The sequence below is a fragment of the Jaculus jaculus genome, chromosome 20 (assembly GCF_020740685.1).
Source record: "Jaculus jaculus isolate mJacJac1 chromosome 20, mJacJac1.mat.Y.cur, whole genome shotgun sequence".
NCBI classification, from domain to species: Eukaryota; Metazoa; Chordata; class Mammalia; order Rodentia; family Dipodidae; genus Jaculus; species Jaculus jaculus.
Genome location: NC_059121.1, coordinates 15791829 through 15935534, shown reverse-complemented (window position 1 = coordinate 15935534; position 143706 = coordinate 15791829). Strand labels below are relative to the sequence as shown.

The following is a 143706-nucleotide window of genomic DNA, read 5'->3' as shown; positions in this document are numbered from 1 at the left end:
ATATAGTCTCAGGGTGGCCTTGAACTCCTGGCGATCCTCCTACCTCTGCCTCTCGAGTGTTGGGATTAAAGACATGTGCCAACACACCTGGCTCACTCTTTTATTTTGATGTCATGATCTTTCCCTCCTATTACGATGGTCTTGTATAGGTAAGTGTCAGGCACTGTGAGGTCATGGATATCCAGGCCATTTTGTGTCTGGGGGGAGCACATTGTAAGGAGTCCTACCCTTCCTTTGGCTCATACATTCTTTCTCCCACCCCTTCTACAATAGACCCTGAGGCTTGGAAGGTGTGATAGAGATATTGCAGTGCTGAGCACTCCTGTCACTTCTTTCCAGCACCATGATGCTTTCTGAGTCATCCTAAGGTCACTGCCATCTGAAAAGAGAAGATTCTCTACCCAAAGTGAGAGTAGCATGAATATAAGGGTATGAACATTAACAGAAGTGCTTACTGGGCAGTTTGATAAGCATAGTATATACATTTAGCCAGACAGCAGCAGACATTATACCCCTAGGGCTCATGACTACTCCTGTTTTAGGTTTTCAGTATCAGGGATGTATTCCCTCCCATAGAGAGGGCCTGAAGTCCAATTAGAGGACAGTTGGTTTCCACCATGACAGACATGCCACTGTTGCACCTGTTGACTCATTTGGGCTGGCTGGCAAAATTTAAGGCTTGCAGTGTCCACTCTTGAGTATTTTCACTAGTGATATCTCTCTCTCCTATTGACCTGCATGCAGAATGGCTTCTTCCAACTTTCTGTCATCTGGTATACATGGAGGAGGTTATCAGCTCAGTTCCAGCTGGATTTCTCAGTGGCCTTTCAGCCCAAGTATGTGGAGTCTTCAGCAATAGGGTCTTACCATCTATTCCTGGTGGGAAACCAAGGGCCTCAGCAATGGCTTATAATGTTTTGGGGGCATCATGGACCTCCCTGGCCAACATCTTTTGTTTATTTATTTATTTATGTGTTTGAGAGAGAGAGAGAGAGGATGCACCAGGGTCCCTAGCCACTGCAAAGAGACTCCAGACACAATATGCCACCTTGTGCATCTGGCTTACTTGGGTTCTGGGGAATTGAACCAGGGTCCTTAGGCTTCGCAAACAAGCATCTCAACTGCTAAGCCATCTCTCCAGCCCTGGAAGGTCAATTTTAATAAAGCACCTGAGTCTATGGTACCATACAGTCAAAGTACCACACAGCAGAAAAAGCCATGATGGTGTCAGGGTCCATAGCGCCAACCATCCCCAAGACTCATTTGCTTTCAGCTCTTTGTCTATCCTGGTCCACTCTCACTGATTCTCTTGGCTGCATGTCTGCTTTAGTCCCTGGGAAAAGCTCCTCTCCCCAATGCAATCAGATCTCCAGGCCTAACACAGGTCAGTGTGTGATAGACTTCCATGTGTGAGCTTGTCTAGGTGGGTCTTTCCTACAATCGACTTCATCCAGGCTTCCAGTTAGAGAAGCGGCCACAGGCAAGCTCCTTGCGGGATTGGTGGTAGCATGGCTGTCCTGGCTGTTGTGGCTGTCCTGGATGTCCTGGCTGTCCTGGCTGCTGTGGCATGCACACTGGGCTGCTGGTTTGCTGGCTTTCCCCATCAGTGAGGAGACGGTGAGCCTGCCACTACTCTGTCTTCCCCTGGATCACCCTTCTGCTCCTGCAACTCCTGTCTGGCGTATGTCTGCTTGTCTCACCACAAAGGCTGGAAGCAATAAGAATGAACATGGAAGCCGGGAATGGTGGTGCACATCTTTAATCCCAGCACTCGGGAGGCAGAGGCAGGAGGATTTCCATGAGTTCGAGGCCACCCTGAGACTCCATAGTGAATTCCAGGTCAGCCTGGGCTAAATAGAGTAAGACCCTACCTCGAAAAACAAGCAAACAAAAAAAGAATGAACATGGCTTGTTACCTGCCCTTGTCTATCTGTACGAGGCACACACAAAAAATCAGCATACACTAGAATCATACATGTATATGTATATATACATATATATGTGATTATGATTATAATTAGATTTTGAAGGATGTTTTCATTGGGTAGAAGAGAGCTGGGGGAGAAAAGTCTCCAAGTCAAAGAACCAATTCACTCAAAAACAAAGAAGAAAGACAGTTCACAAGGAAATCTGTTTTTCCTAAAACACAAAATGCACAGGTAGTGATAGGATGAAAACTTAAAGCAGTAGGGCTGGAGAGATGGCTTGGTGGTTAAGGTGTTCACCTGCAAAGCCTAAGGACCCAGGTTCAATTCCCCATGACCCACGTAAGCCTGAAGCACAAGGTGATGCTTGTGTCTGGAGTTTATTAGCAGTGCTTGGAGTCCCTGGTGTGCCCATTCTCTTTCTCTCTCTCTCCCAAATAAATAAACAATATTTTAAAAAATTAAAGTGGCAGCAGAAGCCAAGTACTGATATCCTTCCACAACAGTGCCACCAGGTGAGGAACAACTGCCCAAACATAAGAGCTTATGGAGGACACTTTGCATTCAAACAAGGCTCAGCCGTTAGAGGTGCTTGCTTGTGAAGCCTGCAGGCCCAGGGTTGAATTCCCTAGCACCTATATAAAGCCAGACCCAAAAAGTGGCACATGCACCTGGCATTTGTGTGCACCACAAGAGACACTGACGCATTCATGCACCACACACACACACAAATATTAAAAATGGGCTGGAGGGCTGGAGAGATGGCTTAGTGGTTATGTGCTTGCCTGTGAAGCCTAAGGACCCCAGTTCGAGGCTCGATTCCCCAGGACCCACGTTAGCCAGATGCACAAGGGGGCGCATGTGTCTGGAGTTTGTTTGCAGTGGCTGGAGGCCCTGGCGCGCCCATTCTCCCTCTCTCTCTATCTGCCTATTTCTCTCTCTGTCTGTCACTCTCAAATAAACAAAAAAAATTTTAATGGGCTGCTATCATGAAAAACCAAAACCACTGTGCTTGCTGTGTAAGCCTGAGGACCTGCGTTCTGATCCCTAGCACCCATGTAGAAGCCGGACATGGCAGCATGTGCCTAGAATCCTAGCACTTGGGAGGCAGAGACAGGAGGATCTCTGGAGCTTACTGGCAGCTTGTGCGACTGAGTCAGTGAGCTCTAGGTTCATTGGGCAGGTGCCTCAAGAGTGCAATGGAGGAAGAAACACGACATCAAACTCCGGCCTCCAAATGCTCATGAACACACGTCTGCCTACACACACACACACACACACACACACACACAAAGGGCTGGAGAGATGGCTTAGCAGTTAAGGTGCTTTCCTGAGTAAGATAGTTTGATTCCCCAGAGCCCACATGAGCACGATGCACATGGTGGTGCACGCGTGTGGAGTCTGTGTGCAGTGGCAGGAGGCCCCAGAATGCCCATCCTCTTCCCCTGCCCCTTCTCTCTGTCTCTTTCTCTGTCTTATCTGCTCAAATAATTAAAAGGAAAGAAAGAAAGACTTAGTTGAAACTCTACTGGTGTTGCCGTGACTGAAAGAGTTGGCCACAGCCAGGCCAAATGAGCCAACAGGTGCAATCGTGGCCCGTCTGTCATGGTGGAAACCGGCTGCCCTCTACTTGGATTAGAGGCCTGTACCATGGGGGGAAACACATCCCTGATGCTAAAAACTTAAAACAGGGGTAGTCATGAGCCCTAGGGGTGTAACATCTGCTGATGTCTGGATAAATGTATATATTATGCTTATCAAACTTCCCAGTAAGCACTTCTCTTAATATTCATACCCTTATATTAATGCTATTCTCATTTTTGGTAGAGAATCTCCTCTTTTCAGATGGCAGTGACCATGGCATGACTCAGAAGCCATCATGGTGCTGGAAAGAAGTGACAGGAGTGCTCAGCACCGCAATATCTCGATCACACCTTCCAAGGCTCAGGGTCCATTGCGGAAGAGGTGAGGGAAAGAATGTAAGAGGTGGCAGAAAGAATGTAAGAGCCAAAGGAAGGATAGGACTCCTTACACCATGCTCCCTCCAGACACAAAATGGCCTGGTTATCCATGACCTCACAGTGCCTGACACTCCCTACACAAGACCCTCATAATAGGAGGAAAAGATCATGACATCAAAATAAAAGAGAAACTGATTGAGAGGGGGAGGGAATATGACGGAGAGTGAAGTTTCAGAGGGGAAAGTGGGGGGAGGGAGAGTATTACCATGGAATATTTTTTTATAATCATGGAAGATGTTAATAAAAATTGAGAACAAAAAAGAGTTGGCCACAACGCCGGAGCCGCTTGGCACAGGAAGGCCCTGCTCGTGCAGCGTGGCTGCAGGCAGGCATGGGAGGAGGGTGGCGTCTTTAAGGCTTATGCCCCCACCCAGTTCGTTCCATCCAACCAACTGGTGAGGCGCAGATAGGCATTTCGAGCTTGAAGGTCATGTCTTTTCACACCGTTTGATGCGTCAGCAGCAGTGGAGAGCGCCCTGCCTGAGGACAAAGGAGATCATCTAGCTCAGCACCATTGAGTGTCGATACGGGGACGCAGAGAAGAGCGCAACTGAAGGGCCAGGGGGGTCAAGTGGAAAGCAGAGCCTCAGCGCTTTATAGCACATCGACGCCTCCTCACTGACCCCCGCCCACTGTGAAGCTACGCGACCACATTATTCTCCAAAGCGCACAAGCTCACCCCCTGCCCGCCTGTCGCTTCCTACCCCTCGGCTCCTGGTCTTCTTTTCCACTGACGCTTCAGGAGAACATTGGCTCTCTGTTGCTTCTGATGATGTCTGATTGCCCCAGAGCTCCAAATCCTGAATGAGCCAAGAAAATTACCATTTATTTACTCTTCTGTGCATTGAATATTCATTCTCTTCCCTCTCAAACAGGGACTGTTACAGCAGTATTGACCGCTGGCTATCCTTCAATATCCTGGTCGCAGACCTCCAAAAATAAAACCTAGAGAATCTAGCTTTGGTTTTCCCTTCTCTCCTTCCTTTCTTCCTTCCTCCCTTCCTTTTGGACTATATAGTCCAAGGCATCTTGAAACTTACAAGTCTCTTACCTCAGCCTCCCAAGTGCTGGGAAGTGTACCATTCCTTTCAGGTTACAATTTAGCTTTTTCTTTTTTTTTTTAAGATTTTTGTTCATTTTTATTTATTTGAGGGCATCAGGCAGCGAGAGAAAGGGGGGGAGAGAGAGAGAATGGGCGCGCCAGGGCCTCCAGCCACTGCAAACAAAGTCCAGACGCGTGCGCCTCCTTGTGCATCTGGCTAACGTGGGTCCTGGGGAATCGAGCCTCAAACCGAGGTCCTTAGGCTTCACAGGCAAGCGCTTAACCGCCAAGCCATCTCTCCAGCCCCAATTTAGCTTTTTCTTGAAGCCAGGTACGGCTGGCAGTAGACTGTGAGCAGAGCTCGTACCTGCCGCTTCCAGGCTGAGCCCTCTTCCTTCTTCTCCTTCTTCATTCAGCTGCTCAGGACATGGGTGCTGGAGGGAGCCGCCTTAGACCACAGGCGACTTGTCAACTGGAAGGTCATATGATTGCTACTAACATGTTTCCCCAACTTCTGTCAGTGAAAGCTGCTGGAGGAAATGTGGACATCCCATAGCAGCCTGCCCTTTGGCTGCAGAGGGCTATACCTATTTCAGGGTGCGCTGAGTCTCACGATCTATCAATGTGGGGGCACAAAGGCCTGGCCATGTGGCCTAACTCAGGTCAACTCTGAAGGGCCATTTTAGCTCCAGGCTTCCAGGGTTAGTCTCAGCAGTCAGTAAGCATGAATCATAGCTCGACTTTCCCTTTCTCTTTGTTCCTACTGTTCCAAAAGCGTCCAGATAGGTGTTTGCATGGCTACTCCTTTAGGATGCAGTATTCTGTGTCCAGATACTCAAGAGAGCTAATCTCTCACATGCCCTTCTGCTCTTTGACCTAACTGCCTTACCCAGTGAGCCTTGGTGCAGACTACACACCCTATCAACAGTCTCGACCTTCTTATTCTGGCTTTGTCTTTTCCTTTCTCTCCCATAAACCTATCATTCTCTAATACACTCCATAACATACTTATTTATCTTGTTTTTATTTTCTTTCTTTCTCCTGTGGTGTGGTGTAAGGTCCATGTGGGATATTTGCTTGGTACACTGATGCATCCCACACTCCTTCAGGAATGATTGGCATATAGCATTCACTCAGCAAGTATTTGTTGAACACATAGAGAAGTGAATAATTCTCTAAGGAAATTTTTACAGGTAGTCACTTACCAAAGCCCTTGTGGTGGTTTGATGCAGGTGTCCCCCATAAACTTAGGTGTTCTGAATGCTAGGGTCCCAGCTAATAGAGATTTGGGAACTAACCCCTCCTGGAGGCAGTGGGCTTATGGGTATTATTGCCCATTTTCCCTTGCCACTGTTTGGCACACTCTCCTGTTGCTGTTGTCTACCTAATGTTAGCCAGGAGGTGATGTCCACCCTCTGCTCATGCCATCATTTTTCCCTGCCATCATGGAGCTTCCCCTCAAGTCTGTAAGCCAAAATAAACCCTTTTTTCCCACAAGCTGCTCTTGATCAGGTGATTTCTGCCAGAAATGTGAAGCTGACTGCAACAGTGACATTGGTACTGAGGAGTGGTGTCACTAATCCTAGCTCTAATCTGACAGCAACAGTAAAGTTGGTCCAAGGAGTGGTGTCATTGCTGCTAGACACCTGACTTTGTGGCTGTGATCCTTAGAAGCTGCTTTGCAGGAGGACTATGGTTGGATTTGAAATCTTGCCCTGGGAGATGTCTCACAGAGCTGTAAGTACAGCTTGATGGACTATTCTGGTCAGAGTTGAAAGACCTGAAAGTGGTAAGAACTATGGACTATGAAGTTTGGCTTATGAGGATGAGAAAGAGCTTTTCCTGGACTGGGCTAGAAGCAGTTTGTGTGAGAAGCTTGCTCTTATGCCCGTGTCCTGAGAACTTGTGCAGGGTTGTTTTGTGTAGAAATGGACTGGTGTGAGCAGAGGTATATGGTACAGAAAAAAAAAAAAAATGAAATCTTTGGGCCAAAACTTCTGCCCATTCAGCTGCAATTGTATGGGAGATTACAGCCATCTGACCTGTATTGGGACAACAGAAAGAATGCAGTCTTTTGGAGGTGCCTGAATGCTGAAGGAGGGTCCTGTTCTTCAAAGTCTGCTTTATTCTTCCTTGGATTAACAAATTGGCACCCCACCTGGTTTTACAGAGTATGAGAAATGCAGGAAAGAGAGGGTCATTGAATTTGCAGCATGGTCTTGTGTTTTGGAAACAACCATGGGCAGTGTGAAGCAGATTTTCTGGATGCCTGCATGGAGATCCAATGGAGGCATGAAAATGGACCATGGGTTGCAGTGGAGACCCAACGGAGATGCCAGGACCACAATAAGGCTGCTAAGGAGAGCTGCTGGCCCTGGATGAAGTTTTCAGGACTGTGACTAGCCTTCCTGGAGGGGGAGAATTGGAATACCAGAGACTTGTTGCTGATTAGAATTATTGGACTTGGAGATTTGTCACTGACTAGAGTTGTTGGACTTGGAGCTACAGAGTTTGGTGTTTGCCCTGGTTGTTTTAAATCTTGTATTGGTTGAATGTTTCTTTGCTATGCCCAATGTCATCTTTTGAAGTGTGAATGTTTATTCTGTGCCATTGTGGTTTTTTGGGGGGGGGGGGGATTTTTTGGTATTATGGCTCAGTTAAAATATCTCAGAATATGGGAATGTTTGAATATCACTAAGATTGATAAAAACTATGGAGATTTTTAAAGATGGATGAATGCCTTGCATTTTATATCACATATGGTTATCAGTGTATAGGGGACAGGGGTGGAATGTGGTGGTTTGATTCAGGTGTCCCCCATAAACTTAGGTGTTCTGAATGCTAGGTTCCCAGCTGATGGAGATTTGGAGCTAACACCTCCTAAAGGCAGTGTAGTGTTGAGGGTGGGCTTATGGGTATTATAGCCTGTGGGTCCCCACCAGTGGGGTCAGGAAGTGCTGAAGGAAGGACCAGGCCTGCTGGTTCGTCCCTAGGGGTTGAGGGGATGATGAGCGTCGGATGACCCAGACCTCTCCTGGCCACCGGAGAAAAACCACACTGAATTGGGAATCTTGTTGCTGCAGGAACTTGCTTTATTGCTCTGAGCAGCTACCTATATAATGTTGGGGACAAAGGCGAGGATTCTAGGATGGGGGGAAGAGGTGAAGGCCAACAGTAGACTATAACTACTGAAATGATATTTTTTTAAAAATTTTATTAGCATCTTCCATGATTATAAAAAAAATCCCATGGTAATTCCCTTCCTTCCCCTCCCCCCACTTTCCCCTTTGACATTCCATTCTTCATCATATTACCTCCCCATCTCAATCATTGTACTTACATATATACAATACCAACCTATTAAGTACCCTCCTCCCTTCCTTTCTCTTCCCTTGATGTCTCCTTTTTAACTTACTGGCCTCTGCTACTAAGTATTGAAATGATAATTTTAAACTTCCATGTGGAGGTGGCAGGCCAGAAGCCATTAAGCGTCTTGCTGAGTCATAGCTGGCCAGAGACAGGTCGCCAAACTTCAGCTAGGCTCAGGAAGTTCCACTAGGCCTCACGCCTGGGCCTTTCAGAGCCCAACAATAGCCAGTTTCCCTTTGCCAGTGTTTGGCACACTCTCATGTTGCTGTTGTCCACCTTATGTTGGCCAGGAGGTGACGCCCACCCTCTGCTCATGCCATTATTACCCCCACCCCCCGCCATCATGGAGCTTCCCCTTGAGCTTATAAGTCAAAATAAACCCTTTTTTCCCACAAGCTGTTCTTGGTCAGGTGATTTCTGCCAGTAATGTGAACCTGGCAGCAATAGCCCTTAAGTTCAAAAAGTACTTTAAAAGAACTCAGAATCAGCAGACTTACTAAGTGTTATGCATTTTTTAAATATTTTTATTTATTTATTTGCAAGCAGAGAGAGAGAGAGAGAGAAGAGAGTGGGTGTGCCAGGGCATCCAGCCACTGCAAACAAACTCCAGATGCATGCACTACTTTGTGCATCTGGTTTTATGTGGGTACTGGGGAATTGAACTCGGGTCATTATGTTTTGCAAGCAAGCACCTTAGCCACTGAACCATCTCTTCAGCCCCAGTGTTAGAAATTTTATATTATCCAATAACAAAAATGAGTCGTGCATTTTTCTGGAATACTCTAAATCTCTCCTTTTGCAGTATACATGTACATATGCCTACATACACACCTCTTCAAGTAGTAAGATGCCTTATTTCACAGTGAGCCTGTGATTTCTGTTCTGAAGACATCCATGTCCACTGAAAGAATATTTTGTTTGTTTGTTTGTTTTGCTTTGCTTTCTCCCTCAAATTGGAAATTTAGAAAAGGCAAAGTTGCAATTCTCAAGTGTGGTGACCCAGGACAACTTGCTGGGTAACATTACAGGGCACTGGGACTTCTCACAGGAATTTGTCTGTTCTCAAGCACAATTCACTGCAACTGGTTCGTTGGGAACTTTGTTTTTGCTTCATATTACCAGCTTCTGAAAGAGGTCAGGATTTGTAAGGTTTCAGGAAGTTTCCTTTGAAGTTAGCACTCCAATAAAAACATGAACTAGATCAGCTGAACACCCATGGAGTTGGCCTTAGGATTTACTTTTATAGCTTTGAATTAATTCTCACAGGGTTTTCCTCCCCAAGGCAAGTGCTTTCACTATTGATCAGTAAAGGTTATGTGAATGTCATTATATGAATTAGGAAGTCATTCATATTATAATTGAGCATACTTCAAGCCAGTTATTTTTACTTAAAAAAAGGAAATAAAATAATTTTAACGTTTCTAAGTTAAAAAAAATCATTGAGCTGACTAAAATATTTCTCATTGTTAACTATTTATCAGTTACTAGAAAAGGATGATGGGAATACAATGTGAGTGGCATTTATTTTTTGATACTTTTTGGTTGGTTTGTGTTTTGAGACATCGTTTCACTACACAGCCCAGGCTGGCCTTCAATTCACAGGGCTCCTCCTGCCTCAACGTCCCAAGTAGTGGGATTACAAGCAAGTACCAACATGTCCAGCTTCTTTGATATGTTAACAACCTCAAGGAAAAAGGCAGAAAAATCAATCTCTGAAGTTCTTCTGCTACCCTTGAAGCAACATTCCTCTCGTCCACTTCTCCCTGGATTCATTTATGCTCAATGAAGCAAGCAGAGTTCAGAATATAATTGTGGAGCATGATACTTAAATTCCAAATGGAATTTATCTTTGGGCAACTTTTTTTTAATCCTTTCAAGATATTATTTTTCAGGCTGGAGGGATGGCTTAGCAGTTAAGGCATTTGCTTGCAAAGTCAAAGGACCCAGATTCGATTCCCCTGGACCCACATTGGACAGATGCACAAGGGGGCACATGTATCTGGAGTTTGCAGTGGCTGGAGGCCCTGGCATGCATGTCCTCTCTCTCTCCTTTTTTTTAAAGCTGGGCATAGTGGTGCACACCTTTAATCCCAGCAACTGGTTTATTTATTTATTTATTTGACAGAAAAAGAGGGAGAGAGAAAAAGAATGGGCATGCTAGGGCCTCTAGCCACTGCAAATGAACTCCAGACACTTGCACCCCTTTGTGCATCTGGCTAATGTGGGTCCTGGGGAAATCAAACCTGGGTCTTTTGACTGCAGGAAAATGCCTTAACTGCCAAGCCATCCCTCCAGCCCTCTCTCTCACTCTTAAATAAATAAATAAAATATTTTTAAAAGATATTGTTTTACAATAAATAATAAGGATTCATTAAGAGAAAAATAAAGTTCCTTCAAATGTAGTAATAAGAATTGTTTTAGAATCCTTGGTGAATAACTTTTGACCATGCGGCTTTTTCATTGGAACTTAACTGTGATCATCAAATGGGTAATCATTTCAGAGCTAACCTTACAGCTGTATTTCATTTCATTTAATTCTTCTTTGTTGTTGTTGTTTTGTTTTGTTTTTTTGAGGTAGGGTCTGGCTGACCTGAAATTCACTATGTAGCTTTAGGGTAGCCTTGAACTCATAGAGATCCTCCTACCTCTGCCTCCTGAGTGCTGGGATTAAAGGTGTGCACCACCACGCCTGGCTTGTTCGACGTTAATTCTTGTAGCTGGCTTTTCCCTCAGAGAAGCACCTCCGTCTTCTCCAAGACGATTCTCTTGCTTCTTGTTCTACTGTCTTCTGGTGTTGATACGAAATCTTTTTCACACACCTTGGCATATAATGCAGACCTTACTTATCCTTACCCTGTGCAGACTCTTTTAAGAAAAACACACAGCTCTTTGTCCTGTTTACAAAAACATTACTACTCACAAAGAGCTTCTGTGGAAGTCCTAAGACAGATTTGTGTCGCCCTATGCCTAATTTAAGACCAAGACACTCATTTCTCTAGCTGCGGAGTTTGGTGACAACTAAAGCTAACAGCTCATTTCCTCGTCAGGAGCTTTCCTCTCTAGTGACATATGCAAAACCTGGCCCATGTGCAAGAGGACAATTTATTTGTGTTTCAACTTGAAACATCTCTTTTTTGTTGTTTTTGTTTGTTTGTTTGTTTGAGGTAGGGTTCTGGTCAATGGAATATCGTAATTGATGTTACATGTCATCCACATGTAACAGAGGCTGAGGGCCCATCCATCTTGCTTCATGTAGAGTGGCTGCGTGCCTGAGTTCTGGTCAATGGAATATGATCATTGATGTAATTGCTCTTCCAGGCATTAGACGTCCTAGAGATTTTTTTTTTCTTCCTTATTTTCTTTTTCCATCTGTCAGCTCAATACAGGACCCCTGTGAAAGAGTGGATCCAAAAGCTGGAATGACCCTGAATCCCTGCATGACTGTGGAGCTAGGCCTCTCTCACATGGCCCTGCCCTCCATTGAACTGCAGTGCACTGTGACATTGAGTATGAAGCAAACATGTATTTGGTTAAGTTCCTTAATACCTCAGGAGTATTTTGTTTTTATTGTTTTATTTTATTATTATTTTTTTTTATTTTTTTGGCTTTTCGAGACAGGGTCTCACTCTGGGCCAGGCTGACCTGGAATTCACTCTGGAGTCTCAAGGGGGCCTCAAACTCATGGCGGCCCTCCTACCTCTGCCTCCCGAGTGCTGGGATTAAAGGCGTGCGCACCACACCCAGCTTCGGGAGTATTTTCTTTTACATGCATGTGTAGAACATGTGTGTCTTAGTGTGTATGTAATGTATGCGTGTGCATATGCGCACCTCCTGTGTATGCAGTTGGAGGCCACATGTCACTCATCTGTACATTTCCTTGAGACAGGCCTCTCTTCAACCCAGAATTGTCATTGCTATCTTTCACTGAGCCCCATCAATTCTGTCTGTTCCCCACCTCACCAGCCTGGTGTTACAGATGTATGTGCCCATGCCCAGCTTTTTAAATGGGTTCTTGGGAGTTGAACTTGGTAGTTTCTGGGCTCAAGAGGCCCCCATGTTTAAGTGGCAGCACCTCAGGCCGCTTAGGTAGTTCGCATTCTTACCCGCTGAGCCTGCTCCCCAGCCGGGGATGGATTTACGACAGAAGCAGATACTCCGTGACTAATAAACAAATGACTGTCAAAGTCTTAGATTTTTTTTTAGATGAGATTTCTCTCCGAGTCAGGCTTCCTCGGAAGGCTTTGAAGTGGAGATGAGCCTGTAGGAAAGAGTGGGAGGCGACACTTGGAGCCATACCTGCCGGAGAACAGGGACAGCCAGACCGCGTGGCGCTGGGACCGTGCAGCAGCAACAACCTGATGATAGCTTCAGAGCGAAGACGTTCTTTCAGGATGTCTCAAGCCGGGCGTGGTGCGCACGCCTTTAATCCCAGCACTCGGGAGGCAGAGGTAGGAGGATCGCCATGAGTTCGAGGTCACCCTGAGACTACATATTTAATTCCAGGTCAGCCTGGGCAAGAGCAAGACCCTACCTCAAAAAAAAAAAAAAATCAATAACCATAAGAACATTATCATATCTAATAAAAGTAATGGCAATTCTTGAGTATCTAATATTATGTACATAAACTTCTCAGATTATTCTTTGTGTATTCCTCTCTTTTTTACTTATTTATTTGCACACACACAACAGAGTCAGAGAGAGACAGAGAGAGAAAGAATGGGCATGCCACGGCCTCTAGCCAATGCAAATGAACTCTAGATGCATGTGCTACTTTGTGCACCTGGCTTTATGTGGGTACTGGGGAAGTGAACCCAGGTCATTAGGCTTTGCAGGTAAGTGTCTTAACTGCTGAGCATCTCTCCAGCCCAAGTCTTCCTCCCTTTTTGTTGTAGCTCCTTTAATGATTGATAGACATGTACAGCCATTCATAGTGCCAGCATTAGCCAGGCCATGATTCCATTTCCTTAAACCTCTGTGGCGTCTTAGCCTATTTGCTAGTCTAACAGAATACCTAGAATTGAGCCATTTATGAAAAATAGAGCCAGACACTGTGGTCAATACCAATAATACCAGTATTCAGGAAGCCAAAGTAGGAGGAGCACCCGGAGCTTGAGGATGGCCTGGACTCCATGGGAGCAGCCCTGACCCATAGGCACAAGCATGAAATGGCAGGTGACAGGTATGACATTTCCACTGGGCCAGCAGCAGTCGCACCCCTCCCAGTGCTGCGCTCACCATGAGGAAGAGAAGCTTCCTTTTGCAGTTGAAAGGCACCACTGGCGAGGCTCAGCGCTCGTCAAAGTACTGAGAGTAAGTAACCACAGAGTGCTCGGCACTGAACTCTCTAGCCACATCTCCCCATCCAAGACGCAGGAAGCATTGTGAAAGAAGGGCAGAAAGAATGAAGGAGGCCGAGGATGGGAAGAACTGCTTGGAACAGTGGATATGAAGCGGTCCTTGCACCCAAGACTTCACAACCACTGGGATTACCTATGCAAGACCTTCGCAGTACTGAGCCCATCAACACCCATCACGGACAAGGAAAGAGCCGGGGGAATGATACTACTTGGCGAGTAGTTCAGTGGAAGGGGGATGAGAAAGAGGGCACCAGAGACGGCAACAGGAGACTGTTAGATCAAAACACCTGATGTACATACATGAAAACTGTCCACAAAATGTCTAAAAATAATTTAAGTCTTATTTTGTACTTAAGTCAATGTGAGCTGTAAAAATTAACTTTGGGGGGCTGGAGAGATGGCATAGCTGTTAATGTGCTTGCCTGCAAAGCCTACCAACTCGTTTTCCAACCTCCAGGTACCATGTGAGCGAGATGCACAGTGATGCAAGTGAGCAACGTGGCACATGCACATGAGCGGGCCCGTGGGTCTGGAGTTCATTTGCAGTAGCTGAAGGCCCTGGCATGCTCATTCCCTCTTTCTGCCTCTTTCTCTGTCACACAAATAAACAAATATAATTTATTTTTTAAAAAATTAACTTTTAGGGCTGGAGAGATGGCTTAGAGGTTAAGTGCTTGCCTGTGAAGCCTAAGGACCCCAGCTTGAGGCTTGATTCCCGAGAACCCAAGTTAGCCACATGCACAGGGGACACACATCTGGAGTTCATTTCAGTGGCTGGAGGCCCTGGCGCGCCCATTTTCTCTCTCTCTCTCTGCCTTTCTCTCTCTCTCTCTCTGTCACTCTCAAATAAATAAATAAATAATGAACAAAAAAATTTTAACTATTTTTTTAAAAAATAACCTTTAGCTGGGCCTGGTGCCACGCCTTTAATCCCAGCACTCAGGAATGAGGTAGGAGGATCGCCTTGAGTTCAAGGCCACCTTGAGACTACATAGTTAACTCCAGGTCAGCCTGGACCTACCTCAAAAACCCAATAATAATAGTAACAATATAAATAAATAAAATTAACTTTTGGTGAGTGCCTGTGTGCAGCAGGGCAGCAAGAACAAGGACGATGAAGCGGCCCTCACGCGCCAGCCAGGGCCCAGGTGAATGCAGAGGAGCCGCGGGACGAGCGCGCGCGGCTCCCACGGCAGCGGACACCCGCGCCCCGCGATGCCCACGCGGGCGCACTGAAGATGCCCCAGAGCAGACGTCCCCAAGCTGCCCAGGGCTCGGCACTGAAGTAGACACGAGGCACACCCACCATGGCGCAGGGAATTTTGCTGAAAAGGAGGAAAAATGTAAGAGCCACAGGATGGAAAAGAAATGTCCAGGGGCATCGCCCCACCCCCTCACAATGACAGACTGCCCTCTCACATCTCATGACCACAACCCCATGGGGAATTCCGGCAATCCCACTGTGGAGGGCCCTCAGCGGAATGGGGACAGACAGGAGGGAAATGGTGCCAACACATGATGTGTCCGTACAAAGCGTCTACCCAGATGCACAAGGGGGCACACGTGGCTGGAAGTTCCTTTGCAGTGGTTGGAGGCCATGGCATGCCCATTCTCTCTCTGTGTATCTGCCTTTCTCCCTCTCAAAATAAATAAATAAAAGTTTTTGTTTTTGTTTTTGTTTTTGTTTTTCGAGGTAGGGTCTCACTCTGGCTCAGGCTGACCTGGAATTCACTATGTAGTCTCAGGGTGGCCTTGAACTCACGGCGATCCTCCTACCTCTGCCTCCCTAGTGCTGGGATTAAAGGCGCGTGCCACCACGCCCGGCATAAATAAAAGTTTTGAAAAATTAACTCTTTCTCCATTGGAGAATCTGCTTCTCTTTTTCAGATACATGCAGATCCAAAGGAGAGAACCATCCCATCATACCTCAAAAGGGCCCCAGCTGAAACTAAGAACAATGGGTGAAACAAGGGTGCTGTTCTCTTGGTGAACTGGGTACCAGCACAAGGGTGAAGGAGATTGACACAGAGAACAATCAACTCCTACCATATCAGATATCCAGAGACCCAGAGGCCCCCAACACCTCATCACTGAAGCAGACCCAAAATGAACCCAACATGGCTCAGGGAAATTTTGTGGAAGAGGGGGCGGAAAGAACGTCAGAGCCATATGTTGGGTCATGATATGCAGAGACATTTATCGTACCAATAACTGTGGGCTAACTCCACAATGCTTGACCCATATACCTCAACAAGGAGGGGTCAGGGGGAGGGGCTATTACATGGATGAGCCTAACTATAGTACCAACTTGACTGTATTCAGTGAGTACAAAACTAATTAATCAAAAAATAAATTAAAAAAAATTTAAAAAAATTAACTCTTGTTGCTGAGGAGGTAGTTTAACAGTAGAGTGCTTATGCCTTGCGTACATGAGGCCCTGGGTTTGAGCTGAGCACCACAAAAACAAATGGACAAACAAACAAAGCAAAACAGAACAGAAAGAAGGGCTGGGGAGATAGCTTAGCAGTTAAAGCACTTGCCTGTAGAGCCAAAGGACCTAGGTTCAATTCCCCAGGGCCCATATAAGCCAGATGCACAAAGTGGTGCATGAGTCTAGAGCTTATTTACAGTGGCTGGAAACCCTGTGTGTCCATTCCTTCTCTCTTCCTCCCTCTCTCTCTGCCTCTTTCAAATAAACAAAAATAAAATATTGAAGGAAAAAAAAGAAGGAAAAAAGTTCAGGCTGAGTGTAGTGGCTCACTCCTTTAATCCCAGCACTTGGGAGGCAGAGGTAGAAGGATCACCAAGAGTTCGAGGCCACCCTGAGACTACATAGTGAATTCAGGTCAGCCTAAGCTAGTAAGACATTACCTTGGAAAAAAAAAATTGAGGCAAAAAAGAACAAAGGAAATAGAGGAACTCCATGGGGGAAAAAAAAGAAAAGAAAACGAGAGAAAAACTTTTGTTAATGTAAGAATTTCTTCTGATAGATAACGTGGTTGCAAAATTTCATGTTACTATAATTGGATATTAGGAAACATAATAATTTTCTATGTAATCCAGTCATCTGATGTCTTATCATTAACATCTTTCTAAAAATTATGTTTTGACTTCCATGCTGCCTGGCTCTTGCTTTCCAAAGTACATTTGATGAAAAAATGCCCATATGGTCTACTTCCTATTTTGTGTAAAATGTATGCCCGAAAAAAATGCCAACACCTGCTTGCGAGAGTCTACACAAAGTTTCAGAGTCAGAAGGCTGCCTGCATGTTTCATGTACTCAGTCTCCATTCTGACACCTCTCATGGTTGTTAGGCCCTGCCCTTGTTCCTTATCACCCGGCTAATTCAGAGCTCAATAGCAGGCTGGAGAGACGGCTCGGCAGTCAAGGCACTTGCCTGCAAAGCCTAACGACCTAGGTTCAGTTCTCCATTATCCACTTAAAGCCAGATGCACAAAGTGGTGCACACATCTGCAGCTCATTGGCAGTGGCCAGGGGCCCTGGTGTGCTCATTTTGTCTGACTCTCTTCTATCTCTGTCTGCTTACAAATGAATAAAAATATTTTTTAAGCCGGGCATGGTGGCACACATCTTTAATCCAAGCACTCAGGAGGCAGAGGCAGGAGGATCACCATGAGTTCGAGGCCACCCTGACACTCCATAGTGAATTCCAGGTCAGCCTGAGCTAGAGCAAGACCCTACCTCAAAAATAAATAAATAAATAAATATTTAAATTTCAGTTGCTTCCTCACTGAGTTTCTCACAAGTCTCTTCTTCACTACCATCCTGATACAAAGCTCACCTCCACCTAATCTACTTGGAGAAATACTTTTCTATACTAGCATTCTCTAAATAATCTTTTCAAGTCTTCTTTAAGGACCTGCTTCATGCCAAGCACTCTGTATTTCTGACATGAGTATATAAGTCCCATTTTATAGATGAGAAAATTGAGACTCAGAAAAGTTAACGACTTGCTCAAGGACACACTCAGAAGCAGCAGCAAAACCAGTACTAGAAACTGGGTCAGTCACACTTCAAAGCCTGTGCCCTCCTCCTCACACATGTTGCTGCTCCAAGATGCCACGGCATGCTCATCCTCCAGGGACTTCTCTGCTGATGCCTCTGTTGAGGGCAGCATGTCTCCCTGGTTTCCCAGGTCTACTATCGACTATGTAATGATTTTATCAAGTACTTTCAATGTGAACATCTCCATCACACAGGTGTCTCCAATCTCCCTCCTATAAAACAAACCACTTTTACTGTCCTATGCTTTTGAGACAAAAAAGGAAAAAGAAATTTTTTTGAGGTAGGGTCTCACTCCAGCCCAGGCTGACCTGGAACTCAGTCTCAGGCTGGCCTCGAACTCTCGGTGATCTTCCTACCTCTGCCTCCTAAGTGCTGGGATTAAAGGCGTGCGCCACCATGCCTGGCTGAATTTTAATAATTTATACTACCATAAAGATCAATTAATAGAAAGTTAATTAAAGTAGCAAATACTGTGTTTGGAGTAAGCATTAGGGATAAAATTCCAGTCATGGATGTCTGGTTGCACGCATTTTTCAGTTAGAAAGGAAATGATGATTTTTACATGTTTGAAATGGGTCTTGGCCGGTATCGAAATTGCAGTATCAGGGCTGGAGAGATTGCTTAGTGGTTAGGCGCTTGCCTGTCAAGCCTAAGGACCCCTGTTCGAGGCTCGGTTCCCCAGGACCCACGTTAGCCAGATGCACAAGATGGCGCAGGCATCTGGAGTTCATTTGCAGTGGCTGGAGGCCCTGGTGCACCCATTCTCTCCCTCTCTCCCTCCCCCCCCCCCCGTCTCCCTCTCTTTCCCTCTCTGAAGAAGAAGAAGAAGAAGGAGAAGGAAAAGAAGAAGAAGAAAGAAGTAGAAAAGAAAATGGTGGTTTGGGGACTTTAGAGCAGAGGTCTGGAGAAAATCCAGAGGCAGAGTTTACATAAGCTTAAAGTCAGAACAAGCAGTATGTTAAGGCCGAGAGTGTGGTCAGAGATCGTCTCAGTCCATTTTGAGGTACTACCACCTCAGCACTGTGACTCTGGAGTCACCCTTCTAGCACATGAACCTTTGTGGCAGGGCAGGGTACAAATCATATCAAACCATAGAAAGGATATAGAAATCCATAGGAGCAACAGAACATGGACTAATACTAATGATGATGATGATATACTAGGCTTAATCCAAGTACCATGTGAAACACCGTCACAGGAAACTTTTCTTCTGGGGAAGACACAGAACACACATCTGCACCCCAGATATGGCTTAGATGACAGACCAAAGTGCGATGATACCATTACCTGTTTGGTGAACCAGTGAGCTTTAAAAATTTATTTTTATTTTTATTTATTTATTTGACAGAGAAACAGTGAGAGAGAGAGAGAAAAAAAATGGGCGCACCAGGGCCTGCAGCCACTGCAAACGAATTCCAGACACATGCGCCCTTTTGTGCATTTGGCTAACGTGGGTCCTGGGGAATTGAACCTGAGTCCTTTGGCCTTGCAGGCAAACGCCTTAATCATTAAGCCATCCCTCCAGCCAGAACCACGTTTGATGGGGTTACTTTCAGAGCAGGGTGGGAGGTTATTTACAGGAACATGGAGGCTGCATAGCATCTGTCTGATGGGGCTCCCTGCATGAAGACTTCTCCTCGAAGGCACCTCCCTCAGCTAGCAGCCAGGGTGACGCTTATGTACAGAGCGTGGAGACCCCAGAGCGGCCGCACCATCGAGAAGTCTCATCCCATCCTGGCTGAGGACGTCTCCATAGCCGCGTAGGTGGAGCTTCCTATGTCTGGATTACCCCACAGCGCTCTTCCCTCGTCCCAGGGTGAGAGCTTACTTGCAGAGCACAGAGAGCTCTGAGCAGCTTATATGGTCTTATCTATATACTGTGTCTCCCCCTGACCCAAGAGACCTTGGGTGTCACTGCTGGTACAGGGGGTGACCGTGATCCCAGGTGGAGGTCTGCTGACCCTCCCCCTGCTTGCTTTTTCAAAACATTTCATCTATTTGAAAGAGAGAGGCAGATACAGAGACAGAGAGAGAGAGAGAGAGAGAGAGAGAGAGAGAGAGAGAGAGAGGGAGAGAGAATGGGTGTGCCATGGCCTCTAGCAAATGAACTTCAGATGTGTGTGTGACCTTGTGCATGTGGGTAGTGGAGAATTGAACCTGGGTCCTTGGGCTTTGCAGGCAAGCACCTTAACCACTAAGCCTTCTCTCCTGCCCTCCCCTGCTTTTTTTTTTTTTGTTGTTGTTTTTCAAGATAGGGTCTCCTTCTGGCCAGGCTACCTTGAGACTACATAGTGAATTCCAGGTCAGCCTGGGCTAGAGGGAGACCCTACCTGAAGAAAGGAAAAAGGAAAAAGAGAAAGAGAAAAAGAAAACTAGAACTGGTGATATTCCTCAGAAGTAGAGCACTGGCCTAGCACACACAAGGCCCTGGTTCAATTGCCAGTACTGGAAAAGAAGGAGGAGGAGGAAGAGGAGGAGGGAGAGGAGGAGGAAAAGAAGAAGAAGGAAATAGAGACAGAGACAGAGAGGAAAGAAGGAAGGAAGGGAGGGAGGGAGGGAAAGAAGGAGGGAGGGAGGGAGGAAGGAAGGAAGAAGAAAAAAAGAAAGCGGGAAAGGAAGAAAGAAAGAAGAAAGAGAGAAAATCAAACTAGTAGGCTGTATTGATACACACCTTTAATCCCTATACTTGGGAGCAGAGGCAGAAGGATCATAAATTTGAGGCTAGCCTGGGCTGCATAGTATATTCCAATCTAGCATAGACTACAGAGTGAGGTCATGTCTCAAAGACAACAACAAAATAAAATAATTTCATTAAATTTAATTTTATTAAAATTGTAAATATTTATCTTTTGGCTCGAAAGTTTTGCTTCTGGGAAATTATCACAAAGCAGCATTCACAAAACTGTACAAAATATGTATATCAAACATTACCGATAAGAGCAAAGATAAAGTGGAGACGATCAAATAGCCATTGTAAACATCTGCCTGCTTATACACCCCTGTTATTCATACACAGAAAATAACAGCCACATATCAAAACAGAGATAAATCTGTGAACATCAGAATCTAAACAGGTCCAAGGCTGGAGAGATGGCTTAGCAGTTAAGGTGCTTGTCTACAAAGCTTAAGGACCCATGTTCCATTCTCCAGATCCCATGTAAGCACAATAATTAGGCAAGCGCAAGGTAGCACATGCCCATTAGGTGGTGAAAGTCTGAAGTTCAATTTTAGTGGGTGAGGTCCTGGCGTGCTATTTCTCCACACCCCCCCCCCCCCCCCCCCGTCTGTCTCCCTCTCTCTCTCAAAAAAAAAAAAAAATTCAGGTCTGGAGTGATGGCTTAGCAATTAAGGCGCTTCTTGGCAAAGCCAAAGGACCCAGGTTTGATTCCTCAAGACCCATATAAGCCAGATACACAAGGTGGTACAAGCACCTGTAGTTCATTTGCAGTGGCTGGAGGCTCTGGCATGTTCATTCTCTCTCTACCTCTTTCTTGCTCTCTCTCTAAAATAACTAAATATGTAAAACTCTTTAAAAAAGAAAATACAATTCAGCCCTTGAATGCTAGAGTTTTGGGAGGCTAATGTAGGAGGATCTCTGTGAGTTCAATGCCGGCCTGAGAATACACTGTGAATTTCAGGTCAGCCTAGACTAGAGTGTAGCCCTACCTAAAAAAAAAAAAAAGGAAGGAAGGAAGGAAGGAAGAAAGAAAAGAAAAAGCAGGGGTTGGAGAAATGGCTTAGCGGTTAAGGTGTTTGCCTTCAAAGCCGAAGGATCCGGTTCAATTCTCCAGGACCCATATAAGTCAGATGCACGACGCGCTGCACGCATCTGGAGTTCGTGTGCGTTGGCTGAGGCCCCGGCGCCCATCCTCGCGCTCCCAGCGGGGTTTCCGCATGCGCTCGTCTGCCTCCTGCGCGAGCTCGCGGTCGCTTCCCCGCCGCCCGGGACTCAGCGCGGAAGCCCTGGCCACGTAGTGGTGCCATGTTTTTGACTGCTGTTTGTTTTCCACAGGTATTTATTTAAAAAGTCTATAAATTACGCAATGTTAGGTATTTTGCTATAGCAACACAAATGGACCAAGACTGCACCCATTTGAGAATTTGGCAGGAGGGGGAAAATAAAAATTAGAATGGAACTTGAATAGGAAGAGGGAGATCAAGAGATTTATTTTCCAAGAGAAGGAAGTATATTTACGGGAGGTGGAAGAGAAACGCGATGGGGAGGAGAAGATATTGAACAGAGAGGATAAAAGTAGGGAGTGGGAGCCGGGCGTGGTGGCGCACGCCTTTAATCCCAGCACTAGGGAGGCAGAGGTAGGTAGAAGGATCGCCAAGAGTTCGAGGCCACCCTGAGACTACATAGTAAATTCCAGGTCAGCCTGAGCCAGAGTAAGACCCTACCTCGAAAAACCAAAAAAAAAAAAAAAAAAAAAAAAGTAGGGAGTGGTGGTGCATGTCTTTAATCCCAGCGCTCAGGAGGCGGAGGTAGGAGGCTCGCGGTGAGTTCGAGGCCACCCTGAGACTACAGAGTGAATTTCAGGTCAGCCTGAGCTAGAGAGACCCTACCTCGAAAAACAAAGAACAAAAAAAAAGTAGGATTTGTGTTGTTTTTATTTGTAATTTAAGGAGTAAAATATAGTGAGATTGCAATAATAAGAATTGAATCTGAGAAAACTCAATGAAAATTGGAACCGTGGATTCTCCAAAAGAGCAAAAAATAGACAATAAAAGCAAATACAGTTTCTGCCAATCCTTCCTACTTGATTTTCTTTACTTGATCCTAGGCTGCTGTCACTGTGGAGGATTATTGACATACAACAAACACAATGGATGGGTAACATCCAATTAAGCCAGGTTTGGCTTTATTTGCAAATAAATAAATAAATATTTTAAAAATAATACCTTTGTATATGGATTAAAGGGTAAGACTTCTTAATTATATAACCCTGGGGTTCAAGTTATGTGTCAGCAGTCATAATAAAGCACAGTATTTTATGGAACAATTTAAATGTAATAACTGTATAATTTGATTTCTTTGCAGTTCTTTACAGCAAGTAAATAAATAAGATGCTTTCTATCTTAGTCACATAGACATAAGAGCATGGTACATGTTAGGCCAGCTCAGAGTTCAGATAAAACTATTACTATAGAGCCGGGCGTGGTGGCGCACACCTTTAATCCTAGCACTGGGGAGGCAGAAGTACAAGGATTGCTGTGAGTTTGAGGCCACCCCGAGACCGCAGTTAATTCCAAATTAGCCTGGGTCAGAGTGAGACCCTAACTCGAAAAACCACCACCACCAACAACAAAAAAAACTATTACGACAGAAAAAATAAAAATGGAGCCCTATTGTAGTTTCTTTATTTTGCAACAGAAAGCGTGATCTGTGTTGTCACCTCCAGGATAGAAAAGCAGAATCGGGCTGGCGAGATGGCTTAGTGGGTAAGGCCATTTGACATCAAAGCCAAGGGACCCAGGTTGGATTCCCCAGTACCCACGTTAAGTCAGATGCGCAAGGTGGCACAACCTGTCTGGAGTTTGTTTGCAGTGTCTAGAGGCCCTAGCAGAACTCTTTTTCTCTTTCTCTCAAATAAATAAATAGTTAAAGAAAAAAAAGAGGATAGGTCATTGTCAACATTGTCTAATACTTATTTCTCCATAGAAATTATGCCTGTTTGGCTGGGCAGATCACTCAGTGGTTAAGGGGCCTGCCTGCAAGCTTAAGGACCAAGGTTCAAATCCTAATACCCACATAAAACCAGATGTACTAAGTGGTGCATGCATCTAGAGTTCACTTGCAGTGGCTAGAGGCCCTGGTGTGCCCATTCTGTCACTGTCTTGCTCAAGTAAATAAAATTTTTAAAAAATGAAAGAAAGAAGAAATTATGCTTTCTTTAGTATTGTTTTAAAAGGCTTTGTCCTGGGCTGGAGAGATGGCTTAGCAGTTAGGCACTTGCCTGCAAAGCCTAAGAACCCAGACTTGATTCCCCAGTGCCCATGTGAAGCCATATGCACTATTTTTTTCTTTTTTAAAATTTATTTTTATTAGTTATGGACATATTTGGTATGTAAGCAACACATGTTGGTACCAGCCTTTCCCTGCTCCCTGCCCCTTTTCTGAAGAGGCCTTCCTCATTGGGGACGCAGCTAGCCCCATGGGGATTGTGGATCATGCATTATGGGGGCGACAATCACGTATGGGGGAGAGGCAACGTCTCTGTGCAAAATGACCCAAGATTCTTCCACAAGATTCCCTGAGCCATGCTGGGTGCATTTTAAGTCTACTTCAGTGATGGGCTCTTAGAAGCCTCTGGATCCCTGCTTTGCTAGTATTAAGTGTGCTCAGTGTCTATCTCCTTCACCCTTGTGCTGATATCAGGTTCTCTGAGAAAGCAGCACTCTTGCTTATTTCCCCAATTCCTCTGTGGTTTCAGCTGGGGCTGGGATGAAGTGGGCTGGGTCATTGATCTTAGCTCCTGCTCCCATCCCACTAACTCTATGGCTTCAGCTTGTGCCCTGCTAAGTTGCAATGGGCTGATTCTCTCCTCAGGTTCTGCATCCACCTGAAAAAGAGAAGCAAATTCTCCAACAGAGAGTGAGATCAGTACAAGATACATAGATACCCATTATTATTTTGGAGATAATTAAATAGGTGCAGGCCCTCTTGTAGCCCACTATTGGTGGGTGCTTCATATGGGAGAGTGGGCTCATTTTTGGATATGGTTCCGATTTGTTTCCCACCTCCAGCTGTGGGTTCCATTCCATTGAGTGGATCCATTAGCCAAATCAAGAGCAGTTGTTAACCCACCATGGCTGTGGGCCACTATTGCACTTGTGTGAGCATCACATCAGGTTATTTGCTGCTGAGTAGCTTAGGCCATGAGTTGCTTAGACAGATGTTGGTCATTTTTCCCCAGTCACTCATGTAACACATTTTTGGCACTAGACAAGCTAACTCTCTGGGGACTGACTTTCTTCCAGATTCCAGCCAGGTTGCCCCACATTCCATCCCAACAGCATATGATGTCTTCCACAGTACGGTCTTACCTTTAACCTTTGGTTGGTCATCAAGTTCTTTGACAGAATTCTGTCTTCTTTTGGGAAACCTTGTAGGTCTTTCTGATCAACAGCTCACTGTGGATGTTACCCACATGCTGGCACTGGGAGTTATAGGTCAGTGCCAAGGGAAAAGAAGGAAGAAAAATATAGGTAATACAAAAGAGAAAGAGAGAGAGAAAAAAGAAAACAGGAGAAGATTGAGGATAGTCTTTATCAAACCCTCTCCAGGCCCCTGTGATTCAAGTATTCTCTCTAAGCACCTGATGAAGGTTCGACTTTTTAGTATGTCTTTCAGGATGTAGGACTTTATGGTTCCATTTCCATTTGGGTCCAGGTTTTTTGTTCTTCCCCACCCATCCTTACCCTCCCCTCCCACCCCACCATCCTTGTCCAGTCCTCAAGATGTTTATTAGGTATGCCAGCATATGCACAAATTTGAACATGCATTTGGAGTTTGTTTGCAGTGCTGGGGGTCCTGGTGTGCCCATTCTCTCTCCCTCACTCCCTCTCTCTCTCTCACCTTGAAAATAAATAAAATATTTAATAAAATAAAAGGCTTTGTTCTTTCGACAAGACCTTTAGGACATTCATGTGACAGAGGAAGAGCATGTTCTAACAATTTTAAAGTTGAACTAACTATGTATATTTGGTTGGAAACGCTAGGTGTGTACCTGTGCACTCACATGCACATATCCACCTAATTTTTGACTCTTAAAACTGTATTTTGAACGGGGGAGATGACTCAGCAGTTAAAGCTATTTGCTTGCGAAGCCTACTGACCAGGTTTCAATTCCCCATGGAAAGCCAGAGGCACCAAGTGGTACCTGTATATGGAGTTCATGTGCAGAGGCAAAAGGTCCTTGTGCACCCACGTTCTCTCTCGCCTCACATATAAATAAAAATAACTCTGTGCATGTTTACACATTATAGGGAGGTTAACAATGACTAGGGACAACATTTCATGGAAAAAGCATTCCTTTTATATCAAGTCCTAATGCCACAAACAAAAGTCTCAGAAATGGCACAGTAGCTGGGAAATGGAACTAGCCTAGATGTTCCTCAACTGATAAGCGGATAATGAATATATGGCACATTTATACAATAGAGTTCTACTCAGCAGTAAAGAAAAATGAAGTTCTGAAATTTGCAGGAAAATGGATGGATCTGGAAAAGATTATACTGAGTGAGGTAACCCAGGCCCAGAAAGCCAAACATCACATGTTCTCTCTCATATGTGGATCTCAGCTACAGATGACTGGATTTCTGTGTGAGTAGGTAGAAAACTCAGTATCAGAGGCCAGTAAGCTAGAAAGGAGATATAAAGGGAAGAGAAAGGAAGGGGGAGAGGTAGTTAATAGAATAGTTTTGTATATATGTAAGTAGAAGAATAGATTAATGGGGGTGAAAAGGCCCAAAGTGAAGTCAGGGGAAGAGAGATTCAGTAAAGGAAAGGTGGAGGGAGAGCTAATCAAAATTTAAGATGATATAAATAAATCATATAGAAACCTACTTTTTTGGACAATGGAACACTGAGGAGCCATAGATTGTTGCTAGAATATTTTCAGTGCCAGGTATGTGATATCTTCCAGTGAGTTGTTGGCCAGGGAGGTCCCTGATACCCCTAAGATATTATAGGCCATTGCCAAGGCCCTTGGTTTCCCACCAGGAATAGATGGTAAGACCCTATTGCTGAAGACTCCACATACTTGGGCTGCAAGGACACTGGGAAATCCTGCAGAAACTGAGCTGATAACCTCCTCCATGTAGATCAGCTGACAGAAAGCTGGAAGAAGCCATTCTGCATACCCTTCAACAGGAGAGAGAAAAATCACCAGTGAAGATACTCAACAGTGGACACTGCACATCTTAAATTTTACCAGCCAGATCAAATGAGCCAATGGGTACAGTAGTGGCATGTCTGTCATGGTGGAAACCAACTGCCCTCTAATTGCACTGAAGGCCCATTCCATGGCAGGGAATATATCCCTGATACTGGAAACTTAAAACAGGGGTATTCATGAACCCTAGGGGTGTAATGTCTGCTGCTGTCTGGCTAAATGTATATACTATACTTATCAAACTGCCCAGTAAGCACTTCTCTTAATGTTCATACCCTTATATTCATGCTACTCTCACTTTTGATAGAGAATCTTCTCTTTTCAGATGGCAGTGACCTTGGGATGACTCAGAAGGCATCAAGGCGCTGGAAAGAAGTGACAGGAGTGCTCAGTACTGCAATATCTCTATCATACCTTCCAAGGCTCAGGGTCTATTGCGGAAGAGGTGGCAGAAAGAATGTAAGAGCCAAAGGAAGGGTAGGACTCCATTCAACGTGCTCCCTCCAGACACAAGGTGGCCTGGATACCCATGAACTCACAGTGCCTGACACTACCTACACAAGACCATCATATAGGAGGTAAAGATGATGACATCAAAATAAGAGAGACTGATTGAGAGGGGGGAGGGATATAATGGAGAATGGAGTTTCAAAAGGGAAAGTGAGGGGAGGGAGGGCATTACCATGGGATATTGTTTACAATCATGGAAGTTGTTAATTTAAAAAAAAAAGGGAAAAAAGTCTCACAAATGGGAGGGAATAAGAGGATGACTAGGGCAGGAGTTACCACAACAATGCATTATATACATGCGTGAAAGCATCAAAAATGTAGTCACTGGCCTGAAGGCTTTTATATGGTGCCATAAAGTTATCAATGGCACCTGTCCACATGACCTACCTGTCTGGCTAGGAAGGAGAATCCTGCTCTACACAGTGCTTAGTCAGACCAATCAAGTGATCTCAGATGAGGCTCATTCCTGATTCCAATCATAGGTCTCTGATCTGATTTTGAGTCATAGTTGTTGGCATTCTGGGTCAGGGCAAAGAAATCTTAACTTCTACAGCAGAAACAGAACACCAATGGGGCTGGAAGGATGGCCCAGCAGTTTAGGTGCTTGTCTGCAAAGCTTAATGACCAATGACCAGGGTTCGATTCCCCAGTACCCATGGAAAGACAGATGTACAAAGTGGCACATGCATCTGGAGTTTTTTTTACAGTGGCTTGAAGCCCTGGTGTGCTCATTCACTCTGCTTGCAAGTAAATACATTTAAATCTTAAATAAAAAATTTTAAATGATAGACTGGGGCTGGAGAGATGGCTTAGCGGTTAAGGCACTTCCCTACAAATCAAAAGACCTAGATTTGATTCCCCAAGACCCATGTAACCAGGTGCACAAAGTGGCACACGCATCTGGAGTTTGTTTGCAGCCGCTGGGGACCGTGGCGCGCCCATTCTCTCTCCCCCTCCCCCCTTCCCTCCCTCTTTCTCTCTCCTCCAACCCCTCTTTCTGTGCATCTCTCAAATAAATAGATTAAAATACAAAAACAAAATTTAAAAAATGATAAGACTGCCAGGCACACCTTCAATCCTAGCACTCGGGAGGCAGAGATAGGAGGACTGCTATGAGTTTGAGGCCACCCTGAGACTACCTAGTGAATTCCAGGTCAGCATGCTAAAGTAAGAGCCTACCTTGAAAAAATAAACAAAACACAGACTGCTGCTCTCACAACTCATAACTTACAACTACATGGTGAACACCAGCAATTCCAAGGATGGTCCTCAGTGGAAAGGGGGTAGGAAGGAGGGAAATGATGGTACCAACACATGATGTGTCCATACAAAGTCTCTACGTAATGAAAAACAGTAATAATAATACTAACCAAAAGGTATAAACAGTAATAAATTATGGCCCATAAATTATGGGAAAATCCTGATGATACATCAAAGGGATGGTGAAGACATAAATGAAGCAATCATTATTTCATACTGAACTGAATAAATGTGACACATTTCAAAAGTAAAATGAAAAAAATAAAAAATTGGGCAGGAGAGATGGCTTAGCAGTGAAGCGCTTGCCTGTGAAGCCTAAGGACCCCGGTTCGAGGCTCGGTTCCCCAGGTCCCATGTTAGCCAGATGCACAAGGGGGCGCACGTGTCTGGCGTTCGTTTGCAGTGGCTGGAGGCCCTGGTGCGCCCATTCCCTCTCTGTCTGTTTCTCTCCCTCTCTTTGTCACTCTCAAATAAATAAATAAAAATGGACGAAAAAATTTAAAAAAATAAAAGAGGAAACCAAGATAGGACTGATGTGGGGCTGTCAATCTGAATGGAGATGAGGCACAAGATAAAGTGCATAGAGTGACATCTCAAGGGGGGGGGGTACCAGATGGGAGCACAACTGGATGGGAGGATTGTGCCAGCCTGCAGCAAGGTCGAAAAAAGACCCCGAAGGGAGTGGCATGAATCTGAGACAAGAACACAAGGAATGGAACCAAGACAAGTTCTGATCAAGGCTCAGGTTTATGCAGGCAGACACAAGCTTATATACAGAAGCTAGAACTCAGGTGCCTATGCCTTTTGTTAAATAATGCCTGGGGTCATCTCACCTGGGCTGCCTTCTCACCTAGGCTGTAGGATAAGGCCTTTGTGTTAAGAGATTAAAGACCACCTGTAGCTCCTGAAGTCAAAGAGCAGCTGCGGCGCCCCTGCAGCTCCCGACAGAGGATAACTGGAGGGAGGATAGAGAACTGGATGGAAGGGTAACTGAAGGTGAGGCTATCTGGAGGGGAGGGTAACTGGATGGGAGAGGGGCCTGGGGGGCAGGTCCCACGAGTGGCTAGAGGGGGTGACATCTACAGTAGAGCTTACCACAAGACACCCCTGTGGCACTCACTCTGCAAGGTCCCCAGAAACCACGTGGGCCCCCGTGCGACGCGCAAGCCCCTCCCCCGCCGCGCCCCGCCCCGGCACGCCCCACCCGAGGGCGCGCCAGCTTCCCGCGCGCCTTCCTTCCGCATGCACGGCCGCGCGCTCCAATCACAGCCCGCGACGGCGGCGCGGGGGCGGGGCCGGCTGCGCGCGCACTCCGCTCCTGCCGCGCGCTGGGCGGGGCCGGGGGCAGGAGGCGGCCGGCGGCGTGCAGTGCGCAGGCGCGCCGTGCCCCGCCTCCCCCCGGAGCCTTATCTCCGCGGCCGGCGGCGCGCGGGTCAGGCCGCTCTTCCTCCCCCTCGCCGGCGCCCGCGCCCTGCCCGCCGCCCGCGAGCCCTCGCCCAACGCCCGAGCATCCTCCTCCTCATCTTCTTCCTCCTCCTCCCTGCCGGCCCGGCGGGCGGGGTGCGGAGCCTCCGCCGGGCCTGTGCGCCGCCGCTCGTCCTCGTCCTCGTCCTCCTCCGGCGCGCCGTCACCCTGTCTCCCGGGCCGGCGCGGCCGCGGGCCACCGCTCCCCAGCCCGCCCCTCCCCGCCTTTTCCGTCCCCTCCCGGTCCCCGCCGCCGCTCCAGATGAGGTGATGATGGCAACGGCCAACTTCGGCAAGATCCAGATCGGTATCTACGTGGAGATCAAGCGCAGCGATGGTGAGCTCCAGCCCGCGGACCGCCCCCCCCCCCACCCCACCAGCCTCCATCACCATCACCACCGTCACCATGTGTCTCCTTGATTGCTCGGCGGGCCCGGGGCTTTTGTGTGTGCATGCATGTGTGCGTGTGCGTGCATGTGTGCGTGTGTGTGCATGCGTGTGTGTGTGCCTCCGAGGCCCGGCGACGCTGAAGTGGTCTCATCTCCCCCCCCCAACCACCCCTCCTGGGGGGGAGGGGACAGCGACACTCCATTCCCCTGGGGCCTTGAGCCCACCCCCACCCCCCAACCTATCCCAGCTCCCTGGGTCTCCTCTCCACCCTGCCACCCAGGCCCGGCAGATGTGCGGGAGAGGAGCCGTCCCGTTGTTTGCAAGTGCTCAGCCGCCTGTCAGGCCCTCTGGGGGCTTTGCATCATCGTCTTCCTCACCCCCCCCTCCCCACCCCAACACGCACACACCCTTTCGGCATGCTTTTTTTTTCCAGTCCCTTCGATGGGAGGAAGGATGTGTCAGACCTGGTGATGCACGGCCCTGAGCACCGGGTTGGGGGATGGTGTGGGGGGGGTGGGCATGGTGAAGAAATGATTGCGTCGGCCTGTGTCGGGTGATGGTACTGGGGAGGGATGCACAGAAGGGGTGAAAGGAGCCCACTCCGAGGCACTGATGAGAAGGGTGGGGGTGGGCAACCGGATGTTGATATTTTCCCATCCTCGGGAGAGGTAGAAAAGTGTAAGGCGAGGTGGAGATGAATGCCTAATTCATGGTGGTTTTTTGTTGTGTATGTTTTTTTTTTTTTTTAAATACCTTTGGCCTTATGAATGTTGCGGGAGTTTCCTCTTGAGAGAAATGTTTTATGTCACTAGCATGGGGTGTGGTATGAGGTACGTAAGCCTGGCTTGGAAATCGTTTCTATTGTAAAGGAAGTTGTTGCACACATGGAGCTGAGTAAAATGATGGCCTTTCATCTGAATATTGAAAGAACTAGAGATGTGCAATAGTAACATGGCCAGCACATCCACACCCTCTTGGGTTTTTTTTTAACCAAATTTGACAAGTTATCTCAAGTGACACGCGTAGATTGATGTTCATATTATCTGTGACATATTATAAGGCTCTATCTATGGCTAATGATTTTTTTTTCCTTCATTGTATCTGAGGTAACTGGTGATAACTACTGGATACAAGAAGACATTATAATAGAGCTTTAGAAGTTACCAGTAACACTAGGGAAAGAGATGTTTCCTTTACGTGGGTTGGGGTTGATTTTGTACATCACGTTACTTTCTTGAAATAGTGTTGTTAATGCCATTTTATAGGTAAATGAATTGGCTGTTCAACAAAAGTAGGGCTTACATATTATTTTAAAACCTGGGATACAGTTGTAAGTTCTTTACAATCTTATAAGCCTTCTAACTATGACTGCAGGTGCTAACTGAAATCCTGATCAAAACAAAATGGTATATGACATTCGAGGTTTCTGTTTTAACTTTTTTTTTCTGATATAACAGCTCTTATTTAAATGTATTAGACTTCAGGAACTTTGGTTCATTGATAGTTCAAGGATACAGGCTTCTGATGTTTTGTCACCCTTTATCTTCAGCGCATGCTAGGTATCCCCAAACTTAGATGAGCTTTGTGTTCTTATATAACAGTTGGAGTAACCTAAACCACATTTCAAAAGAAGATCCTTACTGTTTATAGTGGAAACGTTACATTATGTACTGTCCTGACCTATAGCTGTCCTTATGTTAGTGTCTTGGATAAGAGAAGGCAAAAGTAGTTCATCCTCCCTCCCTTCCTCCCTCCCTCGCTCCCTCCCTCCCTCCCTCTCTCTCTCTCCCCTTTTTTTGAAGAAGCAGTGTTTGGAAGACAGGGTTTCATATATCCATCCCAGGCTGGTCTGAAACTCTAGGGTGACCTTGAACTAATGATCTTGTTGCCTCCTTCCATGGGTACTGGGGATTACAAGCATGTGCCGCCATGCCTGGTTTATGTAGTACTGGGGATCAAGTAGTCCACCAACTGAGTTCCATCCCCAGACCCTTTTTTAAAAAATTATTTTATTTGAGAGAGAGAGAATGGGCACACCAGGGCCCCTAGCCACTGCAAACGAACTCCAGACTCATGTGGCACCTTGTGAATCTGGCTCATGTTAGTCCTGGGGAATTGAACCTGGGTCCTTAGGCTTCAAAGGCAAGTGCCTTAACCGCTGAGCCATCTCTCCAGCCTGTGAGTAACCTTTTTAAATGAGGAAATAATTAGCAGTGGATGGTAGTAGCTCTGGTTCTGCACACGAGCGCCTGGTGATCTTGGTTCCCAGCCCGGCTCTCATCATCGACACTCACATTTAATAAAACATCCTGTTGCAGTCTGGGTCGCATTGCTTTTAGAAATCACCCAACCAAGAGCAGCTTCTGGGAAAAAGAGATTTATTTTGGCTTACAGTCTCGAGGGGAAGCTCCATGATGGCAGGGGAAAACGATGGCATGAGCAGAGGGTGGATATCACCCCCTGGCCAACATAAGGTGGACCACAGCAACAGGAGGGTGTGCCAAACACTGGCATGGGGAAACGGGCTATAAAGCCCATAAGCCCACCCCCAACAATACACTCCCTGCAGGAGGCATTAATTCCCAAATATCCATCAGCTGGGAACCTAGCATTTAGAACACCTAAGTTTATGGGGGACACCTGAATCAAACCACCACACATCCCAAAGACAAAATGACGAACCAGATTCCTATCTTTTAAAACTCTGCAGAAATACTAATTCAGTAAGTCCTTACTGATTTATTTATTTTATTTATTTATTGAGGTGGGGTCTCACTCTGGCCCAGACTGACCTGGAATTCCCTTGGTAGTCTCAGGCTGGCCTTGAACTCATGGTGATCCTCCTACCTCCGCCTCCTGAGTGCTGGGATTAAAGATGTGTGCCACCACGCCTGGCCCCTTACTGATTATTAAAACAAGATGCTTCCTTTTCCTCCCACAGTTTTGGGTCTTGTGACATGGTAGTAAGGAACTGTACAAATGATCCCTGAAGGTAAAGTCTTGTGGTAGTAGCCACCAGGGATGTTCCGGCTTTCTACTATGGCCCTCGGCTAACTTTTCCAGGAGTGACAAGCTGGGCTCCAAGGTGGACCTGAATCACATAACAGTGAGGCGTGCACGTGGAAATATGAAACAAGGTTCCCTTAGCTTTTGAATTCCTAAGTCATTCTGTATCTCTTATGAGACAGCATATTTTCTTCAGTGTTCATATTTGGGCCTGCACCACTTAATGTTTTCAAACTGCCCAGGCGAGAGGCAGTGGAGGAATGTGACACTTTCCATACTATTTCAACCAGAGCAGGACTCAAATACTTAATGGCCTTATTTTCAAGGTAGGGTCTCACTTTGGCCCAGGCTGATCTGGAATTCACTATGTAGTTTCAGGGTGACCTGGAACTCATGGTGATCCTCCTACCTCTGCCCCCTGAGTGCTGGGATTAAAGGCATGTGCCACCACGCCCAGCTTCAAACATTATTTTAATTAACCAATCAGATGAAGTCTTAATAGGAAGTGAAGCCCTTCAACCTTTGTTCATTCTGTACTGACTCCTTCCTCCGCCGAATCCCCCCCCCCCCCACCCTTCTGACCTCTTAGTTCAGGATGGCTGCAGGAGATTGAAATAGAGTGGTCTGCTAAGGTTAGTCTGGATCTTGCCCCCCGCTTCCAGTATTTTATTGTATTTTTTATTTATTTATTTGAGAGAGGCAGAGGGAGAGAGAGAATGGGTGTGCCAGGGCTTCCAGCCACAGCAGACGAACTCCAGATGCATGTGCACCTCCTTGTGCATCTTGCTTGCCCCTCCCCACTTTAGTATTTTAAAGTTAGCAGTGGTGGGAGTTTGATTTGGGCTTTGGAGATAATTTCCAGTTAGAGAGGCATACTCTGGCATGAAATTAGAATATTTTCTGGAAATGAGTACTCATTTTTTTTTTTTACTTTTTTGTTTTTGAGGTAGGGTCTTACTCTAGCCCAAGCAAACCTGGAATTCACTCTGTAAACCCAGGCTGGCCCTGAACTCAAAACAATCCTCCTACCTCTGCATCCCAAGTGCTGGGATTAAAGGTGTGGGCCACCATGCCCAGCCATTCATATTTTCTTGCATGTGTCTTACTATTACCTGATTCTGTTCCATTTCAGGAGCACAGTGACGATAAGTTACATCTTAGAGTTGTGTAGCTAGATAACCTTTATTGGAGATTACCAGTAACACCTACATTGTAGGAACTAGGGGCAAAGATGAGAAATACTGAGGATTTGAAAACTGTAATGGGGCTGGAGAGATGGCTCAGCAGTTGTTTTAGCATATTTATTACTATGTTCATCTTTATGACATTTTATAGGCTTCTGAGGAATAGTCTCAGAATTTAAGTGGTAAAGATGAACCACAGAGCAATGTAGTTGCTTGTTAGTTATAATTATGTGACTGATGTGGATGGAAGATAGAATGGTGGCATTTGTAGATTTGTAATTTCCTTTTGAATGGTGACTAGGACAATAATGTTTCTATATTGTATTGGCATCATTAGGCATTGTTTTGTGGATGCTATAATTGGACCCTCACAAGAACCATCCTTTGAAGTAATGAACAAGTAATAGATGCATCATTTTACAGGTACAAAGTCAGAATTGGCCCATGGGCTGGAGAGATGTCTTAGCAGTTAAGGCGCTTGCCTGCGAAGCCTAAGGACCCATGTTCGACTCTCCAGGTCGTACATGCAGACAAGATGGCACGTGCATCTGATTGGTGTTCAATGCAGTGCCAATTCTCCCCCAGTCCAAAATTTTCACTAGTACCAAGTAACCTTAGAAAATAAACAATTTGTAACATAGCTTCAATTTGCCAGATTGGTGAAGTCAGATTAAATTCTAACGGTTCATCATCTCTGCAGGTCAGCGGTCAGCAGCCGCTTACTCGTTCTTCCAACAGTGGCGCCACAACTACCCAGGAATCTGCCTTTCTTGTGTGGAAAAAAACAGTGTCACCTTTTACTTTCTTTCTTTTTTTCCCAAGGTAGGGTCTCACTCTGTTTCAAGCTTACCTGGAATTCACTATGGATTCTCAGGGTGGCCTCGAACTCACAGCAATCCTCCTACCTCTGCCTTCCGAGTGCTGGAATTAAAGGTGTGCGCCATCACGCCCGGCTTTGCCTTTTTCTTTATGTCATAATTTTTTTTCTCTCCTTTTTGAGAGAGACAGAAAGAGAGTGAGTATGGGCAGGCCAGGGCCTCCAGCCACTGCAAATGAACTCAAGGTGCATGCACCTCTTTGTGCATCTGGCTTTACATGGGCACTGGGGAATCCAACATGGGCTGTCAGGCTTTCTGGTTTTGCAGGCAAGTACCTGTCTTTAACTGCTCAGCCATGTCTCCAGCCCCATAATCGTTTATAAGAAATGCTAGAGAAAAAGCATCAAAGAGCCAGCCAGTTGAGCATGTGTCTGCTTAAATAGGGAAAGGAAAATGTGCGTGGGAAATGGAGGCCTATATGGGGGCTTTAGAGCCATTCTCTCTAGCTGTGAGTACGCTTGTCATCAGTGTTACTCAGAGACCATAGTGTGCGCTCCTGGAATCTCTGCTGAGGCAGGAAGATTGCCACAGATTTAAGCCAGCCTGCGCTACATAGTGAAACCATGTCTCAAAAAAAGCAAAGCAACAAAATTACTCTAATCCTTAGCAAAGCTTAACTCTTGGATTCAGCCACCCTCTGATTTCATATCCTCACTTGTGGAACCATTTCAGATACTTGTTTGGCAGTCGGGTGCTTTTCACATGGCTGTCAGCAAGCACCTTGACAGAAACAGCTTAAAGAAGGCAGAGTTCCCTCCTCGTCATGGCGGTCGGAGCATGAAGCAGAGCTGGTCAGGTGCGGCCCAGCGAGGCCGCAGAGCATGAGTGGAGTGCGCAGCCAGCCCTCCTTTCCATCCAGCCCAGGATCCCAGAGGTTCGGACATGTGCCCACAGTTAAGGGTGGGTCCTCCCACCTCATGTAACCTAGTCAAGACACACCTGGGTGGGAGCAGTGGCTCAGTGGTTAAGTGTGCTTCCTGTATAAGCATGAGCACTTGAGGCCTGACATTGCCCAAGTTCAAATCTCTAGAACCCACATAAATAAGTAGGCATGGCCACACATGCCTGTACCCCTTGTCCCATAGAGGGGAGCAGAGTCAGAAAGTTGTCCAGGCTTGTGAAAACCAGCAAGTTCTGGAATCAGTAAGAGACTCCAGCTCAAAACAAGCACAGGTAGAAGAGCAGTGGAGGTGGACACGTGGCTGTGCTTGGCCACAGCAGATGAGGCATGGGACAACACAGGGCCACATGCACATGGTACCCATACACGTAGACACACACCACTGCATACACAGAAGTAAAACCGTCCTCACAGGTGTGTGCAGAGGTTTGCCTCTTCGATGATGCTTGGTCTTGTCAAGTTGACAGTCTATAACATTAACTTTCACAAGATCAACTTTTAGCTTAGAGAATAGACATAAGGGCTGTAGGAATGGCTTAGGGGTAAGGCGTTTGTCTGCAAAGCCCAAGGTCCCAGGTTCGATTCCCCAGGAATCGAATTAGCCAGATGCACAAGGGGCACATGTGTCTGGAGTTTCATATTAGAGACATTCAACCTGTAATCCTATTTCAAGTAAGTGCCTTTACCCGCTGCCCTACCTCCCCAGCCTTATGTGATCCTATTAATGTTACTTAGGTAAGAGTTGAGGAATGATGAAAAACTAACTGAACCTATATTTGCTCTGTAAGTGGCCAAAAAAAGTAAAAATCCGTTTCTTTGAGGGCTTTACAATTATGTCTATTCTTTGAAAGTTTCTTTTTTAAAAAAATGTTATTTATTTATTTGTTTGAGAGAGAGAGAGAAGAGACAGAGAGAGAGAATGGGCACAACAGGACCTCCAGCCACTGCAAACAAACTCCAGACGCTATGTGCCACCTTGTCCATCTGGCTTACATGGGTCCTGGGGAATCTAATCTGGTCCTTAGGCTTTGCAGGCAAGGACTTTGGCCACTAAAACATCTCACCAGTTCCAATTATGTCTATTCTTTTTTTAAACATTTATTTGTTTACTTAACACAGAAAGGGGTTGGAGGAGAAAGAGAGAGAATGGGCGCAACAGGGCCTCCAGCCACTGCAAACGAACTCCATGGCATGAGGATTGTGTCTGATAACACAATTAGATAGGGTATTCCTAGCCCATTGTTGATTGCTCCTAGGAATGTTTTGTTGCTGTCTTCCAAGAGTAAAAATAAAGGGATTATTGTATACTAAAGGTCATACTTTAACTGGGGCTATAACTCGGTGTTTGAGTGTTTGCCTAGCCTGTGCAAGCCCTATATTCAATGGAAAGGCCTTTTTCCAAATATGGCCTTGCATTGGCCTGTCTCATCTGGGGTACGGTTTCTCTCATTATCCATTACAATAAAGCTTACGGTTCAGACACGTGTTTACTAGAGTATGAGTTTATTAGAGGATGATTATTGTATGTTAAAAATAATGAGATATCATATTTCTCTTTTTTGCTCTAGATTTTCATTAAAGAAATTTATTGATAAGCCTAAATGTCAGGCATTCTGATATGTGTCAGAGATACATCAAATAAAGTTCTTAGAAATAAATGGTTGCGGCCTGGAGAGATGGCTTAGCGGTTAAGCGCTTGCCTGTGAAGCCTAAGGACCCCGGTTCAAGGCTCAATTTCCCCAGGACCCACATTAGCCAGATGCACAAGAGGGCGTGCATCTGGAGTTCGTTTGCAGTGGCTGGAGGCCCTGGCTCACCTATTCTCTATCTATCTGCTTCTTTCTCTCTCTGTCGCTCTCAAATAAATAAAATTAAAAAGAAATAAATGAAAGCCAGGTGTGGTGGTGCACGCCTTTAATCCCAGTATTCAGAAGGCAGAGGTAGGAGGATTGCTCTGAGTTCGAGGACACCCTGAGACTACATAGTGAATTCTAGGTCAGCCTAGCTAGAGTGAGACCCTACCTCGAAAAACCAAAAAAAGAAAAATGAATGATTGCTATATAATATGACTAATGCTAACAGAAAGAAGTATGCCATTCTGTGTATGTAATTACTACTTCCCTTTTTAGACTTAGGCTCCTTAGTTAAGACAAAGTTGTAGGTCTTCTAGATTAAAATACTTGTTATACATGCATGCAGTTCCTTGTCTCAGAGCTATACTTTTCTGAAAAGCCTACATTTTGTTTAGAACTTTTTTTTTTTTTTTTGACATAAGGTCACACTGTAGCCCAGGTTGACCTGGAACTCAACAGTGGTCCTTCTACCTCTGCCTCCCCAGTTCTGGGATTGAAGGTGTGTGCCACCACACCCGGCCCCAGCTTCAGAATTCCTAAAATGCAGCATTATATTAGACTTGATAGCCCCTGCCAGATGAAATTGGCATTTTTAACATCTTTGGATGTCAGAATGTGTAAAGTTCATTGGATTTTACGTTTCTGATAGACATCAGCCCCTGACAGCTGTTCTCTATGTAGAAAGCTGAGTTGTAATGCCCGTAAACAGAGGGTGAGCCACTGAGGCCTTTGTGTAATTTGGGAGTGATGTTGCTGCACAGTGTGGCTGAGGAGCTGTAGGAATCGGGGTCTGCGTTTACTCTTGCAGTCAGTCTGTGTTGCTGGGATGGGCATCCAAGCAGACAGTTTGTGGGAAGAAGGGGTTTATTTTAGCTTGCAGACCCAAGGGAAGGTTCATCAATGGCTGAAGAGAAAGAGACTTAAATTTATGTGTTACTCTTGACACCCTTTTATAAGCCAGTTGTTTGCTAAATGGTAATTATAATATTTTGTATGATTTTCATGATCATCCTCAAAAGGTATCATCCAGGCTGAAGAGATGACTTTGTGGTTAAAACACTTACCTGTGAAGCCTAAGGGCTCATGTTTCACTCCCCAGATCTCATGTAAACCAGGTGCGCAAGGTCATACATGCACACAAGGTCGTGCACGCATCTGGAGTTCAATTACAGTGGTTGGAGGTCCTGATGTGCCAAGTCTCTATCTCTGTCTCTCTTGCATTCTCTCAAAAAAAAAAAAAAAGATACCTTCCCTATTTTCCTGAAGAGGCACTTAGTCTCCCACAGAGCATACAGTGAGAGCCAGGATTGTGATCTGTCATTTGAGAAAAAAGTAGCATCTCCTCGTTAAGTGACCTATCTGGGTTTCATGGAGAGTAAAAGCATAACAGTGATGCTGATTGCCTGGGGCGGCGGGGGGGGGGGCAGTGTGAGAAGTTGTGTTCCAGGTTTATGGAACCAAATGGGGAAAGATCCTGAATGGGGATATGAGAGATGTAGCTATAAGGAAACATAGGTAACTTAGGATACCTTATTAAAGACTTGGAAGCAAAGGTGAGGTAAGGACGTTGGAACTAATCTCTAGGACACTTGAAAACTACTATAAGACTTACTCTCCTAAAAGCAATAACAGGAGTTAGCCAGAGATTAGTGGTAGATGAGAGTAGCCCTGAAAATGGGAGCTAGCTTGGGTAAGATCGCATCAGTGTAGGAGGCCGAGCAATGGTCAAGGCACAGATGAGACTCAGAATGCCTACAAGAAGAATCCATGTTATGTGGTGAACAGTCCTTTGAGTTGGAAAGGAGTAGACTTTACACTCGGAGAGTCTTGAGTAGTGTAGGTTAGAAAGTCTCTTCAATTCTGTTCAGTCAAGCTAATCCTATTCTATTCCAGGAATTCCCAAAGTTTTGGGTGTCTTAGACAAATACCTTAAGTGCACACAAGTGTCTACTGAAAATGTCCTTTCTATCCCTTAAACTCACTCAAATTTTGGGATATTAGTAGCAAAAAGCAGCCTGACTTGTTCCCCTCAGTGTTACATTGCACACAGGCTGCTTGATTGATTGATTTTGCCCTCATATGATGCAGGCCTAGTGTAGGAAGCACCAGCCACTGTGAGGTCACGAATGCCATAGCCACTCTGTTTGGAAGACAGGGTTCCAGAGCACTCCTTCCCATCCTTTGACTCTCACATTCTTGCCTCTCTCTTCCACAGTGGTCTCTAGGCTTTGGAGGTGGGATAGAGATGTTCACTTAGTGCTGAACACTCCACTGTCATTTTTCTCAGTTCTTGGGTGAGTTCTGAATCTTCCCCAGTAGTCACTGTCCAAAAGCAAGAATGCTGTTAATATATGGGCATAAACACAAACAATGAGAGGGCAATTTGGGGACATAATTCATCCATTTAGTTTAATATTTCATTTTTATTTTTATGATTTATTTGAGAGAGAAGGAGAGAGAGAGCAAATGGGCACGTCAGGGCCTCCAGCCCTTGCAAACAAACTCCAGATGCATGCGCCCCCTTGTGCATCTGGCTTATGTGGATCCTGGGGAACTAAACCTAGGTTCTTGGCTTTGCAGGCACGTACCTTAACTGTTAAGCCACCTCTTCAGCCCTTATTTAGGTATTTTTTTAAATTTATTTTATTTATTTGAGAGAAAGAAGCTAATAGAATGGGGGTGGCCTTCAGTGCTATAAACAAAGTCAGATGCATGTGTCACCTTGTGCATCTGGCTTACGTGGGTCATGGAGAATCGAACCTGGATCCTTGGGTTTCGCAGGCAAATGCCTTAACTGCTAAGCCATCTCTCCAGTCCTAATTCATCCATTTAGCCAAACAACATTAATAGATTCCCCTGTTAAAGCTTCTGACCTCCTCAGCCATAGGCTTTTGACTGTTTCTTTAGTACTAGGCATGAATTCCTTCAGGTGGGGTGGGCCTCAACTCCTGCCAGAAAGCAGTTGGTTTCCCCCATAACAGATGTGCCACCACTGCATCAGTTGGCACATTTTGCCTGGTTGGCCAGCTGCATAGCTTGCAGGGTCCACTGCTGGTTAAGACTGTTTATGACTTTCATCCCCTGCAGGCTGTGGCATTGTCCAGTACTCTGACAGCTGATCAGCAGGGAGGAGGCTTCCAGCTTAGGTTCAGCTTGTCTTCTCACAGTCCGATAGCCAAATGTGTGCTTTCTTTAGCAGTAGAGTGTTACCATGTAGTTCTGGTGGGCAACCAAGAGTGTTGGCAGTAGCCTGGCCTGTGTTGTTTTGGAGGTATCAGGGGCCTCCCTGACCAACAACTCACTGGGAGGTATCCCACCTACAAGGATAACTTTTGTTAGGAATTTCTTTTTGGTTGTTTGAGGTAGGGTCTCGCTCTAGCCCAGGTTGACGTGGAATTTACTATGCAGTCTCAGGCTGGCCTTGAACTCACAGCCACCCTCCTACCTCTGCCTACTGAGTGCTGTGATTAAAGGTGTGCACCACCATACCCGGTTACAGGATAATTTTTAAATGAGTTATGTAATATAATGAGAAGGATTCAGATAGGCTTGGTAGCCTTAGCCTGATATCTTTATTTATCTATTTATTTTATTTCATTTTTGAGGTAGGGTCTCAATCTAGCTCAGGCTGACCTGGAATTAACTATGTAGTCTCAGGGTGACCTTGAACTCACCCTACCTCTGCCTCCCAAGTGCTGGGATTAAAGGTGTGCACCACCATGCCCTTAGCCTGATATCTTTACTTTGACCCAGTGAGTTTAGACTTCAGAAGCTGTGACAGATGTTCAAGCCTTGTGTCCAGGAATATCATACCATTCTAGTTGAACAGTAGCAGATTTCTCCTGTAAAATACATACTCAGTGTATGCTTCATGTCATGAAATGTGAATTTGGGGTACAACTAGCCGTAAACTTGTGTGGGTTATTTATTTTAGTTTTGTGCTGTGTGGGATAGTATTAAGTTTATGATGTACAGTGGATCACTATAATGCGTTCAGAAAATGAGAACAAATTAGCAGTCCTAGTTGGTGAGGTAAGTGTTAGAACTTAATCACAGAGAGCAGCCCTTTGACTGCTCCAAACTAGCAAGTCCACCAAAGACCACAGTACAAGTTAGAGCATGGCTTGTTTGCCTGCAGAGTCCTACACTTTTAATTCCTTTTGGAGTTCTTTGTGTACTGTGGCTGTCCTAGGCATTGTAAGTCCAATGATTTTCCTTCCTAGAGTGGTTCGCCTTGCCCTTGGGCCTTTTTTAAAACTAATTAGGCCAGGTGGGCGTGGTGGCGCACACCTTTAATCCCAGCACTAGGGAGGCAGAGGTAGGAGGATCATGGTGAGTTCAAGGCCACCCTGATACTATATAGTGAATTCCAGGTCAGCCTTGGCTAGAGTGAGACCCTACCTTGAAAAAACAAACAAACAAACAAAACAAAACACTAGTTAGCTCATTTTAAACTAGTGACCATAAATGCCTATTCTCTTGTTACGTCAAAGGAATGGGCTGTCTCTCTGAAGGCAAACAAACACCCAGTGTAAGTGCTCTGTAGTTCTGTAATTTCTTTAAAAAAAAAAACAAAACTGTGACCTCCAGTCTCTGCCCTGGTTTATGGATCTCCTGCTCACAGAATTCTAAAAAGTTTACCTAAGAATATGTGGAATATGAAAGTGTACTTATTACACACACACACACACACACACACACACACACACACACGCGCGCGCGCTCATCCGTGATGTCAGGGAAGTATGTTAAGATTATAGCAACTTGTCCGGCGTGGTGGCGCACATCTTCAATCCAGCACTCGGAGGCAGAGGTAGGAGGAACACTGAATTGGGGCCAGCCTGAGACTCCATAGTGAATTCCACGTCAGCCTGGGCTACAGCGAGACCCGACCTCAAAAATGAAATAAAGAAATAAATAAAGATATCAGGCTAAGGCTAAAACAAAAGAAAAAAACGTCTGCTAATACAATAGATCACTACTTTGGGGGCCTATCCAGATTTAGGTGGATTAATTTAACAAATGCCTGAGGGCAAGGCAAACTGTACCTTAGGAAAGACTGTGAAAGCATTACGTGGGACTCGTGATGTGGTTTTCGGTGCCTAGCAGAGCAGTAGTACACAAAGAACAGTAAAAGGGACAAGCTCGTCTGAAGTTGTTCTGGAAACACGGCTGGGTATTTATTGTTTTCATAACCACAGCCGATACTGAGAGTTGATTGTAATGTAACACAGCCTAAGTAAGTAGCTATTTCTTCATATGCTCCTTAACTTGAAGGTTCATTAGGGCTCATGCATTGCTTTTAATCTTTATGTCCGTCCTCCTGGTTTCTGTTAAGTGCCATTATTTAACTAGAGCAAATAAGTTTTTGCCTTTTGCTTTTTTTTTCTTTCAAGGTGGGGTCCCATTCTAGCCCAGGCTGACTTGGAACTCACTCTGCAATCCACGGCCAGCCTTGAACTCACAGAAGTCCTCCTACCATGGCCTCCAGAGTTCTGGGATGAAAGGCATGTGTCACCATGCCTGGCTAGATTTTTTCCCTTACTACACTTCAGATCTTTACAGCTGCTTTGTGCTCCGTCCTCTCCTCTCCTGTAAGTGTTGGTGTGCCCACTGTCCTGGTCCTGACCCTGAAGTCCTGCCCACGCAGCTTCTCTTGTTTCCAGCAAGTTTTTCTCCAGCCTTGAGGGCGGCAGGCAGGCCGTGTTTGTACTGACCATCTGCACCCGGATGTCTCCCCCCCTCAGACTGAGAACAGCCAGCACTGACTCCACCCCTCAGTGTACTCTGTGTCTCCTCATCCTTCCGCCCCACTTGAAACATGGGCGTCTGTCTGAGGTTCCCTCAGTTTAACTGCTCGGGTACCTTTCTTCCATCTGCTATCCCTTTGGTCAGGCTAGTCATGTTTCATTTGTGTTGTAGCAACAACTTCCTCATGGGTCTCTCCACCTCGGTTAATTAGTGTTTGTCAGTAACCTCAACAGTCCGACATGCCTTTCCAGAATCATTCTTGCCACTTACTTCAGAGCACACTGTCATGCAGACGTACTGAGCTTTCTTGAAATACTGCATTTCTACTTAACTGGCTAACCACTTTCTCCATTTAAAAAAAATTTTTTTTCTTTATTTGAAAGAGAGAGAAATAGGCGAGTAGGGAGAGAGATTGGGCACGCCAGGGCCTCCAGCCATTACAAACTCCAGATGCTTGTGCCCCCTTGTGCATCTGGCTTACGTGGGTCCTGGGGAGTCGAACCTGGGTCCATTGGCTTTGTAAGCAAGCACCTTAACCAGTAAACCATTTCTCCAGCCCAAGGTTTTTATTATTATTAACAACAACACGTTTCATATGGAATCGTCATGTGTTGGCACCCTCTTTTCCCTTGTCCCTGCCCCCATTCCACTGGGGATGCTGCTCAGTGGAGTTGCAGATATTCCCCATGGAGTTGTAGTTTCTGCTATTTCTCCATGTTTTTACCTTCATGAAACATTTCATCCTTCTTTAATTCCTGCATTAGGGTGATTTCCCAGCTTTATGGGCTGTGATTTCCCTCTGTTTAGTTTGTCAAAGTGCTCACGAGATTGTCTGGTCAGAGTGACGTTTCACTATGTCCCCACTGCCTAGCCTGTAGCCTGTTCCCAGTACAAGTTACCTGAATGCCGAGACCCCACATAAGGGGCCACCGAAGCTGCTCATGCTGCAGGCTTTCGACAAGGTGATGCGCGTCGCTCATCTCCAGGCATCAAGAACGTGGCCCAGGCCGGGCGTGGGGGCAGACCCCTTTAAGCCCAGCACTTGGTAGGCAGAGGTAGGAGGATCACTGAGTGAATCCAGGTCAGCCTGGGCTAGAGAGAGTCCCTACCTCGGGGGTGGGGGGGAAACATGGCCCAAAGAAGTGTACATCATTGCTCTTCATGTGCTTAAAATGGTCTTTTTAAATTCAGCTACCTATTTTGAATAGCACCATAGTCCCATGGTTAACAAGTTCCAAGAGGGAATATGCACATACTAAAAAGGCTTCTAGGCTGGAGAGAAAGCTCCATGGTTAAAGGTACTTACTTGCAAAGCCTGAGGGCCTGAGTTTGATTCCCCAGTATCCATGTAAAGCCAGATGCACCAAGTGGCACATGCATCTGAAATTTGTTTGCAGTATCAAGAAGCCCTGCTGTGCCCATTCTTTCTCTCATTCTTTCCTCTCTCTCCCTCTGCTTACAAATAAATATTTTAAAATAGAAAAGACTTCATAGACATTCATTGCACCACATATATAACCTATCAGCAGCATGTTTTTACTGTGTAAGCTTCTGCTGTGTTCTGGAGAGCAAGGCTTTCATTGAGTAAAGGTGGGTTTTGGATATCTGTCACACAGGGGAATGCATGTACAAAGGTATTCTTAAAGCTCGTAAACATTTATATATTTAGTTAATAAACGTTATTTAGTTAATAAACTTCATGAAGGGATTTTTTTCCCAGCTATGTTTAAAAAACTTTATTGACAATTTCCATACATACAGACAATATACCATGATCATACATACTCTCCTCCTCCTCCCAAATCCCTCATCCACTGAGTCCCTTCTCTCCTATTTTGATGTCATACTATGTCCCTCTCACCAGGCAGGTCTTGTGTAGGTTGTGTCAGCCACTGTGGGGGTCATGAGTATTTGTGTCTGGAAGGCAGCATTGTGAACAGTCCTCCCTTCCTTTACCCAGCCCTTTTTTACTTTTTGTTTGCTAAAATTGATCTTGAACGTGGATCTCCCTGCCTCTGCCTCCCAATTAGCTAGAATTATAGGCCTATACCACTAGGCCTGGCAAAAAGTAGTTGTATTTAATGGCTAAGACAAAAAGAGAGAGGGAGGTCAGTCCCATGATCCCAGTTGAGGATTCTTCCCAGATAACTCAGTGACCTCTTACTAGACTCTTCCTCTAAAAATCTGTACATTTCCCAGTAGTTCAGTGTAGTGGTTGCTGCTTGAGTTACATAGAATGGGGGGGGGGGGGGGTGTGTGAAGAGATGGCTTAGTGGTTAAGGTGCTTACCTTCAAAGCCTAAGAACTCATGTTCAAATCTCCAGATCCCATGTAAGCCACATGCACTGTGACACAAACATGCAGTGTCACACATGCGCACAAGGGGGCCTCTAGCCACTGCAAACGAACTCCAGGTGAATGCACCACTTTCTGCATATGACTTTATATACTGGGGAATTGAACTGGTCGTTAGGCATTGTAGGCAAGTGCCTTAACCACTGAGCCATCTCTCTAGCATGAAGGGATTTTTTGATGCTATGTTTTTTTTAGATTTTTCACTATTTTAGCTCAAATCAAAATGCAATATGATTTTAGAATTTCAGTTTTTATACTCTTAAGTGATTTTGATTAGTTTTTAAATATGACTACTCCAACCCCAAATATTAGGAAACCACATCTATTTAATACTTTTTAATAGTATTATAGCCCCTTTATGATTTTACACAAATTCAGAATGAAACTTTAGTAAAAAGCTGCAAATTGGGCTGGAGCCATGGCTTAGTGGTTAAGGTGCTTGACTGCAAAACCAAAGGACCCAGGTTTGGTTCCTCAGGACCCACGTAAGCTAGATGAACAAGGTGGTGCATGTGTCTAGAGTTTGTTTGCAGTGATTGGAGGCCCTGATGTGCCCATTCTCTCTCTCTCTCTCTCTTTCTCTCTCAAATAAATAAATAGACATTTTTCTTAATAAAAAGCTGCAAATTCATTCTTCTAAATGATAATTCTGCCCATATTATTAATGTATGGTGTAATTTGCTCATCACACACACAGAATACACTGAAGGTTCCCTGTCACCCCAAAGGAACTCAGAAATACTAAATTTTAATATCCTTTCCAAAAGGTTATACTGGTATAGATTGGAAATTTTGGGCTGGAGAGATGGCTTAGTGGTTAAGGTGCTTGCTTGCAAAGCCAAAGGACCCACGTAAGCCAGATGCACAAGGGGTCACATGCATCTGGAGTTTGTTTGCAGTGGCTGGAGGCCCTGGCATGCCCATTCTCTCTCAAATAAATAAAGAAAAAAATATATTTTAAAAAGATTTGAGGGCTGGGGAGATGGCTTAGCAGTTAAGCTCTTGCCTATGAAGCCTAAGGACCCTGGTTCGAGGCTCAATTCCGCAGGACCCACGTTAGCCAGATGCACAAGGGGGCGTATGTGTCTGGAGTATGTTTGCAGTGGCTGGAGGCCCTGGCGTGCCCATTCTCTGTCTCTCTCTTTCTCTGTTGCTTGCAGATAAATAAATAAAAATAAACAAAAAAATTAAAAATCAAAGATTTGAAATTTCTTAGTTTATATACAGTAAGTCCCATTTTTATTTTTTTCAGGAAAATTAAGCTATATTATTCCCCTTGCTGTCCCAGTACCAAAATTCAAGTTTTGTGTTTAAAGGTTGTTTTCTTTAGAAAGAAAACATTTTTAAACAAGAAGGTCTCTGTTTGGCAAAATCACGCTCCCCAGGGCTCTGCTAAACAGCAACGGTGTCAGCCAAGCGTTCCTTGTGGCGTCCCTGATGGCGCCCGCTGCACTGGAGCCGCCGAGGAGGTGCGGCGCTCACACGGAGTGCTCAGTGAGACTCCTGTCGGCCTCGCTCGGCTGACAGCTTGGGGCTTCCGCGACTGTCTTCTGCTCGCCTTCCTAGCTCAGGAAACCCGCCAGCTTCCTTTCTGGTCGGTGGCCTGTAGGAACAGATGTAGACTTGCTGTGAGAAGATAAAAACCAAGACAGGGTCCTTGACTATTCCCATTACCATCATCTTCCATCTTTAAAATAATGCTTTTCATTGCACCCTTGAGAACAGTCTTTCTGTTTTAAAACAATATTTGGTAAGCTCCGTTTTCTCAACCTTTGCCCATTATGCAGTTAATGTTATTAGATTATTATATTGAAGTGTTTTTAGAGGTGAGTTATTTCTTCTTCTTGAGTCCTTTCAATAACTTGAAGAAGGAATTATACCTTTAGTCTTTAGACAGACTTCCCTAGACAAAAAAGCTAATTATTAGCATAACACGTTTGCTATAACCCTACGTGAAGAGTCACTTAAAACCTTGCAGTCTCACTCTACAACAGTGCTTAGTTGTTTTTTTAAAATATTTTTATTTTATTTATTTGAGATCATCAGACAGAGAAAGAGGCAGAGAGAGAGAGAGAGAAAGAGAATGGGCGCACCAGGGCCTCCCCACACCAGGGCCTCCCCAGCCACTGCAAACAAACTCCAGATGCATGTGCCACCTTGTGCTTCTGGCTTATGTGGGTCCTGGAGAATTGAGCCTCAAACCAGGGATCTTAGGGCCTTGCTTCACATGCAGGCACTTAACCAGGAAGCCATCTCTCCAGTCCATGCACTTAGTTCTTATATCCAAATATAGAATTGATTAGAATCAGTATTTCATGAAATCTTTAATTGTTGGGGAAAAATGAGAAGCCTAGCATGGTGGTAAATACCTGTAATCACAGTGGAGTTGAAGCAAGCAGGTTGAGATAGTAAGCCTCCTCCAGTGCCCCCCCCCCCAAAAAAAAAAAAAAACAGAAAAGGAAGGGGGAAGGCAGGCAGGGGGAACAGGAGGAAGGAGGGGGAATGTTAATTCAGAGTTTTTTTTAATACATCCCATGAGATAAGGTGGCAGAAGTTGAGGTCAGTGTGTTCTGAGATAATTTATCAGGACTCTCTTCTGACATGGAATAAAGTGCTTCTTTCAGAGATCTGTTTACTGAGTACATTGAACAAGCGTGTGCATTTATTTTACTTGCCCTCTGGAAATAGCAGTTGAGCCAAACCCTAGGTCTGAATGTGAGAGTAGAAAATGAAAGCTTCATGCTGTCTTTGTTCTTTTACACTTCTTTGTTCTGAGACATTTATGCCTGCTTTTCCTTTTGACCCCTGCCTGAGGGACAGAAGGTTATGGCTAGGTTTGCTTGGCATAGTTTCTAAAGTCTTCAAATTTTCCGACTGAAAGTTGAGGTTATAGTAACTACAGCACTTAAAATTTATGGGGATACGCTTTTAATCCCAGCACTCGGGAGGCAGAGGTAGGAAGATCGCTGTGAGTTCGAGGCCACCCTGAGACTACATAGCCTGGGCTAGAGTGAGATCCTACCTCGAAAAACAAAACAAAATTTATGGGGATACAAGTATATTTTATATTAGTTTTTATTATATACATGAATCACCAGTGACTTTTTTCAAAGTTTGCCTATAGTTTTAAGTTATAAATCATTAATTTCTGTCATTTACAAAATTATCAAACTTCAACTTAAAAGCATTAGATTTTAGCAGTGCCAAAAAGCTTGGAAAGACCATTATAAGCAAGTTTATACTTCAAGTTTTATGTTTTCTAATCATTTAGATGTGTATTTTTTATACACTGAGATTTTATAAGTTGTATCTAGATTAAGTATTTAGATACTAAGATTTCATTAAAGTGAGAGAAAATTTCATAAAAGCATCTCAAGAAGTAGTAATAAAAATATTGTTTGCCTTTTGGAATACATGTCATTTGTACATGAAGTATACCTCAACCCTACAATCTAAATAATTAGACACAGGAAAAAAAATTGTTTGCAATCCTAGGCATGTCAGAAACAGCTGCAACCTTTATAAAAACTGGTTGGGTCTGAAAGGAATTAATTTTTCATGCTTGTCCTAATGTACTAACACTGTACCCTCTTAAAAATAATTAGATATTAAGTATTCTGGTTTTTAAATACTTGTGAAAATTTATTATTACTCTTGGTTGGTTTGTTTTGGCTCTTGTCTCCTACATTGGCAACCAGATTTTGTACTTTATATGTTAGACAGGGCTTATGCCAGCCTACCTGGTTGTTGGCATTTTTCAGCCTCACAGCTGCTGTGAACTAGGAAACACAGGAGGATCTTGTTTTCAGAGACCAACGGGGCATTGTGCGCATGTCAGACCTGTTTCTAACAGCTCTGTAAAGACAGGAACTCTTACACCGTGAAGAGCAGTAACAGCAGCCTCAAGTAGTCACACTAGCTTTAGAGGCTTATGTATAATACTAGCCTTAAGTAACCATATTAATTTTAGAGGTACATGTGTTTTTCTTCATTGGGACAAAAATGAATTGGTATATGTTCTGACTGGTTATTTGTGGCTTTATTTTTTAATCATTCATGTTAGTATTTGTGAAATTTGAGCTAGTTCATTTTACTTTACTATACCAGAAAGTTGAACATTCAACATTGTCTTTTTCCTGTTAGAGGTGGTCTTTGCGTATTCCCAATGTTTTCACCAACATTTTCTTAAGTATTTAGTATGTACTCAACACTGTTAAACGAAGCAAAGCGCTAAACTAGAATATAAACTATTAAAACACACAGAACATCCGATCAGAAAATAGCTTTCACTTGAGGTAATTAAAGCATTCTCTTAGTTCACTGTCTGTTGCGATAATAAAATACTTAAAACTAAATAATTTTTTTAATTTAAAAAAAAAAAGGCTTATTTGGGCAGGAGAGATGGCTGAAGCCGTTAAAGCACTTTGCTTGAGGACCCACGGTTGATTCCCCAGAAACCATCTAAGCAGATATATCTGGAGTTTGTTTGCTATGGCTAGAGGCCCTGGTGCGCCTGTTTTCTCTTCCCTCCCTCCCTCCCTCCCTCCCTCTGTCTCCACTAAATAAGAATAAAAATTTTTAAAAAAAAAAGAATTATGTCTTGTGTCCATCAGAGTGGCCTGAGCTCCACTTGGACCCCTTGGCCACAGCTGGGTGCTGGCACAGTGGTTGCAGACGGAGCAGCTCTGGGAAACAAGCGCTTTCTGCTCTCAGGAGCTTGGCCTGGTGCTTGCTGTGACGGCACAGGGAAGGGCGGCAGCAGAGTTCGTCTCTGAAAGGCGTGGGGGCCTTTGCCGTTGTTCTGTCACTGTGGCAAAATCCCAAGGTAAACAAAGATCTATCTCGGTGCAGTGCATGAAATTTTCAGTCCACTCTCACTTGACTTCTGTTGCTTCTGAACCTACTGGGGTGAGGCAGGGCATCATGCAGGGAAGATGTTGTGGGCCGAAGTGGGCAACCACATGCAGAGGAAGGGAAAGTAGTGAGCGAGGAAGGGTGAGAGGTGGGCAGCCACTGTCTCTCTTTTTGCTAGGACAAAGGACTGTACAAGAAACATCTGGTGGAAGGAAAGGGATTATTTGGGCGTACAGTTTTGAGGAGTTTCTATCTTGAAAGGAAAAGCATGGCAGGGCCTGGGAGCCTGCAAAATATCTTCACCCCAGTGACACGTCCTCCAGCAAGGATCTGCCTCCCAGAGGCTCTGCACACGTCCCCAACAGAGCCACCAACTTGGTACTAAGTAATCAAGCATCTGAGTCCGGCCGCCCTTCTACATTCAAACCCCCATAAGAGGCCTCTTGACAAAATCTGTTCTTCAAAGGCACATCTCCCAAGGACGACCTCCTCCCTCTAACTGGCTCCATCTACTGAGAGTCCTTTTCCCTGTGAGCTCATCAGTGGGTTCACCCCTTCCCTGAAGTTAGTGACCTCATGACACATTCACCTCTTGAAAGCACCACCAGCTAGGGAACCCAGCCTTTTGGGAGGGTTGGTTCTTTCCCACCCCTGAGACCCATTGTCCTGGATAACACCTGGCCTCCTCTCTCCAGGCTAATCCCCTGTCGTGATTGGTAGCTCAGGCACACCCTCGCCCTCTGCATTCTTGACATGACTAGGCTGCATGTTCTCTGAGGCTTCACTGCCTGCTTCCTGTTTGAAAATCCTTTGCTCTTGAATTTTTGCTTTAGCAGTTCAGCACAAATTTCTAATGCCATATAGGCTAGTCTGGCTCTCCCAAGTTCCTTCTTCCATGGAGTGCTAAGAACATGGGCACAAGGAAGTGTCAAGTAAAGATGGATTGGGGGGGGGGGTTGCAAAGAGACGACTCAGTAGTTAGGTATCTTTCCTGGGCAAGCATGAGGGTCTGAGACTACCTGAGTTCAAGACTCCAGAACTTACCCAGATAAACAGCTGGACGTGGCCACATGGACCTGTAACTCCAGTCCCACCAGGGAGCACCCTGAAACTCCTCAAAGCAAAAACTCTGCAGAAGACCAGTAGAGCACAGCACCTGACCTTCTGCTCCATTCTCATACGGGGCCCCACAGCACCCCACCCCGCACACGTGCACAGAGCACGTGCTGCGCAAAGCACATAAATAAACAAATAAGGCGGCTGGAGAGGTGGCTTAGCGGTTGGGATGCTTGCCTGCAAAGTCAAAGGACCTCGGTTTGATTCCCCAGTACCCACATAAGCCAGACGCACAAGGTGGTGCATGTGAATGGAGTTTGTCTGCAGTGGCTGGAAGCCCTGGTGTGCCCCCCCCCACAATAAATAAAATAAAATTAGGGATGGAAGGAGGGGAAGGAGGATAACATGCCAAAAGTAAGCCTGACTGGGGCTGGAGGGATGGCTTAGTGGTTAAGGCATTTGCCTGCAAAGCCAAAGGACCCAGGTTTGATTCCCCAGGACCCACATTAGCCAGATGCACAAGGAGCACATGTGTCTGGAGTTCATTAGTGCCTGGAGGCCCTGGCGCACCCATGTTCTCTCTGTGTGTCTCTCTTTCTCTCCCCCTCCCCCCTTTCTCTGCCAAAAAAAATAAATAAAAATATATTTTTTAAATAAGCCTGACTGGAAGCAAAGGAAAGAAAAGGTGGGCTCTACCCTGTTTGCTTTAACATTTTCTTACTTGGATCTGGGACTTCTTTTTTTTTTTAATATTTTTACTTATTAGAAAGAGAGAATAGGCACGCCAGGACCTCCAGCCACTGCAAACAAACTCCAGATGCATGTGCATCTGGCTTACATAGGATCTGGAGAATTGAACCTGTATTCTTAGGCTCTGCTGGCAAGCGCCTTAACCTCTAAGCCAGCTCTCCAGTCCCTGGGACCTCTTTAGAATGCTTTCCTGTTCATACTTTCATGAGCATTCAGGCCATGACCACTTAGGTAATCTTCTTCAAGAAGTTTTGGAGGCTGGAGAGATGACTTAGCGGTTAAGCTCAATTCCCCAGGACCCATGTTAGCCAAATGCACAAGGGGGTACACGCATCTGGAGTTCGTTTGCAGTGGCTGAAAGCCCTGTCGTGTCCGTTCCCTCCCTCCCTCCCCCCTCTCTCTTTGCCTCCTTTTTTCTCTCTGTCGTTCTCAAATAAATAAAAATGAACAAAAATAAATTTAAAGTAAAAAGAATTTTTGGGACTTCCTATAGTCTTCCTGTCTTTTAAGCCCTTACCAGGATCGCCCTGAACATTTCCATTTATGATGTTCTGTGCTTTTTCTAGCCTTGCTCCTCCAAACTTCCATCTGCTCCCCATTATCCAGTTTAATAGCAACAACCTCTACTTTTTGCTACTTTGGTGTTTGTTTGTTTTTTTAAACATTATTAATTTGCAGAGAGAGAATGAATGAATGAGCCCACCAGGGCCTCCTGCCACTGAAAGATGCATGTGCCACTTTCTGCATCTGGCTTTACATGTATACTGGGGAACAGAACCTAGTCCAGCAGGCTTTACAAGCCAGCACCATTAACTGCTGAGTCATTTCTCCATCCCTGGGTTTTTGTTTTTAACTCAACACCTGAGATCAGGTCATTTATGGGAATGCTTTATTTTGGCTTATGGCTGTGGAAGTCCAAGAGCATAGTGCCGTTAGAATCAGGACCTCATGACAGATAAGAAGGGCGCATGGACACCTGTGGGAAAGATCTTCTGGTCGGAGAGGGAACTAGGGAAAGCTGACCTCAGTGTGCACCAGCCCACTGCACTGGTGCAGAGACTGGCCTTGTCCTGTGAGAGAGCTCACTCCTGGAAGGCCGCCTTAGTCTACGCCTCCTGGACTTCAACTCCTAAATACTTCAGATTTAGCCGCAGCGGGAGTTTTTTTTTTAAATATATTTATTTATTTATTTAACAGAGAATGAGGGAGGGGGAGAAGGGAGAGAGAGAGAGAAAGAATTGGTGCGCCAGGGCCTCTAGCCACTGCAAACAAACTCCAGAGCTTGCGCCTCCTTGTGCATCTGGCTTACGTGGGCCCTGGGGAATCAAACCTGGGTCCTTTGGCTTTGCAGGCAAATGCCTTGACCATTAAGCCTTCCCTGTAACTTGCCTTAGTTTTTAAAAATGTTTTATTTTTTTTTAATTTTTAAAAAAATATTTTATTTTTATTTATTTGGAGCAACAGATAGAGAAAGAGGCAAAGAGAGAGGGAGAGAATGGGCGTGCCAAGGCTTCCAGCCACTGAAAACGAACTCCAGATGCTTGTGCCTCCTTGTGCATCTGGCTAACGTTGGTCCTGGGGAATTGAGCCTCGAACTGGGGTCCTTAGGCTTCACAGGCAAGCACTTAACCGCTAAGCCATTTCTCCAGCCCAATGTTTTATTTATTTATTTATTTGAGAGAGAGGGACAGAGAGGAAGAGGGAGAGAGAGAGAGAATGGGCACATCAGGGCCTCCAGCCACTGCAAACAAACTCCAGACTCATGCACTACCTTGCGCATCTGGCTTACATGGGTGCTGGGGAATTGAACCTGGATTCTTAGGTGTCACAGGCTAGTGCCCTAACTGCTAAGCCATCTCTCCAGCCCTTCAGCGGGAGTTTTGGTAAAGACAAAACACACTGAAACTAGAATGAGCACTGTCCTTAATGTCTGTAGTTACTATCAAAAATGACACTTGGCCTGTTGTTTTAATGAGTGTATGTATCCATACATAGGAAGGTTCAGAGCTAGGTGCACTGGAAACAGGGACTTGTAACTAACAAAATTGGCTGGGCATGGGGTACGTGTCTATAATCCCAACACAACAGAGTTTCAGGGCTGCATACCAAGGTTTCTTCTCTTGATTGACTGATTAATTGAAAATTGCTGCCTATTTGCTCTTTGTAGCTAGGTATTTTAGTTACCTTTATTGTTGCTGGGACAAAAGCACCTGACAGAAATAAGCTTAAGAGAGGAAGGGTTCCTTCTGCTTACAGCCTGGGGTTACAGTCCATTGTGTCTGGAAAGGCTGGCGGCTGGTGTGTGGCGCCGTGGTCATTTTTCACCTGCAGTCAGAGAGCAGGAAGCGATGGATGCTGGTGCTCAGCTGGCCCTCTCTTTTAATTATTTATTTGAGACAGACAGAGAGAAAATGGACAAGCCAGGGCCTTCAGCTGCTGCAAAAGAACTCCACACACGTGCACCCCCTTGGGCACATGTGAAACATTGTGCGCTTGTGTCACTGTGCATCTGGCTTACGTGGGACCTGGTGATTTGAACATGAGTCCTTAGGCTTCTCAGGCAAGAGCCTTCACCACTAAGCCATCTCTCCAGCCCTGGCTCTCGCCTCTTTCCACAGCCCAGGACCACAGCCTGTGTGAAGTGGTGCCACGTACAGTGAGGGTGGGTCTCCTGCCTCAGCTAACCTCATCAGGGTAGTCAGTCCCTCAGAGGCTTCTTTCCTAAGTGACAACTCTAGGTTCTGTCATCTTGACAACGGAAACCATCACAGTAGCTTTGTAGGAAATTTCCGTGCGGGGAAGTAGTAGAGGGTAATTCAGGTAGAAAATCAAGGTCAGTATACTGGGAAGTCATACCAAATTATTTGTGGCTCTGTTTCTACTGTTAGTTGTACCTTTGGAACTCTTTACAACTGCCACGTGTCTAGGGCTTGAAAAATATTTCTCTAACCCATGAGTCATCTAGTCATAAGGGAAGTGCCATAGTTTCCTTGTTGGTGCAAAGCACCCAGCCCAAAGCAGCTGATGAGAGAGAGGAGAGGGCTTATGCTGGCTTACATTCTCAAGAAGAGGCCCCATGACGGCAGGTAGAAGCAGGGCGCCACCTTCTTGCCAGAGCAGGCAGAAACAGCCGAAGGAGAGTGAGTCGATTCTGGTGAAGGAGAGCATTACCAGGCCCACCCCAACACCACACTTCCTCCACAGTGGGGGCAAGGCATCCAGAACACGAGATGATGGGAGACATCAGATTCAAACCACCACAGGAAGCTAGCAAAATAACTGGAACTGAACAGTAACAGAAACACTGTGTACACACGCCAGGTGTGGTGGCGCACATCTTTAATCCCAACACTTGGGAGGCAGAGGTAGGAGGATCGCCATGAGTTTGAGGCCACCCTGAAACTATATAGTGAATTCCAGGTCAGCCTGAGCTAGAGTCCCTACCTCTAAAAAAAAAAAAAAAAAAAAAAAAAAACACTTAGGAATGAGGAGGGGCTGTAGATGGAGCTCTGCTAATGATGGAGTGCTTACCTTGTATGCATGAAGCCCTGCTTTCCTGTTTTGTTTTTTCTTTCTCCCCCCCCCCCCACCTTGGTTTTTCAGAGTAGGATCTTACTCTAGCTCAGGCTGACATGGAATTCACTATGTAATCTCAGGGTGGCCTTGAACTCAAGGCAGTCCTCCTACATCTGCCTCCCAAGTGCTGGGGTTAAAGGCGTGCGCTCCCACCCCGGCCCTGAAGCCTGCTTTCTGTCCCTGATGCCACATAAAGCAGGCACAGTAGTGCACACCTGTTATCCGTGCTCAGGGTTTAGAGGCAGGAGGATCAGAAGTTCCAGGTCATTCTTGGTGACATAATGAGTTTGAAGTCACCCTTGGACCCCCGTGAGTTCCGAGTGCTTATCACAGAAATAAACTTAGGGGCATGGCTTTTCCCTCCCCTAGCAGCCATCCCCACCAGAAAGTTTCAAGAGGGGTGGGGGTCTGATGGATACCTCCCCCATCTAAGGAAAAAAAAAACTGTTTTGGGGGCTAGAGAGATGGCTTAGCCGTTAAGGCGTTTGCCTGACAATCCTACGACACAAGTTTGGCTCCCTAGAACCCGTGTAAGCCAGACGCACAGGTGACACACGGGCGCAATGTGGGAGTGAGGTCTGCAGTTCGAGTCAGCAGCTCAAGGCCCTGTGTGCCAGTCCTCATCCTCTCTCCCTCTCCCTCTCCCTCTCAAAAATAAAATAAATTTAAAAAAAACTATTCTTACCCAGTATCTTGAGTAGCTTGGCTTGACTAGTAAAAAACTGATTTTATGACCCCATGTATAAAGTTCATTCTCTAATCGGGAGAGTCTGAAAATTCCATATACGTAAGGTAAGGTCTTGCACATCTGTGTACATACGTGTGCGTGTACATATGCAAGTTAGAAAATTGAATTTGACAGTGTTTAGGAGCGCTGTGATCCATTGCGTTTAACAGTATTCTTGGGCGCTTAGTGAGGAGGCAGGCTTGCTGCACAGGCCTGAGGACCTGAGTTTGACCCCCAGCGTCCACACAAAAGTTGGGCATGGCTGTTCGAGCCTGTGCCTCCAGGGCTGGGGTGTGGAGACAGGTGTGTCACTGGGGCTGCTCTAAAAAATGGCACAAGTCCAGGTTCAGTGAGAGACTGTGTCCCAAGGAAATAGGCGAGCAAGCAGCGGAGGGTGACAAGCAGTGCCCTCTGCAGGCGTGTGTGCATGTTGGGCCTGCGCATCTGCACACACACCCACACACCCATCAAAAAAGATGTGTGCATGTGTTTTGTTCCCACTCAGGCCGAATACATCAAGCAATGGTAACATCTTTAAATGAAGACAATGAAAGTGTAACGGTCGAGTGGATAGAAAATGGAGATACAAAAGGCAAAGAGGTATGATTTCTGGGTTAAACCTAATTATGTGTCATTCCTCGTCCTGATATCAAGATTTTGGATGTGAAACAAAACAGAAAATTGTGGTTTTATATAGTGCATATATTCCATGTCATGCCATGAGAAACTTGTGGATGACTAGAGTTTTCGCGCAGAGAAGAGCCCCTTCTCCACCCCTCACAGGCTTGTGCGTCAGCCCTGCTTGTTATCCTAGGTCAGAGTGGGAAAATTGCTGTGTATGAAACTGTGTCAGTAGCAGTTCTTAACATCTAGAGGGACATTCATGTGGATTATTATTCCAAACATGTAGTTTGCAAAACACTGTCATCTTTTAACTGTATTTGAAAAGGTAAGATACCCTCTCAAAGGTGTGCACGTTTAAAACAGATTGACTTGGAGAGCATCTTCTCACTCAACCCTGACCTTGTACCTGATGAAGAAAGTGAACCCAGTCCAGAAATACCTCCACCATCAACCTCCTCAGCCAAAGGCAACAAAATTGTAAAGGTCAGTGAGGAAACGGAGAGTGGTGTGTGTGTGCGTGCATGCGTGTGCGCGCAGCATTGATTGACTGTGAGGAGTGTGCGCCAAGACTGATTAATTTGCTTCTTTTAAAGTTCCTTCTCTCAGGGCTGGAGAGATGGCTTAGCGGTTAAGCGCTTGCCTGTGAAGCCTAAGGACCCCGGTTCGAGGCTCGGTTCCCCAGGTCCCACGTTAGCCAGATGCACAAGGGGGCGCACGCGTCTGGAGTTCGTTTGCAGAGGCTGGAAGCCCTGGCGTGCCCATTCTCTCTCTCTCCCTCTATCTGTCTTTCTCGCTGTGTCTGTCGCTCTCAAATAAATAAATTTAAAAAAAAAATTTTAAAGTTCCTTCTCCCAGGTTAGAGACATGGCTTAGCAGTTAAGGCACATGCCTCTAAAGCCTAAGGACCCCAGTTTGATTCTCCAGGTCCCACGTTACCCAGATGCACGGGGGGGGGGGGGGTGCATGCATCTGGAGTTCATTTGCAGTGGCTAGAGGCCCTGGCTCGCCCATTCTCACTCACTGTCTCTCCTTCCCCCTCTCTAGTAAGTAAGTAAATAAATTAATTAATTAATTAAGATCTTTTAAAAAAATTCCTTCTCCCTCCTACATTCATGTGTATACACATATGCCTTCATTCACAGTTAAAGGCAGCCATCAGATAAGATCATAGGATGTCCTTGCCTCAATAGGATTTTTCCTGAAACTATAGCTTTTCAGGAGAAAAGAATCAAAACTGTTTCTCTTGGTGTTGAATGAATACTTATGGCTAACAAAATTGCTGTTTTTAAAGATGGTTCATCTTTTGAAATTGTAATTCTGCTATTTATGTTTATTTATAACATGAGGAATGGTCAGGTGTGGTGGTGCACACCTTTAATCCCAGCATCCAGAAGGCAGTAAGAGGTAGGATCACTGCTGTGAATTTGAGGACTAGAGTGAGACCCTACCTTAGAAAACCAAAAATAAAATAAAGAGAAGTGGTATGAGGAAAGTTGAACTGCTTGTGTGTTTATTATGTCATATTGTATAGTTTAAATACAAGCTGCCATATCATCCCTAGCAGCTTTATCTCTACAAAATGTAAAGCCCATGATTTTGATTGATTGTAAGATAATTCCTCTTCCATTGTCTTGAAACCTTTTATTTTTATTATTATTATTATTATTTTATTCTTGGTTTTTGGAGGTAGGGTCTCATTGTGACCCAGGCTGACCTGGAATTCACTCTGGAATCTCAGGGTGGCCTCGAACTCATAGCGATCCTCCTGCCTCTACCTCCTAAAGTGCTGGGATTAAAGGCGTGTGCCACCATGCCGGGCTTCTCCTGAAAACTTTGTATGAAAAGGCAGTTCTTAGAATCAGGTAGTTCTGCAGAGTCGTTGAACCCAAAGTTCTTGCCTTTTGATCGAATAGCACTTAGTGCTTTTGCCCATCATGCTGGACAGAATGCAGAGAGGAATGGGATATGGCATTCAGCCTATAGGAAGTTGGTATTTTACCAGCAGAACACACGTAACCATCAGATGATAGAAAGTGTGTGTGAACATGAGGCAGGATTTCGTGCCTGTAACTTGAGTGCCGTGCCTGGCTGCTTTGGCGGACCTTTGCCCTTCACCTGTACGCGCGGTTTACAGAGCGCTTCACAACCCCAGGGGAGCTGCGCTTTCCTTCCCGCCCTGCCCCATGCTGAGATCAAACCCTGCTCTCCTTCCTTCCTGGCTTTCTACTATGGAGCCAATTCCTAGCTATCTCCTGTGACATTTTTGCTTAAGAATCACCTGGAGAAAGTTCTTACTTTGTTTTTTGAGGTAGAGTCTCACTTTATCCCAGGCTGACCTGGAATTCACTATGTAGTTTCAGGGTGGCCTCGAACTCAAGGAAGTCCTCCTACTTTTGCCTCCCGAGTGCTGGGATTAAAGTCATGTGCCACCACTTGTTTTTCATTTTCAATTTAATTTTTTTTGATGCTTTCATGTACGTATGTAATACATTGTGACCCGACTCTCCCAGTTACCTTCTCATCTCCTTCTCCATTCCCACTAAAATCCTTTTTCTTCTCATTAAATTCTCACCCTACTTTCACACCTTTGCCCCACAAAGTTATGATTTCTTGCAGGGTCATGAATGGGAAGTAATTTACTAGCACATAGGTACCCAGCCCACCAGTAATAGCCATACCACTAAAGAAACCATAATTCCCAGCACCTGTGAGCTGCCGTTTCTTACTCTGGGAGGCATGGAGGTGCCACGGACCCTTCCTCCATCCGTGGAGAAATGCTGAGGGGCTCAGTCTTGTGCAGGAAGTGGCCAGAAGGCACTGTTTCACAGCCCTTTTCCCGTCTCCCTCTCCCTGCCCTGCCCTCTGCATGAGGCCGTCTGCTCCTTGGAGGGGAGGCTAGCTGTGCTGTTTAAGGCCGAGCACACCATGGCCACCTATACTCAGCAGTTTTGCCAGCTCCGCATTTCTGCGTTGACTGTTGAAGTAGGAATTTGATGTGAGGGCTGCAGAGATGGCTTAGTGGTGAAACTGCTCACCTGCAAAACCTAAGGACCCATATTCTATGCCTCCGTACCCATGTAAGCCAGATGTACAAGATGGTTTCATTTGCTGTGGCTAGAGACCCTGGCGTACGCATTCTCCATCTGCCCCCCCAATACAATTTATAAAAAAGAAATTAGAAAAAGAAAGAAATGGCTTTAAGCAGTTCTGATCTGTGGGGACAAATAGTAATACTTAGAAGGCAATTTGTGAATTCAGTATTGCATATTCACAGTAGTAGGTTTCCCCATAGGCTTTGGCCAAGCTTATATACAGCGTGAGGTATGAATTCCCTCTCCTGTGGAACAGGCCTCAAACCCAATCAGAAGGCTGTGTGTTAAAGTCTCTGAAACGCCAATGAATTTTTTTTCTCCGAGGTAGGGTCTCACTCTAGCTCAGGCTGACCTGGAATTCACTCTGCATTCTCAGGGTGGCCTTGAACTCACAGCAATCCTCCTACCTCTGCCTCCCGAGTGCTGGGATTTCCAATGAATTTTTTAGGGTAATTAGCAGTGAATATTTTGTAGTGTTTTGATACTTCATTTTATCAAAGGGCTGTGCTTTGTCTGGAGCTAATATTGTACTGAATAGTACTTCCTGGGCTGGAGAGATGGTGCAGTGGTTACTGCTTGCCTGCTAAGCCAGAGGACCCAGATTTGACTCCCCAGAGCCCACGTAAGGCAGATGCAAAAGGGGGCACATGAGTCTGGAATTTATTTGCAGTAGCTAGATGTCCTGGTGTGCCAATTCTTCTCTCTATCTGCCTGTCTCTCTTTCTCAAAATGGATAAACAAACAAACAAACAAAAAAAAACTTTCTGAAATCCAAAGATGAACCTAATTACCTAATCTTCAGGCTCTGTGTTAAGGAGATAAGCATAAATGAAGTTGTGTTTAAACCTGGGACCCATCCTCAAGATATATAGAGAGAGATTCGGAAGTTTGAAGAAATCGGAAATGCTTCAGGTCTCAGGCATTTCCCATGAGGGAAGTGTTGGAGTTCCCTTCCCTCTGCTGGGACAAAGCGCCTGACCAAAAGTAGCTGATGGGAGGAAAGGTTTTATGTACTTTGGTTTGCAGTGTCAGAGGGATGCTCCATGATGGCAGAGTACTGCATGGCCTGAGCTGAGGCTGGACCTCGCCGCTGCCACAGCAGGTGGGAAACTGCAGCAGGAGAGTGAGCTGAGCATGGCAAGGGGGTGCTGGCTGTCAAACAGCTAAGCCCTTCCCCAGGAACACACCTGCACAGCAGGGCTCAGCCTCCCAGATTGCTGTCAGTGGGGGGCCAAGCCTTCAGAACACACGAATCTATGGGGGACATCTGATTCATAACATATAAAACCCAAATAGTTTTGGTGAAATGCCTTTAAAGTGAAGTCACTACTTTACCTGCTTTCTGATCTAAATGCCAGTACCAGTCATGAAGACCTCGCACAGTCCTTTGGGCAGGCAGTGTCTTTCTCATTTTCCTGAGTCTCTGTGAGATAGGCCTTATACAGTCACTTGACTGATGAAAACGGTGTAATTCATTTGTTTATTTATAGTTTTTTTTCTTTTATTTGTTTGTTTAATTATTTGAGAGTGACAGACAGGGAGATAGAGGCAGATAGAGAGAGAGAGAATGGGCACCCCAGGACCTCCAGCCACTGCAAATGAACTCCAGACACATGCACCCCTTGTGCATCTGGCTAACGTGGGTCCTGGGGAATCGAACCTCAAACCTCGATCCTTAGGCTTCACAGGCAAGCACTTAACCACTAAGCCATCTCTAGAGTTTTGTTTCATTTACCTTTATATTGTCCTATACATGTCTACATTCATTTCATTAAAAGAAACTGGGGGCTGGGAAGATGGTTCAGTGCTTACAGGCGCTTGTTGGCAAAGCCTGCTGGCCTGAGCTTAACTCTCCAGTACACACATAAAGCCAGGTGCACAAAGTGGTGCATGCATCTGGGGTTTGCTTGCGGTGGCAGAAGGTTCTAGCGTGCACATTCTCATTCTCTGTCCTTTCCATTCTCAGAGACAAACATATAAAAGCATTTGAAAAGAAATTAAGGCATTGGTATATGTGAGGAATGAAGAGAAAAATATACTGAGCATGTTTTTGTTTTTTCCTGTAGAATCGACGGACCGTAGCATCTGTTAAGAATGATCCTCCACCAAGAGATAATAGAGGTAAAATAAAGCTTCAGCCTTTAATCTTGCCTGTTGACTTTTTTTGTATTTTTTATAAGACAGCACAAGTGAGTGAGTGAGCGAGAATTGGCGTGCCAGGGCCTCCAGCCCCTGCAGTTGAACTTAGGGCACATGTGCTACCTTGTGTGCTTGCTCTCCTTGTGCATCTGGCTTGCATGGGACCTGGAGAGAAGAGCATGGGTCCCTAGACTTTGCAGGCAAGCACCTCAACCACTAAGCCATCGCTATTGACTTTTTTTAAAAAATAGGGGCTATTTAATCCTTGTCTTTAGTATTTTTAATATATATATATTACTTATTTATTGGAGAGAGAAGTGGCAGAGAGAGAGAATGGGCGCACCAGGGCCTCTAGCCACTGCAAATGAACTCCAGATGCATGTGTCCCATTGTGCATCTGCCTTATGTGGGTCCTGGGAAATTGAACTGGGATCCTTTGGCTTTGCAGGCAAATGCCTTAACCGCTAAACATCTCTCCAGTCCCCACTATTGACTTTAGTAATAGCCTTGATAAAACATATCAAAATAAATATTACTCTTCATATTATTCATTTAAACTTTATGTGGCTGCCAGGAGTGGTGGCTTACGCCTTTAAATACAGCTCTTGGAGACTCGGGTATGTGGTTTACCATGAGTTCAAGGCTGGTCTGAGCTAGAGTGAGACCCTTCCTCAAAACAAAACATCCTTATATGGGTAAGTATTTTCCTAATCTCCTAATATAACAATGACTCTCTCTCTCTCTCTCTCTCTCTCTCTCTCTCTGTGTGTGTGTGTGTGTGTGTGTGTGTGTGTGTGTGTGTGTGTGTGTATGTGTAATTTTTCCACTAAAAATGTAAGGTAGAAGCCAGGCATGGTGGCACACACCTTTAATCCCAGCACTCAGGAGGCAGAGGTAGGAGGATAGCTATGAGTTCGAGGCCACCCTGAGACTGCATAGTGAATTCCAGGGTCAGCCTGGGCTAGAGCTAGACCCTACCTTGAAGTCACCCCCCTAAAAAAAAATGTAAGCTAGAGGTCTGGAGAGATGGCTTTAATGGTAAAAGCACTTGCTTGCACAGCCTAAGGCCCCAGGCTTGATTTCCCAGCACCCACGGAAAGCCAAATGCACAAGGGAGGGCATGAGTCTGAAGTCCTGAAGTCCTGTGCAATAGCTGGAGGCCCTGGTACACCCCTTCTCTCCCCCCCCCCCCCCACCTCTTTGTCTCTTTCTGTCAAATAAGTAAAAACTGTTTAAAGTGCATTTAGCTTTAGCGTTTACTTAAATACCGATTTTTATAGCTAAAGTTGCGCTGGGGCTGCCCTCTCACTGTTCTGCAGACTGGTGCCGCGCCGAGTCGCCGGGGGTGCGACCCCTGTACAGCCCACTCGTGCGTACAGTTAGAAAAGTGCCGGGTTGCTAAGTGCAGTTTTTTGTTTGGTTACTTTTTTGGCTTTATTTTTTAGCATGTGCAGTATGTGTACACATGTGGGTACACATGTGCTTGTGGGGACACTTTGACGTGTGTGCAGATACCAGAGGTTGGTGTCGAGTATCGTCATTGATCATTCGCCACCTCATTTATTGAAGCAGTTTCTCACTTGAACCCCAGATTTAGCTATTCTAGCTAGCCACGGGTCTTGTTCCCACCTCCTGATCTAGGATTACAGCTGGCCTCTGCCCCTGCCCCCCACCCCCCCAGCATTTATTTGAGTGCCTGTCCACACTCAGGCCCTTATGTTGTGGGCAAGCCAAGTGCTGTATCCACTGAGCCATTTCCCCAATGCCCTGGCTGGGTTTGGTTTTGTTCTTTTTTTTTTTTTTCCTTTTTCAAGGTAGAGTCTCACTCTAGTCCAGGCTGACCTGGAATTCACTATGTAGTCTCAGGGTGGCCTTGAACTCACGGCAATCCTCCTACCTCTGCCTCCTGAGTGCTGGGATTAAAGGCGTGCGCCACCATGCCTGGCCTGGTTGTTCTTTTTTAGTTATTTAATTTATTTTTTGAGGCAGAATTTTACTTAGACTGGCCTTAAATTTGTACCCTTAGCCTTCCAAGTGCTGGAATCACAGGCATGAGCCACCGTGGCCAGTTTAAATTCAATATTAATGTATCAGCTTTTAAATTTTATTTTTGAGATACGTGTTGTGTTTTGTTTTTTGGTGGTGGTGTGTGTGTGTGTTTTGAAGCAGTCTCGCATATCCGAGGCTGGCCTCAAGCTCAGCCTGTAAGTGAGGATGACCTGCTCCCGACTTCCTGCCACCACGCCAAGCCAAGCACTCCACTGTCTAGGCTGCTGCCTGTTGTTCACTGACGCTCCCACCTTTTAATCTCACCTTTTTATTTTATGTATATATATATATATGTATATATATATATATATATATGTATATATATATATATATTTAATTTGTTTGAGAGAGAGGGAGGCAGATAGAGAGAATGGCATGCCCAGACCTTCCAGCCACTGCAGATGAACTCCAGACACATGTGCCACTTTGTGCATCTGGCTTATGTTAATACTGGAGAATTGAGCCTGGGTCCTCAGGCTTCACAGGCAGGCACCTTACCACTAAGCTCTCTCGCCAGCCCTTTAAATGTTTTCATTTATCTGCAAATAGAAAAGGGGCACCACAGGGCTTCTTCATTCTGCAAACAAACTCCAGACAGATGTGCCACTTTGTGCATTTGGTTTTACATGGGCATTGGAGAATATAACCCAGGCCAGCAAGCTTGGCAAACCAGCGCCTTTCACCACTAAGCTCCCTCTTCAGCCCCTGACTGACCTGTTGTCTGAATTGAATTTTTTTCCCCACAGTGGTTGGTTCGGCACGCGCACGGCCCAGTCAGCTTCCCGAGCAGTCATCCTCTGCACAACAGAATGGTAGTGTTTCAGATATATCTCCAGTCCAGGCTGCAAAAAAGGAATTCGGACCCCCTTGTATGTAACTCGTGTGTCGAGGACTCAGTCATTTTAGGCACACATGTATTCTCTCTTGGTCATCCTTATACATTCCCAAATGGTAAAGTCTTAATTACAAATTTGACTGCAGATTTTATTTTACTGACAAATCTTATTTTACTGTTACTACTTTTACTTGGGGTTTGAAGTGTATGTTTTAGAGAACACTTTTTTATGTGAGACTATAACAGTGATTTGGTTGCTTTGATTTAAAAATACTGCCTAGCTGATTTTTTTTCTCAAGGCTCTTAGACTTGTAAACACTTCTTGATCTTCTCATTTCAAAGATCTGAGATGCAAAACCAAGAGATGACATGTGTCAGTGTTTGAGTCGTCATTCTTACTCATCTGTATCTTGTCCGGCTCCTGTTTTGTTAAAGCAGCTCATAAGTAAAACTCACATGGGGTGTGATAGGCATGCATTTTATCACTGTCTACATTTTTGTGTATGTGATGAAACTTTTCATAAAATTTCTGTGTACTAAGAATAATATTTAAAAACAAAAACTACTTCTATAGCTTACCATTTTTCTTTTAGCACGTAGAAAATCTAATTGTGTGAAAGAAGTGGAAAAATTACAAGAAAAACGAGAAAAAAGGAGATTACAACAGCAAGAACTTAGAGAAAAGAGAGCCCAGGTTTGTAACACACTCATTTTGTTTCTAATCAAAGGTTAGATTTTATCAGTGAAAATAATTTTTTTAAAAAATAAAGAACTCCTTAAATTTATATTGAAGAACAGTATCAAATCTTGTGAAGATAAATTATTATAAATGATTTTTTTGTTATTTTTATTAATTTGAAAGTGACAGAGAAGGAGGCAGATAGAGAGAATGGGTGCACTAGGGCCTCCAGCCACTGCAAACAAACTCCAGATGCATGTGCCCCCTTGTGCGTCTGGCTAATGTGGGTGCTGGGGAATCGAGCCCCGAACTGCAGCCATCTTTACTGCTAAGCCATCTCTTTTTTTGTTTGTTTGTTTTTGTTTTTGTTTATCAAGGTAGGCCATCTCTCCAGCCCATAAAAGATTTTTACAGCATTTACTTTTCATGTTTTAGAAGATATGTGTTAGCCTCAAATTTGTTCCCTATTGAATAAATGATTGTGTATAGAACTATAAAGTATATGACTCTGAAGAGTAATAGACTTAACTTTTTCTTTTTCAGATTTAGAGAGACTTTACTAGTTTAAGAGAAGGAAAGAGGAGAAAGCGCAGAGTCCTGACGTGGAGGGCAGGAGAGCTAGAGAGCCATGTGGGCATTGGGCTTACCAGGACCTGAGAGTTCCTGCAAGAAAGAGCAGCTTGTTTTTAAAACTTTTTTTAAAACTACTTTATTTATTTATGAGAAACAGACAGATAGAGAGAATGGGCACGCCAGGGCCTCTAGCCACTGTATATGAACTCCAGATACACCCTTGTGGGTCCTAGGGAATCAAACCAGGGTCCTTAGGCTTCACAGGCAAATGCCTTAACCGCTAAGCCATTTTCCAAGTCCCCCTTTTACACTTTTTATGAGAGAGAATTGACATACCACAGTCTCCAGCCACTGCACTCCACCTCCAGATGCTGCGCCACCTAGTGCACACGTGCGGCCTTACACATGTGCCCCCTGTGTGTCTGGTTTACATGGGACCTGGAGAGTCGACATGGATCCTTAGGTTTCACAGGCAAGTACCTTAACTGCTAAGCCATCTCTCCAGCCTAAAAGAGCAGCTTTCAATTTTTAAAAGATCTAAAAATAAAAGATTTGTGGGCTGGGGAGATGGCTCAGTGGTTAAAGGCACTTGGCTGCAGAGCCTGCCGCCCCTGGTCCAGTTCCTCAGAACCCACGTGAGACCCGATACAGAATGGCACAAGCATCTGGAGTGTGTTTCCAGTGGCAGGTGTCCCTGCGCACCCGTGCTCACACTATGTCTGTCTGCCTCTCTCCTGCTTGCGAATAAATAAAACATTTTTAGAAAAGATTTGTAAAAATACCCCAATACCTAGGTGTAATTGCGTACGTGTAAAGTTCATTACTTTGTTAGGTTCAACGAGGCATTCTAAATGACAGAAACTTTTTGTGTTCTGATTTATACTAAGTATTGTTAGTGGGTCTCTACTGTATCCTTGTTCCTTTTAGGTGGTGGCAAATATATTTAATAACAAGGAAAAAAATGCATAGGCTACTGGCCTTTCTTCCCTTTACAGGTCTTTGCATATTAGAAATTGTTATTGAACCTGTAGCTCTTGTGTTCTGCTTGTATCTGTTTACTCTTAGAATTGGTTTCCTAAATATGATAAAACAAGTGATCTGAGAATTACCTAGTTGAGTTTTGAAATACATAATACAAAGCTGAGCATGGTGACCCATGCCTGTAATCACAGCACTTTGGAAAGCAGGAGGGTCAGAAGTTCAAGGGCCCTTCTCAGCTACATAGCCAGTTTGAGGCCAACCCGGGCTACATGCAGACAGGTCTCCAAAGAAAAGAGAAAATGCCAACAGACCTTTCTGGTACTTAGCGTTGATGCCCCTGGTGGTGTCTGTTGGTACTTCCGAACACATCAATCTGCTCTGATGCTTCCTGTTCTGCTTCCCAGGGGACAGAGTTAGCACTGTCTTCTGATAATAGTTTCAATAATAGTTTTGAAATTTACCTTCAAAGAAAATATGAATATGATGAATGAAAAAAATCTGATTATTTGAGTGTTCAGTAATTTTTTATTCATAACTAGAGAGGCTATTGTCTTGCTGTTTATAACTTAAACTTTGTCAGTATTGCAACAAAAAATAAGTTGCAGTCATCATTCAATAATTTAAATTTTTTCCAGGCGTGGTAGCATACGCCTTTAATCCCAGCACTCAAGAGGCTGAGGTAGGAGGGTTGCTGTGAGTTTGAAGCCACCCTGAGACTAATTCCAGGTTAGCCTGGGCTAGAGCAAGACCCTACCTTGAAACATCCCCCCCCCCAAAAAAAAAGGCTTATTTAGGGCCAGGCATGATGGTTCACGTCTTTAATCTCAGCACTTGGGAGACAGGTAGGATAATTGCTGTGAGTTCATGGCCACCCTGAGGAGTGACTACAGAGTGAATTCCAGGTCAATCTGGGCTAGAGCGAGACCCTGAAACTTATCCTGGTTTTGAGCTGATGTAAAGGCATCCCTTTGCAGTCTCCATACTTGGGAGGTAAAGGCAGGTGGGTTGGAAGCTCTAGCCTAGCTTCCACTACATAACAAGTTTGAAACCAGTCTGGAATACATGAGACCCTGTCTGCTGAAAAACAAAAATTGGGGCCAGGTGTGGCATGCAGTGCCTTTAATCTCAGCACTTGGGAGTTCAGAGGTAGGAGGATTGCTGTGAATTTTAGGTCAGCCTATGCTAGAGTGAGACCCTACATTGAAAAAAATAATAAACAAAAAGAACTAAAAAACAACTGGTCTAGAGAGATGGCCCAGCAATTCAGTTCAATAACCATGAAAACATAAGGGCCTGAGAATGAGACCCTACCTTAAATTTAAAACCAAACTTCTGGTTAAGATGGTGGCGTAGGTACCACGCCAAAGCAGCCTGGGGGGGGGGGGGGCGGAAGACCAAAAAAACTCAGCAAGATACACACTTTTACTAAAAAGTGAGGTGTATAGGAAATTGAAGCAGCAGCGGAGATACATTCTTTTCAGTAGCACATGGAACATTTTCTAAAATAGACCATATATTAGGACACAAAGCAAATCTTAAATTCAGGAAAATTGAAATAATTCCTTGCATTCTATCTGACCACAATGGAATTAAAATACAAATCAGTAGCAAGAAAGGCTATAGAGCATACACAAAATCATGGAAACTAAACAATACACTACTAAATGATGAATGGGTCAATGAAGGAATCAAGAAGGAAATCAAAAACTTTTTAGAGTCAAACGATAATGAGAACACAACATATCAAAATCTCTGGGACACAATGAAGGCAGTTCTAAGAGGTAAGTTGACAGCCTTAAGTGCCTATATTAAGAAATTAGAAAGGTCGCAAGTAAACAACCTAATGCTTCACCTTAAAGCCTTGGAAAAAGAAGAACAAGGCAAACCAAAAATCAGTAGACGGGAAGAAATAATAAAGATTAGGGCAGAAATTAATGAAATAGAAACAAACAAACAAACAAAAAATAATCCAAAGAATTAAAAACAAAGACTTGATTCTTTGAAAGGATAAACAAGATTGATAAACCCTTAGAAATCTGACCAAAAGAAAGAAGAGACACAAATTAATAAAATCAGAGATGAACAAGGTAACATCACAACAGATTCCAGAGAAACTCAAAAAATCATAGGGACATACTATAAAAGCATATACTCCACAGAGTATGAAAATCTGAAAGAAATGGATGATTTCCTTGACTTATATGACCTACCTAAATTAAATCAAAATAAGATTAATCACTTAAGTAGACCTATAACAAACATGGAGATCCGAACAGTTATCAATAATCTCCCAACTAAAAGCCCAGGCCCAGATGGATTCACTGCTGAATTTTACCAGACCTTTAAGGAAGAGCTAACACCACTGCTTCTTAAGCTTTTCCAGGAAATAGAAAAAGAAGGAATTCTACCAAACTCCTTCTAGGAGGCCAGCATCACCCTGATACCAAAACCAGGCAAAGATAGAACAAAAAAAGAAAATTACAGACCAATCTCCCTCATGAACATAGATGCAAAAATTCTCAACAAAATATTGGCAAACAGAATACAAGAGTATATTAGAAAGATCATTCAACCTGACCAAGTAGGCTTTATCTGAGAGATGCAGGGATGGTTAAATATACACAAATCGATAAATGTAATACATTATATAAACAGGTTGAAGGACAAAAATCACATGATCATCTCAATGGACGCAGAGAAAGCATTTGACAAAATCCAACATCCCTTCATGATAAAAGTCCTACAGAGACTGGGAAAAGAGGGAACGTATCTCAATATAATAAAAGCTATTTATGACAAGCCTACAGCCAACATACTACTAAATGGGGAAAAACTGGAAGCTTTTCCACTAAAATCAAGAACAAGACAAGGGTGTCCACTGTCCCCACTTTTATTTAATATAGTTTTGGAAGTCTTAGCCATAGCAATAAGGCAAGAGACACACATAAAAGGGATACAAATTGGAAAGGAAGAAATCAAGTTATCATTATTTGCAGATGACATGATTATATACATAAAGGACCCTAAAGACTCTACTAGCAAACTGTTAGAGCTGATTAAAACCTACAGCCATATAGCAGGATAAAAAATACACACACAGAAATCAGTAGCCTTCATATATGCTAACAACAAACACACAGAAGATGAAATCAGAGAATCACTCCCATTCACAATTGCATCAAAAAAAATAAAGTACCTTGGAATAAACCTAAACAAGGAAGTAAAGAATCTCTACAATGAGAACTTTAAAACACTCATGCGAGAAATTTCAGAAGACTCTAGAAAGTGGAGAAACATCCCTTGTTCCTGGATTGGAAGAATCAATATTGTGAAAATGGTAATCTTACCTAAAGCAATCTACACATTTAATGTAATCCCTATCTAAATTCCAAAGGCATTCTTCATGGAAATAGAAGAAACAATCCAAAAATTCATTTGGAATCACAAAAATCCTCGAATATCTAAAATAATACTGAGCAACAAAAAAGAGGCTGGTGGTATCACCATACCTGATTTTAACCTATACTACAGAGCCGTAATAACAAAAACAGCGTGGTACTGGCACAAAAACTGACGTGTAGATCAGTGGAACAGAATAGAGGACCCAGATGTAAGCCCAAGTAATTATAGCTACCTGATATTCGATAAAAATGCCAAAAATACTCATTGGAGAAGAGACAGCCTCTTCAGCAAATGGTGTTTTGAAAACTGGATAAATATCTGCAGAAGGATGAAAACATATTCTTCTCTCTCGCCATGCACAAGAATTAAGTCCAAATGGATTACAGACCTTAACATCAGACCTGAAACTCTGAAACTGCTAGAGGACAAAGTAGGGGAAACCCTTCAACATATTGGTCTTGGCAAAGACTTTCTGAATACAACCCTAATTGCTCAGGCAATAAAACCACAGACTAATCACTGGGACCTCATGAAATTACACAGATTTTGCACTGCAAAGGACGCAGTGAAAAAAGCAAAGAGGCAACCTATAGAATGGGAAACAATCTTTGCCAGCTATATATCTGATAGAGGATTAATATCTAGGATATACAAAGAACTCAAAAAGTTAAATAATAGGGAATCAAACAAGCCAGTCAAAAAATGGGCTATGGAGCTAAGTTGAGCATTCTCAAAGGAAGAAATATGAATGGCATATAAGCATCTAAAAAAAAATGTTCTACGTCACTAGCCATCAGGGAAATGCAGATTAAAACTACATTGAGATTCCATCTCACTCCTGTCAGATTGGCCACCATCATGAAAACAAATGATCATAAATGTTGGCGGGGATGTGGAAAAAGAGGAACCCTTCTACACTGCTGGTGAGAATGCAATCTGTTCCAGCCATTGTGGAAAACAGTGTGGAGGTTCCTAAAACGGCTAAAGATTGATCTACCATATGACCCAGCTATAGCACTCCTAGGCATATATCCAAAGGACTCATCTCATTTCCTTAGAAGTACATGCTCAACCATGTTTATTGCTACTCAGTTTATAATAGCTGGGAAATGGAACCAGCCTAGATGTCCCTCAACTGATGAGTGGATAATGAAGATGTGGCACATTTATACAATGGAGTTCTACTCAGCAGTAAAGAAAAATGAAGTTATGAAGTTTGCAGAAAAATGGATGGACCTGGAAAGGATTATACTAAGTGAGGTAACCCAGGCCTAGAAAGCCAAGCGCCACATGTTCTCTCTCATATGTGGATCCTAGCTACAGATGATTGGGCTTCTGCGTGAAAAGGAAAATACTTAGTAGCTGAGGCTAGTAATTAAAAAGCAGACATAAAGGAAAGAGAAAGGAAGGGAGGAGGGTACTTAATAGGTTGATATTGTATATATGTAACTACAATGATTGAGATGGGGAGGTAATATGATGGTGAATGGAATACCAAAGGGGAAAGTGTGGGGGTGGGGAGGGAGGGAATTACCATGGGATTTTTTTTATAATCATGGAAAATGTTAATAAAAATTTTTAAAATTAAAAAAAAAACATAAGTGCCTGATGGAGCCAAGACTACTAGGCACATATTCCTCCAGCACCTACATAAACAGGTGGTTGTAGCCACACACCTGTAACTCCAATCCTGTGGGAAGCAGAGTCTGGAGAAATGTAGGGGCTTGCAAAAAATGGTAAGCTGTGGAATCAGCAAGAGGAAACCCAGGCATGTGAGTGATTGGGGTGGGGGCACCCAGTATTCTCTGCCTCTGTGGTATACACACGGGGCACTGCGTAGCATGTACATTTATGTAAGCCACACGTACCAGGCACTTACAAAAAAAAACATAAGCCAAAATTATCTTGGTTAATATCATATATACATATATCTATATCTTCATATGTAATTTCTTTAAATTCTGTTTTGTATTGCCTTTTGGTTTTTTTGTTTGTTTTTGGTTTTGTTTTTCGAGGTAGGGTCTCACTCTAGCCCAGGCTGACCTGGAATTCTTTACAAAGTCTCAGAGTGGCCTTGAACTCAATGGTAATCCTACCTCTGCCTCCGAAGTGCTGGGATTAAAGGCACATGCCACACCTTCCTGCAGCTTTTTGGTTATTTTGTTATGCTTTATGGTTTTTTGTTTCAATTTGGGGTTTTTTTTGTTGTTTTTTTTTTTTTGAAACAGGGTCTCAATCTAGCCCCATGTTGACCTGAAATTCACTATGTAGCCCAAGGCTGGCCTAGAACTCAAGGCGATCCTCCTATCTCCGCCTCTGAGTGCTGGGATTAAAAGTTTGCGTCACCACATTGAGGTAGGGTTTTCTTAGTCGAAAATAATAATGGAAATAAACTAAGTGAAATCCTAGATGAAACTGTTTAAAGAACTTGAAAATGGAATGCAAAGGAGTTTCATCTTTTCTAGAACTCTTGAGTTTCCTGATGAGTGTTATTCCTTTACTACATTTCCGGGGATAAAGAAAATGGAATAGATGATTTTTACAATAGACAAAGGGTAGTTTTCATGAGTTACCTCTAACAGGATGCGTGCAGACTGAGGATTGTGTTTTTAATAGGGAAGTTGACTGTGAACATATTAAACCTGCACTCTACAGCCGTCTCTCGCTTGAGCTTGGGTTTGGTTGTGACAAATGGCACTGACTCAATGGCAGCTTTCACCACAAGCAACATAAATGCAATGCAAACAGCAGAATTTGTAAGAGCCATAACTGACAAATCCTTCCTTTTTTCCAATAGGATGTTGATGCTACAAATCCAAATTATGAAATTATGTGTATGATCAGAGACTTCAGAGGAAGTTTGGATTATAGGCCATTGACCACAGCAGACCCCGTAAGCGCCTGTCGACTGTTGCTCTAGAACTGCCGACACTGGCAGTGGACGTGTTCAGCCCCGCGAGCTTCCTGTTGTAGTCAGCTGTGTGGGCTTGCCTCGCCTGACTGAGATTCGTTCCCTACATTTTAAGAAGAAAATAAAGGAATTATTTGTGTTTCTGTTCATCTCCCATAATGTTAAATAAATGAGGTGCTGCCTGCAATGACACCCTTTCCAGCATGAGGCAGCCTTGTCTTTCGGAGGGCGGCGAGCAGTGAAGTGACGTGAGGACCGCCTTTCCTTGTTGATCTTCACTTGGGCTTTTGTCCCACTTCATTAGTTAGTGGGTTTGTTGGGGTTCTTTTGGTTTTTTTAATGAGAGACCAAGAGAGAGAAAATTGGCATGCCAGTGCCTCTAGCTACTACAGTGGAATTCCAGATGCTTTGTGCACATGCATCACCTTGTGCGTCTGGCTTATGTGGGATCTGGGAAGTGGAACATGGGTCCTTAGGCTTCGCAGGCAAGCACTTTAACCGCTGAGCCATCTCTCCAGCCCACAGTTAGCTGTTTTTTAATGTTATTCTGGCTCTAGAAAAAGTGATGGTTCTTGTGGGCTGCAGTGGACCAGACATCAAGTGCTAAAAAGTGCTCTGTAATCTTACCACCTGTTGAATAATGAGAACTTGTTGCACAGAAAATTCTTTGTTAAAGAACCTAGGAAGAATATTCCATGTGCAGCTTCACATTGCTGGAGGAAAGGATTTATTTGAAACTTACAGATCCAAGGGAAGTTCTATAATGGTGAAAGAGGCTGGCCCTCTTTCACAAATCCAAGCAGAGAGAAAAACGACCAGCAGCCAGCACACACTTCTATGTTTAGCTGTCATATTTATGCTGTGTATAGATTTCTAAAATCCCTGGAAAAGGCCTAGGAAGACAGAAAGCTCAGTGGATACAGCACTTGCCACACAAGTGTGATACCGGGTTTAGATCCCTAGAACCCATGTGAACACTGAGTGGATGTGGAGGCTGCCGGGATTCCTGGGCAAGCAGCTTAGCTAGTTCTGGGCTTAGGTGAGAGACTTTGCCAGAGAGAGTGATGGAGAGAGAACTGCCATCAACCTTGTCTACACGCACACGTTACGCACCCATATTTATAACACACACAAACACATCCAAAGGAAAAAAAAAAAAGGAAGAAGTACTGTATAGTTTACTTTCCATTGTTTGGAAAGGTAGTGAACGTCACTGAAATAAAACTTTATTTTTCTCTTAGATTGACGAACATAGGATATGCGTTTGTGTTCGAAAACGGCCACTAAATAAAAAAGGTATGGCTCTTAATGAGTGCTACAAAAGTTGACTTTAGAAGTCAGATTTGAGGACATGTGTCTTCAATCCCGGCACTCAGGAAGTTTAGGCAGGATGGCGGGGCCCAAGGCAGCCGGGACTACAGTGTGAGAGCCAGTCTCAAAAAACAAAAACAACAACAGAAAAAAAGGTTGAATTTATCCTACTTGTAATGTCTTTTTTTTTTTTGGAGGGGGGGGCTTCAAGGTAGGTTCTCACTGTAGCCCAGCCTGCCCTGGAATTCACTCTGTAGTCTCAGGGTAGCGTTGAACTCAGTGATCCTCCTACCTCTGCCTCCCAAGTGCTGGGATTAATGGCATGAGCCACCGAACCTAGCTTGTAATGTCTTTTGAGAGCAGTTTAGGTGAAATCAATTTGGAAAAGTTAGATGTGAATCATTTCCTTTCTTCTGTGTGTCATCTGTGAAGCAGGCCCCTGGGGTACCCTCACCGTTGAGTTGTTTGCTGCTGTGCCAAGCCTTGCCATTCCGGCTGCTTGTTTGATGGCAATCTTGATTATTTCTCGCTGACACAGTACATTACTGAGTGACGCGTTGGTGGCATACTTCCCTTACCTTTACAGATCTTACTACTTTGACCTAGATTCTAACAACTTAAATTTTGTGCATTAATTGAAATGTAAAAATTACTGGGCTCTGATTTTCATTTATTCTTTTAGAAACTCAAATGAAAGATCTTGATGTAATCACAATCCCTAGTAAAGACGTTGTCATGGTACATGAACCCAAACAGAAGGTAGATTTAACAAGGTACTTAGAAAACCAAACATTTCGTTTTGACTATGCCTTTGACGACTCGGCTCCTAACGAGATGGTTTACAGGTAGGTGTGTTTGTTTTAAATTGGAATTTTGTTCTTGAACTCTTGTTCATCAGTGGCTGGACACAGGTTTTGGTCCTACTCTGTAGAGGTAAAATATGCTTTTCATTCTGAATTTAAATGAAGAAAATAAAGTCTATAATGAGTTTTTAACACATGCTTGAAAAAATTAGTTTTGCTGTTAATTGCTCACTAGCTTACTTACTACAGACACCACATACACATATGGTTAAGATGTTTCTGAGAAATGTTAACTGACCTGCAGAATGAGAAGAGACTAGCAATGAAATTTCAAATACTTTAATCATTAGTTTGCCCAAATCTTTATTTAGCATATGTCACACCAATTAAGGTTGAAACATTTTTCAAGTTGGGCTGGAGAGATGGTTTACCAATTAAAGCGCTTGTCTACAAAGCCAGGTTCGACTCCCCAGGATTCACATAAACCAGACGTACAAGGTGGTGCATGCATCTGGAATTAATTTGCAGGGCTAAAGGCACTGGCATGCCCATTCTCTGTGTACTTCTTTCTCTCAAGTAAATATTTTTGTAAAAGTTAAGTCTATGCATTTCTTTCTTTTTCTTTTTCTGTGTGGTTTTTTTTTTTTTTTTTTTTTTTTTTGGTTTTTCAAGGTAGGGTCTCACTCTAGCCCAGCCTGCCCTGGAATTCACCCTGTAGTCTCAGGGTAGCCTTGAACTCAGTGATCCTTCTACCTCTGCCTCCCAAGTGCTGGGATTAAAGGCGTGCGCCACCACGCCCAGCTTTGCATTTCATTTTTTAAAATACCTTTTTTTAATTTGAGAGAGAGAAATACAAAATAGGCAGGTAGAAAGAGGCAGGCCTCTTAGTGGTAGTTTCACACGTACGATGCGCACTGAATTTATACTCAGCTCAAATTTACGTGCATTAACATGCTTCTGTTTTGTTTTGTTTTTCAAGGTAAGCTTTCATTCTAGTCCAGGCTGACAGGGTGGCCTCGAACTCATGGTGATCCTCCTACCTCAGCCTCCTGAATGCTAGGATTAAACGCATGTGCCACCACCACACCCGGCTCTGTTGTTTTTTTTTTTGTTGTTGATTTTTTTTATTGTTTATTTTAATTTATTTGAGAGCAACAGAAAGAGAAAGAGGCAGATAGAGAGAGAATGGGCACACCAGGGCCTCCAGCCACTGCAAATGAACTCCAGACGCGTGCACCCCTTGTGCATCTGGCTAACGTGGGTCCTGGGGAGTTGAGCCTTGAACCAGGGTCCTTAGGCTTCACAAGCTAGCGCTTAACCACTAAGCCATCTCTCCAGCCCTTTTTTTGTTAAATTTTTTTGGTTTATTTTTATTTATTTATTTGAGAGCAACAGACAGAGAACGAGGCAGAGAGAGAGAGAGAATGGGCGCACCAGGGCCTCCAGCCACTGCAGACGAATTCCAGATGCGTGCGCCCCCTTGTGCATCTGGCTAATGTGGGTCCTGGGGAATCGAGCCTCGAACCGGGGTACTTAGGCTTCACAGGCAAGCGTTTAACCACTAAGCCATCTCTCCAGCCCCCCCCTTTTTTTTAATAGTTCATTTATTTTATTTGAGAAAGAGACAGAGGGAGAAAGAATGGGCAAGCCAGGGCCTCCAGCCACTGCAAATGAACTCTAGATGCATGCACTACTTTGTGCATCTGGCTTTACATGGGTCCTGGGGACTTTTGAACCCAGCTTGTTAGGCTTTGCAGTCGGGCACCTTAACCATTGAATCATCTCTTTAGCCCTGTTGTCTCCATGTATGATTTGAGGAATTGCACGTTGTTTGACCTCATCAAGACTTGCTCATAGCTCTCTTTGACCAGAACAGATGTAACTACCTTTTTCTGTCTGTACCTTCTTCTGTTCTGCATATAAACAAAAGTGGAGCAGAGATATGTAAAGTACTTTATTTGTAGGTTTCTACCATTTTTTTTGTTTTGCTAGAATGAAAGATATTTCTTGGGATGGAGAGATGGCTTAGTGCTTAAGGCGCTTGCCTGTGAAGCCTAAGGACTCATGTTTGATTCTTCAGGTTCCATGTAAGCCATACACAGTGATGTAAGCACACAGTGTCCATATATGCACAAGGGGTGCACGTGCCTGAAGGCCCTATGCCGCCATTTCTCTCATCCCCTCTCCCGCAAAAAAAAAAGACGGGGGGGGGGGAGGGCCAGGTCAGGTGTGATGGCACTGGCACATGCCTTTAATCCTAGCACTTGGGAGACAGAGATAGGAGAATCATCATGAGTTCGAGGCCACCCTTAGACTCCATAGTGAATTCCAGGTCAGCCTGGGCTAGAGTGAGACCCTACCTTGAAAAACAAAATTAAATTAATAATAGTAATATATAATAATATTATAAATAAATAAAAATTAAAGATTAAATAAAGAAGAATTTCTTACCCCACATTGAAATTTACCAGTGGATTGCATCAGTACATTTCAAAAAATAATCCAAGCCAGCCAGGCATGATTGTGCACACCTTTAATCCCAGCACTCAGGAGGCAGAGATAGGATGATTGCTGTGAGTTCGAGGCCACCCAGAGACTCCATAGTGAATTCCAGGTCACCCTAAACTAGAGTGAGACCCTACCTCAAAAACCAAAAAATAATAATAATGATGATAATGATAATGATAATCCAAGCCGTGATATTTTGGCATTCATTTCCTTAATTGAGACTTAAGTCAAAACTCAGTGTCCTGTAGTTAATTTATATACTGTTCCCCAAATACTACAAATTACTTGTTCAAATTTAAGTTATTTATTATTTGTGTGTTTATCTACAAGGTCTAAGGATAATGTTTTTCTTACTATTTTCCTTTTCTCAAGATTCCCACTCTTTGGATTCTGTTTCTGTAATCATCATAATTGATGCTTTTTTGTATTTGTTTTGTCTGTATTGCTCATCTAATTATTCATTGTTATTTGAAATTATTCCTTAAGCAGTTTTAAGGTGGCTGCTTACATTTTTAAACTAGCTGGGCACGATGGTACATACATTTAGTCTCAGCACTCAGGAGGCATAGATAGGAGGATCGCTGTGAATTTGAGGTGAGCCTGGACTAGAGTGAGATCCCACCTTGAAGAAAAAAAAATTTCAAACAAAGATTTGTGTAAAATCTTACGGTGCTTTAATTAGTGAAATACTTTATTACTAGGTGTTACTGTAATGTAATAAGTATTGTGACACATTGTGACAGGCATTTTTCTTTTCAAGGTTTACAGCTAGACCACTAGTGGAAACTATATTTGAAAGGGGGATGGCTACATGCTTTGCTTATGGACAGACCGGAAGTGGAAAAACTCACGTGAGTAATGCATTAGTCTGTTTACCTTACAGCTTAATTGTAAGACCTGAAGTTTTAAGGTTTACTTCTGAATAATGTCTGTTATTCTTTATTTTCTTTTCAAAATATAGACTATGGGTGGTGACTTTTCAGGAAAGAACCAAGATTGTTCCAAGGGAATTTATGCATTAGCAGGTGAGCAACCTTTGTGCATGTCATTCTTTTTTCTGAGGTAGGACCTCGCTCTATCCCAGGCTGCCCAGGAATTCACTATGTAGTCTTAGGGTGGCCTTGAACTCACGGCAATTCGCCTACCTCTGCCTCCCGAGTGCTGGGATTAAAGGCTTGTGCCACCACACCCAGCTGGTACATGTAATTCTTTTTTATTTTTTTAAATTTTTAAATGTTTATTAACATTTTCCATGATTATAAAAAAATATCCCATGGTAATTCCCTCCCTCCCCACCCCCACACTTTCCCCTTTGAAATTCCATTCTCCATCATATTACCTCCCCATTACAATCATTGTACTTACATATATACAATATCAACCTATTAAGTATCCTCCTCCCTTCCTTTCTCTTCCCTTTATGTCTCCTTTTTACCTTACTGGCCTCTGCTACTAAGTATTTTCCTTTTCACGCAGAAGCCCACTCATCTGTAGCTAGGATCCACATATGAGAGAGAACATGTGGCGCTTGGCTTTCTAGGCCTGGGTTACCTCACTTAGTATAATACTTTCCAAGTCCATCCATTTTTCTGCAAATTTCATAACGTCATTTTTCTCTTACCGCTGAGTAGAACTCCATTGTATAAATGTGCCACATCTTCATTATCCACTCATCAGTTGAGGGACATCTAGGCTGGTTCCATTTCCCAGCTATTATAAATTGAGTAGCAATAAACATGGTTGAGCACGTACTTCTAAGGAAATGAGATGAGTCCTTTGGATATATGCCTAGGAGTGCTATAGCTGGGTCATATGGTAGATCAATCTCTAGCCGTTTTAGGAACCTCCACACTGTTTTCCACAATGGCTGGAACAGATTGCATTCTCACCAGCAGTGTAGAAGGGTTCCTCTTTTTCCACATCCCCGCCAACATTTATGATCATTTGTTTTCATGATGGTGGCCAATCTGACAGGAGTGAGATGGAATCTCAATGTAGTTTTAATCTGCATTTCCCTGATGGCTAGTGACGTAGAACATTTTTTTTTAGATGCTTATATGCCATTCATATTTCTTCCTTTGAGAATGCTCAACATAGCTCCATAGCCCATTTTTTGACTGGCTTGTTTGATTCCCTATTATTTAACTTTTTGAGTTCTTTGTATATCCTAGATATTAATCCTCTATCAGATATATAGCTGGCAAAGATTGTTTCCCATTCTGTAGGTTGCCTCTTTGCTTTTTTCACTGCGTCCTTTGCAGTGCAAAATCTGTGTAATTTCATGAGGTCCTAGTGATTAATCTGTGGTTTTATTGCCTGAGCAATTGGGGTTGTATTCAGAAAGTCTTTGCCAGGACCAATATGTTGTAGGGTTTCCCCTACTTTGTCCCCTAGCACTTTCAGAGTTTCAGGTCTGATGTTAAGGTCTGTAATCCATTTGGACTTAATTCTTGTGCATGGCGAGAGAGAAGAATATGTTTTCATCCTTCTGCAGATATATATCCAGTTTTCAAAACACCATTTGCTGAAGAGGCTGTCTCTTCTCCAATGAGTATTTTGGGCATTTTTATCGAATATCAGGTGGCTATTGCTACTTGGGCTTACATCTGAGTCCTCTATTCTGTTCCACTGATCTGCATGTCTGTTTTTGTGCCAGTATCATGCTGTTTTTTCTTTTTTGGTTTTTCGAGGTAGGGTCTCACTCTGGTCCAGGCTGACCTGGAATTAACTCTGTAGTCTCAGGGTGGCCTTTAACTCATGGTGATCCTCCTACCTCTGCCTCCCGAGTGCTGGGATTAAAGGCGTGCGCCACCACGCCCGGCTCCATGCTGTTTTTGTTACTATGACTCTGTAGTATAGGTTAAAATCAGGTATGGTGATACCACCAGCCTTATTTTTGTTGCTCAGTATTATTTTAGATATTTGAGGATTTTTGTGATTCCAAATGAATTTTTGGATTGTTTTTTCTATTTCCATGGAGAATGCCTTTGGAATTTTGATAGATATTGCATTAAATGTGTAGATTGCTTTAGGTAAGATTGTCATTTTCGCAATATTGATTCTTCCGATCCAGGAACAAGGGATGTTTCTCCACTTTCTAGTGTCTTCTGAAATTTCTTGCATGAGTGTTTTAAAGTTCTCATTGTAGAGATTCTTTACTTCCTTGTTTAGGTTTATTCCAAGGTACTTTATTTTTTTTGATGCAATTGTGAATGGGAGTGATTCTCTGATTTCATCCTCTGTGTGTTTGTTGTTAGCATATATGAAGGCTATTGATATCTGTGTATTTATTTGGTATCCTGCTACATTGCTGTAGGTTCTGATCACCTCTAACAGTTTGCTAGTAGAGTCTTTAGGGTCCTTTATGTATAGAATCATGTCATCTGCAAGTAATGATAACTTGATTTCTTCCTTTCCAATTTGTATCCCTTTTATGTGTGTCTCTTGCCTTATTGCTATGGCTAAGACTTCCAAAACTATATTAAATAAAAGTGGGGACAGTGGACACCCTTGTCTTGTTCCTGATTTTAGTGGAAAAGCTTCCAGTTTTTCCCCATTTAGTAATATGTTGGCTGTAGGCTTGTCATAAATAAAAAATATGGAACGCTTCACGAATTTGCGTGTCATCCTTGCGCAGGTGCCATGCTAATAATCTTCTCTGTATCGTTCAAGTTTTAGTGTATGTGCTGCCGAAGCGAGCACTGGTACATGTAATTCTTAATATTCTTTTTTAAAAATACTGTTCAAGTAGGTTTAAGATAAGACTTTTGGGCTAAAGAGATGGCTTAGCAGTGAAGGTGCTTGCCTGTGAAGCCTAGATATCCAGGTTCGATTCCCCATTATCTACATAAACCAGATACACAAGGTAGCATATGCATCTGGAGATTGCAATGTCTAGAGGCCCTGGTGCACCCATTTTCTATATATACTTGCCCCCTCTCTCCCTCCCACTCTTTCTTCCTCTCTCATAGATAAATAAAGTATTTTTTGTTGTGCAGGTATCACAGTATAGATTAGGTCAATTGTAGATTATCAGAATTCTTGGAAAGAACTGAAGGTGATGCTGGGTATCGTACACGTCTATAATCCTAGCATTTGGGAGGTAGAAGGACTTTGGCTACACAAGACTCTGCCACCCAAAAGAAGGTGGAAAAGAAGAGGAGGGAGGGAGGCTCAGTGGGTAGGCACCTGCCTACACAGACTCATGACCATGGCTCCGCCCTCCTCTACGTACGTGCAGATGTGCAGAGTGGGACACGCTCTTGGAATTCCTTTGAAGTGCCTGGAGGCCCTGCCACACCTGCTCTCATTCTCTCTCCTTGCATATAATTAAAAAAAAAAAATCTCAAGTCTTTAAAATAAAACAGAAGAAAAAGAAATAGTTAAAATGGCTGTGGTGGCGCACATATCTAATCCCAACACTTGTGTGGCAGAGGTAGGAGGATCTATGTGAGTCTAAGACCAACCTGAGACTACATAGTGGATTCCAGGTCAGCCTGGGCTAGAGCGAGACCCTACCTTGAAAAACAAAATTAAATTAATAATAGTAATATATAATAATATTATAAATAAATAAAAATTAAAGATTAAATAAAGAAGAATTTCTTTGAGAAAAACCTTGAAAAAAAACCAAAAAACAAAAAATTAAACTTATGGTGACAAAAATCTTAATTATGTTTGTCAATGTAATGTTACACAGTAGTATAAATTATCAAATAGCTAAGTTGTAAAAAGCTTTTTTGTTTGACATGGTTTTGAGAATGACCTTGTCCTCACAATCCTATTTTTTTATATTTATTATATTTTTTATGAGAAAGAGAAAATTGGCACCCCAGTTCTCCAGCCACTGCAGTTGAACTACAGATGCATGTGCCACCTTGTGTGTCTGGCTTACATGCATTCTGGAGAGTCTTTGGGGGCAAGTACCTTAACTGCTAAGCCATCTCCAGCCCCGCTTTATTTTTTGTGGGGGTAGAAGTGGGTGTAGGAGTTGAGACAGTTCTCATGCATTCCAGGCTGGCCTCAAGCTTGCTGTGTACCCAAGACTGACCTTAAACTTTTTATCCTTCTGCCCTCACCTCCTGAGGACAAGGGGTACAAGTGATGCCATCACACCCAGTTTCTCGGAGATGGAGTTAAATTAAACCCAGGACTTCATGCTAGGCAAGCATTCCACCAGCTGAGCAAAATGCCAAGCTCCTTGACCCCTTAAATAGTAGCACCCTTTTTTGGATATAAAGGAAAAAGTTTAATTTACATCTTTTATTTTTAAATTAGTATTTGCTCTAGGTTGCACTTATTTATGCTATCATCCTAATACAAACTGATTGCTCTGAAAATATAGACAAAAATATATTCTAAAAAAATATTTGTTGTATCTTAACTTTCTGTATATGAAATTTTTGACAGCTCGGGATGTCTTTCTAATGCTAAAGAAGCCAAACTATAAGAAACTAGAACTTCAAGTATATGCAACCTTTTTTGAAATTTATAGTGGAAAGGTATGTGAGAACTTGATTTTAAAATTATTTATGAAGTCTTAACTATTATAAAGAATAAAGCTGGAGGCCACTCATGATGGCGCATGCCTTTAATCCCAGCACTAGGGAGCCAGAGGTAGGAGGATCACCGTGAGTTTGAGGCTATCCTGAGACTACAAAGCGAATTTCAAGTCAACCTGGACTAGAGTGAGACCCTATCTCGGGGGGAACACACACACACATACACACACAGAGATCTGTATATATAAATAGAATTTAGTGGTATTAAGTATATTGTAATTTTATTACTGCCTCTACCTAAAGTGTCATAGATGTTTTAGGAATATGATGTTAGGGTTTTTTTTTTGTTGTTGTTTTCTGGGTTTTTTTTTTTTTCAAGGGAGGATCTCACTCTAGCTCAGGCTGACCTGGAATTCGCTATGTAGTCTCAGCGTGGCCTTGAACTCATAGTGATTCTCCTACCTCTGCCTCCCGAGTGCTAGGATTAAAGGCGTGCGCCACTACGCCTGGCTAGAATTTATTATTTTGATTTCTGATTTTTTTTCTTCAGATTTATGTTTGGTAGAGGTAGGTTTTTTTTTTTTTGAAGGTATATACTCTAATTTGAGTATTTCTTTTGCAGGTCTTTGACTTGCTAAATAGGAAAACGAAATTGCGAGTGCTGGAAGACGGCAAGCAGCAGGTGCAGGTGGTGGGGCTCCAGGAGCGGGAGGTCAGGTGTGTTGAGGACGTGCTGAAACTCATCGACATAGGCAACAGCTGCAGGTGAGTCTTCGCTTTAGGTACTGTGGCGCCACCTGAAGACAAAGCAGAGTCAGCCCCCCCCCCCCCCCCCCCCCCCCGCCGTGCGTCCTGGAAGTAAATGTCTTGCATGGCAGTTTGAGTGGCCTCTATTATACTGGTACTACAGTGTAAATGTATTACAAAGCAGCATATTAAGTTCCTTGGACTTGATGAAATAGGTAACTGGTATTAACTTCTGAGTGTTGTTGCTGTATTTAAATGGTGTAAAGTAACTACACAGATTTCCTTTTTGCTTGTTTGTTTTTACTTTGGCTCCTTTTTAAATGGAGACATTGTGGTTAGCATGTTAAGTTCTATGTATCAAGATGTCCTTAATCACATTGCAGAACATCTGGTCAAACATCTGCAAATGCACATTCATCTCGGAGCCATGCCGTGTTTCAGATTATTCTTCGAAGGAAAGGAAAACTGCATGGCAAATTTTCTCTCATTGACCTGGCTGGGAATGAAAGAGGGGCAGACACGTCCAGTGCAGACAGGCAGACGAGGCTCGAAGGTGCCGAGATCAATAAGAGCCTTTTGGCACTCAAGGTAAACACACACGTATTTAGGTTTGAAAGTCCTTTGACGTTTAACACTTACTTAATTACTCATTCGCATATGTTTTGCCTTGTTTAAAGGGGCGGGGTGCAGATTGGAGAGATGGCTCAGCAGTTGAGGCTCTTGCCAGCAGTGCCTCACCACCCAGGTTCATTCCCCAGCACCACGTAAAGCCAGGTGCACGGTGGTGCATGTACCAGAATTGTTCTTTTCTTTTTTTTTTCTAAATAGGATGCGTGTGTGTGTGTGTGTGTGTGTGTGTGTACACATACATACATACAGATATAATTTATTAGAGATAAAGGCAGACAGAAAGAATGGGTATGCCAGGCCCTCTAGTCACTGCAAAAACAAAACAACTCAGATGCATGTGCCACCTTGTGCATGTAGCTTACATGCATACTGGGAAATTGAACCTGGGTCCTTTGGCTTCAGAGGCAGGCACCTTAAACACTGAGCCGTCTCTCCAGCCCTTTTTACTTTTTTAAAGAATAGAGTAGCTTTATTCTGTTCTTCATTTTCTTGAATTAGCACTTTTAAATGCTATAAAACTTAGAGTTTTCAAAGCCAGGCGTGGTGGCGCACGCCTTTAATCCTAGCACTCAGGAGGCAGAGGTAGATGGATCGCCTTGAGTTCAAGGCCACCCTGAGACTCCGTAGTGAATTCCAGGTCAGCTTTGACTAGAGTGAGACCCTACCTTTAAAAAAAAAAAAAAAAAACAACTAGAGTTTTCAGAGTTTATTGAACTTTAGATGTGAGAATTATATTAAGAACCCTCTAGCTGGGCGTGGTGGCGCATGCCTTTAATCCCAGCACTTGGGAGGCAGAGGTAGGAGAATCACAGTGAATTCTAGGCCACCCTGAGACTACATAGTGAATTCCAGGTCTGCCTGGGCTAGAGTGAGACCCTACCTCACTGGGTGGAGGGGGGAACTTCTTAAAGTTATTCCTTTGGGGGGGTCATAAAAAAGTCTAAATTGTGAGAAATGTTTTCTTCACTTTCAGGAGTGCATCAGAGCCTTAGGTAGAAATAAACCTCATACTCCTTTCCGAGCAAGTAAACTTACTCAGGTGTTAAGAGACTCGTTCATAGGTGAAAACTCTCGAACTTGCATGGTAAGTTTATTTTTGTTCTTTACTTTAATCCTTCAGGATTAATTATATCATATCTTTGGGCGTTGAAATGACTTCACAATCATTTGAAGCCCTCTATTGTGAGAGATAAAGTCGTATTTAAGGTGTAGCAAGGCTGGTCTGTTGGAAGTATTACCTTGCTGCTGTGATACATTCTGACTCTGACATACAGCTAGGGACTGTGTGTAGAGAGAGATTTTATATATATATATATGTGTGTGTGTGTGTGTGTGTGTGTGTGTGTGTGTGTGTGTGTGAGATTCTTTGTAGACACTCTCTCCTGTTACATTCTTCTGAAATTCCTGTTGTTGCTGGTTTCACAGAACTTAGTCAGGCTTAGTTTGCCAGCGCCGGCATCTCCTTGTGGGCTTAGCTGTACTGCCTGTAGTGGAGATTGGAGCAGTCACATACAAGTTTGGGTGTTCTCCTTCAGTGTTTCTCGCCTTTTAACTTTTTCTGCCACTACAGGCTGCGCTCTGCAACTATGTATTCTATTTTCTTTTCTCCAAGGTAGGGGCTCGCTCTAGCCCAGGCTGAACCGGAATTCACTATGGAGTCCCAGGGTGGCCTCGAACACACAGTGGTCCTCCAACCTCTGCCTCCTGAGTGCTGGAATTGGAGGCATGCACCACCACGCCTGGCTTGTATTTTGTTTTCTTAAGCAGTAATACTGCAAGTTTCTGATGAGGTTTTTCTGGTCCTGTTTGACATGAGCCGGGCTTGCTCTCTGGCAAAATGCTATTTTAAAAAAATATGTGGAAGGAAGGGGCAGCCAGTGTTTCCTCCCTTCACTTTCTTTACCTTTGTTTCTCTGATGGTTTCAGAGAGTTGTTTGTATTTGTTTTTTTTTGTTTGTATTTTTAATTAGACTTTCTAATTATTATTTGATTACAGTTATCAGATTTTCTATTATCTGAACAGTTCAGAGCCGGGCATGGTGGCGCACACCTTTCATACCAGCACTTGGGAAGCAGAGGCAGGAGGATCACAAAGAGTTCAAGGCCACGCTGAGACAGCATAGTGAATTCCAGGTCAACCTGGGCCAGAATGAGACCTTACCTCAAAAAACAAGAAAAGTTCAGATACAATTAATAAATATTTTCAAATAACACAAGATGAAACCTCAATGAGCTATTTGGCAGGGTTATTGTCTTGGTTATTTATGATTTTTTATCTTCACGTTTTCCCCCTTACAGATTGCCACAATCTCTCCTGGAATGGCATCCTGTGAAAACACTCTGAATACATTAAGATACGCAAATAGGTATGAGTGCTGTTTCTCCATTTGAAATTTGAACTCTTAACACTATGTTAGGACAGTGTCTCATGTAGTTTAGTATATGATAGGTCAGCCAGGAATGAAGGCACATGCTCTGTAATCCCAGTTCTCACAGAGCTAAGTCAAGAGGATCTGCGGTTCCAGGCCAGCCTGAGCCACATAGTGTGACCTTGTATCAAAACAAAAAAAGATTAAAAGGGCAGATTTCATTATTACATTGTTCTTTGAATTTTCAAAAGAAAAAATTCTGCATGTTATTTAAGATGACTGTATTTAGGTGTGTTTGTCCACATTCAGAGTGGTATGGCCTTAGACTACAATAACCTATATTTAGAAAATCATTTTGTAAAATTGGGAAAGTGAGTAGAAATATATAATTAGGTAAGACATATCCTCAGTAAAGTTGACCTTTCTGGAGCTAGGGCGGTGGTAAAGGGCTTGCTGCACAAGCATGAGCCCCTGAGGCTCAAGTCCCCAGCTCCCAGGTAAAAATCTAGGCATGGCCAGGCATGACGGCACACACCTCCAATCCCGCACCCAGGAGGCAGAGGGAGGAGGGTCAGAGTGTGGTCAGCCTGAGCTAGAGTGAGACCCTACCTTGGGGAAAAAAAATGCTGGGCATAATGGTGCCTCTAATGCCAGCTCTAAGGAGACAGGCAGGAGAATCCCTGGGGCTTGCTGGCTAGATAGTCTAAGTGAATTGGTGAGCTCCGGATTTACTGAGAAGACCCCTACCCCCATCTCAAAAAACAAGATGGAGTAGCCAGGTGTGGTGGCGCATGCCTTTAATCCCAGCACCCAGGAGGCAGAGGTAGGAGGATCACTGAGTTTGAGGCTACCCTGAGACCATATAGTGGATTCCAGGTCAGCCTGGACCAGAGTGAGACCCTACCTCGAAACCCCCCCCCCCACACACACACACACACAGGACAAAGATGAAGACAAGAAGGACACTGGTCCTTGGCTGGCCTCTGCACACATGCATGGACACACACTCCACAGAGCCACCTGGCCTTCCCTGGAACATTGCATCTTCCCATTTCAGAGAGTTGCGTTTCATAACCTGGACTGCATTTCAATCATGTAAATCCTTACTATGTTCAGACTGAAGTAAATGGAAACCAGAGGGCTAGTTTATTTCCTAAATTGTTGTGCTCTATGCTGGAAGTCATTGCTGATAGTATTAAGTAGCTTGTCTATATATTGATATATGCACGCACACACATAATGGGTACGTGAAACCCTGATTATGTCTGACCTGTACGTGCATGCATGCACACACATACACGCACATGATTATGAAGTCTAAGGAGGGACAGCACGCTTCCTCCAGTGTTGTGTGCGTTATATTTCACTTATGTTCACGTGTGATACGCAGCAGGTCTCCCCCAGTCATACTTGGCTTTCCTTTGCTGAGGTGTAGTCTCTTCCTGGAGCTCAGGGCTTGCGGGTGCACTTAGTCTTGCCAGCTGGCTCCGTGTGCTCACTGTCCGCCCCCTGTGGCCACCACACCCACCTGGCATTTATGTAGGTGCTGGGGATCCACACTGCGGTTCTCAAGTGCTTTACTGCTAGAGCCATCTCTCCAGGCCCTCAGTCTTTTCTTAAAATGTGAATTACGCACCCATACAAACCTGCCTGAAATCAAATGAGTAGTGTAGGACTTGTAAAGTGAGCGTCCCTGTCACCACCGTAGTAAGTGGAACGCCACCAGCAGCCTTGCTCCCACGGCCAGCCACCTCTGCCTCCCTCCTGTTCATAAACTCTGAGCTGCCCCAGACCGTGCCCTTGAACAGTACAGGTAGCTGCATTTGGATCAGGTATTTGGTTCTTTTGTATCAACTGAAAAGAGTTAAGTGGCAGTAGACGTTGTTCGAAAGTATCGACCTACTGGGATGCAGCTAGGGACACAGCTCGGTGGCAAAGCTTTTGCCAACATACCTGAGGTCCTAGGTTCTAGCCCCATCCCATAAAAACAGAACAAACATCCAGAGCAGTCAAACCTACTGACCTTTTATTTAAAAAAAAATTAAAATATAGTACCATCTCTAAAAAATAAAATAGGATTTTAAGTGCTTTCTAAATTGTTGTCCTTTAGAGTTTGAGTTGTGAGTGCCTTACTATAAACCCAGTTGGCGCCTAACTCTTCTTAATAGTTTTTTTAGTATGTGTGAATTTTATCATGTTAAAATGCATTTTATTTCAGAATTGCCCAGGGAGAACTGTCCTAAATCCTTGCCATGGTACAGAATTAAAACAAAACCCTTCCTTGTCCTAAAACTTTACGCTGCCGAGGACTCCTCCTGATAGAAAACACCATCCAGACCAGCATTTGCTTGAGACCACAAGTGTTTTCAGATTTGAGTTTTCTTTCTTTCTTTCTTTCTTTCTTTCTTTCTTTCTTTCTTTCTTTCTTTCTTTCTTTCTTTCTTTCTTTCTTTCTTTCTTTCTTTCTTTCTTTCATATGGGAACAGGACCCAAGGCTAAACCTAAATTCACTAATCTTTCATACACACTTCATACACAGAGACAAAAGGAATTGTTAGTGCTGCTGCTTTGTGAGACATGTGTCACAGAGGTTTCACCTGTGTGGTCATGGTGGCACTCAGAATCACTGGGGGAGTGAGCTTTGGTGGCCCATGTGTCTAATCCCACACATGAGAAGCTCAGACAGGATGGATCTCAAGTTCAAGGGTAGCCTGGGCAGCACAGCAAAAGTCCTTAATGTACGTTTTTAGGTTGTGGAACATTTTGAATTCCACATTTTTAAATTAAGACTGTTCATCCTTGCCGGGTCTTGTGGTACACACCTTTACTCCCAGCACTTGGAGCAAAAAAAAAAAAAAAAACAGAAAAGATTAGTCATTCTGTATGTGGTGGTGGTTCTTATTTTGGATCCAAGTAAAATGTTGGATTACTTTGTAATATAGGTCACTGGCAGCATAAGACAATAATTATTCTCTTTTATTTAAATCTCTGGATATAAAGATTTCACCCTTGATAATTTATTTAAGAGTCATTTAAAGAGTCAGCAACCCCATGTTTCAAAACTTTGTTTTACATATATATAATTCATATTTATTGAAGAGAGTAAGAAGCAGAGAGAGAGAGAGAGGGAAAATTGGCACATTAGGGCCTCCAGCCACTGCAGTGGAGTTCCAGGTGTGCGCACGACTTATGCACACGTGCGACCTTGCACACTTGTGTCACCCTGTGCATCTGGCTTACAGAGGACCTGTAAAGTTGAACAGGGTCCTTAGGCTTCTCAGGCAAGTGCCTTAACCGCTAAGCCATCTCTCCAGCCCCAAAATCCCATTTTTTAAAGGAAGAGTTCATTAACACATTATCTACACAGATATTTGAGAAACAGAATCTGATGTAGCCCAGCTGGCCCCACCTTGCTATGTAGCTAACGACGGCCTTGAACTCCTGGTCCACTTGCCTCGGCTTGCCAAATGCTGGTTGTCACACCAGCCACTTGTCTGTTTTTTGGTAGTGCTGGAGACAAACCTAGATTCTGGAGCATCTAGATAGTTGCTCTACCACTGGACCTGACCTCGATATAGTTGGTTTTTAAGTGTTGACACAGTTTGTTCAGACACAGTGTTAGTTTTAACTCAAAATTAATATAGGCCTTACCACTTGAAGCAGCGGCAAACCCTTAAGGTGTGCCTCGTTTTCTTCATCTTGAGAGTGAAGTAAGTAGTGATCTTCAGTGTCACAAAGGATTGCTCTGAGAACTAAGAAGTTATCCTATAAAATGTTCAGCACAGCATCTGGAAAACATCTCGCTGTCCTTGTTTTAGTTGGAAACATAATGATTTTAGGGGAGTTGAGGGAGGTTGTATAACACCACATTGGTGCTAAATGATGAAAATAACAAATCCACTTTATTCACTTAATAAAGTTGAGATGTAGTGTTAGCATGTTAGACACATGCCCAGAATCCCAGTACTTAAGAGGTGAAGGCATGGGGATCTGTAGCTCAAGGTCACCTTTGTTACATGGCAAGTTTGAGGCTACCCTGAGCTAAATGAGATCTTATCTCAAAACAACAGAAAGTTAAGATATCTAGGGGAGAGGAGAATGAGAGGAGTGGTTGTCCCACAAAGAAAAGAATGCTTGAGAAGCAGATAGTTGCATCCTACTGAAGCAGAGTAGTTTGGCATGGGCAAGAGGATGGAAGATAAAGGAAAGGTTTGTAGATGGTGCTAATGGTGTGTCAGAGGAGTCTGAAGCAGATGAGAAACGGGCTTAAGGGTAAAACAATTAACGTTTGTATTAAAAAGTTGAATCTATTTGTATTTGTGAAAAATACATTTCCCAAAGTGATCATTTTCATGGTTAAGAGGCCAAGGCTGGACATAGTGGCACATGCTTGTAATCCCAGGAGGCTGTCAAGGTCAAGTTAAGCCTGGGTTAAATAGCAAGACCTTTATTTAAAAGAACAGATAGGGCTGGAGAGATGGCTTAGCGGTTAAGCACTTTCCTGTGAAGCCTAAGGTTCTAGGCTCGACTCCCCAGGACCCACGTTAGCCAGATGCACAAGGGGGCACACACGTCTGGAATTTGTTTGCAGTGGCTGGAGGCCCTGGCACGTCCATTCTCTCTCACCCTCTCTCTGTCTGCCTCTTTCTCTGTCTGTCACTCTCAAATAAATAAATAAAATAAATAAAAGAACAGATAAACAGCAGAGAATCTAGAACTGTACCTTTGACAGTACATAGATTATAAGTAGAAAATATATATACACATTAACTGTGAAGTTACTGATATTTATTTGACTGTGTTTTGAAAAATTTAGTCCAACCCAAGGAAAGCTATAAGAAAAATAGAATTCAGTTGGTATATTACAGTGTTCAAATAGCATAGGGTTTAGACTCAGGACAAAGTTATTTGAATTTTAATCATGTAACATTCTCACTGAAGAACGTTGGATAAGAAACTTCATTTCTCTGAGTTGGTTTTCTCATCTAGAAGATGGAGATAACATGAGATTTTATCAAGACTAAGTAATACACCTAAAAATTATTTATTTGAATATTTGACACAGTAAGTATTTAATAAATATTTCCTACTGATAAGAAATGCCCCATAAGGCAGAGTGATAAAAGTCACAATTTGGTTAAATATAACTATTGTAGACCCTATCAAAAGTGGTTTAAATTCCATTGCTGAAGGCTATTCTGTGAGAGTTCTTCATAAAACCATCAACCACAAAAATATGGGTGACTATTTTCTCAGCCAAATGAAAGATGATGTATGGCTAATGAAGTTCTAGATGCCTATCCTGCCTTAGGACTTCAATCTCTTGTGTCTGGCTGGAGAAAAACTGTAAGAGTATTGAGGACTCATCAGTTGTAATAAACAAATATTCATTCTACTGAACGTACAGGTAACTAGACTGAGTGGTCATGTCTTTAAAAAAACTGGACCTTAGGGGCTGGAGAGATGGCTTATTGGTTAAGGCACTTGCCTTCAAAGCCTAAGGGCCCAGGTTCAGATCTCCAGGTCCCACGTAAGCCAGATGCACATGGTGGCGCACACATCTGGAGTTCATTTGCAATGGCTAGAGGGCCTGGTGCGCCCATTCATTCACTCTGTATGTCTTTCTCTCTCTCCCTCCCTCTATCTAATAAATACAAACTTCAAAAATTTACAGAAGAAGAAGAATGGGCCTTCGATTTAGATGGAGGCCCAGTTAAATTTCAAGGAAGGGTTATGAAGGAAGGGAAGACGGAAACATGCCAGATAGGAGGGCTTAGGTTTTGTGAATCAGGGATCATTAAGACTGAGTTTGGAAAGCTGCCTAAATTTCATTGGGAAGATGATCTAAGTACATCGTGTGACAGTGTTGATGTTATTTCTAAACAAAGCTTGAACTGTGCATTGCCGTCTTTGCCAGGAGCATTTTCTCTTAACTTGTTGCTGTTTTGGTACCGCAGAGTAAAGGAGTTTGGAATTAGTCCATCAGACATTCCCTTCTCCCAGGGTAGTGGCAGTCGCCCTGATCTCTCTCCTTCTTACGATTATGACGACTTTTCTCCTTCAATTACAAGGTTTCCTCACTTCGTTCTGTATATAAGATGCTTATTTTTCTAGTTTGTTTTGAGCTGTGCTATGTTTAAACGTTTTATTTACTTTTGTTGTGAGCCATTTTCTTGTTTCTTTTTCATTTCATTTAGCAGGTGGTGGTTGTACTGCATGATCTGCATTTTCATGTCCTTTATTATTTGCTTTAAAATGTTGACTTAGTTGCAGGCTTCCTATTGTCCCCCATTTTTTAAGATGATGTCACTTGCATATTGGCTATTGTCTTGCTTAAAATGAAGAACTTAACTTTATTCAGTATGATACTGTAAATTTCCATCTGAAAGGAAGTAATAATTCTCTTGACTCAAGGTTCCTAAATATGTAAATTTAACTATAATGGGTAAATATTTTAAATATGACAGAAGTTAAATTTCAGCTTACTGTGCACAATAATTATACTTGATGTAATTGTAAATTGTTTAAGTAAGCTAGCATTAAACAAGCATCTGCGCCTTCATGCTACCACAGATTTTAGATAAATTCAGTCTATAAAGGTGACATCATCAGTCTTACTATGTTCATTTAATTGCTTTTGTATTGACTAGTTGGTATTTTCTTGTTTCTCCGCACAAGTCTTAATTTTAGATGCCTTTTATGTATTTATAGGGTGAAAGAATTGACTATAGACCCATCTGCTGCTGGTGATGTCCGTCCAATTATGCACCATCCACCAAGCCAGATTGATGACTTAGAGACACAGTGGGGTGTGGGGAGTTCCCCTCAGAGAGATGATCTAAAACTTCTTTGTGAACAAAATGTGAGTGACATAATGTAGTCATGAATGACCTAACCTTAGTTTGTTTGATCAGTAGCAGAACTGAATTGAGAGCTGCCATGTGAAGCGATTTCAGCAAAGTCCACCCTCTGGGCCAGCCCTGTGTTGTCGGCCTGGCTGCCTTCCCAGCACACAGCAGTGACGGAACATGTGGCTCAGGAATCCCAGCACATCTAGGTCTTACCAACCTTCTGGGTCACATAATTTCTCCTTTGCTTGTTTCGGATTGTATACTAACATAGAGTGGTAACTAATACAGGAAAGAATTCAAAATTACACATACATCCCATAATAAAGCTGCAAGAAACTGTGCATATGCATGTGAATTAGGCCAGACACACACCTTTAATCCCAGCACTTGGGAGGCAGAGGTAGGAAGGTCACTGTGAGTTTGAGGCCAACCTGAGACTACATAGTGAATTTTAGATCAGCCTGGGCTAGAGTGAGACCCAACCTCAAAAAACTGAGAGAAGGAGCTGGCATAGGTACTAGATATAGAACTGTATTAAAAATCAAACAGTAGTCTGCAATGCCACTCAAAAAAATGTTTTAAAGCAAAATGCCATCATCTATTAAATTTGACTGCTTTTCTGTGTTTAAAATTAGTTTAAAATTACAATCATTTACTTAAAAATGTATAATCTATAAGGATGAACTATAAAGAAATAAAGTATTTGAGCCAAGTGTGGTGGCACATATCTATGATCCCAGGACTCAGGAGGCTAAGGTAGGAGGATCACTATGAGTTTGAGACTGTCCTTGACTAGAGTAAGACTCTGCCTCAAAATAGAAGAAAAAATAAAAGAAATAAGAAAGTTCAAATAATATACACCTTCATCTAGTTGTCTATAATAATATTCAGAAGATTTTTATACAGGTATTTAATTTTATTTTTTAAACGTATATTTGGTTGGCTTTGCATCATCTGCTGGCTAAAGCCATATTGTGGCATTCTCTAATCATTTAAAAGGTAGCATTTAGTAGCTCGTTACTATATGACCTATTTGGTAAGCATTTTGCTTAGTTAAGACTTCATTTTAATCTCCCAACTCAGTGTAGTAGTGTGAAATTGCCCTTCCTTTATAATTGACAGTGTAAGAGGTTGAGCCGCTTGACCAGGATTATACAAATATAAGTGCTGAACCCTAGAGCTTTATGTCAGAGGCAGGTTTCATGTCAGTTAAACAATTTAAATTTTTTAGTACTTTTAGTGATTTGAGAGAGAGAGAAGAGAATGGGCATGCCAGGGCCTTCAGCCACTGCCAATGAACTCCAGGTGCGTGTCGTGGCTATTTTGTGCATCTGGCTTATTTGAGTCCTAGGAAATTAAACCTGAGTCCTTTGGCTTTGCGCCTTAACCATTAAGCCATCTCTCTAGCACTTAATAATTTTTAAGGCAACCTAAGAAAGGTTATGTTGTCATGCTTTCTAGCAGATGGTAAATCTAAAATATTTCAGAGTACCAGGTAAAAACACTATTTTTGTTGTTGTTTGTTGCCATGTCCCATATCACTCTAAGGAAAGCAGGCTGAACACATCTGTTTTTAACCAGTGGTGGTTTGGGCCTACTCAGGGCAAAAGGTGTGCTGACATTTGTGGTCGCCACACCTGGAATCATGCTGTATCATCTGGAGCACAGGGCAGCATCCCATCCCCTCTCTGTCCCCCCAGACATCAGGAGTTCTAATGGGAGTCCTGGGTAAAGTAAGAGGTAGACACTTTCAAACAGGGAAGACGAAAAGCTAAAAATGAGGTCCTGACTTCAGTCTGTCTTTCTCCCAAAGTTTTGAAAGCCACAGTAGCTGTTCCTAGAATCCTCGGAGCAGTCTCGTCCACCCCTATGTACATGTGGCCCCTCTCAAAGATGGACAGGAGGCGGCCCTCCCTGCAGTGTGTCTTCATATTTTATTCTTGTGCCTTATGAGGCCTGTGGTGAGCCGGGGGTTAAATGTGACATGAGCTTTTACAGCCTTCTCACGTGTTTCAGAGTATTTCTTTGAACTTTGCCACCACAGGGAACTTACCTTGATGCTTGTCACGTGTGCATTCTTTGCTCACAGTATTTATTGTTAACAAGGTCTATTTAAATGGAATAGAGGGCTGGAGGGATGCCTTACTGGTTAAGGCATTTGCCTGCAGTCAAAGAACCCAGGTTTGATTCCCCAGGACCCATGTTAGCCAGATGTACAAGGTGGCACATGCATCTGGACTTCGTTTGCAGTGGCTGGAGGCCCTGGTGTGCCCATTCTCTCTCTGTCTCTCTCCTTCCTCCCCTCCCTCCCTCCCTTCCAACCTCCCCTCCCTCCCTCCCTTCCTACCTCCCCTTCTTTCTCTGTCAAATAAATAAAAGTAAAATATAAAAAATGGAATTGAATCTAAGATAAACCCTAGAGTTAAAAGTAATACAGATCGGGCTGGAGGATGGCTTAGCAGTTAAGGCGCTTGCCTGCAAAGCCAAAGAACCCAAGTTCGATTCCCCCAAGACCCATATAAGCCAGATGCACAAGCAGCCATATGTATCTGGAGTTTGTCTGTAGTGGCTGAAGGCCCTAGAGCACCCATTTTCTCTCTCTCCACCTGCTTATTTCTGTCTCTCTCTTTCAAATAAATAAAAATAATTCTTACAAAAAGTAATACAGATCAGTGGATAATTTGGTGTATTAGAGTTCCACCAGTACAAGAAATCTTTATAAACAGAGGTGTGTGACATTTACCCCTGTGCATCCTCACACACAAACATGTACATCTATGCACACATACACAGTTTTCAAGTGTTTAGAGTAGACTACACAGAGTACAGGAATTTGCAGTGCCTGGAAGCAAATGAAAGATATCCTGGGCTTAAGGGAGATAGAGCCAGAAAAAAGGGAAAAGTAAAGATATGTTGGATATTGTATTCATTAGAGAAAATACAAGAAAATTCTAGTGTGTCCTGCTAAAAACCAGATGCCTATTTTCCCATAGAAAGGTAAAAGGTTCATCACTGATTGAGCGATGTTAACTTAAAGGGTGATCAGTGGTCCACTTATGGTGTGCATCTTCAGAATCTGGTATTTCATTTTAAAATGCTCGTCCTGGACACATCTCAGAAAGTAGTGTTGACTTGGGTGGCTACATGTTTGTGCTTGTCACTGAAGCCACACGCTGGGTTAGAAAGTAAGCCACCTGAAGAAAGCCATGGCTGGGCTCCGCGGCACACCTTTATTTTTATTTTATTTTTATTTATTTGGGAGCAACAGACAGAGAGAGAATGGGCACACCAGGGCCTCCAGCCACTGCAGACAACTCCAGATGCGTGTGCCACCTTGTGCATCTGGCTTACGTGGGTCCTGGTGGTGTGGTGGGGGCTCATTTGGCTTCACAGGCAAGCACTTAACCACTAAGCCAGCTCTCCAGCCCAGTGGCACACACCTTTAGTCCCAGCACTCCAGAGCCTGAGGTAGGAGGTTTGCCATAAGTTGGAGGCCACCCTGGGCTATGGAGTCAGGTCCAGTTCAGCCTCGACTAGAATGAGACCTTGGTTCAAAAGAACAAAAACAAAACAATATTAAAAAGAAAAAAAAGTGGACTGGACAGATGGCTTAGCAGTTAAGGCACTTGGCTATGAAGCCTAAGGACCCATGTTCGGCTCTCCAGGTCCCATGTAAGCTGGATGTACAGTGTGGTGAACACACACATCTGGAGTTCAATTGCAGTGGCTGGAGGTTCTGGCATGCCTGTTCATATATTCTCTCTCTCTCTCTGAAAACAAAAGAAAAGCTTTGGCTTGACATACAATCAGAATTTGCACGGACTGTTGTATGTGTATGTCTTTGCTGGCAAAGTAAACTTGCAATTCCTTAGTTTAGATTTCTACAAATATTACCAGGCTGGCCGGGCACTGTGGCACACACCTGTGATGCCAGCACTGGGCAAGGTGAGGCTGGGAGAGGCCAGGCCAGCCAGCCAGCCAGCGAGATGAAGGGAGGTTTGGGTTTAAAACAGAACAAAACAAAACTTCTATGCAGAGCTGTGGTTCAGCTGTTTGGAAGGTTGAGGCAGAAGAATTGGTTAAGTCCAGGAGTTTAAGGCCATTCTAAGTAACATAGGCACTGCCACTTTGTTTTTCATTCATAGGTTTTTTAAAGCTTAATTAACTACCATTAAGGCCAAAATTATGTCTTGACTTATTTATTTAACTTTAGATAGAAACTTGTGTTGCCCAGGCTGGCCTCGAGCTCATTTACCAAAGGGTGACCTAGAACTTGAGACCCGTAAGGACTGCATAGATGCACTGACCCCCCCCCCCAACACACAATTTTATGTCTCTGGGGATCAAGCCCAGGGGTTTTGTGCATGCTAAGTAAGTACTCTTCCAAATGAGCCACATTCCCAGCCAAAACCTGTCTGTTAAAACAATCTTTTGGGGCTGGGAGATGGCTTAGCTGTTAAGGTTTGCCTGCAAAGCCTCAGAACCCAGGTTCAATTCCCCAGTGCCCACTTAAGACAGATAAACAAGGTGGCACATGTGTCTGGAGTTTGTTTCCAGTGGCTGGAGGCCCTGGCACACCCATTCTCTCTCTATCTGCCTCTTTCTCTCTCTCAAGTAAATAAATAAATAAAAATTTTAAATCTTTTTCTGTAAATAAATATATAAATGGTACCATGTAAATGAAAATTAAGGTTTGCCCAGTCCTTTAGAACACTAATTTTTTTTTTTCAAGGTAGGATCTAGCTCAAGCTGACCTTGAACTCACGTCAATCCTCCTACCTCTGCCTCCCAAGTGCTAGGATTAAAGGCATGTACCACCGCATCTGGCCTAGAACACTAATTTTTGACAGACACTGGCTTGAAAGACATTGATTATATCATTCATTCAAAGATGGTGTCTTCATGTCCTTTTTGTTTTTGTTTAAGAAAAGAAACTTAGACTAGGAATGGTGCCACCTACGTGTAATCTCAGCACTTGGGAGGTGGTTTCAGGCAAATCACAAGTTCTAAGGCCAGCCTGGGTGACATAGCAAGACTGCCTGTCCCCTCACTCCTCCCACAAAAGTGTACCATTGACATACAGTTTCTGAACGTATATTGACTTCATGCCATTGTAAAATCATGAGGCCACAAGTTGAGCCACCTTTAAGCCAAAGACTTTGTTTATGATATAAATCATAAGAAACCACTATTGGGGAAATAGTTTGCTACATTTATGACCTGAAATAAATTTATAGTGGAGAAGTTGGAAGCCCTTAGTAGTGGCCCTTGCTTGTAATCTTAGCACTGGAGGCCAAGGCCAGAGATTACTCTAAGTATATAGTGATTACCAGGCCAGCCATGGTTGCGCAGTAAGACTGTCCCCAAAAAAAAACCCAGAAATAAATAAAACAAAAATCAAAGTATGCTTCTGAGTGGATATTGTTTTCATATCATTATAAAGTTATCAACAACCATTACTAAATTTAGAAAGTTTGCATATATGAAAGTGGTAATGAAACCAGAACTAAATACCATTATGTTTATAACCTGAAATAAATTTATATTTGAAAAGTTGGACTATTCCCAAAGACATTACCGTTTAGGGTAATTCTTCCATCAGGCCTGGACTAAGTGGAAGTTACTCCTCACTCATGACAAGGTTTTGTCTATCTGCCTTAGTTCTGTTATTTTGACCCATAGAAAGGCATGGTGGCTTTAAGATTTATCTCTGAAGCATCTTCAAGGCCTAACCTTTTTAAAAGTGACTTTGCCAAACTACTTTTTTTTTTTTTTAAGGAAGAAGAGGTTTCTCCACAGTTGTTCACTTTCCACGAAGCTGTCTCGCAAATGGTGGAGATGGAGGAGCAGGTTGTGGAGGACCACAGGGCGGTGTTCCAGGTAACGCGCAAAGAGCTGCCCATCAGCTTTCTGCATCATCAAAAGCTTCCATTAGTCTCTGAATGTAACGCCGTTCTTAAATTTCTCTTCAAAACTAGTTAATTGTGTGTTTTTATAGGGCACATACTAGCTGTTTTCTCCCCATTTTATTTATATGCATAATTTAATAGATTGAACGTAGCTGAGGTGGCTCAGTGGTTAAAGGTGCTTGTTTAGAAATCCTGCCAGCCCAGTGTCTAACCCACAGCTTCCCACATAAAGCCAGACCCAAAAAGTGGTGCAGCTTCTGGCTATCATTTGTAGTGGCAGTTGGCCCAGCACACACATGTGCAAATAAAAAATTAAAAATTTCCACAACAGCAATGAACAGGGCTGGGAATGTGGCTTAGACCAGAATGCTCTCCTAGCCTGCACAGAGCCCTGGATTTGCTCAGTGGCTCAGCCTTTGTAGGAAAAAAACCCCGCAGGGGGCCCCCACACTCTGCCCGGATAAGGCGACACCCCAAATCACTCATGAGAAGCGGTCTTGATGCAAACTGCAAGAGGATTTTATTCCAAGCGCGCTGGGGCCCACAGTCGTACACCGCACAGGGGTAGAGGACTGCAGAGCCCCGAATGCAGGAACGGGACAGGTTTTATAGGGTTTCTAACAAAGCCTGTGCATTAGACCAATCATTTTCTAATATTAGGTTGCCCCGCAGGGTGTTAGCCAGTCAGTTTGTGCCACCCCATAGTTTCTAAGCCAATTAGTTTATGACCTTGGTGGTCAGCATTTGCGTAGGTCCTTGGGTGGGAGTAGCAAAGTATGGTATCAGCCTCCTGTGACCTTGGTGGTCTGAGGCAGGCTGTTATAGCTTATGGTGCGAGCTACTAAGGCTAACAGTGTGGGCTATTAAGGCTTATAGTGTAAGGCTTATAGTGCAGGCTATTTACAGAAACCAAATAAGTGGTTCACTTCATTACTCATTTCCCATCCTCGAGGGCTATCTCATGCCCTTTTACCTAGTTTTATATTAGGAGCGGGCTCTGATATAATGAGAAGAGGGATTCTTTACTTGCTTCCAACAGAGAGTAAAGCCTGGAGTTTGAGGTATGCAGGGAGCCCGCTTAAGCTCCCCTTGGAGCGTGATAGTATTTCTGAGCTTCTGAATTCTTGGGCCTTTCACCTTTTCTCTACACCATGCTGTAAAGATTTTATCAGGAGTGGGGAAATGGCTTAGTGGTTATGGCCGGCTTGATTCCCCAGGATCCACGTAAGCCAGATGCACAAAGGGGCACATGTGTCTGGAGTTCATATGTAGTGGCTAGAGGCTCTGGCGTGCCCATTCTTTCTTTCCCTCTCTCTTACTCTCTAATAAATAAATGAATAAAATATTTTTTTAAAAGAAGATTTTATCACCTGTCTTGCTGTTTCTGTTAGGTGCCTGTTTTTAGGAAGAGTTTGAGTCCCCCAGTACAGGACAGTTTGGCAACAGGGCTGCAGCTGCCGGAGAAGCGTCGGTCTTTGCAGAAAAGCAAGGGCTCGTCAGGACGCACAGGGGCTGATGCGGCTGTTGTGTCCCTGCCAGTAGCAGTCAGTGACTGCTTAGGGATTCATCTCACTGTACATGCAGCCTGTTGAAAGAACCTCTGCACAACCCTCCCCTCAGTGCTTTCTTGATGGAGAACACAGTCACACTGCCTTTCCCAGGTCGGCTTTGAACTCCTAGGCTCATGAACCAGGGAGTGGGGCTGTAAGTAAGCACATGCCGCTGCCTGGCTCCATTTCTGACACGCATTGCCCTGGGCACATTCATGAAGGCTGCCCTGCGGGTTTTCCTTCTCTGTGCTTGAAAAAAGTCTCAATCTGTAAACAGAATTAAAGGATCCCACTTCCGGGTCATTCCAGCAGCTGGGTAAAGGGCTCAAAATCAAAGGAGACCACTTTGTTCATCTTGAGGCCTGGGGAATAAGACTGTTAGGGCTTAGTCAGGGCCTTCTGAGAGTCTGTGGAGGTCCAAGTACAGATTAATGCAAATAGACATTTGCGGTTTTAACAAGTTGTGCCTTGGGCTGGAGAGATGGCTTAACAGTTAAGGGCTTGCCTGTGAAGCCTAAGGACCCCGGTTCAAGGCTCGTTTCTCCAGGACCCACATTTGCCAGATGCACAAGGGGGCACACAAGTCTGGAGTTTGCAGTGGCTGGTGGCCCTGGCGTGCCCGTTCTCTCTATGTCTCTCCATCTGCCTCTTTCTCTGTCTGTTGCTGTCAAATAAATAAATAAAAATTAAAAAAAAAATGCCTTGCTGGGCGTGGTGGAGCACACCTTTAATGCTAGCACTTGGGAGGCAGAGGTAGGAGGATTGCATGAGTTCCAGGCCACCCTGAGATGACATAGTGAATTCCAGGTCAGCCTGGGCTAGAGTGAGACCCTACCTCAAAAAAACATTAAAAAAAAAGTTATGCCCTTTTTGGAAGTATGTCATGTAATCACTATTTCTCACTACGAGCCTTCCTCTTTCTTGCCCTTCCCTTAGTTTGTTTTTGTGTCTTGCTGTGGCACAGGCTGACCTGGAATTCACTCAGTAGTCTCAGGGTGGCCTCGAACTCACTGTGATCCTCCTACCTCGACCTCCCAAATGCTGGGATTAAAAGCTTGCACCACCATGCCTGGCTCCTTTTCTTTTTTTAAAGTTTTGTCCTCCCTCCCTCCCTCCCTTCTTTCTTTTCTTCCTTTTGAGATAAAGTTTTATTTATTTTTTTTTTGGGGGGGGGAGTTTGAGGTAGAGTCTCACTCTGGTCCAGGCTGACCTGGATTTCACTATGTAGTCTCAGGGTGGCCTCGAACTCATGGCAATCCTCCTACCTCTGTCTCCCAAGTGCTGGGATTAAAGGTGTGCGCCACTACGCCTGGCTCCGTTCCTTTTTTAAAAAAAATTTATTTATTTACTTGAGAGAGAGAGAGAGAATGGGCACAGCAGGGCCTTCAGCCACTGCAAACAAACTCCAGACATGTGCACCCTTTGAGCATCTCGCTTATGTGGGTCTTGGGGACTCAAACCTGGGTCCTTTGGCTTTGTAGCCAAATACCTTTACTGCTAAGCCATATCTCTCCAGCCCTCAATATATTTTTAATAGATAAGTAGATTAGCCAGTTGTCTTTAATTAGAATTAAAGTTAATGTTTGAAGATGTGTGTGTGCCCCGGACAACTCTGGGTGTCATTCCTTAGGAACACCACCTACCTTCTTTGGAAAAGGGTCTCTTGTGCTGGAGAGATGACTTAGAGGTGAAGGCATTTGCCTGCAAAGCCAAAGGATCCAGGTTTGATTCTCTAGGACCCACATAAGCCAGATGTACAAGGAGGTGCAGGCATCTGGAGTTCGTTTACAGTGGCTGAAAGCCCTGGAGTGCCCATTCTCTCTCTCTCCCTCTCCCTCCCTCCCTCTCTCTCCCACACACTTTTTCTCTGTATCAAATAAATAAAAAAAAAAAAAAATTTAAAAAAAGGGTCTCTTGTTGGCCAGGAATTGGTCAGCAAGCCCCAAGACCATCAGTTACAAGGCAAGCACTTTACTGGCTGAGAAATCTCCCCAGCCCCAAAATAATTATTTTTGTGCACAAAAAGGGAGGGGGCGTGGTGGCACATGCCTGTAATCTCAGCACTTGGGAGGCAGAGGGAGGAGGATTGCTATGAGTTCGAGGCCACCCTGAGACTACATAGTGAAATCCAGGTCAGCCTGGGCCAGGGTGAGACCCTACCTCAGGGGGAAAAAAAGACACTTTAATTCAAAACCATCCAGCCTTGTTAATAATACATGTTTTATGGCATTGCTAGAATCTGAAACATGTTGGATCCACATATATAAAATTAGTCAAGAAGGAAAGATTCGGGCTGGGGAAATGGCTTAGTGGTTAAGGCGTTTGCCTGCGAAGCTTAAGAACCTCAGTTCAATTGCCCAGGACCCACTTAAGCCAGATGCACAAGGGGGCACGTGCATCTGGAGTTCGTTTGCAGTGGCTAGAGGCCCTGGTGTGCCCACTGTCTCTTTCTGTCTGCCTCTTCATCTCTCTCCCAAATAAATAAAATTTTTTTTAAAGGAAAGACTCCTTGAAGAATAGGAAAATTAGGATGCTTCTTCAGTGGCCCATCCTGCATTGGGCCACTGGTTCTGCATAATCAATAATCTCAAAGAATAAGTGTTTAGTATTTAGGATTACATATGGGCCCAAGGATTGGGGCCTGCATTATTCTCTAATCCCTGTATTTGTTAGTCTATTTTCCCTCACTAATACCATCACAGACTGCTGTAAGGAAAGGAGATTGGTGGCCTGCGGTTCTGGTCGAGAGTTGAAGGGCCACATCTGGTGATGGCATTCCTGCTGGCAGAGTCCTGAAGCACCTAGTGCACATGGCATGGTGAAAGACAGGAGGATGCCCGCTTGTGTGTCCTGGTCTCCCTTTCCTTTCTTTGGTTGGGGGTTGCGAGCGGAAAGGGTCTTGGGTAGCCCTGGCTAGTGTGGTGCTCACTGTAGCCCAGGCTTTCAGGCAGTCTTCCTGCCTCGGCTCCCAAATACTGGAGTCACAGGCATGTACCACCAAGCCCTGCTTCTCTCCCTCTTCATCAAAACTGTGTCTGTCTGAGAGAGGAAGAGTATGGGCACACCAAGGCCTCTTGCTGCTACAAAGGAATTGCAGACACATCCCTTTTTGTGCATCTGGCTTTACGTGCGTACTGGGGAACTGAACCGGGGCTGGCAGGCACTGCAAGTCTTGAGCCACTGAGCCATTGCTCCAGCCCTCTTCCTCTTGTGAGAAAGCCACCAGTATGCAACCACAGGTCTTCTCCGCAATAGTTCATTGCCTCCCAAAGCCCTCACCTTAATATTAATAATACCCTTAATAATCTTAATGTCCACCCTTTTGCTGCCTCACAGTGGTGAAGACTTGGCAGGAATTTCAGAGGGAATCACTGTGTACAAATCGTAGCAGGCCCTCACTGGGAGCCACAGGACTTAAAAGTTCTTGGCTGTGACAGCTTCCATAAAGTTGAGCTCTACTGTGTGGACTGTACCCTCCCTTTAGGACACCCATTTAGGTTTTGAGTTTTCCCTCCCCAGACTTCTCAGGCAAGGAAGACTAGAAGCCTACCTATTATATATGTGTATGTTTGAGTTTAACAGAATTTTTACTGTTAAAAGATGTCTTGGGTGGGGTGTGCTCTTGCACACCTTTAATCCCAGCACTCCGGGAGGCAGAGGTAGGAGGATCACCGTGAGTTCAAGGCCACCTGAGACTACATGGAGAATTCCAGGTCAGCCTGGGATAGAGCGAGACCCTACCTCAAAATACAAAAAAAAAAAAGTGTGTTGGCATTTTATTTTTTTTTAATTTTTTTTTATTTATTTGAGAGTGACAGAGAGAGAAAGAGGCAGAGAGAGAGAATGTGTGCTCAAGGGCCTCCAGCCACTGCAAAAGAACTCCAGATGCGTGCCCCCCCTTGTGCATCTGGATAACGTGGGTCCTGGGGAAGCAAGCCTCGAACTGGGGTCCTTAGGCTTCACCGGCAAGCACTTAACTGCTAAGCCATCTCTCCAGCCCATGTGTTGGCATTTTAAAGAACAGAGTGCCACGCGTGTCAGATTGTACTTGGCGTTGTTGCTAAGTGGAAGTGAGTAGACTTACTGGATGTTGCTTGTGTGTTTAGGAGTCCATCCGCTGGCTAGAGGACGAGAAGGCCCTGCTCGAGATGACCGAGGAGGTGGACTACGATGTGGACTCCTATGCTACACAACTTGAAGCTATTCTGGAGCAAAAAATAGACATTTTAACTGAGCTACGAGGTAACTCTCTTCTCATCTCAGTGCTTGCTGTGAAGCTGCACAGCACTGCGGTGTGGGTGCTGCTGTGAAGATTGCGCAGACAAGAGGACATGTGGAGGAACAGTGAAAGCGCTTCTCTCCAGCACCTTCTCTCTAGACACCTAAGAACTAGCCAACCGATGTTGGACCCTTGAAGGAACAGCATTCCTTCCATTCCTCTGTAGTCACCTGTTTTCTTAGTATCTTGAGAACAAAGGGATCTTACTGATAAAGCAGAAAAAGGCATTTTAGTCAGTTGAGTAACTTCATTCAGTAAGCCACTGCTTGTCAGAATTTTGCCCAGGTCAGAGCCATTGAGGGCCCTCTTTCTGTGCCATATAGGTCACTTGTCTGAAAATGCTTTGTTTCGTACGTTTTGGGAAGGGCCCTTCCTGTGTTACTCATTCGGAAGAAGTGTGTGGCTCTGGCCTCACGGGCTCTCTGTAGAGCACTGATCTGACGTGCTTAGCTGTGTGTGTGTGTGTGTGTGTGTGTGTGTGTGTGTGTGTGTATGCACACGCAAGTCAGCGTGAAGCCGGATTGAAATGCCTGCTTTTTAGCAGCAGCAGACTGCTTGCATTTTGAAAGCCACCATGCCAGCTTGCTGTTAGCTCTTCTCACTTTAGGAGACTGGCCCTCATGTACTCTTAATGCGCTTTCTGCACAGCACTCAATTTCCTCTGTCTGATGTCATATATGTCTAGTATATTTTTGGGAGAAATTATTGTGTAACTAGTGTAGTATTTAGTCATCATAGTTTATTGTAGTAACAGGCACAAGATCTTTTTAGAGTTAGGACTAGAGTAACCTTATTTTTATTTTTTTTATTTATTTATTTGAGAGCGACAGACACAGGGAGAAAGACAGATAGAGGGAGAGAGAGAATGGGCGCGCCAGGGCTTCCAGCCTCTGCAAACGAACTCCAGACGCGTGTGCCCCCTTGTGCATCTGGCTAACGTGGAACCTGGGGAACCGAGCCTCGAACCGGGGTCCTTAGGCTTCACAGGCAAGCGCTTAACCGCTAAGCCATCTCTCCAGCCCTATTTTTATTTTTTTAATTCAGGTTCTTACACATTATAGTTGCCATGCATAAAAATATGTTTATTCTTTCTCCTCCAATATTACTTCATGTCTCCAAAATGGAGGATACATAATAAACTTGACAACTGTTCTCCACTACAATAAAAAGTGAAGCAAAATGGTTGTGGTCACACACACCTTTAATCCCAGCACCCTGAGGCAGAGGTAGCAGGATTGCTGTGAGTTTAAGGCCAACCTGGACCTAGAGTGAGAGTGTACCTCCAAAAAAAAAAGGAAAGAAAGAAAATACCGTAAAGTAGGAATGAGTAGAAATTTGCTAGTATTAGGACAGTCGATTTTACATTGTCCTTTAGATGTGACTATGTATTTTGTAAAGCCTGTCTATACTCCCCCAAGGATTCAAGCAGGCTAAAATGGGACGCTATAAAATGTGAGAGAAACACGGTTTTAAGTGAGCAATGTACAAGTACTTGTTAACATTTTAGTTCCGAGGTCCTAGGTGACACAATAGGTTTTGCTAGAAAAGCGAACTTGGTGTGTATAGCACATACTGCATGAGTGAAAATACCCCTTTGTTGTTCTCTTTTTTTCCAAGATAAAGTGAAGTCTTTCCGCGCAGCGCTGCAAGAAGAGGAGCAGGCCAGCAAGCAAATCAACCCGAAGAGACCCCGCGCGCTTTGAAGTGGGCGCCGCCCCGCCCCGCCCGGCCGGCCTGCCGCGACTCCCGCCCCGCCCCGCCCCGAGCCCTGTCCCGGGCGGCGGCTGTCGGCGCTCTGAGGCCCCTCCTGCAGCCGCTCCCCGCCGGGGGCACGGCCAGCACTTGCGGTGAGGGCAGTCTGTCGTTTCATTTCCCCAGATAGTGATGACCTTTTGCAGACCCTTGTCCATTTTATTTCCCTCGCGAAGTAAGACTGCGGACTGAGCCCGGGCGGGGAGCTGGAGGGCCCGCTACCCGAGCCCGGCTCCCTGGCTCCCTTTCCGCAGGGGCCGCGCCAGCCCTCTGCGCATGCGCCCCCGTGCCCCGCCGCCCCGCCCCCTCCCCGCAGCCCCCCGCCCGCCTCCGCCGAGGCCTCGACCCTCGGTTTCCGCGGCACAGCCACGATCAATTACATTCCTTTGTAACTGTAAATTACCATGTGTGTACATTTTTACTGTATTTGAGGGGGGGTTGGGGTTTTTTTGTGTGTGTGTGTGCGTGACTAGTTAATTTCGCAGGATGTGCCCTATCATTGAACGGAACTAAGCCTGTGACAGTGGACATAGCTGCTGGACCATTCCATCTCCTGTGGAAAGAATCCCGGATTATGATTTTAAAACCATATAACATGCAATTATATTTCCTTAGCATTTTATTTGCAAAAAAAAACCCTAAAATATAAAACTAGTTGGTGTATAATAAAAATAAAATTCTGAGAAGAGTTTTGTCTTAGGATAATACATATATATATACAGTGTGTGTGCCAGTGTGGTGTTAACAAGACTTATAGTGCAATTTGACCCTTACCAATACCATTACTTAAGTTGAAGTGTTCATTGGTTAGCAGCCAAGGTCCAATGTAGTTAAAGGAAATGCATGAGCGTTTGTACGTACATTGGAAATAGTCCATAATACAAGTGAAAGCCAGCCAGCAGACAACACGGACCCCTCCCCGCCCCGCGAGAGCCGATACCTTTACAAAAGGCAGGTCCAGTCTCACCCAAGCTCTGTCCAGTGCCCAGGACGCGAGGATTAGCCATTCATTGTGAGGATCTGCCGGCCTCAGCCATAGGCTGCTGGTGAGGTAGGCTGCTCTCTAAACGGCAGCATTTATTTTTACAGCCTGCTACTCTAAAGGAAGAAAACTGGCAATTTTCGTGTAAATACTGTGTTTAAAGATTTATATACCTCTAGGAGTCTTCCCTTGGTTTCCAGTATGAAGTCCAGGTATAGATGACTAACAAGAACCTCCCAAGGGCATCTTTGAGCTATACAGCTCATTTACAAACTAAGGGGAAGCTATGAACCGAGTTAACATGAGCCAGATCCTGTACTTTGCCATTCATAAAACTCAGAAGGGTAGCTGTGAGAAATCCTAATACTGTGCTGGACATCTTTGTAAACATGAACTCTAAAACAAATGTAGATTTTTTCAGTGTGCTTATTAATAAATGAAATCTATGAAAAGGATTTTAGAGATAATGTATTTCAATGGAATCACCTTTGTTTTGGAAGGAACTTAGTTTTGTTTTGTTTTTGCAGTTATATTTGTGTTTATTTCAAAGATGAGAGAACAAGTAACTATTTCAACTGACTTGCCAAGGGGGTATTTAAGAGGTGATTTCTGAGACAAACCCATCTTTAGAGCACATTAAAAATCTACAAATTTACACTGGGCATGATGGCACACATCTTTAATCCCAGCACTTAGGAGACAGAGGTAGGAGGATTGCAGAGAGTTCAAAGCCAACCTGAGACTACATAGTGAGTTACAAATCAGCCTGAGCTAAGAGTGAAACTTCCTTGAAGACCCACAAAGGGAAAAAAAATAATACAAACTTGCTCATTTTAAGTACAGCATATTAGCTTTACTATCATTTGCACTGGATGGTGCTGTCTTTGAAAGTCTGGGCACATGTACTGCCTAAATGATGACCTGTGACGGCCTCACACTGCTGACTGAGGTGTTGGAAAACTCGCACCAGAAAAGCCTCTGGGAGGAGGAGGCACAACAGATACAACCGTTACCGAAGGTCAGAAAGGGACAACGCAGCAGTTTATAGTAGAGGGGAAAACGAAAACTGGATTTTTTTTTTTTTTTTTTCCTGAGATAGGGTCTCACTGTAGTCCAGGCTGACCTGGACTTCACTCTATGTTCTCAGGGTGGCCTGGAACTCACGGCTCTGCCTCCTTGAGTGCTGGGATTAAAGGCGTGCTCCACCACACTTCGTTTATTTTCTGTAAAGAGAAATGTACAAGTATAAACTCTACAAAATCATTTTGTAATGACCAGTAACCACCCCTTAAGTATATTTAATGTTCATGTGACAAAGGTGGCTGCTGCAACTTAAGTGTTTATTTAAATATTTCTTATTTAATATTTGCTCAGACTCGAAAGTGGCCATACATCTTTTGACCATTTGGTAGCATATGGTACTATATGAATTTTAATTAAAACCCATTTTCTTTAAAACAAAATCTGTATAGGCAAGTAACTTCTCTCCTAAGTATATTCAAGTGCACCTTAGCTAAATAGTTAATACACACCTGTTAGAGGTACAAAGAAAGCCAAATATCAATGAAGATGTTTTATTTAGCTTTCTTTTATAAGTGAAAGTTATTAAGTCTTTATTAAAATACATTAACAGTATGTCTTCAATCTAACACCTTTTTAAAAATTTTATTTGAGACAGACAGACAAGAAAGAATATGGACACACCAGAGCCCTGCCACTGTAAACAAACTCCAGACATGAATGTCATTTTCTGCATCTGGCTTTACATATGTACTGGGGAATTGAACCCAGGCCATCAGGCTTTGCAAACAGGTGCCTTTGGCTGCTAAGCCATCTGTCTGGCCCAAATCTGAGTTTTAAAAAGAGTTTAACTGTAAGCATCAGCAACTAGAATTTTAAGTATCTGGAAGTTGTGGGAAAGCTCTAAAGCAATTTAAAACCTATTTGAAGCCGGGTATGGTAAGGCATGTCTGTAAACCTAGTACCTGGGTCAAGGCAGGATGAGGAGTTTAAGGCCAGCCTGGGCTACGACAGAACAACGGGTCAATCGGCACATGACCCTGTCTCCAAACAAATGTCAACCTGATTGATTTATAAACACTCCTGACATTGTTCTGGGTCCCTAACTTAACTGTGTCACCTCTAAGGAAAGACATTTAATTTTACGGTTCATTTCTTTGGGCTCAAGCATCCTGCTTTTACAGGTCAGGAGACATACCCAGACCAGAATCCTCATGGTGTCTGCTGTGATGGGATAGCTGATGATGTAGACAAGAGCAAAGAACTACAGGACAAGTGGGAATAAAGACCAAAAATAATAACTTAAGTGCTGGCTGTGGTGGCGCACGCCTTTAACCCCAGCACTCGGGAGGCAGAGGGAGGACACCAGGAGTGTGAGGCCACCTTAAAACTATATAGTGAATTCCAGGTCAGCCTGAGCTAGAGTGAACCCCTACATCAAAAATAATAAGTGTGATGGAGAATGGAATTTCAAAGGGGAAAGGGGGGAGAGGGAATTGCCATGGGATATTTTTTTTATAATCATGGAAAATGTTAATAAAAATTTAAAAAAATAATAAGTGACCTTTACTATACACGTACATATGAACAAGAATAGTATGGGGATATGTGACCAGCTGAGCATGTTAAGGAACAAAGACTAAGGCCTGAAGCCGGTCTCAACAGTTGACAATGCAGCAAACAGAAACCTTTCTACAATCAACAGGAACAGTTGTGTAAAGTGTATAAAGTTGTGCGTACTTGCGGCTCTTGAACTTGAAGAATAATATGTGTAAAATGTACTTGCCCTGTGAATTATATTCAAAACACACCTAAACTAAAAAATCTTAGGGCCTGGCGTGGTGGCGCATACCTTTATCCCAGCACTCGGGAGGCAGAGGAAGAAGGATCACCGTGAGTTCAAGGCCACCCTGAGACTCCACAGTGAATTTCAGGTCAGCCAAAGCAAGAGTGAGACCCTACATCGGGAGAAAGAAAAAAAAAATTTACATACTTAGAAATGACCACCTTAAAAATACAGGATAATAAATGGTACAACAGTAGTATTAAATAAAAGTAACAAAGCAAGTTATGTCCCGATGGAACAAAAGCATAGCTCTTCTCAAATACTAGAAACAAACTTATTTTTTTCTTGGTCTTGAAAAATTGTTTTCCAAATAGCTAGGAAAAATGGATGCCTTCTGCATTGAATCCATGTAGTAATCTAGGGAAGGAAAAAAACAAAACAGGATGGTATTAAAAAAGCTAATTTTGGGCACAAAATGTATACATCTCTCACCAATTCTAATCCATGAACACATCTCATACACCCACCCACTTCTAACAGCCTACCTCAAAAACAAAACAAAAAAAAAAGTCCTATCTTTCAATGTCCATTCTTCTCTGTTACCAAGGCTCAGATGAGATATCACCGCTGTTTCCCTTTGTGGACATCTATGTATTCATCGGACTTCAGTTAGCAAACGCGCCCTGAGGAGATTAGTAAGAACGAAGGGAAGTATTTGGGCCTCACACTTATTTTCCAACTGGCCTGGTGAGTCAAAGTCAAGTGTAGGTACAGCTGCTCGGATGAACATCAACACTGCTAGCAGGCCAGTAAAACTATCTGCATCTGTTTCAGAATTGTGTTTCCTGGGCTGAAGAGATGGCTTAGTGATTAAGGCACTTGCAAGCAAAGCCAAGGAACCCAGGTTCAATTCCCCAGGACCCACATAAGCCATATATGCACAAGGTAGCCCACATGTCTGGAGTTGATCTACAGTGACTGGATACCCATTTTCTCTCTTTCTACCTGCTCTTTCCCTCTCTCTAATAAACAAAAATATTTAAAAAAAACAAAAAAACTTCCCAGCGGAGCATGGTGGTGCACGCCTTTAATCCCAGCACTCGAGAGGCAGAGATAAGAGTATCACAATGAGTTCAAGGCCATACTGAGCCTACACAGTGAATTCCAGGTCAGCCTGGACTAGAGGGAGACACTACCTTGAAAAACAAAAAACCAAAAGCCAAAGATAGCAGGGTGAAGAAATGTAATTACCTGATAAAGTCATCGATATCCATGGAACGGGCCCGCTTGTCACTAAAACCTGTGCTGGTTAGGATCTGCTGTATTTTTTCTGCTATGCTGAAATCTTCAGGTACTGTCTATTGAGATTCAGAATAAATCAACAATGTATCTTTATCGAAGTTATATTGGCTTTTTTTTTTAAGTTTGCTAGTCACATAATAATGTATGTGATAATAAGCTGGGAAAACTTGGTAGTTTGAATAAACAGATTTCTTTGTTTGTTTGTTTGTTTTTCAAGGTAGGGTCTTACTCTAGCCAAAGCTGATCTGGAATTCACTATGTAGTCTCAGGGCAGCCTCGAAGTCATGGTGATCCTCCTACCTCTGCCTCCTGAGTGCTGGGATTAAAGGTGTGTGCCACCACACCTGGCTAATTAAGTAGATTTCTAATTAGTGAAACTATAAACTTATATCACCTCTTTTTCATGTTTAGAATTGGAAAACAGTAAAATTAAAAACTGTAAAATAGTACAAGTTTCAGGCTTTGCAAAACTGTAAGCCAGCTGGGCGTGGTGGCAGAGGTGGCAGGATCACCAGGAGTTCGAGGCCACCCCGAAATAACATGGTGAATTCCAAGTCAGCCTGGACTAGAGTGAAATTGTACCTCAAAAAAACAACAAAAAAAGAGGGTGCTGGAGAGATGGCTTAGCTGTTAAGTCACTTGCCTGCAAAGCCAAGTACCCCACATACCCATGTAAGCCAGATGCAAAAGGTGGCGCATGCATCTGGAGTTCATTTGCAGTGGCTGGGAGCCCTGGTGTGCCCATTCTCTTTCTCTCTCTGCCTCTTTCCTTCTCTCAATTAAATAAATAAAAGAAAATAAAGAATGAGGAGCCAGGTGCAGTGGTGCACGCCTTTAATCCCAGCACTCTGGAGGCAGAGGTAGGAGCATCACTGTGCGTTCAAGGCCACCCTGAAACTATGTAGTGAATCCTAGGTCAGCCTGGGCTAGAGTGAGATCCTACCTCAAAAAACAAACAAAAATTAGATGGAGAGTGGATTTGAGAGGAGGAGAGAATTATCATGGTTTATTGTCTATAATTATGGAAGATTCCAATACAAACCTTAAAAATTGCCAGGTGTGGTGGCGCACACCCTTAATCCCAGCACTCAGGAGGCAGAGAGAGGTAAGAGCATTGCCATGAGTTTGAGGCCACCCTGAGACTAAAGTGAATTCCAGGTCAGTCTGAGCCAGAGTGAGGCTCTACCTCAAAAAACCAACATAATGAAACAAAACCAAAAATAAAAAATAAAAAAAGCCCTATTTACATGCTGCCTCTTAAGGATCCTACTGGAATGCACAAAAAATTTTAAATTTCATACTATGTAAACATAACTAAAGGACATTTACAAGTATAATAAAACAATTGAAAATGATAATTCTTACTTACAGTATTGTTCATTGAACAGTGAATTCTGTAATTTTTTTCCAACAGCTGTTGTACTGCACTTGATCTGAAAGAAATTATGGTACAACTCCAAAGTCAGGGATCACGTGAGATTTCATCTACATCTGGATGAGACTAAGTGGATGTCCCTCTTGGTAGAATGAGTAATGAAAGGTGTTGGAGGGCTGGAGAGAAGTCAGGTATTGTGTGAAATTTCATCTACATCTAGATGAGATTAAGTGGATGTCCACTTGGTAGGATGAGGAATGAAAGGTGTTGGAGGGCAGGAGAGAAGGCTCAGCAGTTACGTGTGCTTCCTGTGCAAGCCTAGGCGGACATGAGAGCGCCAGATTTTGAATCTCTGGATCTACATAGACATCTGGGTACGGACATGCATGCCAGTCATGTCAGCTGCACAGGGAGCAGAAACTCAAGCCCCACAAACTCAGAATCCAAATGGAGACTCTGGTTCAAAATAAAACAGGAGGGCAATCCCAGCACTCGGAGGCAGAGGTAGGAGGATCGCTGTAAGTTCAAGGCCGCCCTGAGACTCCATAGTGAATTCCAGGTCAGCCTGGGCTACAGTGAGACCCTACCTCGAAAAACCAAAAAAAAAAAAAAAAAAAAAAAGAACAGGAGGGCAAGTGATGGAGTGAGACACCCAACGTCCCAGCCACCACGGGCTGTGCCTTGTCACCTTATCAATTAGGGATAGTAAAATAGACAAGGAAAAAAAAAGACACATTACTCCAGCAGAGTGAGGAGAGGCAAAAACCATGCATGATGGGTAAGCAAGGTAGGCAAAAGAGAATAATACAAACAAATCTGGTAGCTTCCATCAGATGTGGTAACTACAAAGTACTTGTTACCTTTTAAAAATACAATTCAGGGCTGGGCATGGTGGTGCACGCCTTTAATCCCAACACTTGGGAGGCAGAGGTAGGAGGATCACCATGAGCTCAAGGCCACCCTGAGACTACCGAGTGAATTCCTGGTCAGCCTGGGTTAGAACAAGACCCTACCTCATAAAACCAAAAACAAATTCAGGGGCTGGAGGGATGGCTTAGCAGTTAAGGCATTTGCTTGCAAAGCCGAAGGACCCAGGTTCGATTCCCCAGGACCCACGTTAGCCAGCTGCACAAGGGGTTACATGCATCTGGAGTTTTTTTTCAATGGCCACAAGCCCTGGCACACCTGTTTTTTTCTCTCCCTCCCACTTTCTCTGTCAAATGAATAAACATATTTTTTAAAATGCAATTCAGGACTGGAGAGACAGTTCAGTGGTTAAGGCTCTTACCCACAAAGCCAAAGGAGCCAGGTTGGATTCCCCAGTACCCACATAAGCCAGATGTAGTGCCACAAGCATCTGGAGTTCATTTGCAGTGGTTGAAGGCCCTGGTGTGCCCATTTTCTAATCTGCCTCTATCTCTCTCAAATAAAAAAAAGTAGGTGGCGGGGACGGGGTGGGGGGGCGAGGGGGGACGGCGAGCGATTCAACCCGGGGGAGCTCAGGATGGCTCAACAGTAGGCCTTGAGGTTCCGAGACCCAGCTCCCCCACCAAATGCAGTGATGCGAGGTCCACCACCTCTCATGAGACCTCCTCCACCTTTCGGTATGATGAGAGGCCCTCCTCCACCACCTCGGCCCCCCTTTGGACATCCTCCGTTTGATCCAAACATGCCACCAATGCCTCCTCCAGGAGGAATACCCCCACCTATGGGCCCTCCACATCTCCAGAGACCACCTTTCATGCCTCCACCCATGGGAACCATGCCTCCTCCGCCTGGTATGATGTTTCCACCAGGAATGCCTCCTGTTACTGCACCTGGCACTCCAGCACTGCCTCCTACTGAGGAGATATGGGTTGAAAATAAGACTCCAGATGGGAAGGTTTATTATTATAATGCTCGGACACGCAAATCTGCATGGACCAAGCCAGATGGAGTTAAGGTTATTCAGCAATCAGAACTGACACCTATGCTTGCAGCTCAAGCTCAGGCCCAGGCCCAGGCTCAGGCCCAGGCGCAAGCTCAGGCTCAGGCACAAGCTCAGGCCCAGGCCCAGGCGCAAGCTCAGGCCCAGGCCCAGGCCCAGGCGCAGGCTCAGGCCCAGGCGCAGGCGCAGGCGCAGGCACAGGCTCAGGCTCAGGCCCAGGCCCAGGCCCAGGCCCAGGCCCAGGCACAAGCTCAGGCTCAGGCCCAGGCCCAGGCACAGGCTCAGGCCCAGGCGCAGGCGCAGGCACAAGCTCAGGCTCAGGCCCAGGCTCAGGCCCAGGCGCAAGCTCAGGCCCAGGCCCAGGCTCAGGCCCAGGCGCAAGCTCAGGCTCAGGCTCAGGCACAAGCTCAGGCCCAGGCGCAGGCGCAGGCTCAGGCCCAGGCCCAGGCACAAGCTCAGGCTCAGGCCCAGGCTCAGGCCCAGGCGCAAGCTCAGGATCAGGCTCAGGCACAAGCTCAGGCCCAGGCGCAGGCGCAGGCGCAGGCTCAGGCCCAGGCGCAAGCACAAGCAGTAGGAGCTCCCACTCCTACAATTTGTTCACTGATGTGCTCTGATCATCCCCTTTGAATTATAGGCCAGGTCTTGTTGTTTAGCCTAAGAAAAGATTTATTTAGAAATTTCTTCTCAGGTATGGAGCCACATTCATAACTAACATGTTGGCCAGAATAGAACTGCTGGCTAAACATATTTTATTTTCCATTAAATGATCTTTATCAATATTCTGGATTAGACAACAAATTACTTTTCTGGGTGATCCCTATAAATTCTACTCCTGTTTGAATGTTGGAATTTTGGTTCTAAAGTTTAATTTTAAAATGTTTGAATGTCAGTTTATGTATTTCAACTACAATAAACCAATCTTTTTTATATTAAAAAAAAAAAGTAAATTTAGGGCTGGACAGATAGCTTAGGGGTTAATAACTTGCCTGCGAAGCCAAAGGACCCCGGTCCGAGGCTTGATTCCCCAGGACCCACGTTAGCCAGATGCACAAGGGGGCGCACGCGTCTGGAGTTCGTTTGCAGTGGCTGGAGGCCCTGGCGCGCCCATCAAAAAACCAAGAGGAAATTCATTCCTGAGGATTATCCTTTGGGCTCTACACTCAGGAGCTCGGATGTGCACCCTCACATGTGCACACAGCTGCTCAAGACATACAGAAGCTAAGCAGATTTGTGCTTAGCTTATTCCTTTGATTTTGTTTTAGTTTTGTCAAGAAAACCCTGATTTGATCTCACCTCCAGGGATTGTAATTGCATTCTCCTTTCCAAGTACAAAATTAGTTTACAAGGTGAAGTTTGGGGGCTAGGGAGATGGTTTAGTGGGTAGGAGAGCTTGCTGTGCTCGCATGAGGACATGAATTAGGGTCCCCAGCATCCACCTAAAAAACCAAGGGCTTGCCAGATGTGGTGACGCACACCTTTAATCCTGGCACTTGGGAAGCAGAGGTAGGAGGATTGCTGTGAGTTCAAGGCCACCCTGAGACTACATAGTGAATTCCTGGTCAGCCTGGGCTAGAGTGTGATCCTACCTGGGGCGGGGGGAAACAAGGGTTGGGGAGATGGCTCATTAGTTAAAGTCACTTGCTTGCAAAGCCTAAAGGCCAGGGTTTGATTCTCCAGTACCCACAGAAAAGCCAGGTGCATAAAGTGGCACATGTATCTGGAGTACATCTGCAGTACAAGAAGCCCTGGTGTGCCCAGTCATTCTTTCTCTCTCTCTGTCTCACTGCAAATAAATGAATAAAAATTAAAAATCAAAACCGAACATAATCAAGCATGACTACAGCCCCAGTGCTCAGGAAGAAGGCAGCAGGATCACTGGGGCTCACTCATCAGCCAGCTATGTGAAAAAGGCTGAACTCCAGGCCCACTGAGACCCTGTCTCAAGATAAAAGGAAGGGAAAACAACAGATGTGTCCTCCTCTGGCCTGTGTGTGCATACAGGATATGCACCTGGGGTAAGCACATTTAAAAATACACGTGAATGCACCACACACACATACATCACGCACATAACAAATGCTACACACAAGCTGCAAAAGATAAATAAGTCAGGGCCAGGCATAGTAGCACACACTTTTAATCCCAGCACTTGATTGATAGAGGTAGGAGGATCACTGTGAGTTTGAGGCCAGCCTGAGACTACATAGTGAATTCCAGGCCAGACGCTACCTCAAAAACACCAAAAAAAGAGAAAAAAGTGAAGTCTGTCTACTCATAAATAATCTGCATTTTCAGGTGGCTATTTGGGGAAAGGATGAAACACTAAGATGGTATCTATAACACTGGGCCTTCAAATATCAGAAATTAAGCAGAACACTTACTTGAACACAGCAGAAAGTGTCTTGTTCTTCCGAACAAAAGTGATTCTTACTAAACCATCCCATTCCTGAAATGTAAGACAGATGTGTTCGTGAAAACAGCAGACTCCTTACCTGTGCATGCTAGGTGTTAATTTTTAATAACTAAACTGCAGAGAAACTTTTAAATGAATAACATAGTATTTTATTTGGATCTGGCCAGCACAGATGAAAAATTAGGATGCATACTTGATTTTTGTACTTTTGTGCATCCTCTGAATGTATTAATTAATTGCAAATTTAAAAACCAAGTAAAACTGTCCCCCATGTGAACAAAGAACCAAATTCATTCAAGTCTGAGTATTACGTTCAAATTCAGATTCAAGGGGCTAGAGAAATTGCCCAGTGGTTAGATGCACTTGCTAACAAAGCCTGATGGCCCAGGTTCCATTCTTCAGTACCCATGTAAAGCCTGATGCATAAAGTGGCCCATGTGTCTGGAGTTTTGAGGCAGCTGGCTATCGCATAGCTATTCTCTCTAAAATAAACGTATTTTTTTTAAATACAATTTATTGGGTGTGGTGGTGCACACCTTTAATCCCAGCAGTGGGGAGGCAGAGGCAGGAGGATCTCCGTGAGTTCAAGGCCACCCTGAGACTACACAGTGAATTCCAGGTCAGCCTGGCCCACAGTGAAACCCTACCATAAAACTTTAAAAAAATAAATAAAAATAAAAATAAAGCACAACTAATTTAATTGTATCTTGTTTTCAGTGTCTATTCAAATAGACAAGTTCTACACCTCTAATTTTAACTGATTGTGTTCCACTCCTTAAGCAACTGTATTCTAATTATTTAGCCTTTCACAGAAATCTTTCAGATTTTTTATTTTTATTTTTTTGAAAGAGAGAGAGAATGGACATGCCAGGGCCTTCAGCCACTGCAAACAAACTCCAGATGCATACACCCCCTTGTGCATCTGGCTTAAGTGGGTCCTGGAGAATCAAACCATGGTCTTTTGGCTTTGCAGGCAAATGCCTTAACCACTAAGCAATCTCTTCATCACTCTTCCAGATTTTTGTATGGTTTTGTAATTATCTAGCATTCAATCATTCCATCTATTCTAACACAAAGATGTGTCATAATTCATATTTTTCTATGCTTGGATAATCTTTTCATAAAGTATTCTTACTTGAGGGTGCAGAGAAAAAGAGTGGGTGCACCAGAGCCTCTACCCACTGCAAACCAACTCCAAATGCATGCACCATTTTGTGCATCCGGCTTTACATGGGTACTACAATAGGGGAATCGAACCTGGGCTGGCAGGCTTTGCAAGCAAGCGCCTTTAACCACTGAGCCATCTACCCAGCCCGTGTTTTCCCATGCTCGGACATTTGGGTTGACTGCCTCTTTTTCTGCTGTTATAGATATTTTCCAACCTAGATTTTCCTTCAATGACCTAGTATTTTACCCTCACCTGAAAATTGATAGGAGGCGGTGGGTTCTTTGGTTCTATCCTTACAACACTGGACTCCACCTTGGGTGGTGGTCTGAAATTATTCTTCCCAACCTATTAATCAGAAGAAAATAATTAAGTTTTCTTCATTTATGTGAGCCGGGTGTGGTGGTGCACGCCTTTAATCCCAGTACTCAGGGGGCAGAGGCAGGAGGATCACCGTGAGTTCAAGGCCACCCTGAGACTACATAGTGAATTCCAGGTCAGCCTGAGCTAGAGTGAGACCCTACCTCAAAAAACAAACCAAACAAAAAAAAGTTTTATTCATTTATTTGGCGGGGGGGGGGGGGGGGGAAGAGGCAAATAGAAGAAAATGGCATTCCAGGGCCTCCAGCCTCTAAAAACTCCAGAAGCATGCTCCATCTTGTGCATCTGGCTTATGTGGGTCCTGAGAAATTGAACCTGGGTCCTTAGGCTTTGCAGGCAAACACTCTAACCGCTGAGCAATCCCTCTAGTCCACAAATACAACTTTTAATTAGTAAACAAAAATATTCTCTAGCCAGGTGTGGTAGCGCATGCCTGTAATCCTGGCACATGGGAGGCAAAGGCAGGAGGATCACTGTGAGTTCAAGGCCAGCCTGAGACTACACAGTGAATTCCAGGCCAGCTTTGGCTACAGCAAGACCCCACCTCAAAAAACAAAACAGGGCTGGAGAGATGCTTGCCTGCAAAGGCTAAGAATGCTTGTTTGACTCTCCAGGTCCCATGTAGTCAGATGCAGTGATGCAAGTGTGCAATGTCACACATATGCACAAGGGGGCACACCTGTCTGGAGTTTCACAGTGGCTGAAAGACCCTGGTGTGCCCATTCTCCCTCCCTCCCTCCCTCCCTCTCTCTCTCTCTCTAATATTTTATGTATTTAATTATGTGAGAGAGAGAGAGAGAGGATGGGCACGCCAGCCACTGTAAATGAACTCAAGATGCATGTGCCACTTTGTGCATCTGGCATATGTGGGTACTGGGGAATCAAACCTGGGTCCTTTGGCTTTGCAGGCAAGCACTTTAACTGCTAACCCATTTCTCTAGCCCCCCCCCCCTTTTTTTTCCTGTTTTTGGATTTTTCAAGGTAGGGTCTCTCTCTGGCCCAGACTGACCTGGACTGGAATTCACCATGTAGTCCCAGGCTGGCCTCAAACTCATAGCAATCTTCCTACCTCTGCCCCCCGAGTGCTGAGATTAAATGCATGTGCCACCACACCTGCCCCTCTTTCTCTTTCTCTCTCTCTCTCAAAAATAAATAAATAAATAAAACCAGGAGTCAGGTGTGGTGGCGCACACTTTAATCTCAGCATTCACTCAAGAGGCAGAAGGAGGAGGATCACTGTGAGTTCAAGGCCACTCTGAGACTACATGGTGAATTCCAGGTCAGCCTGGGCTAGAGCAAGACCCTATCTCAGAAAACCAAAAACAAATAAAAACAAACAAACAAACAAAAATCTGGAGGGGCTGGAGAGATGGCATAATAGTTAAGGTACTTGCCTGTAAAGCCAAAGGACAGAGGTTCGATTCCCCAGGACCCACATAAGCCAGATGCACAAGGGGGTGCATGTGTCTGGAGTTCATTTGCAGTGGCTGGAGGCCCTGGCGCAGCCACTCTTTCTTTCTTTCTCTCTCTCTTTCTCAAATACATAAAATATATTTAAAAAATAATAAAAATAGGAAAAAAAAAAACCTGGGCTAGAGATGTCTCACCAGTTAAGGCTCTTCCATGCAAAGCCTAAGGAGCCAGGTTCGATTCCTCAGTACTTATGTAAGAACTTATACAAGATGGCACACACGTCTGTAGTGTATCTGCAGTAGCTAGAGGCCCTGGAGTGCCTATTCTCTCTCAAATAAATAAATGAATAAATAAATTTTAAACAATGGTCTCTTGGGCTGGCATGGTGGTAATGTAATCATGCTTGTAATCTCAGCCCTTGGGAACCTAAACACATTGTCTCAAAACAAAACAAAAGGAACTCCTCCTACAGAGCAAAGCCAGCTGTACAAAGATGAACAAAAGGAAGTGAAATTACTTCAGTAATGAAAACCGCTCACCTTCATTAGATGGTCCACTCGTGCCAGCAGCTGTGTATTAATCGAGAGTCTGCAGTATAATTTATCTCCAGGTTTTGCAACTAGGCGGAGAGCAAATTCTCTTTGAAACATAAGTACAGCACATCTGAAAAGAAAACACAAAGAACTGAAAAAAAGACATGATCTGTTTAAACTCTACATGTATTTAACTACGGTGAGTTATCCTAGAAGGGAAATCACAAACACCTATCTGTGGTTCGTGACACCTGGATCAGAAGGCAGAAGGACACAACTTTGACTAACTGTTCAAAATGGGAGGGGCATCTACTCCAGATCGACATTAGTCTATCATGCCTTCTGCAAAAAAAAAAAGAAAAAGAAAGAAAAAGAAAAAGAAAACGTCAATACTCCGGTTTCTCTTCAAATCATATAAATCTTTCGCTTTTTACTAAAAAAAAGAAAACAGAGTTGTTCTATAGCAGAATTTATGTGTGTGATGTTTTTAAGGGTTTTTTTTGGTGGGGGCGTGTTTGTTTTGTTTCTTCTTTTTTGGTTCTTTTCGAGGTAGGATGTTTACTCTAGCCCAGGCTGACCTGGAATTCACTATGTAGTCTCAGGGTGGCCTTGAACTCACAGTGACCCCCCTACCTCTGCCTCCCGAGTGCTGGGGTTAAAGGCGTGTGCCACCATGCCCAGGAGAGTTATGATTGTGTTAGAGCTGCAGCTGTGTCTGAGGTGAGGCTGGAAAGACAGGCTGTGGGGCAGTGGGGCCCCTTGGCCTAACAGCTTCAAGTAGGTCATGTTTTCCTTCTGCAAGGAATGGGGGCATATTTTCAGAGGTGAATGGACAGGACAAGGGCATTTTCACAGCTGTACTTTCACTTTGTGTGTGTGGTTCTAGGAATTAGGGCATCATGGGTGTTAGGCAAATGCTCCACAGTAACCTACACCCCACGCTAAATTGCCCAGGCAAGCCTTAAATTTGTAGTCCTCCTGCCTCAGCCTTCCAAGTGTATCTCTGATGCTATTTTATACCTCAAACAAAAACTCTCATAAAACTGTAGGCACCTGGACAATGTGCAATGAACTCTGATATAAATCATTCCATGTCACAGAAAAACAAAAGAAGCTGCCAAGAGTGGTGATGCAGGCCTTGAACCCCAGCACCGTGGAAGCAGATGCAGGAGGATCACTGTGCATTCGAGACCACCTTGAGACTCTGTAGTGAATTCCAGTCAGCCTGGGCTGGAGTGAGACCCTAGTTTGAGTGAAAAAAAAAAAAGTATGGGGGTTGGAGAGATGGCTTAGTGGTTAAGGTGTTTACCTGCAAAGCCAAAGGACCTGATTCAATTTTCCAGGACCCTCGCAAGCCAGATGCACAAGGGGGCACATACATCTGGAGTTGGTTTGCAATGGCTGGAGGCCCTGGTACACCATTCTCTCCCTCCCTCCCTCTCCCCCCGCACGTGCCTCTTTCTCTCTCAAATAAATAAATACATTTTAAAAAAGGAAAGTATAGGAAAAGGCATGTGCACACATCTCCCACCATAAGTATTTTCTGTCAATTAAGAAAAAGATCTGGGCTGGAGAGATGGTTTAGTGGTTAAGTGCTTGCCTGTGAAGCCTAAGGACCCCGGTTCGCCAGATGCACAAGGGGGCACACGCATCTGGAGTTCGTTTGCAGAGGCTGGAAGCCCTGGCGTGCCCATTCTCTCTCTCTCTCTCTGTCTTTCTCTCTGTGTCTGTCACTCTCAAATAAATAAATAAATAATTTAAAAAAAAAAAAGAAAAAAAGAAAAAGATCTGTAAGCTGAAGAGAAGGCTTAGAGGTTAAGGCCCTTGCCTGTGAAGCCAAAGCCTAAGGACCCAGGTTCCATTCCCCAGAACCCATGTAAGCCAAATGCACAAGGGGGTGCATGCATCTGGAGTTCATTTACATGCCCATTTCTCTCACATATGTAGAGAGAAAGCCAAACAGACACACACACCCCTATAAAGAAATCAGTATTTTCTATAAACATTCTCTAGTGGTTTTTCAATTCTTTTTATTTATTTATTTATTTATTATTATTATTATTTAATTTTGTCCATGGCCTAAACTGTCAATCTTCCCAAAATTTGGCAGTAATTTTTTTACAAACCTGAAAAAAGGTCGGTGCAGCAACAGCTTGAAGACAAAAGGTGAAGAGATCTGAAAGAGAATCACTAGTTACTTTCTGGAAAGACACACTGAGAAAGTTAGTACGACATCTTTGACCATTTGAGGACACACCTGATAAGGCAAATTTGCCACACAAGCATCAAAGAACGGCAAGTCTGATTTCAGCACATCTCCCACCATTACTTGAAGTTTGCTTGCCAGAGGACTGATGATAAGAAAAGAAACTTTAAAAGAATGTTGCAGCATGAGGCTAAGACAATACTTTAATTCTATGACATGTACTCACGTGCCCTGAACTCTTTTGTGAAGCTCAGCCACCAGCCTTGGATCGAGTTCACAGGCAACTACCTAAATTAACAGTAACAAGGAAGGTTAAGAATGGAGTATCAAACAAATAGTAGCACACACATGATTTGTATGATTTAAACTTTTTCTTACAATCTTATCAATGTTTCTTCAGTTGTATCTGTGGAAGTTTGGATATATGTCCCCCATAGACTCAGTTTTTTTTTTAATTTATTTTATTTATTTGAGGGGGGGAGGGAGAAAGAGGCAGATAGAGAGAGAATGGGCATAACAGAGCCTTCACCAACTGGAAACGAACTCCAGGTGCATGTGTCACCTTGTGCATCTGGCTTACGTGGATCCTGGGAAATCGAACCTGGGTCCTTTGGCTTTGTAGGCAAGCACCTCTCTCCAGCCCCTAGGTGGTTATTCTGTTTTTGTTTTTAAATTTATTTATTGTATACACACACACACAGAGAAAGAGAGAGAATGGGCATGCCAGGTTCTCTAGTGGCTGCAAATGAACATGTGCCACAATGTGCATCTGGCTTACATGGGTACTAAGGAATTGAACCTGGGACCTTAGGCACCACAGACCAGTGCCTTAACTGCTAAGTCATCTCTCCAGCCCCTTCAGGCATTTATGAAAGCTTGTACATTTGTGTCCCCAGCCACCTGGCTCAAAGAGGTGTTACTGGGGGCAGATCCTGGGGCCCAGCCCTTAGGTATGTTTGGGGACAGATCTGATTTCTAGGGAAAAAAAACAAAAACAAAAAACCTATGCACAGAGGTCTGAGCTCTGGCAGAGTCCCTAATGCTTGTTGCCAGATTTGTGCTTGCTGCTTCTGGAGGCAGGGCCTCACTACCTTTAAAAAATAAATAAATAAAAATAAATATAATTTACGATTAAGGAGATGGAGAAATGACACATCAGTTAAAGGCATTTACTTGTAAAGTGTGCCAGCCAAGGTTCGATTCCCCAGTAACCACGTAAAGCTAGACACACAAAGTGGCACATACATCTGGAGTTGGTTCGCAGCAGCAAGAAGTCGTGGTGTACCCATATACTCATTCAGCCTCTCAAGTAAATTAGTAAACATTAAAAAAAATTAGGGCTGGAGAGATGGCTTAGCAGTTAAGGCACTTGCCTGCAAAACCAAAGGACCCGGGTTCAATTCCCTAGGACCCACATAAGCACAAGGTGGTGCATGCGTCTAGCATTCTTTTGCAGTGGCTGGAGGCCCTAGAGCACCCATTCTCTCTATCTGCTTCTCTCTCTCTCTCTCAAATAAATAAAATAAAATAAATAAAAAATAATAAAGTATGTATATACTATGTTCATCAAACTGCCCAGCAAGCACTTCTCTTAATGTTCACACCCTTATATTAATGCTACTCTTTTTGGTAGAAGAGCTTCTCTTTTCATATGGCAGTGACCTTGGGATGACTCAGAAGGCATCATGGTGCTGAGAAGATGTGACAGAGGAGTGCTCAGCACTGCAATATCTCTATCACACCTTCCAAGGCTCAGGGTCCATTGAAGAAGAGGTGGCAGAAAGAATGTAAGAGCCAAAGGAAGGGTAGGACTCCTCACAATGTGCTCCTCTAGACACAAAATGGCCTGGATATCCATGAACTCACAGTGCCTGACACTACCTACACAAGACCATCATAATAGGAGGAAAAGATCATGACATCAAAATAAAAGAGAGACTGATTGAGAGGGGGAGGGGATATGATGGAGAATGTAGTTTCAAAGGGAAAAGTGGGGGGAGGTAAGGTATTACCATGGGATATTGTTTACAATCATGGAAGTTGTTAATAATAAAATAATAATAATAATAAGGTAGGGCTGGAGAGATACTTCGGAGTTAACATGCTTGCCTGCAAAGCCTAAGGCCCCAGGTTTGATTCCCCAGGTCCCATGTAAGCCATAAGGACAAGGTGGCCCATACGTATGGAGTTCATTTGCAGTGGTTGGAGGCTCTGGCACACCCATTCTCACTCTCCCAAATAAATGAATAAATAAAGTATTTTTAAAAAATAGAGGCTGCATCATGGAAGTTGTTAATAAAAAGAAATAAAAATAAAAAATAAAGGCTGGAGCTGGGCGTGGTGACACATGCCTTTAATCCCAGCACTCGGGAGGCAGAGGTAGGTCACCACAAGTTCAAGGCCACCCTGAAACTACATAGTGAATTCCAGGTCAGCCTGAGCTAGAGTGAGATCCTAACTTGAAAAAAAAAAAAAAAATATATATATATATATATATATATAAAATAATATATAATACATATTAATATGTATATTATATTAACATATAATATACATTATATATATATATACACGTGTGTGTGTGTGTGTGTGTGTGTGTGTGTGTGTGTGTGTGTGTGGAATTAATAAAAAAAGATTTGGGCTGGAGGGATGGCTTCTTAGCAGTTAAGGGAGTTTGCCTGCAAATCCAAAGGACCCTGGTTCAATTCCCCAGGACCCACATCAGCCAGATGCACAAGGGGGCGCAAGCATCTAGAGTTTGTTTGCAGTGACTGGAGGCCCTGGCGTGCCCATTCTCTCCCTTTCTCTCTCCAACTTTCTCTGTCAAATAAATAAATATATTTAATAAAACAGATTTGGATTGCTCAAACAGTTGAGTTTACTCAGTCATTGCTGATATTAAATATGAAACCCCCTTTTACCTTTTTTGCTTTTTCCAATAATTTTACAGTCATGTTGCCAGTTCCAGGCCCAACTTCCAGCACCACATCAGTTGGTCTTAAAGCAGCCTACAAAGAAGTACAATCACTTTATCGGGAAAATTCCAACAGGGGTCATGTCAGACCATCTTAGTACATCAGAGCTCAATTTAGAGATCTTACACTGACTTCATTTTTAGATAGCTTCATATGGTAACAAGAGTATCTTCTTTTTGTTGTTTTGTTTTTGTTTTTCAAGATAGGGTTTCATTCTAGCCCAGGCTGTCCTGGAATTCACTATGTAGTCTCAGGGTAGCCTTGAACTCACCATGATCCTCCTACCTCTGCTTCCCGAGTGCTGGGATTAAAGTGTGCCACCACGCCCAGCAACAAAAGTTTTGTTTTTTTTTTTAGGCCAGGCTGACCTGGAATTCACGCTACAGTCTCAGGGTGGCCTTGAACTCACAGTGATCCTCCTACCTCTGCCTCCCCAGTGCTGGGATTAAAGGCGTGTGCCACCACACCCCGCGTATTTTTTTAACTTTAGGTGAAAATGAAAATCTAAGATATTTCCTACCCCAGAGAAATACTACTCAATGAATGAAATCAGAAAAGGAGCAGTTCCATTATTAGCCCCCAGCTTTCTACCTTGGAAAGAGACTCCGTAACCTCTTGTTACCCAGTCTAGTTCTATGAACAAATTCAAATGTGAAAGGTCATGTAATGAACTTGTCTAAGAACGGGCATGCTAGACTAAGAGTTCTCAGTTCTTGGGGCTGGAGAGATGACTCAGCAGTTAAAGATACCTGCTTGAGAGCAGGGTGTGGTGGCGCACGTCTTTAATCCCAGCACTCCCGGAGAGAGGTAGGATTGCTGAGAGTTGCTGAGATTACATAGTGAATTCCAGGTCAGCCTGAGCCAGAGTGAGACCCTACCTTGAAAAAAAAAAAAGTTACCTGCTTGAAAAGCTTAAATGCTTGGGTTGGATTCCCCAGTAACCATGTAAAGCCAGATGCACAAAGTGGTGCATGCATCTGGAATCCATTCTCAGTGGCTGGAGGCCCTGGCACACTCTGTGTGTCCCTCTTCTCTCTCTCTTTCTGCCTGCAAATAAATACGTAAGACTATTTTTTATTTTTTATTATTTATTTATTTGAGAGAGAGAAAAAGAGGCAGAGAGAGAGAGAGAATGGGCGCGCCAGGGCTTCCAGCCTCTGCAAACAAACTCCAGACGCGTGCACCCCCTTGTGCATCTGGCTCACGTGGGTCCTGGGGAATCGAGCCTTGAACTGAGGTCCTTAAGCTTCGCAGGCAAGCGATTAAGCACTAAACCATCTCTCCAGCCCCACAAGATTATTTTTTAAAAATAAGGTGGAGGGCTGGAGAGATGGCTTAACAGTTAAGGCACTTGCCTGTGAAGCCTAAGGACCCAGGTTTGATTTCCCAGAACCCACATAAGCTAGGTGCACAGGGGGCGCAAGCATCTGCAGTTCATTTGCAGGGGTTGAAGGCCCTGGTGTGCCCATTTTCTCTTTCTCTCTCTCTCTCTGCCTATTTCTGTCTCTCGCTTTGTCTCAAATAAATAAATAAATTGCCGGGCATGGTGGCGCACGCCTTTAATCCCAGCACTGGGGAGGCAGAGGTAGGACTGCTGTGAGTTCGAGGCCACTATGAGACTACATAGTGAATCCCAGGTCAGCTTGAGCTAGAGTGAGACCCTACCTCGAAAAACAAAAACAAAACAACAACTCTCTCTTTCCTCGTGGTCACCCACCTTATCGATAATACTGTTGACAATTAGAGGATTTTTCAAAATGTGCTGCCCAATCCCTGTGTTGAACATGAGTCCTGGGGAAAAACAAGACAACACAGAACAGCCTTAATTTCTTTAGAACGGATGCCAGGCCGTCGCACTGAAGGCACCGGGCTGCGCCGGAGACTTCTGCGCGGAGGAGGCCCGCACGGGGCGCTCGGGCGGGGGCTGACACAGCTGTACGTCCTCCCCGGCCGCTGCCCCGCTCGCCCCGGCGGCCCGGCCCCGCACCTCCCGCACGCTGCTCCCGCCGCTCCCGGCGCCGGCCGCTCGCCCCGGACTTGACCTTGGGCATCTCCGAAGAGTGGACAGTGAGCACCGCCGAGTGACAGAGCCCGGGACGCGGCCTCCCACCACGTGCCAGCGGGCCAGCGCCGCCGCCGCCCGTCACAGCCTGCGACGCGGGGGCGGGGCCGAGCGCGCTCACCACGCCCTCGAGGCTCGAGGCTCCGCCCCCGTAGGCGCGCGGGGGCCGCTGGGAACTGTAGTCTCCAGCCCCACGGAGCCCTCGCTTCCCCCACTACCCTTTGGAGTGGCTGGTCTAGGGTTAAGGCCAGATGCACAGGGTGGTGCATGTGTCTGCAGTTCATTTGCAGTGGCTAGAGGCCCTGGTGTGCCGGTTTCTTTTTTTTTATATACTTTATTTATTTATTTGAGAGAAAGAGGCAGAGAGAGAGAGAGACAGAATGGACATGTCAGGGCCTCCAGCCACTGCAAACAAAATCCAGATGCATGCGCCCCCATGTGCATCTGGCTTACCTGGGACCTAGAGAATCGAACCGGGATCCTTGGGCATTACACGCAAAAGCCTTAATTGCTGAGCCATCTCTCCAGCCCTTTTTTGTTTTGTTTTGTTGGGGAAGAGCGACAGACAGAGAAAGAAGCAGAGATAGAAAGAAAATGGGCCTCCAGTCACTGCAAACGAACTCCTTGTGCATCTGGCTTACATGGGTTCTGGGGAATAAAGCCTCGAACCAGGGTCCTTAGGCTTTACAGGTGAAGGAACCCCAGGAGGGGGACCCCATGCTCTGCCTGGATATGGCGACACCCCAACTCACTCACGAGAAGCAGTCTTGATGCAAACTGCAAGAGGATTTTATTCCAAGCGTGCTGGGGCCCACAGTCGTACACTGCACAGGGGTAGAGGACTGCAGAGCCCCGAATGCAGGAACGGGACAGTTTTTATAGGGTTTCTAACAAAGCCTGTGCATTAGACCAATCATTTTTTTTAATATCAGGAGCCCACAGGGTGCAAGCCAGTCAGTTTGTGCCACCCCATAGTTTCTAAGCCAATTAGTTTAATTTGTTCAAGCCCCTCGTGGACCAATCATTCTCTTATGACCTTGGTGGTCAGCATTTGCGCAGGTCCTTGGGTGGGAGTAGCAGAGTGTGGTATCAGTCTCCTATGACCTTGGAGGTCAGCATTTGCGCAGGTCCTTAGGTGGGGGTAGCAGAGTATGGTATCAGCCTCCTATGACCTTGGTGGTCTGAGGCAGGCTGCTACAGCTTATGGTGCGAGCTACTAAGGCTTACAGTGTGGGGTATTAAGGCTTATGGTGCAGGCTATTTACAGAAACCAAATAAGTGGTTCACTTCATTACTCATTTCCCATCCTTGAGGGCTATCTCATGCCCTTTTTACCTAGTTTTATATTAGGAGCGGGCTCTGATATAATGAGAAGAGGGATTCTTTACTTGCTTCCAACAGAGAGTAAAGCTTGGAGTTTGAGGTATGCAGGGGCCCGCTTAAGCTCCCTTTGGAGCGTGATAGTATTTCTGGGCTTGTGAATTCTTCGGCCTTTCACAGGTAAGTGCTTAACCACTAAACCAACTCTCCAGCTTTTTATTTATTTATTTATTTTTGAGGTAGTCCAAGCTCTTGGACTCTATTCCAAGCTAACCTGGAATTCACTATGTAGTCTCAGGGTGGCCTTGAACTCATGATGGTCCTCCTACCTCTGCCTCCTGAGTGCTGGGATTAAAGACATGCACCACCACACCTGGTTCTTTTTTTAATTTTATTTATTTATTTACTTATTCATTTATTAGACAAAGAGAGACAGAGAAAGATAGAGAGAATGAGAATAGGTGCGCTAGGGCCTCCAGTCACTGCAAATGAACTCCATATGCATGAGCCACCATGTGGAGCTGGTTTATGGGAACTGGAGAATCGAACCTAGGTCCTTAGGCTTCACAGGCAAGTGCCTTAACCACTAAGCCATTTCTCCAGCCCTTGTTTTCTTTCTTTCTTTCTGTTGTTGTTTTGTTTGTTTGTTTTTTGGAGGTAGGGTTTCACTCTAGCTCAGGCTGACCTGGAATTCACTATGTGTAGCCTCAGAGTGACCTCAAAATCACGGTGATCCTCCTCCCTCTGCCTCCCTCTGCTAGGATTAAAGGTGTGCACCACCACGCCTGGCCTTTCTTCTTTCTGTCCCTCTCTCTGTTTCAAATAAATAAGTAAATAATATTGAAAAAGTTCTTGTTTAACATGCAAACCCTCAAGTACCTCACCTTATTTGCAAGGTTTCGGAGAAGGCAGTCCTCACACTGAAAGCCTTGAGCCCTGCTAGGCCTAGAACAAGAAGCTAAGACCACCTAAGTGGTTCAAGGGGAACAGGGACAAGGACAATGCGAATGATAACCCAGAGGTTCTGAGCCCCGGGCCCCATTGGACAGCAGCATTGTCCCTGTTCATAGGAGAAAAAGATTCTGGACATCTACACCAGAGGTTCTCCTGTCATGGGCTTTTGTACAGGCACCAGGAAGTGCACGGTGGATGGGTGTCACATAACCCGCTGTGTGGGTTCCAAGCATGCAGAACTGAGTTCAGATACCCAGCACCCATATAAATGCAAACTGTGACCAAGGCCCATATCAGCCCACCTGCAGGCAGTCTGGCTGGTCCCAGAGTCTCCAGCACACCATGTGACTTGCATGCAGCACAGTTCCAGAGTCTTCCTAAGCAGATGTTTCCCTTTATTTATCTTTAGGGTGGTATCTTACAACCTTTTCCCCAGATTTGTTGATTTTCGTTGTCTCCTGAGCTTCCTTCCTTCACCAAGGAATTTTTGTTGTTGTTGTTGTTTTTGATTTGTATTTAGTTATTTATTTGAGAGCGACAGACAGAGAGAGAAAGAGGCAGAGAGAGAGAGAGAGAGAGAGAATGGGTATGCTAGGGCCTCCAGCCACTACAAACGAACTCCAGATGCGTGCGCTCCCTTGTGCATTTGGCTAACGGTGGGTCCTGGGGAATCAAGCCTCAAACCGGGGTCCTCAGGCTTTACAGGCAAGCGCTTAACCACTAAGCCATCTTCCTAGCCTGGTGGGATGTTTTAATTTGGAGACTGCCATTTTCCTGAGTCTATTCATTTCAGATAGTCACCGATGGCAGACCAACGCAACAGCACACCAAAATCCAATGTCAGTGAACCAATGAGTATGCTGGGGTGACTTACTGAGCATGGGTGAGGGATTACTTTCAGGGGCATAGATGACTCAAAGATGGTTATATCACCAAACAGCCCACCTGAGCATGAGTGACACAACTCAAGAACTGTATCTCCAGAGGACACTGCACAGCTCGCAAGCAGCTCACCTGGTCAGAAAGTCTCTCCTTAAGCAGCCTTCTGCCCTTCATATAACCTTAGGGAGAGATACTGTGATCTTGTAAGTTTCAGGCACTTCCTGAGATTTGTAAGTTCCTCAGACTTATTTCCTGGGGTTAATGAACTGAAGAACTTCCTGTCTTCCTGGTCTCCCCTCCAGGATAAAATTTCAGTTGGGGTTGGAGAGATGGCTTAGTGGTTAAGGTGCTTGCCTGCAAAGCCTAAGAACCTAGGTTTGATTCTCCAGGTCCAATGTAAGCCAGCTGCACATGGTGGCACTGCATCTGGAGTTTGTGCTGGCTAGAGGCCCTGGTGCACCCATTCTCATCCTCTCCCTCTCCCTCTCTCTCTCTCTCTCTCTCTGTCCCTCTCTGTCTCAAATAGATAAAAATAAAAATATTTTTTTTTTTGTTTTTTCAAGGTAGGGTCCCACTCTAGCCTAGGCTGAGCTGGAATTCACTATGTAGTCTCAGGGTGGCTTTGAACTCACAACAGTCCTCCTACCTCTGGCTCCCGAGTGCTGGGATTAAAGGCATGCTCCACCACGCCCGGTCAAAAAAGAAATTTTTTTAACAGAAATGTTTCAATTGGGAGGAAATTGCTGTACAACAACCAGGGTGGTAAAATGTCCCATCAACATAAGTTCCTGTGTTCTGTCCTTCCCCCTTTCCTCACCCTAGAACACCTGGAGAATTAAAGGACACATGTGTGTAAAATGTTTACTAGTAGCTAAGTTGGGTTTAAAAAATATTTTTATTTTTATTTTTTGTTACTTTTTCTTTATTTATTTGAGAGTGACAGACAGAGAGAGAAAAAGGCAGATAGACAGAGAGAGAGAGAATGGGCGGGCCAGGGCCTCCAGCCACTGCAAACAAACTCCAGACGCGTGCGCCCTCTTGTGCATCTGGCTAACGTGGGTCCTGGGGAATCTAGCCTCGAACTGGGGTCCTTAGGCTTCACAGGCAAACGCTTATCCTCTAAGGCATCTCTCTGGCCCAATATTCTTATTTTTGAGAGGGAGAGAGAGAAAGAGAGAGAGAATGGACAGGCATCAGAGCCTTTGTTGCTGTAAAGGAATTCCAGATGCATATACTGCTTTGTGCATCTGTCTTTTATCTCTTTTGTCTGGGTACCAAGGAATTGAAGCTGGGCCAACAGGCTTTGCAAACAAGTAACTTTAACTGCTCAGCTGTACCACTCACTGAGTTGATTTTGATTTTAAAATAATATGTCTGTTACAAACAACATTCTATGATCTGGATTGATGTCCACGTCCCTGCTTAAAAATATATATAGGGGGCTGGAGAGATGGCTTAGCGGTTAAGCGCTTGCCTGTGAAGCCTAAGGACCCCGGTTCGAGGCTCGGTTCCCCAGGTCCCACATTAGCCAGATGCACAAGGGGGCGCACGCGTCTGGAGTTCGTTTGCAGAGGCTGGAAGCCCTGGCGCGCCCATTCTCTCTCTCTCCCTCTATCTGTCTTTCTCTCTATGTCTGTTGCTCTCAAATAAATAAAAAATATATATATATATGGCTGGAGAGATGGCTTAGCAGTTAAGTGCTTGCCTGTGAAGCCTAAGGACCCCGGTTCGAGGCTCGATTCCCCAGGACCCATGTAAGCCAGATGCACAAGGAGGCACACGTGTCTGGAATTTGTTTGCAGTGGCTGGAGTCCCTGGTGCGCCCATTCTCTCTCTCTCTCCCTCCCTCCCTCCCTCCCTCTTTCTCTGTCTTTTGCTCTCAAATAAATAAATAAAAATAAAAATAAATAAAAAAAAAACCTGGGCTGGAGAGATGTCTTAGTGGTTAAGGTGCTTGCTGGCAAAGCCTAAGGACCCAGGTTTGATTCTGCAGAATCCATATAAGCCAGATAGATGCACGTAATGGTGCATGCGTCTGCAGTTTGATTGAATTGGCTAGAGGACCTGTTACCCTTATTCTCCTTCCCCCTCTCTCATGAATAAAACAAAATAAAATAGGGCTGGAAGGATGGCTTAGTGGTTAAGGCATTTACCTGCAAAGCCAAAGGATTCCGGTTTGATTTTCCAGGACCCATATAAGCCATATGCACAAGGGACACATGCATCTGGGGTTCGTTTGCAATGGCTGGATGCCCTGATGCACCCATCTTCCCCCCCCCCTCTCTTCCTCCCTCTTTTCTCTCTCAAATAAATATATAAAATACAAAAAAGTTTTAAAAATGTTAATCCCAGCACTAGGGAGGCAGAGGTAGGAGGATCACTGTGAGTTCGAGGCCACCCTGAGGCACATAGTGAATTCCAGGTCAGCCTAGGTTAGAGTGAGACCCTACCTTGAACCCCGCCCCCCAAAAAACACCTTATGAGCCTTGCCATGTCAACACTTACCTGTTTCCTGTGCTTTTCAGTCATTCAACTGCCTTGGGGTTCCTATGCTCCTGTAAGTATCTCAGCTTTGACCTTGTAAGTGTAAACGGTCCTTATAAAAGACAATTGTTTGGGGCTGGCTCAGCGGGTAAGCCACTTGCCTTGCAAAGCCCATTGACTTGGGTTCAATTCTCCATTACTCACGTAAAACCAAATGCACAAAATGGTGCGCATATCTGGATTTTGTTTATAGTGGCAGGAGGCCCTGGTGCACCTGTTCTCTCTCTTTGTAAATATATAAATAAAATATTAAACAATTTTAAAGCGGAATTTTTTATTTTTAAAGATTTAAAATCTTTATTTTATATTTTATAATTTTTAAAAATTTTATTTATTTATTTATTTATTTGAGAGAGTGAGAGGGAAAGAGAGAGAGAGAGAGAGACAGAGAATGGGTGTTCCAGGGCCCCCAGCCACTGTAAAATAACTCCTGACACGTGCACCACTTTGTGCATCTGGCTTATGTGGGACCTGGAGAATCAAACCTGGGTCCTTAGACTTTGCAGACAAGCACCTTTAATCGCTAAGCCACCTCTCCAGCCCAAGAGGACTATTTTGTTTCAAGTTTTGTTATCTTTTGTTTGAGCAAAATGTCCTGCTACATCTTATAAAGGGCAGATGAAATTATTTCATTTTTATGGTGTGTGCTTGCATATCTGTGTGGGTGGGGGCACTTGTGTGTGGGAGCGTGTGCATGAGTGCACTCATGTTAGTGAAGGCCAGAAGGCTGTGCCCAGTGCTTTTCTCAATTCTCCTGTTTCCATCTCCCAAACGTTGGGACTGTAGGCAGACCACGTGAGTACTAGGTATTCACACTTGGGTTTTCAGGCTTGTGTGGCACGCAATCTACTGAACGAACTATCTCCCCAGACCCCAGATGAAATCACTTCTTTTTTTTTTTTTGGTTTTCCGAGGTAGGGTCTCACTGTAGCCCAGGCTGACCTGGAATTCACTAAGGAGTCTCAGGGTGGCCTCGAACTCACGGCGATCCTCCTACCTCTGCCTCCCAAGTGCTGGGATTAAAGGCGTGCGACACCACGCCCGGTGAAATCACTTCTTAATTTCCTAATCTGGCATGTTGTAACCACCTAAGGAATTAATTTAAAGATACCTAATAATGTGTATTTTAGTTTAGCATTGCCAAAAACCTAATTTTCCACAAGTTGCAATAGTAAATAAAGTACAAGTTGGAAAGCTTGCTGCCTTAACTTAGTGGTTTAAAACAACATAATTGGTTTTTTTTTTGTTTGTTTGTTTTTGTTTTTTCGAGGTAGGGTCTCACTCTAGCCCAAGCTGACCTGGAATTTACTATGTAGTCTCAAGGTGGCCTCGAACTCATGGTGATCCACTTACCTCTGCCTTCTGAGTTCTGGGATTAAAGGCTTGTGTCACCATGCCTGGCTCAATAAATGTATTATCTAGGGTTCTGGAGACAAAATGAGTAGTTCTATTATTGAGCTGTTTTTTTTGTTGTTTGTTTTTGTTTGTCAAGGTAGCGTCTCACTCTAGCTCAGGCCGACCTGGAATTCACTATGTAGTCTCAGGCTGGCCTCAAAGTCTCGGGGATCCTCCTACCTCTGCTTCCACCTCTGGAGTGCTGAGATGACAGGAATGCACCACTATTACTGGTTTTATAAGATATTGGGGGTCTGGAGAGATGGCTTAGTGGTTAGGGCGTTTGTCTGCAAAGCCTAAGAACACATGTTCGAATCTCCAGGTCCCATGTAGCCAGATGCACAGTCATGCAAATGTGCAATGTTGCACATGCATACAAGGGGCGCATATGTCTAGAGTTTGTTCACAGTCTCTCTCTCTTCTCTCTCTGTCTCCTTCAAAAGCAAAATAATAATAAGGTACTGGGGCTGACCATAGAGCTTCATGCATGTTAGCTGCCCCGGCCAGCGGGGCTTCAACGGGAGCACGGACCCTAGAGAATCTGGAATGAATGGGACGAGAGACACGAGGAACCGACAGCAAGACAGGAGTCTGATCAAGCTGCGATTTTTATTTTTCTCAGTGTGCCTTTTATACAGCAGAACAGGGGAGCTGGTCAGTAGTTTAGGTATTGCTACAATTCTGTTTTAAACAGGATAAGGTCATAGGCCCAAGGCCACAAGATGTTCAGCAGGATAGCGCCCCAGCCTTAACGCCACAAGATTAACGACTTTAACAGCTGCAGGTTATGACTTTCCAGAACAGACAACTTATCACAAAATGGAGTCATTATTCAAGGTGGAGGCACTTTTGGTTGTTTAGCGCCCAGAAGCCTGACCATAAACTGGCCTTTGGCAAAGGATAAGATTCTGTAAGCAGTCTGGTGACCACATTCCAGGAGTACCTAAGAGAAAGCTGGATGGGCCAGTTTTCTAAATAATGGGTCAACTTACAAGCAGGCCCAGGCAAATGGAGAGGCTTTTGCTCTATGGCTCCCAACAGTTAGCAAGCACTCTGTTAAGTGAACCATATGCCCAGTTGCCACAGCCTCTTTTTTTGAAAGATAACAAATTTTAGGATACGAAATAAGATAACAAAGGGAGACCAAACTGGTCATTTTACTTTTTTTTTTTTCCCCAACCTTGTTATTGTGGAGTAGAACACCCAAGAAGTTCAATATGTGGAAAAAAAAATGCAGGGGCAGGGGTGGGGGGAGGGGAGGCAGGAATTGATACAGGGCTCTTTGGTACAGTCTAGGTGTTTTGGGTTTCTTAGCGCAAAAAATTGGGCACCCCAGAACAGACAGAAAGACGTCGGATTCCGAGGAAATAAAGGTAACCAGTTTAATATGAAGAAAACGCCCCTGAGTGCTGGAGACGTCCCAGAACTGAGAATCCATCTTAGCTGGATCAGGGATCAGGGTTTTATAGAGTCAGCCATTTTGCTCTTCCCTTCCCTAATGTAAATACTGGATCCAGTTCCTCATCCTTTTTAATTAAAATCTTAATGTTTTTAGCTGGGAGTGGTGGAACATGCCTTTAATCCCAGCACTCTGGAGGCAGAGGTAGGAGGATCACCGTGAGTTCAAGGCCACCCTGAGACTACACAGTGAATTCCAGGTCAGCTTGAGCTAGAGTGAGACCCTACCTAAAAAAAAAAAAATCTTGTATCTCTCTCTCTCTCTCTCTCTATCTATCTATATACATACACATATACACATATACTTATATGTATGTGTGTGTATATAAGGCATTTTTTTGTTTTTATTTTTATTTATTTATTTGATAGCGATATAGAGAGAAAGAGGGAGAGAGATCAGGGACTCCAACCATTACAAATGAACTCCAGATGCATGCACCCCCTTGTGCATCTGGCTTACGTGGATCCTAGGGAATCAAGCCTCAAACCAGGGTGCTTAGGCTTCACAGGCAAGCGCTTAACCGCTAAGCCATCTCTTCAGCCCCAGACTGTTTTATTTAAAGAAAATAGTGAGGGGCAACCCTGTGGGATGAAGGCTGAAGCAATGATCCCGGCTAGGGTGCAAGTTTATAAGGAGGATCCTAAGAAAAACAGACTGGACCAGGTGCAGTTGATAAGAAAATCATAGCTGTTTGTGTCCTTGTCTAGAATTGTAAAACCCTATGGAAAAATACCAGGAGCCAAAAACAGCCCCCAGATGCAGACAGGCAAACAATCTTGTGACCATAGCATGACCATTGACCCCACCTAATGTACTATAGATAACCCTGACAGGATGTTTCCGAGAAGAAAACAAAAAAAAATCCCCGCCTCAGTCCCCGGAACCCTGCTGTATCCCCACCGACCCCAAGTCTATTAATAAGTAACCAGTGCTGGGACTGTAACCATGCTTCTGCTTCTGTAAACCTGCTTCTGCTCTCCCTAACCCTATAAAAAGAGACCCTTCCCCTTGCCCGGCGCGCTCAGTTTCTCGAAAGACTGGAGTGCCCGCAGGCACCTGCGTGAACAATAAAGCTGCCTCTTGCCTTTGCATCCAGTGGCTCGGTCTTGGTTCTTGGGTGTGGGTCTCCCACCACGGAAGATCCCCCCCCCCCGGGAATCTTACAACTGGGGGCTCGTCCGGGATAGAGAGACCCCCCTGCCCAACCCAACTACTGCCCACCGGAAGGTAAGCGATTGATTTGGTGCACCATTCTGTCTGTCTACGTCTGGTTTCGTTTTTGACTGTTTGCCCTGCGTTAGAAAATCGGCTCGGATCCGATGTTGTTTTGTATCTGGGTGGCCTGAGAAGGAGCTGACGGGCTCGGACTTCTCCCCCGCCACCCTGGAGGACGCTCCAGGGAATCTGGGAGCCTGATTTTTCGGGACTCCACAAGTATCCGAAGGATACGTCAGTCTGTTGGGTGGGCAAACTGCCCCGCCATCTGAATCTGCATTTTCTGCATTTTTGGTTTGTTACTGAAGCCGCGCTGCGCGTCCTTGTGCCGGCTGTCTCTTTGAGGTGTCAGTCCTTTGTGTATAATATTGTCTCTTGACAAGATGGGTCAGACAGTTGTAACCCCCTTAAGTTTAACCTTGGATCATTGGAAAGAAGTTCGAAGCATCGCTTCAAACCACTCAGTGGATGTCAAGAAGGGAAAATGGCAAACTTTCTGTTCCGCGGAATGGCCCACCTTTAATGTGGGCTGGCCAAGGGATGGGACCTTTAACCTCTCTACTATTTTACAGGTGAAAGCAAAGGTGTTCGATTGCGGTCCACATGGACAACCGGACCAAGTCCCCTATATAGTCACCTGGGAGAGTCTAGCGGTTGACCCGCCGCTATGGGTCGCCCCTTTTATCCCCCCCCAACCTGCCCCGCTGCTGCCTCTCCCTGCCCTTACTTCCTCCTCTTGTTGTCCAGTTGATACCAAGAAGCAGCCCCTGAAACCGGTACTTCCCCCGGACCCTAATACCCCCCTTATAGATCTCCTCTCGGAAGGACCCCCTCCCTATGGATCCCAAACCCAGGCACCAGCCACGCCGCCGCACCCTCCACCCGCGCAGGCGCAGAGCGCCCCCCTTAAGCCAACCGCCCCTTCGACCCCCCCTTGCACTCCCTTCCCCAGTGGCTGGACGCCTACGGAGCCACCCACTGAGAGCAGCCACCACAGGGGGAGACTTCACAAGCCTTTCCCTTGAGGCAAGGGCCAGGGGACCAGATTCAATACTGGCCTTTCTCTGCTTCAGATTTATATAATTGGCGGACCCACAACCCGCCTTTCTCTAAGGACCCTACCGCATTAACTAACCTGATTGAGTCTATTTTAGTCACCCATCAACCCACTTGGGATGACTGCCAACAGCTCCTACAGGCTCTTCTCACGTCAGAAGAAAAGCAGAGGGTCTTCCTGGAAGCCCGAAAGAATGTACCGGGCGACGATGGGAGACCTACCCAGATACTAGATGAGATCAATAACGCTTTCCCTTTGACTCGCCCTAAATGGGATCATGCCTCAGCAGACGGTAAGGGGCACCTACGCCTTTATCGCCAGTTGCTCATAGCGGGCCTCTGTGGCGCTGGGTGCCACCCTACTAATTTGGCCAAGGTAAAGCAAGTTTTGCAAAAACCAGATGGTCTCCTGCTGCCTTTCTAGAGAGAATTAAAGAAGCCTATCGCATGTACATCCCCTATGATCCGGAAGATCCAGATCAGGGGGTAAATGTATCCATGACTTTTATTTGGCAGTCCGCCCCAGATATTAAAAATAAGCTCCAGAGATTAGACAATTTACAGGGACAGACTCTCCAGGATTTATTAAAGGAAGCAGAGAGGATTTTTAATAAACGGGAGACAGCAGAAGAGAGAGAGGACTGCCTACGCAGGGAGGCAGAGGATAGAGAAGACAAGCATAGAAAAGAAGCAGAAAAAAGGAAAAATGCTAGGGAACGCAAGAGAAGCAGAGAATTGAGCCACCTCTTGGCCACTGTAGTACAGAACAATGATAGGACTAATAGGTTGGGAGACCAAAGGAGACCCAGACCCAGAGTGGACCAGGGACTATCGCCCTGACCAAGACCTTAGGGAAGTTAACAAAAGGGTGGAAGATATCCACCCCACTGTGCCTAATCCTTATAACCTGCTGAGTTCTTTACCTCCCTCTCATCAGTGGTATTCAAGCTTGGATTTAAAGGATGCCTTTTTCTGCCTGAGACTGGCTCCCCAGAGTCAGCCACTGTTTGCATTCGAATGGAAGGACCCTGACTTCGGAATCTCAGGGCAGTTAACATGGACAAGACTTCCCCAGGGATTTAAAAACAGTCCCACCCTCTTCGATGAGGCCTTACACCGGGACCTGGCTGACTTTCGAGTCCAGCACCCATCTTTAATTCTGCTCCAATATGTGGATGACCTCCTGCTCGTGGCCTCCTCACATCAGGACTGTCATACAGGTACCGGGGCCCTGCTTGAGACTCTGGGACGCTTGGGCTATAGAGCTTCTGCTAAGAAGGCCCAAATCTGTCAACAAGAGGTCACCTACTTGGGGTACAAATTAAGAAATGACCAACGCTGGTTAACACCGGCCCGCATAGACACTGTAGCTCGCATTCCTGTCCCCCAGAACCATAGACAACTCAGAGAGTTCTTGGGGACCGCCGGGTTCTGTCGCCTATGGATACCAGGGTTTGCTGAAATGGCAGCCCCCCTTTACCCCTTGACTAAACAAGGAACCCCCTTCAATTGGACTAAGCCACAGCAAGAGGCTTTTGACAAAATTAAACACTCTCTCCTCTCTCCTCCGACTTTGGGCTTGCCTGACATCACCAAGCCCTCGAGCTATTCATAGATGAAAGACAGGGGTTTGCGAAGGGGGTGCTAACTCAGAGGCTTGGACCATGGAGGCGCCCGGTTGCATATCTCTCAAAAAAGTTAGACCCAGTGGCCTCAGGCTGGCCACCATGCCTAAGGATGATCGCTGCAGTTGCAGTCTTAACCAAGGATGCAAGTAAACTAACCCTGGGGCAACCTCTGACTGTGCTAACGCCACATGCCATTGAGTCTATCGTGAGACAGCCCCCAGATCGCTGGCTGTCTAATACACGTATGACTCATTATCAATCCTTGCTTCTCGACAAAGACTGTGTGCAATTTGGTCCAATAGTGGCCCTAAACCTGGCCACCCTGTTGCCCCTCCCTGAGGGGCCAGAGACTCATAATTGCCAGCAGATTCTTGCAGAGGTACACGGAACCAGAAAGGATCTCACTGACCAGCCGCTGCAGGATGCAGATTTCACCTGGTACACGGATGGTAGCAGCTTCCTACTGAATGGTGAGAGGCGGGCCGGGGCCGCGGTGACCACCAGAGACCAAGTAGTCTGGGCTAGCGCCCTGCCCAGAGGGACCTCGGCACAAAAAGCAGAACTCATTGCCTTGACTCAAGCCCTCCAGCAGGCTAAAGGTAAAAGACTCAATGTGTACACTGATAGCCGGTATGCATTCGCCACCGCCCACATACATGGGGAAATTTACAAAAGAAGGGGCCTGCTGACTTCAGAGGGAAAAGAAATCAAAAATAAGACTGAGATATTGGCCCTCCTCAAGGCTCTGTACCTACCCCAGAAGCTCAGCATTATACACTGTTCAGGCCACCAGAAAGGAAACAGCCCCGAGGCCATAGGGAACAGGTTCACTGATAAAGCCGCCCGTGAGGCAGCTCTGGGACCCCAACTCTTGATTTTGATGGCTACTGAGGAGGGGACTCCTAAAGCAGCATCTCCAACTCTGGGATGGGAATACACGAATGAGGACTTGGACTTAATTCAGAAAACTGGGACATCTCATGATGCTGCCCATGGCAAATGGACTTACCTAGAAAAGACTATTGTACCTCAAAAGATTACAGCCCTCCTCATTAAGCAACTTCA

General features: G+C 44.4%; 2 protein-coding genes and 1 non-coding gene across 9 annotated transcripts; 1 reads left to right on the top strand and 2 right to left on the bottom strand.

The window, feature by feature from the left end:
• The first annotated feature begins 30061 nt into the window (after nt 1-30061).
• On the top strand, nt 30062-108649 carry Kif2a (kinesin family member 2A). Of its 4 annotated transcripts, none has more exons than XM_045138914.1 (21): nt 30062-30209; nt 57659-57753; nt 58141-58260; nt 62936-62990; nt 65804-65869; nt 66486-66586; nt 74325-74420; nt 75680-75734; nt 76432-76594; nt 79821-79911; nt 80022-80085; nt 84470-84561; nt 85184-85326; nt 85692-85896; nt 86912-87022; nt 88237-88304; nt 94265-94378; nt 95019-95169; nt 100937-101038; nt 106724-106859; nt 108514-108649. In XM_045138914.1, the coding sequence occupies exons 1-21, from the start codon at nt 30143-30145 to the stop codon at nt 108597-108599; spliced, it is 2181 nt and encodes a 726-aa protein (XP_044994849.1). In that variant the 5' UTR covers nt 30062-30142; the 3' UTR covers nt 108600-108649. The 4 variants fall into 4 exon arrangements, with proteins under 4 accessions (XP_044994849.1, XP_044994848.1, XP_044994851.1 ...); XM_045138913.1 differs by having other exon boundaries at nt 65804-65926; XM_045138916.1 differs by lacking the exon at nt 94265-94378.
• On the bottom strand, nt 82653-82762 carry LOC123456324. The gene has a single exon (XR_006634460.1). It is a non-coding gene; the product is annotated as a U6 spliceosomal RNA (small nuclear RNA).
• A 3464-nt stretch (nt 108650-112113) lies between the features above and the next one.
• LOC101609203 (DIM1 rRNA methyltransferase and ribosome maturation factor) lies at nt 112114-130260 on the bottom strand. 4 transcript variants are annotated; one of them, XM_045138976.1, is made up of 12 exons: nt 130169-130260; nt 129844-129917; nt 128073-128159; nt 125378-125439; nt 125203-125296; nt 125072-125121; nt 122952-123075; nt 120874-120966; nt 119422-119486; nt 115108-115171; nt 113688-113794; nt 112114-112853 (listed from the first exon to the last, which is right to left on the bottom strand). In XM_045138976.1, the coding sequence occupies exons 2-12, from the start codon at nt 129910-129912 to the stop codon at nt 112811-112813; spliced, it is 858 nt and encodes a 285-aa protein (XP_044994911.1). In that variant the 5' UTR covers nt 129913-129917; nt 130169-130260; the 3' UTR covers nt 112114-112810. The 4 variants fall into 4 exon arrangements, with proteins under 4 accessions (XP_044994911.1, XP_044994907.1, XP_044994910.1 ...); XM_045138972.1 differs by having other exon boundaries at nt 130114-130253; XM_045138973.1 differs by lacking the exon at nt 112114-112853 and adding an exon at nt 112993-113119 and having other exon boundaries at nt 130114-130253.
• Nucleotides 130261-143706: the final 13446 nt, after the last annotated feature.

Excerpts from the sequence above, each read along its gene's own strand:
- LOC101609203 (XM_045138972.1), bottom strand. The coding sequence starts at position 130,177 with ATGCCCAAGGTCAAGTCCGGGGCGAGCGGCCGGCGCCGGGAGCGGCGG. Across the intron at positions 120,967-122,951 it reads GAGTGGACCATCTAATGAAG|GTTGGGAAGAATAATTTCAG; the intron begins GTGAGCGGTTTT and ends TCTGATTAATAG. Across the intron at positions 112,854-113,687 it reads GATATCGATGACTTTATCAG|ATTACTACATGGATTCAATG; the intron begins GTAATTACATTT and ends TTCCTTCCCTAG.
- Kif2a (XM_045138913.1), top strand. The coding sequence starts at position 30,143 with ATGATGGCAACGGCCAACTTCGGCAAGATCCAGATCGGTATCTACGTG. Across the intron at positions 30,210-57,658 it reads GGAGATCAAGCGCAGCGATG|GCCGAATACATCAAGCAATG; the intron begins GTGAGCTCCAGC and ends GTTCCCACTCAG. Across the intron at positions 95,170-100,936 it reads AACTTCTTTGTGAACAAAAT|GAAGAAGAGGTTTCTCCACA; the intron begins GTGAGTGACATA and ends TTTTTTTTTAAG.